Source organism: Schistocerca gregaria, chromosome 3 (genome assembly GCF_023897955.1).
Source record: "Schistocerca gregaria isolate iqSchGreg1 chromosome 3, iqSchGreg1.2, whole genome shotgun sequence".
Lineage (NCBI taxonomy): Eukaryota > Metazoa > Arthropoda > Insecta > Orthoptera > Acrididae > Schistocerca > Schistocerca gregaria.
Window position 1 is genome coordinate 360,130,508 of NC_064922.1, and position 144,179 is coordinate 360,274,686.

Consider the following 144,179-nt stretch of genomic DNA (forward strand, 5'->3'; position numbering starts at 1 on the left):
ACACATTTTCTGCTTTTCAAAATGCGAATATTGCCGGTTCAAATGAACTGCCGAATAGCACTGAGGAACATATTTCAGACACCAGTGCATTGTTATTACAGTCAATGCAACAAATGGGACAAAGGCTTCAAAAGTTAGACACAACGCTTGAACAAAATCAGAAACAAATTGGACAAAAGCTTCAAAAGTTAGACACAATGAAACAAAATCCTCAAAGTTAGACACCATGCTTGAACAAACACGTGATGGTTTAAGTGTTGAGTTACTTAAAATCGAATATAAATGTAAAAAAGTCTGTAATGACGTAAAAACACTAATTTGTGAGCATTTCCAACATATTTTTTCGCGTCATGAAAATGCATATGACAACCGTTGGCAGAATAATAATTACAGAGAAAGATTGCATTTCTGTAGAAATGAATATGACAGAGATAACCATAGAAAGAGTCACTATGGGAACCAAAAAAATTATTATCAAGGGAGACGGAATAACTTCAGACGCAACAGTTCAGTGCGCAGTTACGATTCAGGGAGAAATTCTCCACCACGTGACTGACAAGAAAGAAACTGTGGAATCTACCGACATGACGACAGACAATAGAATCGTAACAGACCTGAATTTCATCAGAATTGGCGTGATTCGAACAGGACAGGGCTCTCGCGACAAGGTGAATTTGTAGAAGTTAGGTCTCCTAATCCTAACAACGACGCGCCCCAACAAAGAGACAGACAATGACTCGCACCGCAGGCAGCCACGTGCGCCGGATGGCTCACGGAAAAATAACATAGATGCTAAATTTGAGAAAAATTTAAGCATTCGTTACCGACGTATACAACATGACAGTTGTGTTGAAGATGAAACTAAGGGTAAAGGATTGCAGCACATTTCTCATGTAAAATCGTTTACTGAGAGATAATCTGCTTTTTAACTTAGTCTTTGCTATAAAAATTTTCCCTTCACGTTACTAGTACACTTTGTCACCCTTAGAAACAACAATGTTTTGAAGTTAACTATCCAGTCTAGAACTTAGGGAACATATTTAGACAGTAATTACGAATGCATTGTTGAAGTGAACAGACTACAGAGTGTTATTGTGTGTGTACATTCTTGCTTGTTAGTTGTACGATTACATAACGACTATAAGACTCACGTACTTAGAACATATACTGGTACCTCTAATGACATTTTAATGCAACATTTTGGTTTACTTGAAAATAAATTCTGAATTTAAAGTACTTTCTGAGCGATACCAGATGAGACAGTGGTTGGTTTATTTGGCAGCTACTTGATTATATCACGACGCTACTGATGAGTGACACAATTTTTATTATTGCTTTTGCGCTGTATCTGTTTTATATCTGCACAGTTTTTCTGTATTATTCTGAAAAGTAAAATATGTTTAATTATTAACTTTATGGTGTAGCTACAGTGAGACAGCCTTTTCCCTAGCACAGCAATACATTGGAGTATAGTACTTTCTTGATCAGGGTACTGTACGTAATAACTACAATATCTATACACATAGCATTTCGCTTTTGTTTATTACGAGGTAAGTACATTGACCTCTACAGAACTTTGCTTACGGACGACAGTAATTACGACACTTGGACATTTTTTTACCCTTAAGTAATGACAGAGATTATCTTACAGCAAGACGCACAGTTTAACGATACAGTACACGTATCTGAGTGATTAATTATGTACTTAAAACATTTATTTTTAAAGATTTTTGAATTAAAATGATACAAAGTTTTCCTGTGATACATTTCATTCCATTGCTGTAATCTGTAACACCTGAGGGTATAATTACATTTATCCTCAGGGGAGTACACACTTACTTTGTTTACCATATGTGTGGCAAGCACAAGGAGCCCTAGCTAACATGGTATTTGCCTATACAACTTTACATACCGGTACCATATTTCTCTAACACATAATTACACAGCTATCTGATCATTTAACTGAGAGAGACAACTTTTTTTTACTATGTCAGTGACACATGTTTACGCAATTACACAGTTGGACAACGTCACACTTATGAAAATGTATTTTGTCTGAACTTTGTAAAATCTTCATATTTTTTTGGAAGCATTGTGATTCTATGAGAGCTTTGAATGATGTATTTGGTATGGGACCATGATTTTTGAAGTATGTTTGAGGTAGATGACACTATTGAAATGAGCAGAGAATTTTTTAGCTGTTGAAATTATTGCAGAAAGCTATGACGTTTTTGAGATTTGGCTGAGGTTTTAAGATATTATTACGACGATGATGTGTTTTATGCTGTTGAGGTATGTTTATGATCAATAAGCTGATGCTACCATATATGGGGAATGTTTATATGTATGTGAATAATGAATAGAAGTTAGGGACCCTGGTTTGTGAAAAAGGATGTTGGAAACCAAGAATCATACTTTAACAGGTATGACTTGTGTGTCCATGCGTGAATGTATCACAACACTGCTATTCATGAGATTTCGTTTCTACACATTTCTACTGGAATTTTACGACATGTGAAATTTTATTGGTATCAAACTGTCACTGTAGCGGAAACTGATGTCGTAAATTTTTGGGTAAGAAACCTAAGTGACCTTGATGTAATGTGTTGTGGGTATCCAGCTGCGCCAGTCACCCGTAGAAAAAGCCTTTAGGTGGAGAAAAAAAGAGGTCATTAACCTTTCTATTGACATTCCTTTGCAGAAAGCATCGCAAATATGTCACACTATTACTTGGAAACATATAATTATACTGTGGAGCTCGTACTTTGTGCTACTTACTGAAATGCTTATGAATTGAGGGAAATAGTCTTACATCTGTACACCTGATTATGACAAGTGACTTTCTATGAGAGTTGAGAGAATTTCTACTGACTTATGAAATGCCACATGGGTATTGAATGAGGTCTCTATGCTTTGTTGTGTACATAGTTGCGGATTTCATTTGATATCTGGTTTCCAGCTGTGCTGAGCATTGGTTTTATAAAATAAAATTAAATGCATTTCCTAATGTGAACATGTTCTGTCAACAGATCTAATAAATAATAATTTTATGATCCACATTCTTCGAAAAAGGAGCACTTGAAAAGGAAAGAACAATAAGAAGGGATTAATAACAGTAACTGCATACGTAATTTTCTTTTCAAGTACTTGGTAATTTTTTTTGTAGACTAAGCTTTTGTGATGCACCACTTTAATGACATAGTCATTAAGATGTGAACAGACATTCCCCTTATCTGCGTTGTTGTCTTTAGTGGACTATTTTTTCCGCCTGTGGGTTTGTCATGTTTAGATATGTTATTGCATTTGGTGCTGCTGTTTTCCAGGCATAGTGCTACTGAATTTCACTTTGTATTACTCTGTTAAGCCAGTTTTACTACTGTCTTTCTTGGAAGGACAACACTACTTCTTCAAGACTGCATGGAAATCCACTACTTCCATGTGCATTTTCTTTTACTGCTCAGACTTTGAGAAAAAAAGAAAACTGTAATTACTTTCGTGAAGAATGATCAGGACTGTCTTTATGAGAAGAATTTTTGCTTTTCACCAACATTCCATCAATAAGTGTGTGCATATCTTTGTTTTTGTAATTATGAAAAACTCCCCATCTTTCTGCAAGTCATATTCTGAGTCACATTTAACACGTAATGGAGTTTTACTTAAATTAGGCGCAAGTTCCAGCAATTGTACTTTGATAATTAGCATACAAATATTCTGATGGTCGAAATGACATGTTAGTGTATGAAAGTTGCATGGGGACTTAATTATTATGCAGTAATTTTGGTAGCTATGTGTCCGGTTACGACGTCTCATAACCTGTTGGCCCAGAGTAGTTTTAGTACGCAATCTGACTCCATAAAATAACAATAAAGAATGGAAGGAAGTTTCCGTTAACACAATTGATTAATTAAGTCCCTGCAACTATAAAAGCTACCAAACAACAAAGCACAAGTGTAACTGTTCTGTGTGTGGAAGTGTGATTCAATGTACATGTATCTGGCACGGTTCTTCCTCAATACGACAAGATATTTTAAATGCCATTTACAATGAACTATATGAAAAACCAGAAATACTATAATTGCACATAGAAACCTAAATTACAAGTCTAATACATGAACATGAGACAGATGCTTTGTTGACTGAAAAGAGGCATTGTCATTAAGGAAACGTGAACTTTAAAAAAAAATTACCTCCATAAATATTGACGAAAAATACACTGTGATCATTGCAACATCTTCCATCTATACATTACACCAACCGAACAGCATCTGCTGTCTCGCCCAACAGAACAACAACTGCACACGACATCCTCTGAACTAGTACAGCTCTCGACATCCTCTCAACAAGTACTACCCAAGGAAATCTCTGAACTACTACTGCCTGTGGAGGTGGTGGAATAATAATCTTTGGCGCAATCTCTGTGCTGTGACTCAGTGTACCCTCCTTTCATATGCCCCTCCTCCACAGGCTAGAATTTGATGGTATTTTTGCCAGCATTGGTGGTGAAAATACCACCAAATTCGTCCAAAAAATACAGACAAAAATAAAAGATGATATTAATAAGTAAATATCAAATAACTAAATAAATTTTGTCTTTGCACTGACCCTTCAATAACCTAATATATAAAATACAGTAAGGAATACAAATGCTTACGTACATGTGATTTTACATAATAGTTTACACAAGTTGTAAGTAGGCTGTTTAGGTTTTCTTATTGGTAATGCCACATAGCGCTCGGTATGAAAAAATCACTGGCTGTGCTGTGTGCAGTCTGTGTTTAGTCTGCATTGTTGTCTGCCATTGTAGTGTTGGGCAGCGGCAGCTGGATGCTAACAGCGGGTAGCGTTGCGCAGTTGGAGGTGAGCCGCCAGCAGTGGTGGACGTGGGGAGAGAGATGGCGGAGTTTTGTAATTTGTAAGACTGGATGTCATGAACTATCATATATATTTTGACTATTAAGGTAAATACACTGTTTGTTCTCTATTAAAATCTTTCATTTTCTAACTATACCTATCAGTAGTTAGTGCCTTCCGTAGTTAGAATCTTTTATTTAGCTGGCAGTAGTAGTGCTCGCTGTATTGCAGTAGTTCGAGTAACGAAGATTTTTGTGAGGTAAGTGATTTGTGAAAGGTATAGGTTAATGTTAGTCAGGGCCATTCTTTTGTAGGGATTATTGAAAGTCAGATTGCGTTGCGCTAAAAATATTGTGTGTCAGTTTAAGCACAGTCGTGTATAATTGTTCAAAGAGGACGTTTCACATAGACCAGTCTTGTATAAATTGTTCTAAGGGGACGTTTCATATGTCGACCCTTAGCCACGGATACCTCACTGGAATCTTCTGATTTTTTTCTTGTAGTTTGTGTAGTTAGTGTAGCCTTTGTTTATTGCTAGCGCGTAATCATAGAGAGAATTTCCTTTGTAGTTGCAGTCTTTCATTGTTGTACAGTAAAACAGTTGTGGCATGCATGTAGAGTTGCACCAAGTATTTCGCAGCTGCGCTTGCAATTAACTAGATATTATTTTCCATGTTAATGTATTCTCTTATTTTTGCTCTTCAAATTGTGTTTTTTTTCTGTTTTGTCGTGTGAAATATTGTGACAATAATGGCGTGTGAAAAACGTAATACTAGGCTCCAAAGTAAACTGAGAAATGACAGTGAAGACGAAAGCAGTGTGTTAGCACCACTGAGTAATGAATTAACTAATGTTCAAAGTAGTAATTTGGTAATTGTACATAGGGAAATGGAGCGGGCTGCAAATAATGGCGTAGGCAGTGAAACAATTAGTGAACAGGGAAGCATTATCGATCGATCGGTCGGCAACAGCTCGCCTCAGGATTCCGAAATGACAGGACACAATCTTGCAAATACTGTAGATTCAGATTTAGCGTCCTCACCGTTTTCTCAAATAAGTCAAAACACACTTTCTGTTTTTCAAACTGCGAATATTGCCGGTTCAAATGCATTGCCGAATAGCACTAAGGAACATGTTTCAGACACCAGTGCATTGTTATTACAATTAATGCAACAAATGGGACAAAAGCTTCAAAAGTTAGGCACAATGGAACAAAATCAGAGACAAACACAGCAAAAGCTTCAAAAGTTAGACACAATGGAACAAAATCTTCAAAAGTTAGACACAATGGAACAAAATGTTCAAAAGTTAGACACAACGCTTGAACAAAATCAGAAACAAATGGGACAGAATCTTCAAAAGTTAGACACAATGGAACAAAATCTTCGGAAGTTAGACACCACACTTGAACAAACACGTGAAGATTTAACTACTGAGTTACATAACATTGAATCGAAATGTCAAAAAATCTGTAATGACGTAAAAACACAAATTTGTGAGCATTTCCAACCCATTTTTTCGCTGCATGGAAGTGCATTACAGAATCACGAAACAGCCATAAAAGAATTGCAAACTATTGTTCGTGAAAATCACGACACCTTGCAAGCTAAAATGGACTCAGTTGCATCCACCGATTCGGTTACGCAACTTGCAAGAACTCAGGAAAACTTAAAGGACACAGTAGATTCGATTTCAACACAAATGGACACTCTGAAACTTTGTTCAGAAAAACACACTGAGGAAATGTGTTCACTATCGGAGAAAGTAGCCGAACTTTCGGATCAGTTCACTAATTTGTCTACGAAGGTAGATGATAATCTGAGTGACACAAAACCGGTAGTCTTTAATGACACAGAAGAGTACGAACAAATTAGGAAATTCAAACAAAGTCTGAATCAAATTAGTACGCAACACCAAAGAGAAATCCGGGAAGTACAAGATCAGCTGTCACAGGTAATACAATTACGTATTTCAGAGGACACTCGCGCTCCAATACGGGAAGAGGGACATAGAAATACGGAACAGCCACAAAATAATAACACAGGGCACTTCGAAAATTATGAAAGAAATTGGCAAGGTACACCGAATTTTGAGATGGAACCGCCGAAACGACGTAACAATGACCGATATGCGACCCGCCGACACGATGATTTTGACTATAAGCTGTTCATTACTACACGTAAATTCAAAACATATAAGAATTCTGGCAACGACATTCATCCACAAGCGTGGCTCCATCAATTCTCTCATTGTTTTCCTCCCAGCTGGTCATTAGAACACAGATTAGAAATTATGTGTGGCTACTTAGAGAATGAACCAGCTGTAAGAATGCGATCGGTCATTCACGATTGCCACAGTGAAGGAGAATTTTACCATGCCTTCCTCTCAGCATATTGGTCCCAAGCCACACAAGACCGAGTAAAACATAGCATCATAATGATGAAACATTTCGAACAATCTGAATTTTCGAGTCTTGTCAAATATTTTGAAGACATGTTACATAAGAATCAGTATCTTTCAAACCCATACAGCCCCTCAGAACTCATCCGCATTTGCTTAATCAAATTACCTGAACATTTACGACAGATTATTTTAGCAGGACGATGCAAAGACGACATTGAAGCTTTTCAGGGACTGTTACAAGAACTGGAAATTGACACTGACAATCGCGGAACGCGAAAACAGGAGCACAACAATTACAGGTCACACCTGTCACAATTCCGCGATGACAGAAATAATACACGACAAGGCTATTCGTACAACGTAAATCGTGACCAAAACAGACACCACCCGTATGACAACCGTTGGCAGAGTAGTAATTATTACAGGGAAAGATCACCTCTCTGCGGTAATGACTATCACAGAGACAATCAGAGAAACAGACAATATGGAAACCAAAATAATTATTATCAAGTTAGACGGAATAACTTAAGACGCAACGGTCCAGTGCGCAGTTACGATTCAGGGAGAAATTCTCCACCACGTGACCGACAAGAAAGAAACTATGGAATCTACCGACATGACGACACACGATATGATCGTAACGACAGACCTGAATTGCAGCAGAACTGGCGGGATTCAAACAGGGCAGGGCCTTCTCGTCAAGGTGAATTTGTAGAAGTTTGGTCTCCTAATCCCAATAACGGCGCGCGCCAACAAAGAGACAGACAATGACTTACACCGCATGCAGCCGCGTGCGCCGGCTGGCTCAGAGAAAAATAACATAAGTTAACCTTGAGCAGAATTCCAGTGTTCCTTACCGACGTAATCACATGATAATTGCTTTTCAGCTGACAGTCTGCGTACTAGGAAGTGTAAAGTTTTACACCACATTTTACATGTAAAACCGTTTATTGAAAGATAATCTGCTTTATAACTTAGTCTCTGACATAAAATTTTTCACTTCACGTTACTAGTATGCTTTGTCAGACTTAAAAAACTGTTATTATGCAACAATATTTGAAGTTAACTATACAGTCTAGAACCTAGGGAACATTTTTAAACAGAAATTACGAATGCATTGTTATAGTGAACAGACGACACAGTGTTGTTATTTGTACATTCTTGCTTGTTAGTTGCACAATTACGTAACGACTATAAGGCTTACATCCTTAGAACATATACTGTTAATGAGGTTTTAATGCAACATTTTGGTTTACTTGCAAATACATTCTGGATTTAAAGTACTTTCTGTGCGATACAAGATGACACAGTGGTAAGTATATGTGACAGCTACACGATTATATCACGACGCTACTAATGAGTGACAATTTACAATGTTGCTTTTGCGGTGTATCTGTTTTATATCTGCAGTTTTTCTGAATAATTCTGGAAAGTAAAACATGTTTTACTAGTAACTTTTGTGGTATAGCTACAATGAGACAGCCTTTTCTGTAGCACAACAATACGTTACAGTACAGTACTTACTTCATCACGGCAATAAGCGTAATAACTAAGATATCTATACGCAAAGCATTTCAATTTCGTTTATCATGAGGTAAGTACATTGACTTCTGCAGAACTTAGCTTTCGGAGGACAATAACTACGACACTTCCACAGAGATTGTCTTACAGCAAGACGCACATTTAGCGCTACAGGACACGCATTAAACTATTTATTTTTCAACATATTTGAATTACAAAGAAAGTTTTCCGTGATACATTTCATTCCATTGCTGTAATCTGTAACACCCGAGGATATAATTACATTAATCCTCAGGGGGGTACACGCTTACTTTGTGTACCATGTGTATGGCAAGCACAAGCAGCCCTAGCTAATATGGTATTTGCTTATACAATTTTACACACCGGTACCATATTTCTCTAACACATTAATTACACAGTTATCTGATCATTTAACTGGGAGAGACAAACATTCATTTTACTACATCAGTGACACATGTTTACGTAATTACACTGTTCGATAACTTCACACTTACGAAATTGTATTTTGTCTGTACTTTGTGAACTGTTCACATTTTTTCGGAACCATTGTGATACTATGAGAGCTTTGAATGACATATTTGGTGTGGGATCATGATTTTTAAAGTACGTTTGAGGTAGATGACACTTTTGACATGAGCAGAGAATTTTTTTAGGTTTTGATATTATTGGAGGAAGCTACGACGATTTTGAGAGTTTACTGAGGTGTTATGATGTTATTATTACGATGACGATGTGTATTACGCTGTTGCGGTATGTTTATGATCAATAGGCTGATGCTATGTGTGGAATCTGATTATGCTATGAATTTCTTATGATTAAATATTGAAGAAGTGTCGACGAATATGTATATCTCTAATAAGGTAAGGAATAATGAGTAGTGGTTAGGGACTCTGGTTTGTGAAAAAGGTGGTAGGAAACCAAGAGTCGTACTTTAAGAGTTATGAAATGTATGTAAATGCATGAATGTATTACAATGCTGGTGAAAATTTTTTGGACACTATTATATTTAAAGAATTTTGTTTCTACAGATTTGTAACGCAAATTCTCAATCTGTGAAAATATTTTTACATGAGACTGTCACTGTAGCGGAAACTGCTGTCGTAAATATTTCGGTAAGAAAGGTAGGTGACCGTGACGTAATGTGTTGCGAGCGGCCAGGTGTGCCAGCCGCTTTGAGAAAAAGTCATTAGTGTGTCCCTTTCTGGGGCACAAGAAAAATAAAGAGGCCATTACCCTCGCTATTGAAATTCCTTTGTAGAAAGCATCGCAAAAACGACACTCTCATTACTTGGAAAGATATTTTCTTACATATGCATACCTGACAATGACAAGCGTCTTTCTACGAGAGTTGAGAGAATTTGTACTAACTTATGAAGTGTCACATGACTATTGAATGATATTTTTATGCTTTGCCTTTCATAGTTGCTTGTTTCATTTGATATCTGTTTTCCAGCTGTGTTACAGCATTGGTTTTATAAAATAAAAGTAAATGCATTTGCTAATGTGAAAACTTTCTGTCAACAGATCTGTTAAATAATAATTTTATGATCCACATTCTTAAAAAAAAGGAGCATTTGGAAAGGAAAGAACAATAAGAAGGGACTAGTAACAGGAACTGCATACATAATTTTCTTTTCGAGTACTTGGTAATTTATTTAATAGAATAAGTTGTGGTGCACCACTTTAATTATATAGAAATTAAGATGTGAATATACATTTCCCTTATCTGCATTGTTGTCTTTAGTGTAATATTTTTTCTGCTTGAGCTATGTCATGTTTAGATATAAGTTATTGCATTTTCTGCTGCTGTTTGCCAGGCATAGTGCTACTAAATTTCACTTTGTATTACTCTGTTAAGTTAGTTTTACTACTGATTTATTTCTCTTGTTGCTGCACATTGGTTCATATCAGTTGTAATGTTGCATTGCTTGGTAATTTAGATTTACTGTAGCTTGCTTTGCCCATTGACATTTTTTTTTGTCATTGCTGTTTGTGTTAATGGTTTTGTGCTGCTGCATTGCGTCTTCCCTTAGTTTAGCATCTGAGCTCAGTGGATTTAAGTTAGCTTAAGAGGGGGTAGCCTATATAAGAGAATGAGTTGCGATGGATTTGAAGAAATGCACTGAGAGGTTATATGAGAAAAGTACAGAAAGCAGGTATAGATAGGACTTTTTGGAAATAATGAAGAACGAAGGGAGATCTCCGAGAAGTAAAGAAAGTTTTGTTTGCAAAATACTGCAGTGAAACAAACCCTGTCCTTTCCTTTTGTGTTATCCCACTATGTGTTTGTGTTCCCTTGTGTATTTGTTTTCTTCCTGTCTCTGTGTGCTGTTTCATAGAATTTTTTCTCTTCTAATACTAAGCTACATTCACTATGATGAGGAATACTGTTATCCTCAAATATAATTTGCGTTAATAGCATGTTATTTACTTCGTAAAGATGTTTACACATTATTTATTCTGTTTTGTTCTAATGCTCATGTGTGAAGTTGATGTTTCAAAAGTTATTCTGATCTTTTATGTATGTACTTATGTCGTAATTTTTGTAACACTGATGTATTTGCTATTTCGATTCTTTTGTAAAGCCTGTACTACTACAAATGTTATCTGTATTGTTATGTTCTTTAATGATATATTTTGTACCTTTGTTATTGTATTCTTATGTTCTAAAATTGTAATTGACACCAGTTCATCAAATTAAGTAACTTGTAAATTACATTTCACTGCACACGTTTCTGTTGGTCATAGTATATGGACAATATGTGAGAAGGAGGGACTGTTAGTGTTTGCACATGTGTTAATAATTCAGCAAGGGACTGGACAACAGCATTGCTGGTTCTAAGGACATTTCAAACAAATTCTTTGTGATCGGACAAGTGGTGGTTTATGGACTTGCTATATTCTCCGCAAGACTCTTCGAGGGTGATTGTGCACCTGCACATCCGAAACAGATGGCTGTTGGCCATCTCTACAAGGACTGAAGTGGGTCTGCACCTTCGATGGCCCACCAATACCATTATTTCTACATGGACTGCAGTGGGTATTTACCTCTGGTGGTCCACAAATACCCTAATCTCTACCAGGACTACAGTGGGTCTGCTCTGTGATGACCTACCTACCAATAGTCTTCAACTTCGACTGAGTCTGCTGTAGGTTTGCTCTGTTGTGGCCCATTACCTGTCTGCATGTCAAGAGTCAGCACAGTCTTTCTGTTGGAAGGAGAACACTACTTTTTCAAGACTGCATGGAAATCCACTACTTCAGTGTGCATTTTCTTTTACTGCATAGACATTGATCAAAAACACTGCTATTTTACTATGATGAACGATCAGGACTGTCTTTATGGACTGTGAGAGAATTTTAGCTTCTGACCAACATTGTATCGATAAATGTGTGCATTTCATTTCTTTGTCATAGTAATTATGAAAAATTTTATCAAATCATTATTGGCCACTGCCCAAAACAATTTGTAAAAATTTTTTGTGGGGAGCATGGGGGCTATGTAAGTAGGCTGTTTAGGTTTTCTTATTGGTAACGCCACATAGCGCTCGGTATGAAAAAATCACTGGCTGTGCCGTGTGCAGTCTGTGTTTAGTCTGCATTGTTGTCTGCCATTGTAGTGTTGGGCAGCGGCAGCTGGATGCTAACAGCGCGTAGCGTTGCGCAGTTGGAGGTGGGCCGACAGCAGTGGTGGACGTGGGGAGAGAGATGGCGGAGTTTTGTAATTTGTAAGACTGGATGTCATGAACTATCATATCTATATATATATATTGACTATTAAGGTAAATACACTGTTTGTTCTCTATTAAAATCTTTCATTTACTAACTATACCTATCAGTAGTTAGTGCCCTCCGTAGTTAGAATCTTTTATTTAGCTGGCAGTAGTAGTGCTCACTGTATTGCAGTAGTTCGAGTAACGAAGATTTTTGTGAGGTAAGTGATTTGTGAAAGGTATAGGTTAATGTTAGTCAGGGCCATTCTTTTGTAGGGATTATTGAAAGTCAGATTGCGTTGCGCTAAAAATATTGTGTGTCAGTTTAAGCACAGTCGTGTATAATTGTTCAAAGAGGACGTTTCACATAGACCAGTCTTGTATAAATTGTTCTAAGGGGACGTTTCAAAGTATCATTTGTCGGACTGGTTAAACAATTCAATCAATGGCACCAGCAATGACGAATAGGTACAGGTAAGAGTCTTATAACATTTCATAAGCAGTAAATACACAAAAAATCAGTTCATACAAATATTCACATCAAATCTTTTCAATAGTTCAATAAACAAGTGGTACTCCTCAGAGTAGTTGACAGTTCCAACAGTAGCACCCAGCAATGGTCAACAGGTGCAAATGGCAGTCTCATAAGATTTCATCAACAGTATTTAAACAGCTCCAACAGTGGCACCCAGCAACGGCGAGCAGGCACAGACACCAACAAGTGACATTATCTCAGTAGAAGCAGTTCAATCAGTGGCACCCAGCAATGTTGAACAGGTGCAGACAGCAACAAGTGACAGCTCACCACTGGTTGAGCAGTTCCAACAGTGGCACCCAGCAATGGTGAACAAGTACAAGTAACAGTCCATAATATTCACTATCAATAATTAAACAGTTCATTCAGAGTTCATCAGCAGAAATTAAACATTTCCAGGTGGCACCCATCAATGTTGAACAAGTGCAGGTAGCAGTCCATAATATTCACTTTCAATAATTAAACAGTTCATCAGAGTTCATCAGCAGAAATTAAACATTTCCAAGTGGCACCCATCAGTGTTGAACAGATGCAAGTATGAACAACAGTCTGAATGCACACACAATTGCTTTTTCAAAATTATTTTCAATGCTCTTACACTAAACATACAAATTATAATAAACACACAAATGATATCAGATAATTGTCATATTAACTATTACAAATACACAAATATCTGTAAACCTATAATATTTATGTGTGTCAGTGCAAGCCACAACAAACAAGTAAAATAATATTTAGGAGGTAGGTCGGTAACAAGTATTTGGGATTAGGAAAGGAAAACACAAAACTCACTCACTCATCTTTGTAACTGAATAGTGTTGACTGTGTGAATGCAATTCTGTCAAAATTTGATGTTCAAAATGTGTATCAAATAGTAGTGGCAACAGTGTATAACAGTCAATAATAGTTAGTCATTTAACAAAGTGTGTGTGTAGACAATCTTCCTTCCACTTGAGTGTTCTAGTCTGCCATCTTCATCCTCCTTGTTCCATATAAACCAACAAACAAAACAAAAAAAATATGCTCCTCACTTACTTAACCTCTTATCCACCAAAACTCCAATAATCATCAGTATCACATAATCTTAATACTTCAATAATACCTCTTATGTCCATACATATAAACCTTATCACCAATATTATTTACCTTACCTCTTGTCCACCAAAACTCCAATAATCATCAACATTACACTATCTCAATACCACAATAATACCTCTTCAATACATCGATACATATGAACATTATCACCCTTATCATTTCACTTCCATAATAACTCTTTCCTCTAGTCAGTCTCCTCGAACAAGTACAGATAAAATCATAGTGCAAACTTCAACTCATCATCCCATACAGTCCAGAGACACAATGTCCACACACAACCTCTGTGTAATCCATCTGACCCAAATCTTCTACTCATTATGAATTATAAAATACATTTTGGTTACCTTGTCCATCATTAAATAAAAGAAATGCAAACATGACATCTAACAGCCTTTAGTTTGAATGAGTTTCAGTAAGTAAGTACGAGTACGGAGTATGAATGATTACATAAGACTTTCAATGAATAAATCGTAATATTTCACAGTGTGTACACCAAGAATCATGGCAAAACAGAAGCAAACGTGTGGAGTATTTTTTTTGTGTCAAGTGTCACTTGCTGTTACAATTGCTCATGAAGAATGCGGTGTAATAACTGTCAATGGTCTAAGCCTAGTGTTGGTGTTTCATGTCGTTAGCTTCCTTTCTATTAGCATATATGTATGCAGCTTCCATAAAACCTCCAGCTCACATGACTTCAATGAAGTTTCTTGTACCAATGTCATTTGTAGAATTATAGCAGTTCATTTTCTTATCTTAAAATATAAAGCACTGCGCGTAAGCAAAACATGCAATAGCGAGTAAATATACCAGTAGAGAACAGAATGTCAACACGTGGATGTAGCACAATCCCTACAACGAGGCTCTGCCAAGCGAACAATGTCTAATTAATACCATAGTGTGACCCAAACTCCATGTTCGTACACAGTATATCATCATTCCTATATACCAAATTAAAGAGTAGTTATGACAAAAAAACAGAAATGTGTAAATATGCAATCCATACGCAAAGCAGCAAATATATATCTTACATAATAAACAGGTCATTAGAATCATATCAGCATAAGCAAATAAATATTCATATGTAATCTTAATAAGTAAACATGAAGGCGGAAGCTGATAAATCACAAAGTATAACTTACATACATAACCATATCAGCACAACTAATCAGGTGACAACCCTGTTCATTAATCAATCATTGTCAAAATCATTTAACACAAAGTATAAATCACGTAATCGTGAGCAGCAAATTACGTATAAAGTACAGACCTAAGTAGAAATATGTTACCTCAAAAATAAACTCAATTAAGAGTTACCTGCCGGCCGTGGTGGCCGAGCGGTTCTAGGCGCTACAGTCTGGAACCGCGCGACCGCTACGGTCGCAGGTTCGAATCCTGCCTCGGGCACGGATGTGTGTGATGTACTTAGGTTACTTAGGTTTAAGGAGTTCTAACTTCTAGGGGACTGATGACCTTAGATGTTAAGTCCCATAGCGCTCAGAGCCATTTGAACCATTTAAATAGTTACCTTTTTAGTGTATTACTTTCTTCTGCGAAATTACATTCTTCCTCTTAACGTTGGAGACATACAGAATTTACCCGAAGTTCTGAAATATTTTATACAACTGTATCCTGAAAAAAACTGAACGTTAATAACATAATTTATCAAATCACTATAGCTTCATACTGAATTTAATTCGAGAAATTAGACTGTGTATTTGTTTACGGCTGTCAGTGCATTCGCACTGAGCGCTCGATCACTGTAGGTATGTGTGACGTAGGAAGTAATTGTTCGCGGTCAACGACCTCCTTGCGCGGCGCGCAGACTTGACTGTTGCTTTGAGTATGTGCCACCGCCAGAACACGGCACGGTTCCTTGTATTCTCTGCGTGTTTACGTGTAACTGTTAATTTCTCAAAGGGATGTCTTTCCACAAAAATTTTAACGTTCGATATATGATGTATTCGCCGTGATTTAAAAGTTTCTACTTCGACAGTGTTATCGTGAATAATTTTGCGAGCTCTGTATGAATCGTTATAAAGCAGCAAAAATTTGCGACACAAGCCTTTTCCTTTGTGAGACAAACGATGAGACTTAATTAACACCTTTTGACCAACTGATATGGTTTTTAAACGACCAGGACGTTTAGCTGATTTCTCTCTCCTAGCAGCCGCAGATGCTATATTTTGTAGAGCCAGGTTGACAACTTAAGAATGCCGCAGTTCCCGTGTAGGCGGAAAAGGAAGGATTTCAGAAATGCGATTTGTCGGTGCCTTATTTTTTAATATCAATATAGGCGGTAAAGAAGTTGAGTAATTAGGGAGTTCATTCAGAATGTTTTGAAACATATGAAGATACTGATCCCACGTTCTGTGATTCTGATGATAATAAAGACGACACAGTTAATGATTTCCTTCGTCCGTCTCTCTGAAGCGTTAGATTGAGGGTGAAAAAGTGAAATTAAAATTGGTTTAATCTTACGACGCCGTAGAGTACGACGCCAAATTTTAGAGTGAAACTGTGATCCATTATCTGATATAACTTTATCAAGATGACCCACTTCCTAAGAAAATGTTTGATGAAAGTATTAGATATTGAACAAGCTGTTGCTTTGCGTAAAGGTATAAAACACACATATTTTGATGTCAGTTCCACTGCTACCAAAATTTACGGAAAACCATTACTAGAACGAACCACTGGACCGTACAAATCGACTGCAGCCATCTCCTTTAATTTCGCTGGAATGATAGGAAACAACGGTGTTCTGTGAGAAATAGTTGGCGGCTTAGCCTTTTGACATAATTTGCATTTGGCAAGAACAAATAGCATACGTTTTTCAATATTACTGAAGTAGCAATTTTCTCGTAATTTATGAAGGCATTTTCTGGGACCAAAGTGTGCATAACTGAAATGTGTACACCAAATCAATTTATTAACCCCTCATCAGGAATGTAAACTAACCAAACAGAGTTGTCAACCGACTTTCGTTTAAAAATAATATCATTGCGAACTATATAATACTGTCTAATCGCTACTCTTTCCTTTGTCATAAGGCTGGTATCTATTGTCTTGTCTGTTTCGTCTCTCATTTCCAAAATTACTGTTATAACGTCCGTTCCGATCATTATCCCTTTTCTCTGAAAATCTATTGTTATTACCGTTACAGAAAAAATTACAAGAAGTTCCGTCGTCGTTGTCATACTCAAGTTCTTGTAGCAAAGTCTTAAAAGTTTCAGTGTCGTCTTTACATCTTCCGGCTAAAGCAATGTGTCTTATCGATTGTGGCAGCTTAGTTAAACAAATTCGAATTAATTCAGTTGGGCTATAAGGGTTGGACAGGAATCGATTCTTTCGAATCATATCTTCAAAGTATTCTGCCGGCGTGCGGAACTTAGGCTGTTTAATATTACTTTGCATAATAAGACTGTTTGACTGTGTTTGCCGATAGAAATGCATGATAAAAATCATTTAAATCATTTCAATCTCTAATAAGTGCGCGAATGCGCGTCGCCGGTTCGTGTTTCATCAATATCCTGAAAACTGTCACTTTTGGGTAAAATAGTCATATCCGGTTATTCTTTACTGACTCCTTTTCTAGATAGGCTGATAGTTGAAGAGTTATTTTGCTAGATACAAAAAATAGTAAAAGAGTAGGCAGCAGTGCAGAAAACAAAAGTGAAATAGCACTACTACAGCTCGGGGCCCTGTCCAAGCTACGGCACATATCCCCTGAGGACTTAAATAGCCACACATAAATTCCAGTTTGTGACTTAGTGGCCAATTTAGTGGAAGTGGGTACATAAATTGATCTAACCATGAGCATGGATGTATGTCATTATTAGAATTGCGAAAGATCTTAAATTTCCGAACCGTTAAAAAGTGTTTATAGTCCAAGTTTTCGCCTCGTGGCGACGAAGACCTACCGCGTCTGTCCCCGTCCCAATGTCGATTATTGTCAAGTTCGCGCGCCTGGCGCTCTCTTGTTGCTTCTCGTAAATGAAGTAAATTATTTTCTTCAAAGCCCTCTGCTATCGGTGATTCCAAATTTCTTCTACTGTCTTTTTCTACGATTTCGCTTTAAATTTGCTTAACTTCCTTCCGTAACGCCTCAAATTCCCTTTTAACGCGTTCATTAAATTTTCCCTAATTTTCAACATGTTTATTTATATTCTGGTACTCTTCTGTTTCTGCAAATGGCTATGGATCTGTAACATCTGAATCTCTGTCCCCATTTAAACAAGATTTGTCCATTTTTCTGAAATCTCCTCAACTTTTTCCGATAAGTGACCAATTTGTTCTTTCTGATTATTTACGTCTTCCGTAAGTGTCGCGACTCGGGTTTCAGTGTTGACATATTTAGTAGTTAACTGTTCATACTGTTATGTTAGGTTATTTATTGTCATTTGGTACGGATTCCAGATTCTTTCAAATATTTCTTCCTTATCGTGTGCACGTTGAAGATTTAGCTCTGAAAACTTTTGTACTATCACGCAATCTCTTTCTTCCTGTTCTCTATCCTGTTCCTTTTTCCTAATTTCTATTGAAATTAATCTATTATTGTGAGCATTCAAAATCGGTTGTACTTCTTCTTTAATTTCTTTTTTTAATTCATCTTTCATGGTTTTGAAACATGTCCCTATTCGTGAGTCTAACCGTATTTCCATTGTTCACATATCGGTTTTAATTGTTCGTATTTGTGAGTCTAACCGTGTTGCCAATTTCCCATCTCTGTTTTAAATTCAGATCTTAACTGTGTTTCCATTGTTCCCATACCAGTTTTAATTGTTCCTATTTGTGATCCCAAATTTAATATTGCACTCATCAACTGTTCCATATTAACTGGTTCGAAATTCTTTTCGCCCCTAACATTTCCCGTAAAACTAACTTCTTTCGGCATAGCCGTAAAGCTATCTGTGTTCGATACTATTTCAGAATCTTCTATAGTTAATCTCATATTCTGAAAATTTTCCGATTGTGAAAAATTTTGAAATGGTTCGGACTATTTCCTCGGCTTATTAAATTGTTTTCTACTCCATTATTCATCCTACTGTTCTCCTATGTTGGCGAGTTCGCCATGTTAACAATTTCGTCATTCTGACTGTCCATCATTTTTGCCTTTTCCATCGATCGCGTAATCATTTATAAAACATACAAAACTCGTCACTATACGAAAATTTTTCACACAATATAACACTTTATCAGCAACAATACCATTCACACGAATGCTTCCCGACAAACACGATTAACGAACAATTAAAATCTTCATAATTGCACAAAATTGTCAACCCCGTATACGAGACATCAAAAATTAAGTTCTGCAAAAATACCATTAGAAGAATGACAAGACAACTACAAATGTTCAATTACCAAATCTGCACCTGCAATATAGACTACAATTACTAAACTAGAAATTACTACAATAATACTACTGTCTGCTGTCAAAAGAATTCCAAGGGACGATCCGAAGCAGCGGTCGCCACGTGCGTGGGAGCTTAATTAAAATGCAATAATTTTAGTAGCTGTGGGTCCGGTTACGACGTTTCGTAACCGGTTGGCCCGGAGTAGTATTAGTACGCAATCTGACTGCATAAAATAACAATAAAGAATTGAAGGAAATTTCCGTTAACACAATAGATTAATTAAGTCCCCTGCAACTATAAAAGCTACCAAACAACAAATCACAAGTGTAACTGTTCTGTGGGTGGATGTGTGATTCAACGTACATTTATCTGGCATGGTTCTTCCTCAATACATTTTAAACACCATTAACAATGAACTAATTGAAAAACCAGAAATACTATAATTACACATAGAAACCAGAATTACAAGTTTAATACATGAACACGAGACAGACGCTTTGTTGACTGAACCTGTGACCAAGTGGCATTGTCATTAAGGAAATGTGAAATAAAAAAAAAAATTTACCTCCATAAATACTGACGAAAAATACACTGTGATCATTGCAACATCTTCCATCTATACATTACACCAACCGAACAGCATCTGCTGTCTCGCCCAACAGAACAACAACTGCACACGACATCCTCTGAACTAGTACAGCTCTCCACATCCTCTCAACAAGTACTGCCCACAGCAACCTCTGAACTACTGTTGGCCGTGGAGGCGACGGAATAATAACCTTTGGCGCAATCTCTGGCGCTGTGACTCAGTGTAGCCACCTTTCAAAGTATCACGCATTAATTAAGATAAAAGTGCAAGAATTCGAGACGTGTGGATAATGGGAATTTTCATTGAATAGGTCTTTCCGCTTTTCTTGGCAAAGCATCAGCAGCGATTATATTGTAATCGTCACGAGTAGATGATAGTTACAACTGAAGGATCAGAATGGTATGAATGGTCAGAGTATATGGTGGCAGTACGTGGCCCACCTGTTCTGAATGACTTTAAAAGTTATGCACTTAATCTAACTCTGCCTGCCTAGGTAAAAATGGCGAGACGGGGTTGTCGCTTCTTATGACCAACAGCTCTCCACAAGCTAGCATATGCTGTGGATTGATTTGTGACTATGAACATCTGCCTTGATATGCCGACTCATATTACCCTCAAGAACAATCAATTAATGGTACCAATAACTCCTAACCTTAGAAGGGAAACACCCGTCAATTTTCGCATTCTAATGGTTGTAACAGCTATCTCATTACCATCAAGCAGGCACAGAGTCTATTCTTGTGGCAACTACATAAATTCTGCACATATTTGTTTAGCAAATGACCGTCTGCTACGCAACTGAAATGACAGCCATTACACAGATTGTGTATATTACAGATAGTTGAGTAATTAACTTGCTGCAATGTTGCTTCCACTGTTCTGAAATGTTCTGACCATTACTTATTTGAATAAATATTCGCTAGACTCTGGGTGACATGACATGTTTTAGCGCTGACACGAAATACTGAGTAAGCAAAGGATGCCATTAAAGCCTCAATACACAGACAGAAATACAAATGTTCGCAACTCACTTGTATTACTCAGAAAACAGATCCATATAAAATGACATCGGAAAAATGTTAGTCACTCAGTGACAGCCGACGGACTTTCGGGACTGGACGCTCAGTTCCCTAGATATTAGTTGTAAATTTGATAAAATTTTTTGAAAAATTCGTGCGTAATACGTAACATGGTCCGAAAAGTTCAATTTTTGAACAGCAAGTAGGTTACTTAACGGGAAAATTACAGTTACGTCTTGGGAAACCTGATTCTTTTCTCATTAATTGTTGCCACACTTCTAAGTTTCGAAACGAGAATTCTGTAGGGAAATTACGTCCAATTCAGTGTCAGATTAAACAGTGCAACAGTCTAATGCTACATGACATCTCCTCCCGGGTACCAAAAAAGCAAATGAAATCAGGGAAGCCTAATTCATAAATGAACAATGGACTCATAAAAAGTGTATCACTCAATACCTCACGACAATACCTGCTGCAAAACTGTCTGTATCCCCACAGAATATTGTGTCAATCACAACGAGACACAGCTCCACACCAGCAGAAGGCACCATTGGACATTGATTTCCGGCCACCCACTGACACCGCCACCCATTGACACACCCACCCCCAAATACTTCAATAGCCGCTCCAGCAGCAAACAACGAGCAGAACAGTTCTACGTTAAGTTAGATTAAGAACTTTTATCTTTTTGTAACAGCTTTTTCTATGCATAAGGGCCTGACGATGAGCAAAACATGCTTGAAATGCCATGACATGTGTTAAATTAAACATAATGTAAATAATTAATCTGCTTCTCTCTCACTTATTCTGTACTAAACTAATGAGTGAATTTTCTTCGCGTTCTTGATCCCTCAGTAGCTGAGTGTTACTTAAGTTGTGCCCAAAGGCTATAACGAAAAGATGATACGTATCTTCCTTTTAGTGATTATTGACTGAACGACAATTATACTAAAGGATGACTTGTTCTAGAATTACTGTAAGCATTTTGAGTTTCTTGTTCCACTTTTAGATAACAACTGCTTCTCCTTATGCGTTAGCAGAGGCTGGAAATGTTATTGCTCTGCATACATTCACTAGTTTGCCTTTCATGATTTGGAACTTCATGCTATTTGTACGTTACGAAGTTTTACTGAGGGCAATCGATGCTCTTACTTCGTGTGCCTCTTTTTCGCGGAAAGTGCCGTTGACATCTAAGTCAAGAAAAATATTTTCCAAGTTTATTATTATAAAAAAGATGTGTTGCCTACTCATAACAACTATAGATGTTCGAAAACTGAGAAACATGTCTGGCGATGAGCTTTTTAGTTTCAGTACGCTTAACACATAAAAAAAACAGATAATTATGATAGTGATTTGCGTTGTTTACTCTGCAATTGGCGCATCTGAGTATTATTAGTAACGACCCTGTAGTCTCTAAACCCAGTTACAGAAACCCAAATAAGACTCATTGACATATGCTTTGGGTATTTCGACGCTCGGTCGCAACGTTTTTGAGACGAGATCTGTAGTCTCTTACGAGACCGCTCCTCAAGGCAGGTACTTCGTGCTAGAAGTATAACTGAACCTTGGCAAAACTGCACGATATGTTTGGCAATCCTGTGACCAACGAGTTACTTTTCGGATGACACAGAATTAGCCTACAAAATGTACTTGGTATCTTTGTATGATTCCCATCTGCTTCTCACATATGGTGTGAATAAAAGTTACCAATTTATGGTTTTGAGTCCTGGAAAGTCATTCAGCATATAAATTGCAATTAATTTTGTCTGTTTTGTTGCGAGCTTATCTGTCCTGGCCAGCAATGGAGCAATAACGGAGTACACAACGCTGCACTATTCTGCCAGCTGTGAAGTAATGCCGTTGCCTGTAAAATGGGAGCTGCTTTGGTTTCCGCCCCAAGTCTCGCTCAAGGATGATCTTTCAGCCTTTTTGTGACAGGGGTACGAGTAGTCAGATCGAATCTCAATAATGACGTTTTATCTATTTTGTACATGAAGTATCACACGTCTACACCGCTTCATTGTGACATAGGGCAGCAAGCAAACACAGACCCCTTTGAAGTTCAGGGCGAGCAACATCTAATTCGTGCTCAAATAATCACACTCTCTTTACAGGTACTTTATGTTCAGTTAAAATAGACTTCCGTCGTAAGGATATCGTAGTACTATGAATTTCATTAGAATTAGTGCAGTGCATATTTTAATAGACTTATCCTTGTTTTATTAAGCACAACTGTAGGCTAAACATAAGAGAGAAATTAATCGTCAACAGTATATTATCTCGCACTATCTAAAACAGTCTGACAATGCTCAAGTAGTTTCCCAATTTCAAACCTTTAGAAACATTCATGATCTGAGTTAAAGATGTCGTCGAAATAGGCCTGAAATGCACTTCCGTCTAGAAAGGAATTTTCTGGATTATTTTTCAATACGAAGCTTGAAAGGTAAGCATTTGAGGGCATAAGATCAGAAGAATAAGTGTGTAATCGTTGGCTTTTCAAAATCCTGGATAGTTTTGTTATTGAAATCAGCAGAGTTGGTTATCATGTATTATCAACACTTGTGAAGTATGGAAGGTCGTTTTTTCTACACTGCGACTGATACATGTCTGATCTGTGGTTAAAAATACCAAATACGATGTACGCTCCCTCTTGGAGGTTTTTGTAATGCACAACATCCTTTCTGAGCCACAACAGGCAAAATATTGTATTCACATTTCCCTTGGTTTGATTATATGACTTTTGTTGCGGGCCAGCCATTAATTCTTCTTAAGAAGTTAATATAAAGGTATTGTAACTAGCCACCAGTAGGAATTTTACACTGGCTTTGACAATGATTTAACTGATGACTATCAAGCAAAACATGCGTTAATAGTCACCCATTTGATTTTTGTTGTTTTAAATTAGAGCATGCAGTACTATTGTGCTTCTAGCTAAAGAACCTTGCCTACTGGATGCAAATGTCGTATGACGCTTGAATGGTCGCACTGCATCGCGTTTTCCGTTATCTAGGCTTCCTGAATGTGCATAATCATTCACGCCACAATAATGTCTCTCTATTCAAATTGTATTTTTCTGACGTGTTTCGCTCCAAACCACTCGCCCCACACACAACAGAGAGGTTCGGAGCTACCACTGTTGCCAACACAACTGTATTAAACTCAGAGCGTATAATATGTTGCAAATGTTAAACGTCTTCTTATTTGCGACTATATTTTATCACACTTGAACAACGTTCGTAAGTTTCAGGCATGGAAAATCTAAATCGTAACTTGGAGATAAGTTACCATTGATAAATAGAGTCATAGCTAGACAGATTCATCTGACGTTGGCGGTTAGTGGCGTATGGATGGTAGTTGCTCAAGTGTGAGGACGCAATCATGTATAAACTGTACTGATCTTGACGCAGCCACTAGGTGTTTGACGGACATGTTTATGGAAATTTTGCTACTGCAGGAAAGGAATTATACACTACTGGCCATTAAAATTGCTGTATCACGAAGATGACGTGCTACAGACGCGAAATTTGTAAGTAGGCTGTTTAGGTTTTGTTATTGGTAACGTCACGTAGCGCTCTGTATGAAAAATCACTGGCTGTGCTGTGCGCAGTCTGTGGCTAGTTTGCATTGTTGTCTGCCATTGTAGTGTTGGGCAGATGGATGTGAACAATGCGTAGCGTTGCGCAGTTGGAGGTGAGCCGCCAGCAGTGGTGGATGTGGGGAGAGAAATGGCGGAGTTTTGAAATTTGTGAGACTGGATGTCATGAACTGCTATATATATTATGACTTTTGATGACTATTAAAGTAAATACATTGTTTGTTCTCTATTAAAATCTTTCATTTGCTAACTATGCCTATCAGTAGTTAGTGCCATCCGTAGTTTGAATCTTTTAATTAGCTGGCAGTAGTGGCGCTCGCTCTATTGCAGTAGTTCGAGTAACCAACATTTTTGTTAGGTAAGTGATTTGTGAAACGTATAGGTTAATGTTAGTTAGCGCCATTCTTTTGTAGGAACTTTTGAAAGTCAGATTGCGTTGCGCTAAAAATATTGTGTGTTAGTTTAAGCACAGTCATGTATAATTGTCCTAAGGGGACGTTTCATATTAAAATTGCTATATCACGAATATGACGTGCTACAGACGCGAAATTTAACCGATAGGAAGAAGATGCTGTGATATGTAAATGATTAGCTTTTCAGAGCATTCACACAAGATTGGCGCTGGTGGCGACACCTGCAACGTGCTGATGTTAGGAAAGTTTCCAACCGATTTCTCGTACACAAACAGCAGTTGACCGGCGTTGCCTGGTGAAACGTTGTTGTGATGCCTCGTGTTAAGGAGGATACATACGTACCATCACGTTTCCGAATTTGATAAAGGTCGGATTGTAGCTTATCGCGATTGCGGTTTATCGTATCGCGACATTGCTGCTCGCGTTGGTCGAGATCCAATGACTGTTAGCAGAATATGGAATCGGTGGGTTCAGGAGAATAATACGGAACGCCGTGCTGGATCCCAACGGCATCGTATCACTAGCAGTCCAGATGACAGGCATCTTATCCGCATGGCTGTCAAGGATCGTGGAGCCACGTCTCGATCCCTGAGTCAACAGATGGGGACGTTTGCAAGACAACCACCATCTGCACGAACAGTTCGACGACGTATGCAGCAGCATGGACTGTTAGCTTGGAGACCATGGCTGCGTTTACCCTTGACGCTGCATCACAGACAGGAGCGTATGTGATGGCGTACTCAAGGACGAACTTGGGTGCACGATTATCGAAACGTCTTTTTTTCGAATGAATCCAGGTTCTGTTTACAGCATCATGATGGTCGCATCCGTGTTTGGCGATATCGCGGTGAACGCACATTGGAAGCGTGTATTCGTCATCGCTATACTGGCGTATCACCCGACGTGTGGTATGGGGTGCCATTGGTTACATGTCACGGTCACCTCTTATTCGAATTGACGGCACTTTGAACAATGGACGTTACATTTCAGATGTGTTATGACCCGTGGCTCTACCCTTCATTCGATTCCTGCGAAGCCCTACATTTCAACAGGATAATGCACGTCCGTATGTTGCAGGTCCTGTACGGGCTTTTATGGATTCAGAATATGTTCGACTGCTGCCCTTGCCAGCATATTCTCCAGAGCTCACACCAATTGAAAACGTCTCGCCAATGGTGGCTGAGCAACTGGCTCGTCACAATACGCCAGTCACTACACTTGATGAGCTGTGGTATCGTGTAGGAGCTGCATGGGCAGCTGTACCTGTACACGTGCGACAGACGCGAATGTTAACCGACAGGAAATGATTAGCTTTTCAGAGCATTCACACAAGGTTGACGCCGGTGGCAACACCTACAACCTGTTGACATGAGGGAAGTTTCCAACCGATTTCTCATACACAAACAGCAGTTGACCAGTGTTGCCTGGCGAAACGTTGTTGTGATGCCTCATGTAAGGAGGAGAAATGCGTAGTAATCACGTTCCCGACTTTGATAAAGGTCGGATTGTAGCCTATTGCGATTGCGATTTATCGTATCGCGACATTGCTGCTCGCGTTGCTCGAGATCCAGTGACTGTTAGCAGAATATGGAATCGGTGGGTTCAGGAGAATAATACGGAACGCCGTGCTGGATCCCAACGGCATCGTATCACTAGCAGTCCAGATGACAGGCATCTTATCCGCATGGATGTAACGTATCGTGAAGCCACGTCTCGATCCCTGAGTCAACAGATGGGGACGTTTGCGAGACAACAACCATCTGCACGAACAGTTCGACGACGTATGCAGAAGCATGGACTATTAGCTCGGAGACCATGGCTGCGGTTACCCTTGACGCTGCATCACAGGAGGGCGGGCGATGGTGAACTCAACGACGAACCTGGGTACACGAATGGCAAAACGTCATTTTTTCGGACGAATCGAGGTGCTGTTAACAGCATCATGATGGTCGCATCCGTGTTTAGCGACATCGCGGTGAAAGCACATTGGAAGCGTGTATTCGTCATCGCCATACTGGCGTATCATGGTATGGGGTGCCATTGGTTACACTTCTCGGTCACCTCTTGTTCGCATTGACGGCACTTAGAACAGTGGACGTTACATTTCAGATGTGTTACGACCTGTCGCTCTACCCTCCATTCGATCCCTGCGAAACCCTAAATTTCAGCAGGATAATGCACGACCGCATGTGGGAGGTTCTGTACGGGCCTTTCTGGACACGGAAAATGTTCGACTGCTGCCCTGGCCAGCATATTCTCCAGATCTCTCACCAATTGGAAACGTCTGGTCAATGGTGGCCGTGCGACTCGCTCGTCACAATACGGCAGTCACTACTCTTGATGAACTGTGGTATCGTATTTAAGCTGCATGGGCATCTGTACTGTACACGCTATCCAAGCTCTGTTTGACTCAAAGCCCAGGCGTATCAAGGCCGTTATTACGGCAAGAGGTGGTTCTTCTGGCTACTGATTTCTCAGGATCTATGCACTCAAATTTTGTGAAAATGTAATCACATGTCAGTTCTCGTATAATATATTTATCCAATGAATACCCATTTAGGATCTGCATTTCTTCTTGGTGTAGCAATTTTAATGGCCAATGATGCATTTCAGGTTCCATCAATCTGATTACTTTAGCCGATATCCGGTATCTGACATTTTCTGAATGTTTTCCATTTAAGATGTGACGTTGAGTTAGTAAAGTTCATTGACTGAACCCAGATTTAATGTTTAAATATAGATATAATGGAAAGGGATATATTCAGTATTGTCATGTTGGTTTAGTGGTCACATGCTTGATTTTCACTGCGCTGGTTGATATACATTTCGGTTTGGATATCGCTGGAGAAATGCTTCGATTTTTAAGTGTGACTGAATAATAAGACAAGCTCTGTATTATACGCCATCTCATGACCCCAATCAGTAAATTGTAGGATTGAGCAGAAGTACCTGCGTCGAAAGTGCTGAGTTACTTCACAAAAAAGGCTCAGAAAAGACTCAACGGGGCCATTAGAGGCAGTAATTTGTGTGCTGTTTGTCACTTAGGGACTCATCACTCGTAACAAACAATATGGAAGCAATGAACATAGTGAGGTAAACGTCGAGGCGAAAAACGTATTGAATAGTAAAATTGCACACTTGTTCATACCTTTCTTTTGTAACTGTATCAGAGGAGATATGTTTTCCCTGTAAATATACATCTTGATTACTGTAAGCTATACTTGAATCAATTTACATCTGTGACTGAAACAACAAGTTTTAATTCATTACATAAAACTTTCGTCGTAAGGCAGGTATTCTATCACCCATGATTGACATGTGTCAGAAAATGCAATATAATTGTGTACTTATCTTACCTGCCTTACGAAGTTGTAATGCAGACTTCACTGAAATAAAACTATTCTCACTCTTAACTTAGCGACATAAATTTGCGCTTTTTTTCATGAAAACAAAATAAGCATGATATTAAGAAAGATGAACTTCCCATGTAACTGTAGTTAGCTCAAAAATGAAAAGGTTGTACATTTGTATCATACGTAAAAAACTGAAAGTCACATAAAATGAACAAATGCACTTAAATGGTTAATAGCCAGTATCAAATTACTGCAGGCATAATATAAAGAAAAGGAGAAGTTGCTATGTACATAAAAAGTGGAACAAGGCTCTGGGCCATATAGTAATAAATGTGTACTGCAGTTGAATTATTTTAGTTCTGACAGTCTAAAGACCTACAACAAAATTTTTCATCAATTTCATGGGGCAATTAGAGTGCTAATAATACTGTACTAATGATATTTTCTATGGTGGTCACAAGGCAGCTATAAACCATCTTTACCAGTAACTTTTTACTAAAGAGGGAAGAAAGTAAAGTTACGTAGAATCATAAATGCTGACTCAGCTACACCATTCAGAGAGAATTTACTACGTGAAAAATGGGTGGACGTTTACTAAGGACGCACGAGAGATAAGAATTACCTCTATTTCCAGAAAAATATTATTTCAGTGCTTTGAATCCACTTCACCTTTAAAACATTCCAGAGATTACTGAAGTGTGGAAACAGAAAAGTTGCTAGGATAGTTTCACTAACAAGTCTAACAAGTTAAGCAGAAAATCATAAATCCCAAGATATTCAAAACGAGCAGTACTGCTCATATCAACCAATCTTTAGCTGTTCCAGTGTAGACGGATGATGTTCTCTAAAATTAGTAACGTTATATAAATACTTAGCATAAAGTAGTAGTTAAAAACAGAAACTGGATAATACGGTGCGAATGCAGTGAGTTTTTCCAGAGAAACTTTTTCTCCTGTCTTGATTTTTTATTTGTATACTTTACATGAATAGGGTACAGTGGAGCCTTCTGGCTTTTAATGATCATTTGGGCTTGTCCAGCAGAATAGGAGTTATGGAACGTAACGTACCAGCGAAAGAATAAATACGGTGACAAAAAGCACTTAGAAAATTGCTTAAAACACAGCAATACAAGAAAATGAATCAGGAATGCTAGGCTTCCCTCCCCCAATCTTTTCTCATTACAGAAAAGTTTGTCGCAACTGCAGTTGACTCAATGAACTCTGACTAGCTATGGAACTTCATACATAAAGAGTTAATAACCATATCACTGTTTCCTGGCATTTTAATTATGTATTCACCAATAGGATAATAAATAATGGAACATTAGTTTATGTGCTTTTTAAATAGCACTATCTACAGAGAAAGGCTGTTTGGATTTCAGGATATGGGAGCAATTGATGCATTTGAAGCAGTACTGCCAGACTGTCAAAGCGAAATTCTACTATATATATATATCCACAGAAGAGCAAAAACTGTCCTGCAAGTATGCCACAACACTATGGATAAAACTAGTGAAAGAAAAGAAAACGTGGTGTAACAGTGAACTGAAAAAAATTGAAATGCATAAAATAACTATCAAGTTATCACTTCAAAGCAGCCACAGATCCCAACTCAAAGGAAATGTTTTACAACAAATATTTACAGCCCAAAAGAATTTTTGGAATGGCTGTAGTAGAAGTCAGGAAGGAAACTATACAAGACAGTCAGTTCTGTAGCAAAATTACTAGAAGAGGTAGATGAAAGGGAATTGTGCTCGGATGGGGCATTAAAAAGCTTATAGATACCTTCAGGTAGCTATAGGCAGCGGGAGATATATTTGCACAGAGAGAATAATAGTATTTTCTCTGGTTTGTATTTTAGTCTATGTCTACTACTCACAAGATGTATTTGAGACTTTAGAAACTGAAGAAAAGCCTTTATCATCAGAGACTTCAATAAGTATTCCTACCTAAAATACTTTGCATTATCTCTAATAAGTGCTTCAAAGTCCAGGGAAGCAGGGCTTTCAAAAGACTTCAGTATAATTTTGTATAATTTCAATGTCGTGAAAACGATTTACTTTGATAGTAAATTCGTTTATGTTATTTACTAAAATTCCTTAATAAAAACTGTAACTTACAACATTTCACCAATAACTACAGAATAACGCAACTGAGATATACTTGGAATTTTATTTTCGCTTTCATGTTGCTCAGCTGATTCCAAATCATCATTCATGGCTTTCTGAAGTTCTGCTGCTTCCAGATGCAGTCGTTGTTCATCAGGCGATTCCCTGATATCCAGTTGCGATGACTAATGGGTTGTACAACCATCAAATAATGGAATAATTTCTTCTTTTATCCTCAGCTGTTCCAGATTTACGGTCAAAATACGTCCTGTTATCCTGTCAGAGTAGCGTTCTGTCCCAACAATACTTCCAGTAGGAAATGTTTGTGACAAATCTATAACGCCACCACAGTAGTCAGTATTACTATCCTTTTTCAAAACAGGTTAGTAAGAAACATTCTACAGCCATTTTCGTACCTGTCAGCTATGGTGTTGAATTAAGAAACAACTGATCTCGGTACTTTATACATAACTGCTTTCAAACACAATTGATAAACGTGGCGCAGTGCAAACAAATAACATGTTACAAATTTCTCATCATGTACTTACCGTTGAATGATATGTAGGCACAAAATTCTTTCTGGGTACTGCAGCGAGCCAGCGATTCCCAACTTCTCTTTGAATCATAAGAACATGTGCACTTACATTTCTCTTTTGGATGAATAATTTCCCAAACAAACAGAGCATTTGTATCTCATACCTCATACAAAAATTACATGCGTATACCGTACCAAATATGACACTTTCAACTGGCACTCTCTTTCAACACAACAGGCCTACGAACTTAACTGTGGTGTCGCAAGCAATCAACAGCTAGCGACGTCATATTCCAAATGTCCGCTTAGCGTAGGCCTGTTTATCCAGAAAGCTTTGATGAAATTGAGCTTCTATGAGCGATACTGGTACGGAACTCTAATCACCTTCAGCTCTGAGCGAGAATTCCTTTATTGCATTGGCTGAGGAGTGGCTGCATATCAGTGTCTCAAAAACACCAAACATTTCTTATGAATGAGAGATATGGAGATCATGCTGTGCAGGCAACTGACGGTAAGTTTAGATGTCATGGGCAACACTGTCTTGTAGAAGACACGCACTTCTCCTTACTCAGTGTGGGGCACAACGTTGTGCGATCGTTCATGGGTGAGCAAACAGTATGAAAGTCCTCTCGGGCGATATTCATGTGGGGCCGCTGAGATCCTGCATAACATCTAGTACACTGACCCCATCGATTCTATAGTCGCGTGACACTCAAGGGATTCCTATCAATAATAACAATAATATGGAAGAACGACAAACTGCAGTCTACACAGGCCACCATAGTGCAGCTGTCGAATTCCGACAAGTGCTGATAGACCTTTCTCTTTCGTACACGATTTTATAACGATCAATCAACATTCAAATGCGATTTCCGGATGAGAAGCCGGCTGTGTAATCTTTTATTATTTACCTGATCAAAAGCTTCCGGACGCTATAAATGGATATTAATATGAGGCTTGTCCGTTCTTCGGCATTACGACGGCTAGACCTCTCACGTGGACACTTTCAATGAGGAGTCTATGGAGAAACGGCAGCCCTTTCTTCCTTATGAATCGAAACGAGAGAAGGTAGTCTGCAGCGAAGACGATCTTCTGACCCATCCCAAAAGTGTTCCATTAGTTTATGGTCGGACCTCTGGACAGGTCACTTCGTTTCAGGAACGTTATTGTCCACAAACCTTAGTCTCACAAAATGTGCTTTATGGCAGCGTTCACTGTCTTGTTGACACAATCACGTTCTCTGAACAGTTACTATACTGTACGGAGGTCACAATGCTGCAGTACATGTTCATATTCTTTTGCATGTAGCGTTTCCTTAAGAGCAATAAGGGGACCACGCCATAACCCCAAAAGCACTCCCATACCATAAAATCACTTCCTTCATACTTCACTGTTGGGAGAGCACGACAGTAAATGATGTCCTCCAACCATTCGCCAAACCCAAATCCTTCCATCGGACTGCCATAGGATACAGCGTTATTCATCATTTCAAATGGATCGCTTAGCACTGACTACAGAAACGAAATGAGCGTACGGCATCGTTGGCCGGGACGTACCATGCGGGGAAGTTCCGCTGCTGAGTGCAATTCTTATTTCAGTTGACGTCACATTGAGCGACTTGCATGCCAATGATGAGGATGAAATGATGACAACACAACACCCAGTCCACGAGCGGAGAAAATCTCCAATCCGGCCGGGAATCGAACCCGGGTCCACTTGCATGGGAAGCAAGCACGATACCACTCAGCTAAGTAGGCAGACACTGCCTACAGAATTTTTTGGCTTATGAGGAGCTGCTTGAAAATTGTATCGCATTCTCTTTGACTCGCTGCACACAATCACTACTGGTAGCACTTTCTTTCTGCTGATGCGTCCAACGGTGTTCGACGTTCCCTGTCCGTCAGTGTAAGCTGTCTGCCTGGTCCTGCTTTAGCTGAAGTTGTTCCTACACGGAGGCACTTTACAGTCACAACAGTCGGGCAGCTTTAGAAGGGTTGACATATCCTTGATGTATTTATTACCAGGTGACATCCACTGACTAGCCCACGTTCGAAGTTATTGAGTTATCGTGACTAGTGACTGACACTTTCTGATGTTGCTTTTTGTGTTTTTAGTGTGGCATGTTGTATCGATTTTTTCTTCTGGAGTGACAAGGTGTGGGAATAATTTCACTTTTGATGGTCCTGCGGGAGTGCAATAATGGCTCGAGGCACCTTGTAATTGTGCCACTGATGTGACCTCGAAGGTGTTTGTTAGGTAGTTGTATGAGTGAGTGGCAGTAACTATTTACGTGTAAAATACCGAATAAGTGAAGGTTACACCATCTTTGATGGTCCTGCGGGAGTGCAATAATGGCTCGAGGCATTGTAATTGTGCCAGTGACGTGGTAGGTCCTGGCCTACATTCGCAAGTCTGGTCTAATTTGTGAAAATGGCGAGTTGCCTGGTCTTTCATCTTCTCAGCGACGTATTTTTCTCCGGTCAGATCATGTATTTCTCTCGTCCTAGCCCACCTTGGGGCTCCTAGGCTCCACTTCAAACACCTGTTTTGTAATTGTTGCAAACTGCATATATTAGAGTCACATTTTGTTCCCAAAGACGTCGAGCAGTACAGCAGGGATGGTTGTACCGTTGCTCTATAAAGTTTTAATTTCGTTGACGGGTTTAGTGTCCTGCTCGTGACAAATGGAGTAAGTGCCCAGATCATCTTTATAGTATTCAATTTTCTATCTCTCTCTCTCTCTCTTTTTTTTATTTTTTTTTTAATTTTTTTTTTTTTTTTTTTTTTTTGTCATACGACCCGCCACGAATTCCTTTCCTGTGCTAACCTCTTCATCTCAGAGTAGCACTTGCAACCTACGTCCTCAATTATTTGCTTGACGTATTCCAATCTCTGTCTTCCTCTACAGTTTTTGCCCTCTACAGCTTTCTCTAGTACCATGGAAGTCATTCCCTCATGTCTTAGCAGATATCCTATGATCCTGTCCCTTCTACTTATCAGTGTTTTCCACATATTCCTTTCCTCTCCGATTCTGCGTAGAACCTCCTCATTCCTTACCTTATCAGTCCACCTAATTTTCAACATTCGTCTATAGCACCACCTCTCAAATGCTTCGATTCTCTTCTGTTCCGGTTTTCCCACAGTCCATGTTTCACTACCATACAATGCTGTACTCCAGACGTACATCCTCAGAAATTTCTTCCTCAAATTAAGGCCGGTATTTGATATTAGTAGACTTCTCTTGGCCAGAAATGCCTTTTTCGCCATAGCGAGTCTGCTTTTGATGTCCTCCTTGCTCCGTCCGTCATTGGTTATTTTACTGCCTAGGTAGCAGAATTCCTTAACTTCATTGACTTCGTGACCATCAATCCTGATGTTAAGTTTTTCGCTGTTCTCATTTCTACTACTTCTAATTACCTTCTTCTTTCTCCGATTTACTCTCAAACCATACTGTGTACTCATTAGACTGTTCATTCCGTTCAGCAGATCATTTAATTCCTCTTCATTTTCACTCAGGATAGCAATGTCATCAGCGAATCCTATCATTGATATCCTTTCACCTTGTATTTTAATTCCACTCCTGAACCTTTCTTTTATTTCCATCATTGCTTCCTCGATGCACAGATTGAAGAGTAGGGGCGAAAGGCTACAGCCTTGTCTTACTCCCTTCTTAATACGAGCACTTCGTTCTTGATCGTCCACTCTTATTATTCCCTCTTGGTTGTTGTACATATTGTATATGACCCGTCTCTCCCTATAGCTTACCCCTACTTTTTTCAGAATCTTGAACAGCTTGCACCATTTTATATTGTCGAACGCTTTTTCCAGGTCGACAAATCCTGTGAACGTGTCTTGATTTTTCTTTAGCCTTGCTTCCATTAGTAGCCGTAACGTCAGAATTGCCTCTCTCGTGCCTTTACTTTTCCTAAAGCCAAACTGATCGTCACCTAGCGCATTCTCAATTTCCTTTTCCATTCTTCTGTGTATTATTCTTGTAAGCAGCTTCGATGCATGAGCTGTTAAGCTGATTGTGCGATAATTCTGGCACTTGTCAGCTCTTGCCGTCTTCGGAATTGTGAGGATGATGCTTTTCCGAAAGTCAGATGGTATGTCGCCAGACTCATATATTCTACAAACCAACGTGAATTGTCGTTTTGTTGCCACTTCCCCTAATGATTTTAGAAATTCTGATGGAATGTTATCTATCCCTTCTCCCTTATTTGACCGTAAGTCCTCCAAAGCTTTTTTAAATTCCGATTCTAATACTGGATCCCCTATCTCTTCTAAATCGACTCCTGTTTCTTCTTCTATCACATCAGACAAATCTTCACCCTCATAGAGGCTTTCAATGTATTCTTTCCACCTATCTGCTCTCTCGTCTGCATTTAACAGTGGAATTCCCGTTGCACAATGTTGTCACCGTTGCTTTTAATGTCATCAAAGGTTGTTTTGACTTTCCTGTATGCTGAGTCTGTCCTTCCGACAATCATATCTTTTTCGATGTCTACACATTTTTCCTGCAGCCATTTCGTCTTAGCTTCCCTGCACTTCCTATTTATTTCATTCCTCAGCGATTTGTATTTCTGTATTCCTGATTTTCCCGAACATGTTTGTACTTCCTCCTTTCATCAATCAACTGAAGTATTTCTTCTGTTACCCATGGTTTCTTCGCAGCTACCTTCTTTGTACCTATGTTTTCCTTCCCAACTTCGGTTATGGCCCTTTTTAGAGACGTCCATTCCTCTTCAACTGTGTTGCCTACTGCACTATTCCTTATTGCAGTATCTATAGCGCTAGAGAACTTCAAACGTATCTCGTCATTCCTTAGAACTTCCGTATCCCACTTCTTTGCGTATTGATTCTTCCTGTGTAATGTCTTGAACTTCAGCCTACTCTTCATCACTACTATATTGTGATCTATCTCGTATGTGTGGGCTAAAAGTCATCACTTTATCCAGTATCGCCCCCAGGTATTTTGACGTCGTCCGCCCCCGGTAGCTGAATGGTCAGCGTGACGGATTGTCAATCCTCTGGGCGCAGGTTCGATTACCGGCTGGGTTGGGGAATTTTCTCCGCCCAGGTACTGGGTGTTGTGCTGTCCTCATTATCATCTTGTTATCCTCATCGACTGCAAGTCGCCGAAGTGGCGCGAAATTGAAAGATCGGAATCCGGCGAACGGTGTGCCCGATGGGGGGGGGGGGGGGGTTGCCATACGATTAAATAAAATAAATTTCGTCATCGTGGTCCAGGGTATTTGCTGTCCGTTGATGGCAAGTCACTTCCTCTGTTTGTAAACAGTATTGCTGCAGTTTTCGTAGGGTTTAGGGTGATTTTATTGCTCTTTGCACATTGTCGGCTCTGTGCACTATGAGACTTACCACCTGAGGTCATCAATCCCATAGAACTTAGAACTACTTAAACCTAACTAACCTGAGGACATCACACACACCCATGCCCAAGGCAGGATTAGAACATGCGACCGCAGCGGCAGCGCGGTTCCAGACTGAAGCGCCTAGAACCGACCATTGTTCGATGACGACAAGTTGTCACTGCACCCTGTTGACAAGTCGTTCGATGTTCCCAGAGTCTAGGAAGGCCGTGTCATCGGCGTACAGACTGACGGTGACTTGTTGGATGGTGGGATTGCCGTTAATATACAAATTAAACAGGCATGGAGATATCACCGCTTCGTGTGGGATGCCAGGCGAGACAGTTTTCGGTGAGGATTTCATACCATCTATTTGTAAAAACAGGCGCCTGTCCTGCAGGTGACTGATGTTGTTGCTTTTCTACTCCTTTTATACTGGCCGGTCCGCCTCTCGTGTCATCTGGTGGTTAATTCCGCATTACATAGATGCGTCAGGATACTTTTGATCAAATGAAGTGGCAGTGCTGAGACACTAATCATATGCACATCGAAACGTCGTCCTCTGCTCGTGGTCTAGTGGCTAGCGTTGCAGCCTCTGGATCATGGGGTCACGGGTTCGATTCTCGGCTGGGTTGAGGATTTTCTCTGCCCGGGGACTGGATGTTTGTGTAATCTTCATCATTTAATCATTATCATCCGTGGGAGTGGCTAGATTCGATTCTGTCAAAATTGGACAGTGTGAAAGTTGCGACTTTGTACGGGTGCTGATGACCGCGCAGTTGAGCGAATCACAAACCACACATAATCATCGTAACACCGAAACGTGTAGTGTCCTTGACGTTTGTTGCATGCCGTCTTCGTGATTTTTTTCATTTTGATGATGAGCCTACAATTGTGTAATTTATTACTTCAACACTGAAAGTAGATAAAACATTGTGACAATTGATATTTAGGACATAATTTCGTATGTCGCTAAAACAGTCACCTGTGCACCTACCAATCAAGTGAAAAATAAAGATTGTATTATCTATTACCATACTGCAGTTCTACTATTGATTTTTTCTTTCAGCCACAAATTCACAGTGGGCATGCATAGTTTGTCCAAATAATAATTGTGCTTTTAAGCTATATCTCCAAAGGTAATTGTGATAGTTATTAAACCAATATATTTATAGAACGCCTGAATTAATTAGTAAAGAACAAAGCCTCTTGCGGATTTTTTATTAAAACTAAAGTAAAGCGGATTCGTAAGGGATTAGTTTTCGTTTCAAAACGGATAAATATTGGCGAAATTACTCCTCGTCAAAAGCGTGAAGTCAGAATTCCGGTCCACGAGTTATTTATTTTTGCTAACGCATCAGTATTTTACTGTTGTTTCACGGGACTAGATAAGTTTATTAAGAAAAATACACAGCACAGAATACAGAGTAGACAGAAGAAAGCCGACCGCGATTTCGCACAATGAAATAAAATTTCTATCTGCGTAATTCTGCGCTGCAGTATCTGACAGTCATTGGAAGAGTTTACATCACGGAGTCATAGATTACGAAACAGAGAATGGTCTGCACGTGACGGCATGACAATGTTTGTATGCCGGTCTTCCATGAGAGTCGACAAGCCCAAAAAAGTGACAGCAGGGCACTCCAAGTGATCAATGAATGAATGTGCCTATGAGAATAGATACCTTTTTTTCTCATCGTTATTCTGACTGATTTGATACAGCCATAAATTCCACTCCCGTACAAACCTCTTCATCTCAGAGAAGCACTTGCACTCAATTTCCTTAGTTTTTTTTGGATGATTTCGTCTCTGTCTTCCACTACATCATTTTCCCTCTACACCACTCTCAAGACCTTTGTGTTTCCTTTATGTCTTGACACACGCCATATCATCTTGTCAATGTTTCCCTTGTGTTCCTTGCCTCGCCATTTCTGCGCAGAGCTTAAATCTAATCCGTTCACTTGATTTTCAACAACCTTCTGTAGCCTACAGCTACAACTCTTCCATTATAATCTTTTCCGTTTTCCTACAGTTGATGATTCAGTTCGATACAATAGTGTACTCCAAATGAACATTACAAGAAATTTCTTCCTCAAATTGAGGCCTATATTTGATACTAGTAGACGTCTCTTGACCAGGAACGTCCTCTTTGACTTACCTAATCTGCTTTTTATGTCCTGTTTGCTTAGTCCGTCATAAGTTATTTTGCTTCCAAGCTAGCAAAATTCCTTAACTTTGTCTACTTTATGGTCCCCAATTTTGATGTTAAATTTCTCGCTAATCTCAATTCTCCTACTGATTACTTTTGTTTTTCTTCGGTTTATCCGTAATCGTTTACCCTCAGTCCATAATGTATCCCCGTTGGACTGTTCACACCAATCATCAGGTCCTCAGTTCTTCCTTATTTTCACAGCGAAACTAATGAATACTTTCACCATGAATGTTAACGCCACTCCCGAACCTTTCTTCTATTGCATAACTGCTTTTCCGACGTGTAGATTGAACAGTAGGGGCGACATAATACATTCCTGTCTAACACCATTATTAATGCGAGCACTTCGTTCTTAGTCTTCTATATATATTGTATATTTTCAGTGTTTCCTTGTACCATGTGCCTATTTTCCTGAGAACGTAGAACATCTTGCACCAGTTTACATTGTCGAACGCTTTTTTTCAGTTCCGCGAATCCTATGAACGTGTCCTGATTCTTCTTAAGTCTTGCTTCCATTACCAAGTACAGCATCAATGTCAGAACTATGATCAATGAATAGACATCAACTGTTTGCACCGTGGGCGTACACATCCTTATTGTCCTTTGGTACTAACGGGGTCTAAGCACATGAATCGTCCTGCCGGACGTGTCGGCATTCACCGCCGCTACCACTGAATGCAGACCGTACCGACATTTACGCTGGATTACAACGAGGCTAATGCAATTCTACTAAGATTCTTGAAGAGTTCCGCAGTGTAACAATTGTACACTTGAACAGTAAGTCCTCCTCGTTTCTGGTCGGTAATCGATATTATCATTTTCTGGTGCACAGCACTGCAGTTGTTAGCACCCCACCTAAACAAAAAACAAAACAAAACAAAAAAATAGTTGAATGTGGCTCAAATACGTAAACTGCAAATATTCTCACATAGGTTGTTAATCTGCTAGTTAAAGGATTGCGTTGCTCTCCTTCACTATCCCTTACCACACACACACACACACACACATACACACACACACACACACACACACACACACACACACACATGAACGAATATCAAATCTTGACATGCGAAATATGAATGACAAATGTAGTGTTTACTTTAAAATGCACTATTAAAATACGGATACAATGAAAGAACCCAGCACAAAAGCTGAAATAATATAACAGATTGACCACAAACTAAAACAATAAATAAGCCAGTCAGAATGAGATTGTGTTTGTCCTTAGGGTAATTTAGGTCAAGTAGTGTGTAAGCTTAGGGACTGATTACCTTAACAGTTTAGTCCCATAAGATTTCACACACAATTGAACATTTGACTGCTATCACGACATATAAACTCTGACGAACCAGAAATCTAAACAATCAACACACGTTCGAGAACGCTCTCACTGATTAAATATCGATGTAGACGTGTGTCTCAAAGTGATCAGAAGGAGCAGGGCCTCAGATGCATCGTTGGATCCATCACCACTCGTATATTTATTTACCCTGATGGAATACCAGTTCGATTTTACACAGAGTACGCGAAGGAACTTGCCCCCCTTCTTGCAGCGGTGTACCGTAGGTCTCTAGAAGAGCGAAGCGTTCCAAAGGATTGGAAAAGGGCACAGGTCATCCCCGTTTTCAAGAAGGGACGTCAAACAGATGTGCAGAACTATAGACCTATATCTCTAACGTCGATCAGTTGTAGAATTTTGGAACACGTATTATGTTCGAGTATAATGTCTTTTCTGGAGACTAGAAATCTACTCTGTAGGAATCAGCATGGGTTTCGAAAAAGACGGTCGTGTGAAACCCAGCTCTCGCTATTCGTCCACGATACTCAGAGGGCCTTAGACACGGGTTCACAGGTAGATGCCGTGTTTCTTGACTTCCGCAAGGCGTTTGACACAGTTCCCCACAGTCGTTTAATGAACAAAGTAAGAGCATGCGGACTATCAGATCAATTGTGTGATTGGATTGAGGAGTTCCTAGATAACAGAACGCAGCATGTCATTCTCAATGGAGAGAAGTCTTCCGAAGTAAGAGTGATTTCAGGTGTGCCGCAGGGGAGTGTCATAGGACCGTTGCTATTCACAATATACATAAATGACCTGGTGGATGACATCGGAAGTTCACTGAGGCTTTTTGCAGATGATGCTGTGGTATATCGAGAGGTTGCAACAATGGAAAATTGTACTGAAATGCAGGAGGATCTGCAGCGAATTGACGCATGGTGCACGGAATGGCAATTGAATCTCAATGTAGACAAGTGTAATGTGATGCGAATACATAGAAAGATAGGTCCCTTATCATTTAGCTACAAAATAGCAGGTCAGCAACTGGAAGTAGTTAATTCCATAAATTATCTGGGAGTACTCATTAGGAGTGATTTAAAATGGAATGATCATATAAAGTTGATCGTCGGTAAAGCAGATGCCAGACTGAGATGCATTGGAAGAATCTTAAGGAAATGCAATCCGACAACAAAGGAAGTAGGTTACAGTACGCTTGTTCGCCCAATGCTTGAATACTGCTCAGCAGTGTGGGATCCGCACCAGGTAGGGTTGATAGAAGAGATAGAGAAGATCCAACGGAGAGCAGCGCGCTTCGTTACAGGATCATTTAGTAATTGCGAAAGCGTTACGGAGATGATAGATAAACTCCAGTGGAAGACTCTGCAGGAGAGACGCTCAGTAGCTCGGTACGGGCTTTTGTTAAAGTTTCGAGAACATACCTTCACCGAAGAGTCAAGCAGTATATTGCTCCCTCCTACGTATATCTCGCGAAGAGACCATGAGGATAAAATCAGAGAGATTAGAGCCCACACAGAAGCATACCGACAATCCTTCTTTCCACGTACAATACGAGACTGGAATAGAAGGGAGAACCGACAGAGGTACTCAGGGTACCCTCCCCCACACACCGTCAGGTGGCTTGCGGAGTATGGATGTAGATGTAGATGTAGATGTAGAAGGATTGGCGATATAGGGAAGTCTCTCAGAGATTTCAGAAATAATGAAAACAGTTTAGCTACAAAAAGAGGAAGGATGAGTTGAACCTTTTCTGTGTCTTTGTTACCGTAGTCTGACGCTGTTCATCAACGCAGAGGTTATTGCAAGAGAAGGACCAGCATGTGCCCTGCTTAGATACACTACATCGATTTATAGGCGGCCTCTTTCATCTAACAACAATATCTACGTGCCCTTCCACTCCTAGGTGAGAAAGGGAATCTTGTATCAAACATATACATTTACTGGAAAGCGTCAGCATCAAAGCATTAAAAGTAGATGAGAAGCTTCGTATCACTACTGCAAGCTTCGTTATCACCACTGCAACTGATCAGCTTTAGTGGCCTCAATATCGCATTCAGCCACGTACTACATTGTCCTAGATTATGTGACGCATGTCACTGGGGAGATGAATGCTTCTGCGATGGAAGAAAGGAGGACATAAAAAAGCAGACTAGCACAGGCAAATAGGGCATTCCTGGGCAAAAGAGGTCTACTTGTAGCAAACATGGGTCCTAATTTGAGGAAAAAATTCCTGAGATTTACGTCTGGATTATAACACTGTATGCAAGTGAATCATAGTCCGTGGGGGAAGTGTAGAAGAAGATACGGTGTTATGGAAAGATGATAAACTTAGGTTGACTGATAAGATAAGAAACTGATACTATAAGAGCTCAGGAGTTTCTTCGAAGAATCGGCGAGGGTCGAAACATGTGGAAATGATCCACCACATGAAGGGACATGATGGTAGGGTATGTGTTACGACATCAGGAAATAACTATCATGATCCTTGAGGAGGCTGTAGAAGGGAAAAACTATAGGGGAAGACAGAGCACGGAATATATGTAACAAATAATTGAGGACGTTGTGAGTGTAACTGCTACTCTTGAGCTGAATAGTTTGGCAGAGGAGAGGAAGTTGTGGTAGGCCGCATCAAACGACTCAGATGGCTGATGCCTCCTTTCTCCCGCAATCACCCTCGTACCCAAAGAAATACAATTAAAAAAAATGCTTAGATGTTCTCACAGAAAGTAAGGAAGACGGAAACTCGCGAATGGACAGCATTCTTGGAACAAAATAAGGCTTATCGATAAAATAAAACAAAGGCGAAGGTGATAAAGAGTATCAGAAAGGAGAATAAAGATATCGTTGAGGACAACGCACTATTGGAAGCAGTAAACGCATTCTACACGGTAAGAAGCAGTCTCGCACACAATGGCCGAAGCACCGAGGACTCAGAAGAATTTTCTGAACGACAATGACCTGCCACATTTGGTGCAGTAATGTCTTTTTATTTTTATTTTTCACTACTGTACTGTTTCAGCAGTGTATCCATTTTCTAGTGTGTGCTATAAACTCATAGAAAGAACGTAACATATTTGGGTTATAATAAAAAATTTTGTCTGCCACACCGTTAAACCGCAGTTGCGTGGCCCAGAGCCCGCGAAGGCAGCACTTCGATTATTTTGGTTTGAGCGGGGATCACAGCTGAAACAGCCTTTTTGCAGCAGTGAAAAAGGCAAAAACAGAATATTCTAATATAAGTTCCGATAGCCTTTTCAGGAGATTATCATTCAAAAATTTTTTTCGGCTGTGAACCCAACCTAAGCTATAATACTGTAGAAGTAGATTGGTACAGGTATTGACTTTGACGAGGAACTGAGGAAGTCTAGAGCACAGCATTGTTTGGAGGTAAAGCATAGACAATGAGACATCCTGAGAAAAAGGAACTGGAAGCTGTTATAAATAAATTAGCCTCTGGCTGCAAGGAAGATGTTTAACTTATTTTTCAAAAAAAAAAAAAAATGGCTCTGAGCACTATGGGACTCAACTGCTGTGGTCATCAGTCCCCTAGAACTTAGAACTACTTAAACCTAACTAACCTAAGGACATCACACACGCCCAATCCCGAGGCATGGTTTGGAACCTGCGACCGTATCGGTCGTGCGGTTCCAGACTGTAGCGCCTAGAACCACTCGGCCACCCTGGCCAGCAGTTATGGAGGATACTGCGTGTAGCAGATGAATATATTAGCACACACTAGGACACCAAACCATTTTAAATGGTTTGATATTTGTCATTATGCGTAACATTCGACAGTAAAATTAACGATCTGCTTCATTGCCCTTACTGTGTTGCAACTGCCTCTGGTTTAACACTTGGCTTGGCTGTCTAGCAGAATTCTCACTACAGTTGGTAGCATATCTATTGGATTGGGACGAGCCGTTCACCGGTACTCTTCGGATGAAACTGTTAATTTGTTTGGAATATGATTATTCGCACCGCATTCGTTCACATTAGAGTTTCAGTGTGACAAGATCGATGTGATATAGTGGCTTATCTGAAGATGGCCTAATAAACCGAAAACTAGTTCATACAAATAAAAATCAGTAGAAGAAAAAATCGCCTAAGTGTTATTCAACCCTCAATATGGAATTTTTCTATCAAGAAGCGACGGAAGAATCCGTAAATAAGATAAACAACGAAGTTTGTGATCCACTAAAAATAACTGTTCTTAATCGAACCCGTCATTATCCGCTTCTTTAAATTATCATCCACTGGAATATACGAGGGCTATTCGGAAAGTTAGGAACGACAGGTCGTGAAATACAAACCACAGTGAAAATCAAAACTGTTTTATTTGCAACAGTTAGCTACAACCTCCAACTACTTCTCCATATTCGCCGATCCGAGTTAAACGTTTGTCGTAGCGTAGTACCAACTTTCCAATACCCTCGTTATAGAAGGCAGCCACCAGTGCTTTGCGCCAATTCTCTACGCTGCCTACAGTTCGTTGTCTGTGCCAAAATGTTGTGCAGTGAATACATAATGAATTGTGGGGCGACCACTCTGTTGTATGAATAATTCAAAAGCCAAGATCGCTTAAACAGTGTTCACTAGATGAACGGTTTCAACACACTAAAAGTGCCATCATCGGATCTGAATGTAGCTTAACTTGCATAAATCATTTGGATATAGTGATTTATTCGAGTTAAGCTACATTCAGATCCGATGATGGCACCTTTAGTGTGTTGAAACTGGTCATCTACGAAACAGTGTTTAAGCGATCTTGGCTTTTGAATTATTTATCCAAAATGTTGTCTTAATAGCCGGTTATTGTGAGGAGAGATGAAACTCAGAGGGAGACAATTACTAGCTGTATTGTGGGTAATCAAACATTTCCAATTGAAAACGATGCAGGACCATCTTCATTGCCCCTGAAGAAGAAAACGCACGACAGTTATGTAATGTTGGCTGCATAGATTCAGGTGAAATTTCTCACCAGGCCCTCGTACTTGGCTGGAGACACTATTGTTCTAGGTATCTTTATGTGCTCCCTGGGTGCTCAAAACTAGAAAGAACGACGTCACGCGATCGACGGGTATACTAGAGACACTGCCCAACAAATCTGTACGAAACTTCATTTGATTTCCACTGTGGTTTCCATTTCGCGACCGACCGTTCCTTACTTTCCGAATAACTATAGTATGCCCTTGAAATAATGGAGTTGAGAGAAGGGGCAGAATTGTCGTAAAAGAACACGCATCCGACGTACAGTAAAACCTATTGACTGACTATTTTCGGATTGAATAGCTTTGCTAACTAGTAGAAAGTTTAATCACAAATGTGTATGATTGACGCGTCTGGAATAGCACGCACGCTTCGGGTTTAGGAAGGACAGAGAATAAGAGTGTATTTAAATAAGGATTAGGACGTTACACTGCTGGTGCGTGCTTCGGCAATCCATTTCACTCCCAATCAGCGAACGCAACGGCCCACGCGATCGTAATAGACATCCTAACCGTTAACGCCTAAGTAGTCGGACCCTTTACTGCGTTCCGAATTCGCGCGTCGATACAGCGCAGCACCAGAGCCCCAAGCGGCCGCCGGGCGAACTAACATTGTGTCGTCACTGCTCGATAGGTGCTGCTCTCTTCTTCCCTGCCTAACAACTTCCTACGTATGAAGTGTGTAATTTGTCGCCCAGATGTCGGGAATGTGCCCGTTCATCGCCTTTTTAAGTGTAGCGATTTCCTTTTCCAAAATTGTAAAGGTTTTACATTTTTCTACAGCAGTTAGAAAAAGAACATATGAAGCATTGATAAAATGAAAGTGTGATGCCGGTACACGCAAACCACTTTCAAGGTACAAAAATGTAACACAAAAAAAAAAAAAAAAATTCCCGATCTCTGAAACATTTCATGTGTCTGCATCTAAATAAGTATAAAACATAATGGATACACTCAAAGCAAATTCATGGCTTTCGACTTGACCGACCGAGAGGTGAGCTTAATCTGGATGATATAGACTAATTAAATATTGCTCTGAATATGACTGTATGTCTTTAAAGCTTCACACTTTTTAATGGAATCTTTTGGGCCTGTGATGAGACCTTCATTAGCGTAATGGAAAGAAATTCTACGATAAAGGTACCATACGAATTTATGTTGCAAACAATTTCCAAAGCATTATTGCAAATGAAACTATAACGCTTTGAAACAGATTTTCAAGGAAGACACAAGCTACATAATTATGTTTACTTCCTTTATAGACAATCAGAGTAATGCGTTCTTAATCAGGACATGTTTCGTTCATATATTGGCCATCTTCACTGCAATAACTCATGTTGTGAACACGCTGTCCAACGTACGCTGCTTATGATTTCCGCTGTCTGAAGAAGGCCAATGTATAGTTGAAACCATTCATAAATAAAAGTGTCTTACTGTTATTATGTTGATAACAAATTAAAAACAATTGTACGCTAATTATTAAACACCTACATTCCAAGGCATCTCTCAAGGGACTGGAGGTTGTGAATTTGAAAAAAAAATGTTAGTACAACCAAATTTCAACTACAACGGCAAGGAAACAAAACCTCCAGGTCTTGACCTAAAATCAAAACGTCGCACTGCTGCGAATATAAGAAGTGTAGCCTCGATCGGACCCTTAAGGCGCCATTTGATGGTCGTATGTCAAGTATGGATGTGGAGCTAGTAGCCTATGAGATGCAGAGCTGAACAGAGGCACACAAAGACCCATTTACCCGCTTCACTTACCCGATGTGGTAGCTGGGAACCAGAATTGGAGTCTTACGTGTGATCACAACTACTTTGAAAAAAAAAAAAAAAGCATCTGTTTGACGTTTCCACCAGAAGAATTTCAGAAGTGTTTGACGCTGGCTACATATTTTTCCGTGGTCCGGCTTATTGTAGTTTCATTTTCACGAGTGACACCTCATTGCACCCAAACCTCTAGGTGAGACACTGCAGACTGACAGCAACGCTCAGATTGAGCGGACTAAATATGCGCTTTAACTGAGTCCCGTAGAGCATGCGCATGCAGCTCTCAGAATACACATGTTCGAAGAGCAGAGAATGACAGCACACTGACTTTTTGCAAGCTTCGTGTGGTATTGTGGGGGCGGAGCAAAGCGGCAACATATACTCAACAGACACACAGAATGGTATCTATCCCTTCAAAACTTTGCTTTGGAGCCCTGTAAGAAGGATGCTACTTTGCAGTTCGCCGCTGACGTAAGGCAGGGAAGTGGTGTGTGCGGGCCAGTGATTGTATGAAGTTGACGCTGTAAGCTGGTTCAACGTGGACACGTATAATGGGCCAACTCTCTCCAAAACCTGGGCGGAACAGAGGTGGGAAAAGGTGCGCCAACTCTATTTCCACGAAATATTGTCTGGATCAGGGTCTCTCACCCAAGGAAAATTGCTCGTACACAAAGCGAGGCGCAGAGAATGTTTGCACGGTGCAATAGTCCAACCCGGCTTACCTCGCCTCATCACGGCTTGTATGATGAAGCCACAGGGGCGCGCTGCCGACTGCGTTTATAGACGGCTTATTCAACACGGAAACAGGTAAGCCTAAGACAGTTACATGAATAGTAGGGCAGTCTGTTCCCAAAAAGCAAAGTTTTACGAAAGTTCAAAATGACTCTGAGCGCTGTGGGACTTAACATCTGAGGTCATCAGCCCCTAGAACTTCGAACTATTTAAACCTAACTAACCTAAGGACATCACACACATCCATGCCTGAGGCAGGATTCGAACCTGCGACCGTAGCGGTAGCGCGGTTCCAGACTGAGGCGCCTAGAACCGCTCGGCCACTACCGGCCGGCTTTCAGAATGTCAATTTAAACCTGAGTGCGAAATGCCTTATTTGTTCGGCAGTTGTGCTGTTAAAGACAAATGTCTGATCTGCGGTACAGTAATTTCATGTGTAAGAAAATCGTCTAACGAAAGATATTACAGCAACTAGCATTCTGAAAAGTATAGTGAAATAATAAGCAGATACCAGAGAAGAAGAACTGAGGAAGTTACAAACTGTTTCAAAGTAGAATTCGGTATGCACAAATGAGGCTTGTACCAGTACTTAAGCATGTTTGTTTTTGTTAAAGGTCGTGTGAAACAAACTGAGGTCTGTTTACATTCTTCTTAAATACGTGTTCGCCTTCGTTCCCGCTTGCGTTATTCCTAACACAATCCTTCTTTCTGTAACTTAGTCAGAAGAAGACGAAGGGTGCTGCGAAAGGACTCTTAGAGCTAGTTATAAAGTTGCTCTACGTTTAGCAAGAGCCGGGAAGCCGTTTATGGAAGGTCCATTAATAAAGAATATATGGTTGGACGTAGTTACGGAAATGAATCCCACATTATTTCCCATACAGCAGAATACCACTTTCCAGAATGACAATACCACGACCAATCAACGACATTGTCGGAAATTTGCATAAACAGCTTGGAGCCAAAATTGAAAACATCCTAGCGCTTTCTATCGCATTTGATGAGTTCATGGATATTAGCGAAATAGCTCAGTTAGATATTTGTTTTGCGTGGCGTGGACGAAGACCTACATGTAACGGAAGTTCTCCTGGATACGATTTGGATAAAGGACATTGATACAGGGGCCATATATTTTATAAGTGGTGGAAATTGCAGTTGAAGCTATAGGACACTGTTAGGGAAAGTGCCAGCAGCTCACGATAAAGTAAAAGGATTTATTGACCTAATGCGGAAACACCTAACACGCCGAATTTCTAACGTCGACTGTTTTCAAACCAAGACGCTCTTTCTGCAAAAGTTATCGGTCTTCCAGGTGTAATGAATGAAGTGGTGCGTATCGTGAACTGCTATGTTCTTTCTCACGGGGTAATTCATCTCCACGTAATGAATTTTTGATTTCATTTGAAGAAGAGTATCCAGGTATCCCCTACCATGATGAAGTACGCTGGATGAGCAAAAGAAAAGTGATTTCCCGCATTTTTTGACTACGTCACTTCATGGTTAGGTTTCTAGAGGGCAAAGTACGTCCGGAGCCTCTATTGCATTATGGGTAGCTGATTTAGGATTTTTAGCGGACATTTTGGCTCTCCTACGTGATTTAAGACGGAAACTTCAAAAAGTAAATAATCTCATCCCCGGTATGGTCAGCAAAAGTAAACCTCTCCAGCGATCGGACTCGTAAAGGTTTGTGAGCGGACACTCAAGTGTAGTAAATAATCATAATTCACTTTATTGATCTCTCTCTAGAATTCAGAGCTTGTGTCTTACCACACCAATAGAATTTTGTTTAAGGGAACCGACAAAGTAACTTTGTTAAAAACAGGGAAGAGGAGGCTACAAATGTTAATGGGCAGCACTTTGAGACGACAATGTTACACGCAAATGACGAATACCGACCCTATACATGTAATGAGTTAATTATCGATAAAGAAGGATACTTTATGTGCACAAAACATCTCTGTTTTAAACATGATACACTTATAAAGGCATATGCAGTGAAATTTTCAGTGAAAAAACTTACTATTTATAGTGGATGCTTATATATTGTGGTGGTGCTTCTTTGGTAGTGTACCTACTCAACATTACCTTTGTATTGCTTTACTCTGTAAAAAAAATCACACTTTATGTCAAAACAATCACTGGTTATAGCCTCTTACAAGAATCACTACAGAACAGTGAATTTGCAGCTTTTAATTAAGGCTTGGATGCTGAAGTACTTTCCAACATCATACTTGGCTACCAGAATAAGACTTGATGCAATGTGAGGCATGCCCTAAGGCAGTATGCAACAACTTCAAAATAGCCCGCAAACTGTTTATCCACCTCTTCTCCTTGGATAAGAGCTGCTTAATAACACTGCAGAATTAGTAGCAGCTACCTTACCTCTTCCATCAGAGGCTTTTATAACAATTATGCTCAATTTTGCCACCAAAACATAATATAATGTTGACCATTCCACACAAAACTCAAGACTATCTTCCACTCCTGCTTAGTGAATGTTCTAGTGAGTAAAACGGCGGTAATTTTGCCGCCAAAACCTACTGCGGGGAAGTCCTTACTGATTATGTCTTAAAACTAAAATACTGACCCTGTACGTATTTATTTACATAAGTCTATAACAATTAAAATGATAAAAGAACTTTTACGAAATACGTATAACAATACACAAATTATTTAAGCAGTAAAGTTCAAAAATGTATCTACAAGTTATGATTGCTCATTTGGGTGTCTGGTGGCAGCACGGTACAGTAATAGGCAAGTTCAGTCTATCACTGTTGCCGCTAGATGACAGAAGCGTACCGTACTTGCTGTGACACTTCACTGTCTTTCGCATATTGTTATCCCTCTACACACGGTAACATTCACAATAACAAGTTACGAAAAAAAATCTATATTATTGAAATGAAACAGTTTATAAAAGGTGGTAATAATACTTGTATTGTTACAAGCGATATATAAATTTTACCTTTACTAAGGCATCCGGATTTTAAAAAGTGCTTTATATAAAACCGTACTACGGTTTTGTTTGACAGCATCTATGCAGGAAAGGGAGCACTTTGAAAAATACGTCGGGGTGAAAGGCTTCTTTTATGTTTTGTTTTGTACGGAAACTAGATTATGTGCAACTATTTCTGATTATAATTTTGAAAAATACGTCGTGGTGAAAGGCTTCTTTTCTGTTTTGTTTTATACGGAAACTAGATAATCTGCAACTGTTTCTGGTTGTAATTTAAAGAATGCTCTGAGAATTGCTGTCAGCCGATCCCTTGTTACATAGCTTAGTAACATTCTAAACATTCATGGTGGTGTCTGTTTGTTCAATATCGTGTCTCCCTACCACTTTCGCGCAACGACGCTCTGAGCGTGTTTTTTAGGGAATTGACTAGTTTGAACCTGGGACCTGTTGCTGGTAAGGAGACGCCAGGCCACACATGACATGTAGAGCTCAGAAGAGTTCAGTGAGACTAGCGATGATATAACCAAATACAAAATGATCTCAGCGTCAGCTCCACTGCACTCCCTGTAAAAGAATCTTAATACCAACTAAATATAGTGGGAAGGGTTCAAGGCTTTCCTATTTTTAGTTAGCTGGTAAAATAACGTCGAAAAAGCAGTTAAGTTTACCATTGGAAATTTTATTCTACTCACAAAACATTGTTTATAAATTGCACTATTGATAAAAGGAAATGTTTTAATACAGGGTGATAAAAACCAACTGCGTTCAACAAAAATGTGAACGAATATTCCCTGAATGGGTTTCCAAGTTCTACAATCGATCGAAGGGTGACCTATGCCATATCACATCTACAATCTAGGTTTAATTGAAGTTTCACAAAAGAGAAAACTATCAAAATGGTCTACAGTGACCCTCAATTATCTTTAATTACTTATTTAACTTGTCGTAAATTACAGTGGCTGATGTGGCTTCTCAATAACTATGTAAAAGAAAAATCATCGCGTTTCAGATCTTTTCTTCAAGTGGCAAATGTGAACACCACGAGCATTAATTAACGATCGACACTAGTATTACGCAAAAAGAGGGTGTAACAGATGAGACTTCTGCAGTTCTGAGTGAAGCCTTATGCGATCAAAAATGCGGCATCGCGTGCGTTCATTACCTTGTCGGTGTTTAGGCAGCGTCAGGGCAGCGGCGGGCAGCACAGTCCCGCTCACATCGCCATCTTGGAAGCAACTCTCTTCTAACTTCTCCTTACTACAATTTACCGAAGTTGGTTTGAAAAAGCTATCTGGCTGTGTTCTCATCTAACCAATCAGGGTCTCAATGTTAACCTTAAGCTCCGCCTACAAAAATTCTGTCTATCCAATGAGAAACGTTATACTTTTCGTGGTGGGGCAATGTTTTTTAAGTTTGCAACGTAACAGAGACGCTAAAAAGTCTCACTCTAAAACCTGCAGCTGGTGTGGTCCTTTTAACGTTATCGTAAGATCTATTCTGTTCTTCTGGAGAGCTCTATCTTTTAACATGGGCTGGGGGGTGGTCCTTGACATACCTGTTATTGTAAGATCTATACTGATTTTCTGGAGGGCTCTAGCTTTTAACATGGGCTGGGGGGTGGTCCTTGACGTAACAGAGACGCGAAAAAGCCTCACGCTAAAACGTGCGGGTGGTAGACTTAGCGGTAGGCTGCCGACGTGAGTGTCCAGTCCATCCGTTATCGTAGGGCCTTCTAGCTTAACACGGTTCTGCTCTCGGCTTCTGTCCTCGTTTCTCCCCTTGGAACTGCGTCTGCCTCACGGTGGGAAGGTACGACATGCATTTAGGCATTCTTGTGTTAGTCTGTGGCATTCCATTTGCTCACTCGTTACTTGTATTACTTTGGTTAATTTAATGTCACGATTTATTCGGAACTATGTGACATACTAGTAGATTTGCGTATTATGTCAGGGTTTTCATGGAAGCTGTTGGATTTACCTGACACCTTACAACATAAGTGAAAATAAAGAAGGAGAAAATAGAAGAGATGATTTTTTTATAACTAAATTTAAATGATGATAATAATAATAATAATAGTAGTAATAATAACAGTTATTATTATTATTTAATTTTATTTTGCACTTGTTATCTTGTCTCATCAAACTAAGATCTCCGCCCACTGCGAATAAACATCTGACAATGACGAAGTAGACAGAGGTGAAGTTTCGGGAAAGATCGAGGCAGGTGGAGACAGCGAGACAAGCATAAGGAAAGAGAGAGACAGAGAGAGAGAGAGAGAGAGAGAGAGAGAGAGAGAGAGAGACAGTGCTATTGCACAGAATGGAGGAGTTGTGGTTTGTACCGCTGTCAACATAGCGAAGTTGTCTTCTGTACTCTGCGATTCGCTGGCGCAAACACACTAAGAGGTTCTGGTCTAGATGGTACTGATGCATACTTGTCCAGTGTTGCCGTGGAATTCTAGTCGTAAGTCGGTTTGATACGAGTAATGACAGTTGCTGGTGAACAGCGCATCGGACAATAAAAATTTTTTCAGATAATCTTCGTGCGGCCTGTTATCATACGACAACGATCCCACCTAGTTGTCATGGAAAAGATGAGACGAGTAGCAGTGCAAAAAGAATGTATGGTTATGAGGTTTTTATCTGGTGTAATGACGTATTTACACTTAAAACCAAACTACTACCGATGTTGTATGAAATCGGTGGCTAGAAGATTTCCACCGGGTGGCTTCACGTTTGTAAATGGCTCTCCAATAGTATAGGTAAAGAGTTGAAATGTATTTGCGTGCGCATATGACCCGTTTATAGTGCACGGTCACTTTCCTGCCGTGCGGCAGCACCACACGGTAAACAATTCCCTCTACAACAATGCAAAATATTCTGAATCTATTCGACATCTTGTTGCAATTATTGTGGAATAATCCAGAATTAGTAAATTAAAAGGTTTTCACAAATTACTGCAACCAGTTACCTTTTATATAGATGTATTTTATTTAACCATGACCGGTTTCGAGCTGCCTAGCAACTCATCATCAGATGGTATATACATTCAGTGCTTTTTTGTACCCATTGTGTGGGTGGTTAAGTATCTGTGGCTAGACAGAAACGAGAAAAAATAATCGGTACATGTGGTACAGTAACACGAAATATTTACAGCATAATGTATGTTTAACGTATAAGAGCAAATAATCACTACATGTGGTACAGTTACACGAAAAATTTACAGTTTAATTTACGTTTTGAGGTGTTACTTACAGATAAATCTTTCTGCAGGTATATATATCTCTTTTAGGAGGTATTCTTGAAACCATTGTTGTTCTTGTTTTTCACAATTTCACAAGTTAAAACTTTCTCTAGATGTATATTACTTTTATGAGGCACTGTAGGAAACATATATCTTGTTTTTCGTAATCATAGCGGAACACACTTAGCCACAGATACGAATACAGGATTTACACATTGTAAAGAAGCCAAAGAGTGCAATATAACTACAGTATCAAAGATTTCAAGTTGACCAGAGACATTATTAGTCATCACTCACACTGACAAGAGATTTGTCTTTATTACATAGAAAATAAATTTAAATTAGCTTAAACTAGCAGATAATAAACATTCCATAACAGACATTAAAACTAACCTTCAAATCCTACACACTGTAGACAAGGGAATCAAGATGGATCTTCTCGAACAATTAGAGATTTTTACCCACAAACATAATTCCCCACATACCATTTTAAATGAGCAGACAGAATTGGCGAATAACTCCTTCTTTCAGAAATTTAAAGATTCTTTGAACTTAAAAAAAAAAAAGAAACAGTCATTCAGAAACAAAATGGCTCACACACACACGCACACACACACACACACACACACACACACACACACACACATAAAAGCTTCTACCACTTCTGCCCCCCCCCCCCCTTCAGCTCTCTTCTCTCTCCACATCACCCCCTCAACACCCCCTCTCTATTTTCCTATACCCCTCCCCCCCACCGCCAACTCCTTTTCCACACCCTATCAAATACCAGCATTACTTATTATTTTAAGTTAACCATCAACCTTCTCATCCCAGACATCATATGCCAAGATCAGCCAATGGAAGGAGCAAGAAATTAGCTGTCATAATACTCTCAATACCAATAATCTTGAATGTAACTGAAATATAACGTAAAAAATCTAGTTTTATATACCTGTTAAAATTGCACAGTTAATTTATAAATAAACATTTCACTAGTTTAAGCTAATTTACATTTATTTTCTATGTAATAAAGACAAATCTCTTGTCAGTGTGAGTGATGACTAATAATGTCTCTGGTCAACTTGAAATCTTTGATACTGTAGTTATATTGCAATCTTTGGCTTGTTTATAATGTGTAAATCCTGTATTCGTATCTGTGGCTAAGTGTGTTCAGCGATGATTACGAAAAATAAGACATATGTTTCCTACAGTGCCTCATAAAAGTAATATACATCTAGAGAAAGTTTTAACTTGTGAAATTGTGAAAAACAAGAACAACAATGGTTTCAAGAATACCTCCTAAAAGAGATATATATACCTGCAGAAAGATTTATCTGTAAGTAACACCTCAAAACGTAAATTAAACTGTAAATTTTTCGTGTAACTGTACCACATGTAGTGATTATTTGCTCTTATGCGTTAAACATACATTATGCTGTAAATATTTCGTGTTACTGTACCACATGTAGCGATTATTTGTTCTCGTTTCTGTCTAGCCACAGATACTCAACCACCCACACAATGGGTACAAAAAAGCACTGAATGTATATACCATCTGATGATGAGTTGCTAGGCAGCTCGAAACCGGTCATGGTTAAATAAAATACATCTACATAAAAGGTGACTGGTTGTAGTAATTTCTGAAAACCTTTTCACACCACAGTCGCAGTGTTCCACATCCACAATGGATAAAAGTCTTATTTTGCTACCTAGCCAGGTAAAAGGAACAATGAACAAATACAGGAAGTGCAAAGTGAAACTAATGAAAACTATTCTTGCCATCAAATTTAATAAGCAATGTATCTTGGAGAATGTAACACCTAATTACATAAGAGTTGTAGTTAAAGACCAGAGTGAATCTGCACAAGCAGCCAAGAGAAAATGTGAAATTGTATGGATCAAAAATGAAATTAGATCACATTACAAACGAAAAGACTTGTTAAACAGGGACATCTACATGCTGCACTTAGAGTTAAGCAACTATCTCACTCTAAGCCAAATCACGAATTTCTTAGATCTAACCCAACTAAATGTGGATAAAGAGAAGTTGAAAATTGCACATAAACAAAAAGAAAAGCTCTCACTCCTGATTGCCAAAAAATCCCCCATTCCACCAAATGAATGCCCTCCCGTGCAACATAAATTCTTTGAGAGAGTAGTTAACACAACAAGCATTAATTTCAATAGCACAGAATTAAATTTGTTAAATAAGGGACTTAAACATAATATTGCCACAAAACTTGATTACAACAGTGTTAAAGATCGAATAACTAACACCAAAATAGCCTGTATAGCATCAAAACTAGATCAGAATGATCAAAATGCTCTAGCCCATGATGCAAACAAAATAATAAAGAAAAACATAGATGCACAAAGGCTCCATAGTAATAAACATTATGAATCTGCAACACTGAAACAAATTAACAAAAAGCTAACAAACAGTAGTGCCCTTGTTGTTAAATCTGACAAAGGCAGAACAGCCGTGATAATGTACGAGTCTGATTACATCAAGAAAACCCTAGAATTTTTCAAGAATAACAACATAACTGAGTTGAAATCTGACCCCACTCCCAAATACCAAGCTAAAATAAAAGACATGTTAGAAAATTGTAACTTTCTGCTGACATCCATTGAAGCCAAACAATGTGTTATAATGAACCCTACAGCACCAAAGCTTAGATCACAACCTAAAATTCATAAAGATGGACACCCGATACGCCCGATTGTGAATTCCATAAATAGCCCAGGGTACAAAGTGACTAAAAAACTGCATGAAATACTCAAGAAATATTATACATTCCCAACCAATTATTCCATAAAAAACACCTATGATTTGATTGACAGTATCAGAGAAATTTCCATTCCCAATGCAGCTAACTTTGCATCCCTTGATATTGTCAACCTGTACACAAACATACCTATAATAGACACACTTCGAATAATAAAAAATAACTTATTACAACATAAAAAGCTAAGTGACATGGAAATCTATGAGCTGATGGATTTACTTGAATTAGTGCTGTCCCACAATTACTTCACCTTCAACAACAAAAAATATATATTCAACATGATGGTCTAGCAATGGGCACTAGTCTTGCTGGCCTTCTTGCTGACATCTACATTAATGATCTCGAAATTAAATTCTTTAAAGCAAATCCAATAGAAACAGACAAAATCATTTACTATAAACGATATGTTGATGACACCCTGTTGTTATATGATGGGACAGCCACTGAAATTGAGGCCTTAGCTGGTAAACTTAATGATGTTCACCCCAAAATACAGTTCACAGTAGAACACCAAACCCAAAAAGGAATCTATTTTCTTGACCTAAACATAACACATCACAACAACAAACATAAATTTCAGATATATAGGAAACCCACCACTTCAGATGTCATAATAAACAATACATCATGCCACCCAAATCAGCATAAACTAGCTTTTTTCAAATCAGCACTTAACCGTATCAACAAGATTCAAGCTGATCCTACTGCAAAAATTAATGAAATCAATATATTAAAAACAATAGCATCAAACAATGCTTATGACCCAAGCATAATTGAAAAATTAGATAAAAACATTATATCTAACAAAGCAAAACCAGCAACCCAGACCTCAGTAACAGAAGAAACCAAATTCGTTTGTATGCCTTTTCTCGGCAATATCTCATACAAACTTGCTAAGCTATTCAAACCACATAATGTCAAAATAAGTTTTCACACTAACAACAAAATACAGAACAAAATAGTCCACAACACCAAAAGAGCCAGCACACCCTACCAAAAATCTGGTATATATAAATTAAGATGTGACAGCTGCTCCTGCTACTACATAGGGCAAACAGGTAGAAATTTTGAGATCCAATACAAAGAGCACACTGATGCACTTCGCCAAAACAACTTAAATAGATCCACTTTTGCTACCCATCTAGCAGATAATAAACATTCCATAACAGACATTAAAACTAACCTTCAAATCCTACACACTGTAGACAAGGGAATCAAGATGGATCTTCTCAAACAATTAGAGATTTTTACCCACAAACATAATTCCCCACATAGCATTTTAAATGAGCAGACAGAATTGGCGAATAACTCCTTCTTTCAGAAATTTAAAGATTCTTTGAACTTAAAAAAAACTAAACAGTCATTCAGAAACAAAATGGCCACACACACACACACACACACACACACACACACACACACACACACACACACACACATAAAAGCTTCTACCACTTCTGCCCCCCCCCCCTTCAGATCTCTTCTCTCTCCGCATCACCCTCTCTACCCCCCCTCTCTATTTTCCTATACCCCCTCCCCCCCCACCGCCAACTCCTTTTCCACACCCTATCAAATACCAGCATTACTTATTATTTTAAGTTAACCATCAACCTTCTCATCCCAGACATCATATGCCAAGATCAGCCAATGGAAGGAGCAAGAAATTAGCTGTCATAATACTCTCAATACCAATAATCTTGAATGTAACTGAAATATAATGTAAAAAATCTAGTTTTATATACCTGTTAAAATTGCACAGTTAATTTATAAATAAACATTTCACTAGTTTAAGCTAATTTACATTTATTTTCTATGTAATAAAGACAAATCTCTTGTCAGTGTGAGTGATGACTAATAATGTCTCTGGTCAACTTGAAATCTTTGATACTGTAGTTATATTGCAATCTTTGGCTTGTTTATAATGTGTAAATCCTGTATTCGTATCTGTTGCTAAGTGTGTTCAGCGATGATTACGAAAAATAAGATATATGTTTCCTACAGTGCCTCATAAAAGTAATATACATCTAGAGAATGTTTTAACTTGTGAAATTGTGAAAAACAAGAACAACAATGGTTTCAAGAATACCTCCTAAAAGAGATATATATACCTGCAGAAAGATTTATCTGTAAGTAACACCTCAAAACGTAAATTAAACTGTAAATTTTTCGTGTAACTGTACCACATGTAGTGATTATTTGCTCTTATGCGTTAAACATACATTATGCTGTAAATATTTCGTGTTACTGTACCACATGTAGCGATTATTTGTTCTCGTTTCTGTCTAGCCACAGATACTCAACCACCCACACAATGGGTACAAAAAAGCACTGAATGTATATACCATCTGATGATGAGTTGCTAGGCAGCTCGAAACCGGTCATGGTTAAATAAAATACATCTACATAAAAGGTGACTGGTTGCAGTAATTTCTGAAAACCTTTTCACACCACAGTCGCAGTGTTCCACATCCACAATGGATAAAAGTCTTAGTAAATTAAGTCTTCGTGCGGGTGATGACCCTACAGCCTCCAGTTGATTGAATGTGGTTGCATTAAATTCACCGGAGCGAGTGACCAAACACAAGAAAACAGAGCTAAATGACATTCCGTGAGAAACTATTCCATTGGCTTCTAACATCTTCGGATCGACACATTTCGAGTTTCCAGAAAATTGCAGCTGGTGAAGGTAAACACAAGCCACCTCAGGTTAAACGTTTGCTTTTCGAACCGTCTGCCAGTGGGTAACCCGAGAGCAGCCCTTCTGACAGGATGAGGACATAAGCAACGAACGTGGCTGAAATTGTAAAATATCAACTAACTAATTACAACATGACAACGTCGACTTCAGTTTCGTTATCATCAATCTCAAAACAAATTATACGAAAAGTTTTACTCGGATCTGCTGAATTTATAATTTTTGGTTCGCCATACTGGAATCACCAATTTGCAATTCCGATATCAGATTAATAATCAGCGTCCCCGAAATTGTAACACGATAACCGTTTGGCACGATTTCATATCCACGTTTTTATTATGTCCGTGATCTGAAGCGACCTGATTCAGTGTGAGATGATACTCGTGGCAGAAAGGAGCTCTCCTGTTTGGGCGAGCCCTTGACTTTACCGTGAATGAAGTGGTCAGATTCAATGGACCCCAAAAATGTAACACGATAATCGTTTGGCACGATTTCATATCCACTTTTTTATTATGTTCGTGATCTGAAGCGACCTGATTCAGTGTGAGACGTGGCTCGTGGTAGAAAGGAGCTCTCCTGTTTGGGCGTGCCCTTTACATTACCGTGAATGAAGTGGTCATATTCAATGGACCCCAAAAATGTAACACGATAATCGTTTTCACCATTTCATATCCACGTTTTTATTATGTCCGTGATCTGAAGCGACGTGATTCAGTGTGAGATGATACTCGTGGCAGAAAGGAGCTCTCCTGTTTGGGCGAGCCCTTGACACTACCGTGAATGAAGTGGTCAGATTCAATGGACCCCAAAAATGTAACACGATAATCGTTTGGCACGATTTCATATCCACTTTTTTATTATGTTCGTGATCTGAAGCGGCCTGATTCAGTGTGAGACGTGGCTCGTGGTAGAAAGGAGCTCTCCTGTTTGGGCGTGCCCTTTACATTACCGTGAATGAAGTGGTCAGATTCAAGGGACCCCAAAAATGTAACACGATAATCGTTTGGTACGATTTCATTCCACTTTTTTATTATGTCCGTGATCTGAAGCGACCTGATTCAGTGTGAGACGTGACTCGTGGTAGAAAGGAGCTCTCCTGCATGGGCGTGCCCTTGACATTACCGTGAATGAAATGGTCAGATTCAATGGACCCCAAAAATGTAACACGATAATCGTTTGGCACGATTTCATATCCACTTTTTTATTATGTTCGTGATCTGAAGCGGCCTGATTCAGTGTGAGACGTGGCTCGTGGTAGAAAGGAGCTCTCCTGTTTGGGCGTGCCCTTTACATTACCGTGAATGAAGTGGTCAGATTCAATGGACCCCAAAAATGTAACACGATAATCGTTTGGCACGATTTCATATCCACTTTTTTATTATGTCCGTGATCTGAAGCGACCTGATTCAGTGTGAGATGATACTCGTGGCAGAAAGGAGCTCTCCTGTTTGGGCGTGCCCTTGACATTACCGTGAATGAAGTGGTCAGATTCAATGGTGTATCAATGCGGACTGCGAAGAATGTGCATGAGCAATTTCACTCTTTGTCTGTGTCGATTTTAAACACTAAAGTGATGGCTGTTGATATACTTTCCGGGATGTGAGGTCGTGGTCCAAGAACTTTTTCTGCTCCTTACGTTTCGTCCAGGTCTGCGCTGGACTTCCTCAGAGGCGCTGCTCCGCTGAGTCTTGCCGATTGACTGGTCGGGTGTCTGAGAGCGACTTATATATTGTGAGAAAGGGGGGGGGGGCGTTGTTCAGGTGACACCTGATGAGCAGTGATCGTCCATAGCAAAGATAAGGTTGACTATCGATTACCACCTTGTCAAGATAAAAATTGTTAGCAATTTTGTAGAGCCACTGTCCATATATCGCTGAGTTTCATAGCCTCCTCTTTCCTATTAAAATTATCGTGATGTTTATAAATTTCAATAGCTTCTCTGTATAGGCGTGGATAGTAATTTAACGTTGTAGATAAAACTTCGGTATCCGAAAACTTCACTTGGTGGTTTCCTGGTTGAAGAGCATGTTCCGATACAGCTGATTTTTCTATTTTTCCAAGTCGACAAAGACTTTTATGCTTCTTTTGGTAGTACCAATATAAACTTTCCCACAGGTACGTGGAATTTTATACACACCACATGTCGACAGAGGAGGGCGTTTATCCTTCACAGATCGTAGTACTTGACTTATTTTCTTTGTTGGTTTAAAGACCGGTGTTATGTCATGTTTTCGTAAAATCTTACCGATCCGATCTGTTACTTTTGTAATAAAAGGGAGAACTACTGTATTTTTCTGTCGTTGTGGTTCATTCTTATCTTTTGGTCTTCTGTTCCTTGGACGCAAAATTCTATTTATCTCTTTTTTTGAGTAGCCGTTTTTTCAAAAGCCTGCTTCAGATGTTTCACTTCAGCATCCAAATGTTCAGGTGAAGCTAAGATAGAAATGACTACTAGTAGACATAAGAATAAGTTCGGAAAGTTACAAGCTAATTTACCAACTACAAGTAATACGATGATGATTGATACTGTTATAAACAAGTCAAAAAAAAAGTGTTATCTCAAGACGAGATTTCCGTCCTTGCAAAAGGAGGAAATTACGCTATAACACCTGTGAAAGTACCACTTGAAGATATTATCGCGAATATAGAAGCAGGTATACGGAATATCCCTAAGGCAACCGCGAATGCAATTCGAATTGAAACCACTAGAGTTTTAAGCCACAGCAGACCTCTAGAAAGTAATTTAACAAAAGGTGAAAGGAAGGCTCTTATGGATTTGAATGCAGATGAAGAAATAGTGGTTCTTCCTGCAGATAAAGGGAACGCTACTGTTGTTATGAATACAGAAGATTACCGAAGAAAAATTTTGAACCCTTTAACGTCACGACAGTATAAAAAACTCGCGAGAGATCCTACAGCCAGTGTACTCAGGAAAACTAATAATTTGATTAAGTCATCTACCTCTATCCAAAAAGAAGATAAAAGAACTTTGTTGAAAAGTGAAGCTATGTGTCCCCGATTGTATGGTGTACCTAAAATTCACAAAATAGATTTTCCTTTAAGACCCATAGTCAGTGCTATCAATTCTCCCACTTATGAAATAGCAAGATATTTAACAACTTGTTTACAACCATTTATTGGAAAAACGGACTCATATATAAAAGACTCGCGTCATTTTATTGAAAAACTAGAGGGACTAACTCTGGCCCCTGAAGATATTCTTGTAAGTTTTGAGATTGTGTCCTTATTCATAATGATTCCTGTTAACGAAGTTATGATTTTCATAGCGGATATTTTTCCAGAAGACTTGACTGTTCTTTTTAGACATTGTCTCACATCAAGTCAGTTCCAGTAGGATAATGAATTTTATGAACAACTTGATGGAGTAGCAATGGGTAATCCATTAGGGCCTGCGATAGCCAATCTTTACATGGAGAGTTTTGAACAATCAGCTCTAGACAAAGCTAATAACAAACCATCTCGTTGGTATCGATATGTAGATGACACATTTGTGGTTTGGTCCCATGGCAGAAAGGCCTTGGACGATTTCATTGATTATTTAAATAAAATTCACCCAAAAATACAGTTTACCATGGAAATAGAAAAGGATAAGAGAATATCTTTCTTGTATGTCTTAGTTATGAGACGGTCTGATAGAAGCTTGGAATATAAAGTTTTTCGAAAGGCAACACATACGGACAAATATTTACATAAAAATTCTAATCATCATCCACAACAAAAAAGGGGTGTCAAAAAGTCTTGTCTATCGAGCGCAACGGATATGTACACCTGAACATTTGGATGCTGAAGTGAAACATCTGAAGCAGGCTTTTGAAAAAAACGGCTACTCAAAAAAAGAGATAAATAGAATTTTGCGTCCAAGAAACAGAAGACCAAAAGATAAGAATGAACCACAACGACAGAAAAATACAGTAGTTCTCCCTTTTATTAAAAAAGTAACAGATCGGATCGGTAAGATTTTACGAAAACATGACATAACAAACCAACCAAGAAAATAAGTCAAGTACTACGATCTGTGAAGGATAAACGCCCTCCTCTGTCGACATGTGGTGTGTATAAAATTCCATGTACCTGTGGGAAAGTTTATATTGGTACTACCAAAAGAAGCGTAAATACGCGACTGAAAGAGCATAAAAGTCTTTGTCGACTTGGAAAAATAGAAAAATTAGCTGTAGCGGAACATGCTCTTCAACCAGGAAACCACCAAGTGAAGTTTTCGGATACCGAAGTTTTATCTACAACGTTAAATTACTATCCACGCCTATACAGAGAAGCTATTGAAATTTATAAACATCACGATAATTTTAATAGGAAAGAGGAGGCTATGAAACTCAGCGATATATGGACAGTGGCTCTACAAAATTGCTAACAATTTTTATCTTGACAAGGTGGTAATCGATAGTCAACCTTATCTTTGCTATGGACTATCACTGCTCATCACGTGTCACCTGAACCACGCCCCCCCTTTCTCACAATATATAAGTCGCTCTCAGACACCCGACCAGTCAGTCGGCAAGACTCGGCGGAGCAGCGCCTCTGAGGAAGTCCAGCGCAGTCCTGGACGAAACGTAAGGAGCAGAAAAAGTTCTTGGACCACGACCTCACATCCCGGAAAGTATATCAACAGCCATGTCACCCGGTCGTGAAAGCCTTCATTCTACAACTAAAGTAATGACTGCGTCACTGTCTGCGTCTGCTAGTTCCCTCGCAAACGTTACGAAGCGAAGTGAATGCAGTGGACATTTGGCGTCTGGTTGCTTCAGAAGGCCATTCCTCACAGGAGCACATACAGCTGCACTGATGTCTTGTGCACGGTAGCACACATTCAATACCCGGTTGTCCCATGTCGGAGTCAAAAATTATTTATTTTCGCTCCACACAAAAATAAAAGAACGCTAACATACTGGTTCGACATGGACTTAGTTTGTAGACGAGACTTAACAAAAAATTAATGATTGATAAACAATGAAGAATAGTTAGCCCCTGTCCATGACAGAGCTTGAAAGATTATCAGTTTCACAGAAGAAATCACGATGACAGGAGTGACTGAAACGCTCTCTAAATCAGGTAATCAGGATTGTGGAAAGGGCCAAGGGAGTTGCGGTCGAATTCATTTCACAATTGTAATTAATTATCATTTAATTCAAAGATACACTTTTGAAAGAATTAATTTTGCTTCGCGGCTGAAGGCCTCCAAACACATGCTTTAGAATAAGTTCAATTTTGCAAAGACATGACACACACATAAATTTAGGAATAAGATTAATCGTATGCATGTATGAGATCAGCATGCGGAGCAGCTGAAGGCCGCCGGTTTAAATCTTCAAAATTCCAAATATGCTATGATGATTACCGAAGGCAGAAGGCCACAATGTTTCAAGATGCTAACAGGGCTGATGGCCCACGAGGTGCACAGAAAGAGATAAACAAACGCACAAAGATGCCTGAAGGCCGCAAAGTTAAATTCTGCAAATTAAGGAAATATATATTAGAACAATCGTAAAACAATACGTTGAGTTTAAAAATTTCCATTTTGCAACACCAACGGCGAAAGGCACACAATAACTTGTAAAATGTTTCAGAGGAAATTAAAATAACCTTTCTAGAGCAGAAGGTGAAAATGTTTGGACTTGAGGGAAACTCTGAGAACATGTTTCCAGGGCTGAAGGCTCACAACTAACCTTTGCCAAATTAAAAATATAAAATACAGTTAAATTACAACAAAATTAACACTGCCAAAAGGATAATTAAGAGAACGGCACTCAGGGGTGTCCAATGGATCGGTCTGCCCTCGTTCACTTAGGCGAGAGACAAGTGGTGAGTCCAACTACACTTAATTAATGCGAACACAACCAAGTGACAGTCACGGACCGACCGACCAACCGCTTGCTTGCCAGACGGAGTACACGAGAATTCAAGCGCTCCCCCCCCCCCTCCCCTCCCCCTCCCCCAAAATTACAAGTATCACTATCTCCAAACAAGCGCGTATGTGAACTGAGATGCCAAAACTACACACCATGTTGGGCAGCAACAACAGGTGAGGAAAAAGACACTGCCTAGAAACTACGTTAGCGGCCAGGGCATGCAACCAGAACACTAACGGCCACAAGGCAGAAAATTCCACTGGTTCACTTAACTACGAAACAGGATAATACTGTTAACTTCACCCAAAATCAACACTGCCTGAATTTACGTTAGCGGCCAGGGCAGGTAACCAAACACCAACGGCCACAGGGCAGAAAATTCCGCTGTGCACTTGACTATGGGTAAATTAATTTGATCAATTCCACTTGACGGCGGCTATCTCGAACACTGCACTCGTTGTTGCTCGCTGGAAAACTTCCACAACAGCAACGCCGGAACCAATAACGTCATGCTCGAAACCACTCAACCGTCACGTCCTGGGTCGGCGAGCGACGATGCTCGTACCGATCGGTCAGCTCCAGACAGAGTCCGACACTGCGCAGAGACCGCCAGCGCCCAGTCGACTACGCCGCACGGCGATGTCCTCGGACCAACCGACGGACCAACAATCCACCAAAAGTCAGGCCCGGCTTCAGTGATGCGTGTCGTCAACGGTCGGGCGGGCGAGGTCCACGCAGGACTCACTGCTGCTGCTGCTGCAAGCCGGCGACTGGCTGGCCCGGGCTGCGTTCCAAACACGTTACCAGGGCCCCTCTCACGACCCGAACTGCCGCCGTGAACTCTCCTCCTCACATGTTCCGACTCACCCCACGACAGATGACAACCGGGAGGTAACAGCAGCCGAGCAAAGACCCCATCAGAGGGGATATATCGAAACGCTTTACTAGCGCCGATGACGGTCAGGCATAACAGCAACTCAGTAACGCCAGTAATTTAAATCAATGCGGTGAGGTGGAAATACGTTAAAACAGGATGTAAAATACCAAATGGTTGGACGGGGACCCATACACGGCTCAGTGACTGAACCATTTTGTGGTTGGAATAATAAGACTTAGATCAATTACCATTGGCTCCTGTTCTGGAAGTACGATGAAGTCTGTCCGGTAGTATAGTTATTGCAATTAGTGAGCAGTTTGACAGGCTAAGTTCCACACACGAATTCTGGTCTTGGAGCAGCAAGTCCGCGTTGGTCCAAGTCAAAGGAGGTGAGGTTTTCTGGGCTACTGCTGGCTGTCCGTAGAGGCTGCCTGAATCGCTTGGTGTAGATCCAGACGGTCGCTCGGCCTTAGAACTACATACAGTGGCTCAGCGAATTGAAATGGCAGATAGTGGCCTTGCATCGTTCTAAGTACGTAACTGGTGGAGCGATATCCGCTTGATGCTTGGATTGTACGTGATTCGTAGAGCCAAAGTAATGCGGAAGTGTGGGACTCTCGTCCGGGATGCAAGGGCCGTTGTCTCGAGACTGTCAACTCTTGTGGCGAAGATAGCGCTGTATATTTCTGTGGTACCGGTTGGAGTTCCACTTTGAAACACAGCAGCATGTTTTGGTTTCAATCCAGCTTGTTTGTTACGGTTGACACACCGCGCCTGACACACGTTGCCATCTGGGTCTGCCGGAATATAGGCAACCTGTAGGCTATTCCTATAATTCAGGTAGCTGAGTTCGCAGGCGCAGGCCTTAGATACATCACGAAGGGCTTCAGTAGGCAAAACAACGCAGAAAGTAGGAAATATCTGACTGGAGGCGTATAGAATGTTCCGGCGACTCACGATGTCGACTCTTTTCAATTAATGTACTATGCAGAGTACACTGACGGTCCAATAAAGCATTGAAGCCCCCTGTGTGTGTGGTGCATGCAGTTCAGGCTGGCGGTGCTTCTCTGATGGTTATGGAGGTATTTTCGCACGTTGACTTAGCCCTGCACATTCGGAATATCGTGCAAATAAAGCACCATGTCTATTTCAACATTTTCGATCCAAAGTGTTGCTCTTCCTACTGCATCTTCGAGATGTTTCGTTAGCTCCCATCTTTCAGGATGACAACAGCCGTGTTCACAGGGCTGCATACATACAATCTGACAAGCTCAGGCATGATATCGCACCTCGACGTATCTCTTAAATCATCTGATTTTAGACAATGGGAGTATTTGGAACGGTGGATGATATGTAGCAATCAACATCTCCTCAATGAGGTAGTTCTGATGTATTTATTCGTCAATGACTGGCATTAACTAGATATTGCATACTAAAGGATCTTTTGGAGTTTCTTCCTGACTGAACTGTAGCCGTCATCATGTCTAGCGGTGTTACACGATATTAGCGCGATGTCTCCTGTGATCACAAATTTTTTGCCACATGTGCTTATCTATAAAAAAATCTCAAGAGTCTTGAGGAAAGTGTCTCAGGCAAATGTACATCATTCTCCTCCCTGATCGTCATCACAACATTTATGTTCTCTCAAAGTACACTTGATCTCTAATGTGGCTTGCGGTGTATAGATGTAGATCTCACTCATCAAGCTTCCGAGGGTGTTTCATCACTAATGCCCATAATAAACTGCATCGATATGTCTTTGGATAGGTTTTACATTGGACAACATGGCTGTCAGCGGTTTTTTTTATTTGCTTCCTATTTAAGAACTGGAAAAATTGATTTTTTTATTGTGTATGAAAACAGAATTTCATTTTTAAGTGAAGTGCTAAGATATTTCAAAACAAAAAAGTTACATACCTTCTTTACACATGTTGAGGTTTCTATGGATTACTGTACTTAACGTTACAGCTCTTTACGTATCACAGGTAGTCATTGGTACCATAGAGAAATAAAGCAGAAAATTTACGACTGGGTATGTTACACTGTTGTTAAACTTGTTTTAGTTTTTATAAGCGAGCGTGTGTGTGTGTGTGTGTGTGTGTGTGTGTGTGTGTGTGTGTGTGTGTGTGTGTGTGTGTGTGTGTGTGTTCCATTATGTTTACACTTTTACAGTTTCCCACATTGTGAAACTGCACTTTAAACATGCACATGTCATTATTATGTATAAAGCAGGAAAGAAAATGCGAGTTTGTTGAAGGTAGCATCTATCAAAGTAAGCAAACACAGACCCAAGAGTGAGCTTCAAACTTGTGATGTAGAAATGATGTAAGTTGATCGACGTACCCAAATACTAATTCTGAAGCTGTTGTACCTGGTGAATGAGACACATAGTCAACATTTTACTGCAATTTCTGGTACATGACCTCGTACACACCAGACTTATGACAGTCTACCTCAGTTGGAAATAGGCAGACAGATAATCAAGCTACTGGGTCTGCTCTGTTATCACCTGCAGCCTACATGTTTATGGCCGCATTAGCATAAATGCGTTCCAGTCCACATCCTTGGGCTCCAAATGTGGCCAGACACAGATAGTCATCTGGCTGTAATGTGAAGAGGAACTATATAATTTTCACCAGGAAAGCATGTTAATCCAGAATTTATGGAGGAATTCAAGAAGGCTTATATCCTGAAGCGTACAGAAAACTTGTCACCAAGCCCGTTAACAGAAGAACTCCACCCTCCACACATGAGCCAGGAAGACACTATTAATCACCGACGTAGAACATTTGAGAAAACTGCAAACGAGAGCGTTATTACAAAAAAAAGTACAGCTAAATGGAGGATGAGATGGAACAACACAGCAAAGCCCTGTTACCATCGAGCAGGACGTCAGTGGGTGTGCGGGAGAAGTCTCTGGCAACCCATCAAGTAGGACTGCACTCGGACTCGTAGTACTTGAATAATGATGGCGAAACCTGCGGCTTTGTTTGAATCCTTTTTAAAACATGCTACCAGTTTCGACACCACCAGGTGTCTTTTTCAGGCCCCAAACGAAGCCAGCCATCCAAAATCGTTATCATGTGCAATGAAAAGAGTCGTACCTGTTCATTTCACATGACAACGCGAATTACATGATCTTTGCGTAGACATCTAATGTCATATATCTCCACAAACCTACCAACAGACAGATCTTTTATACGCAGAATAAGTGATGTATTTCGTTGAAAAAACGGATAAAAAAGCTGTTGAGAAGGTGGTTATAACGTTTTAGCTCATCATTGTATAATTTTGTGATTATTGTTAGCATAGGTTTGCTGTAGTTGCTGATGAGACCCTCTGCCGTACCTTCCTATTCGTAACGAATCCTACACCTTTATACCACTCTCTTCTCTTGTTGGTATTATATTCGTCAGACCAGCATTGCTTATGTTCTTTCCTTTTCACTTCACTGACCAGCCACTACATCCAGACGCAGCTTTTGTATTTCTTTTTTCAGGTTTTCTAGCTATCACGCTCAAACTTCTGACTTTCCACGTTTCAATTAATAAAATCTTACTCTTTTTCTCACGGTAACTTCCCCCTCGGCTTGCACCAGGCGTAGGTCCGAAAGGGGGAGAAATTGGCAATCTTTTGCGTGTAGAAAGATTATCATGATACATTTTCAATTACAGGCCCGATGCCTTGTGGATAAATTTTATAAATGTTTACTGCAGTGATTTGTATTGTTTTTTGTGTCCTCATACCGTTGACAATTTTTGATTCATCCTCCTTATAGGGTGTGTTTCTCATGCCAAGGACAAGAGCTTTCTCTGAAACTGTGTCCGTTTCTCCGCCTTGTTTAACCATGCCACTGGCTCAATGCCATTGTTTATGATTTCTATTTAATATTTAAAAATCGCACCCGGGAATACGAGTCAAAGATCCCTAGGCTATGTGTCTGCATTAACAAATACAATGGAAGAAAGTCTTTTCATTTCTTCCCTATCTCCCTTGTAACTTGATATATTTGACGCTCGAACAGTCTACAGAAGACAACAGTCTCCTGAATAGCGTACCTTTGTAGCTGTCTCTTGCAGTCCACCCTGTTTCTTTCTCAGAATATCTATGAGGTATAAATTATAAAGGAACCGAAGCACTGGCTGTTTCCCGCACGTTGTGATTGAGATTAATTATGTATGCTCTTCGATTTTCTCACAGGAGGCAGCGCCTCCATCCCATTCCTCTTTTGTTTCTTTTTTATGGAGCCCTCCGACCTGATTCACGTTCTCCTCTGAAATGTCTTTACCAATAATCCATAAATAAAAAATGAGGGCAGCGCCTTCTACGCAGTTTCTTTGCCAGCTTCTTACGGGATGTGTAGCTGAGGCTGTAGCCGATTCATTCTCCTTGACTTTTCTAAGTACAGTCTTTAATAGTGGCAGTCTAGGCTGGGTTAATTGCTCCTGTAAAATAATCCAGTCATCGTACTAACAAGCAGAGCGATGATCTTGCCACGTAGAACCATGCAGTTAAATTTTGTTTGCGAAAGGATTTCATCACACCTGCATCGGAACCGTGCACTCTGGCCGCTTGTCTACTATGTACCCCAGACAATCTTGGTTAGGGTATTAGTCCTGTAGCTTCTATATCTCCGGCGATTCGGAACGTCAGCTGTGAAATACTTTGCTACGGAGGACAGATGATGTTCTGTTACAATTTTTTGGTTCACTCAGCTCTGTTTATCTACAGCAGATTTCGAAGAAATTATGGCCGCTTCTTCAGACATCGGTAACTGTGTTAATGTAACCGAAGATGAAGCTGCGGTTGGTTCGGAAACGATTGCAAAGTAATAGAAAGTGGAATTAAAGTAGTAAGAGCTATTTCTCCAGAAAACGAAGTTTGGGTTTTGGTTTTTCCCGTACTCCCTCAGACAAATGCAAGGTTTGGTCCTGACTATCTTTCGGAATACTTTGTGTAAGCAGAGAAAATGCTAGATTTTATTGTATTTATATTTCGACGAGGAATATTGCGTCGAAGTGTGTAATATACTGATTTCTTTATGAGAATTAAGTAAGCCCAACGTACTCCGCTGCTAATATTTTAGAGTTACAGCTTTATTCACGTCAGATAGTGACATGATTTGCAGAGAGTTTAAATGATACAAAAATATAATTAACAAACTGGTACAGCGAAAAGTTAGAAAACAGCAGAGATTTCACCATTAATAGAAACTTAATGCTCATTAGTTCTCCAAAAAAGGCCGGCCGGTGTGGCCGTGCGGTTCTAACCGCTACAGTTTGGAACCAGGTGACCGCTACGGTCGAGGGTTCGAATCCTGCCTCGGGCATGGATGTGTGTGATGTCCTTAGGTTAGTTAGGTTTAAGTAGTTCTACGTTCTAGGGGACTGATGACCTCAGACGTTAAGTCCCATAGTGCTCAGAGCCATTTGAACCATTTTTCTCCAAAAGAAGGCTTTGGCTAACGTTACAATGTGTGTGCCTACAAAACTTAATGTCACAACGTCGTTTGCGTATACAGCGTGTCATATTCACTGAGGAGCCAAAGAATCTGGTACCCCTACCTAATATCGTGTAGGGCCCCGAGGGCAAGCAGAAGTGCCGCAACACGACGTGGCATGTACTAGACTAATGCCTGAAGTGGTACTGGAGGGAACGTACACCATGAATCCCTCAGGGCTGTCCCAAAATCCGTAAGCGTACGACTGGGTATAGATCTCTTCTGAGCACCACGTTGCAAGGCAGCCTAGATTTGCTCAATAATGTTCATGGCTGGGGAGTATGGTGCCTGCGGAAGTGTTTAAATTCAGAAGAGTGTTCCTGGATCCCCTCTGCTGTAATTCTGGACGTGTGAGGTGTCGCATTGTCCTGCTGGAATTGCCCAAATCCTTCGGTATGCACAGTGGACATGAATGGATGCAGCTGATCAGACAGGATGCTTACGTACGTGTCACATGTCAGAGTCGTATCTAGGCGTATGAAGGGTCCCACATCACTCCAACTGCACACGCCCGACACCATTACAGAGCCTCCATCCGCCTGAACAGTCCCCTGCTGACATTCAGGGTGCGTGGATTCTTGAGGTTGTCTCCATACCCGGAGTCTCCTTTGAAAGGAGGTTCGTCCGACCAGGCAATATGTTTCCACTCACCTACAGTCCAATGTCGGTGTCGACGGGCCCAGGCGAGGTGTAAAGCTTTGTGTCGTGGAGTCATCAAGGGTGTACGAGTTGGTCTTCGGAACCGAAAGTCCATATCGACGCTATTTCGTTGAATGGTTTGCACGCTAACACTTGTTGATGGTCCAACACTGAAATCTGCAGAAAGTTGCGGAAGGGTTGCACTTCTGTCTCGTTGAACTACTCTCTTCAGTCGTCGTTGGTCCCGTTCTTGCAGTATCTTTTACCGGTCGCAGCGGTGTCGGAGATTTGATGTTTTACCAGATTCCTGATATTGACAGTGTACTCGTGAAGTGGTCGTACGGGAAAATCCCCTCTTCATCGCTACCTCAGAGATGCCGTGTCTCATCATTCTTGCTCCGATTATGACACCACGTTCAGACTGACTTAAATCTTGATAAAGTGCCAGTGTAGCAGCAATAACCGATGTAACAACTGCGCCAGACACTTGTTGTCATATGTAGGTGTTGCCGACCGCAGCGCCGTATTCTGCCTCTATACATATCTCTGTATCTGAATATACATTCCTAAACCAGTTTGTTTAGTGCTTCAGTGTAAAAAAAAGGGGGTAAAATCTTCTTTCCTCCTGTTATGCGGTTTAAACTTTGGTGAGAGGTCTCACCTAGAATAACCTCTGTTTTCAGTCTGCTTGATGATTGTTGAATATTTTTCCGGTGTTTCTAAACGAAATGATTTATCCACGTAACACTCCAGTTATTGCTGAAAATATGTGAGAGATGATGGATACGGGCAAACCCATTAATGTAAAGGAGAGAACAGCAGAGTCGAAATGTGTCTTGGGGCATTGTGCCAGTGGAATACGCAACGCACAAATTCCGTAACATTCCTGTACACAGGAATAAAACTGTGTGCAGTCCCTGGTCTCGAACCAGAAAAAAGTAGAGATAATCTGACAGACCTGAAAGTGTGATTGGTTGGCCCTGTGTCATGTCTACACAACTCGGTGGGTAAAAAACCGAACTCGGAAGCCCCCCCCCCCCCCCCACCTGGCACACAGTTTAATTCGGCCAGGCTGGAACATACAATCTGGCTACAAATCGTTGTTTGTATCATGTAATCTACTGAGCCGTTTGTCCCAGGGGCGTTCAATAAATGACACTTTTTTCTGAAAGCAGGTTGGTTTTATTCAGGACTCGAATACACCATATATTCCCCACTCTTTTGGGTACAACCCATTTTTCAACATAGTCTGTTCAAAGCGATGGCCTTTCGCCACTTTACTGCGACGACCCGTATGTCCGCATCGTACCACTATAATGGTCGACGTAGGCGTCAACGTTTTGCTGCATCAATAACCTCCACATCATCCACGCCCTGTTTCCCGCGGACTACGTCCTTCAACTGGGCCAGACAGATGGAAGTCAGAAGGTGCGATATGAGGGAAATAGTGTAAATGAGTAACAACAGTCCAGTGAAGATTTATGAGCTCATCTCGGGTGCGCCGACTTGTTGGGACCTTGCGTTGTAAAGAAGTAGTTCGTTTGCATTTTTGCGCCGACGCACACGCTGAAGTGGTTTTTACTATTTCCTGAGGGGCAGCACAACACACTTCAGAGTTCATTGTTGCACCAAGAAGGACGCCATAAATCAGAATAACCCTTTCAAAGTCCTAGAAGACCGTCGCCATGCCTTCAAAGGCTGAGGGTGCGGCTTACAACTTTTTCTTTGGAGGAGAGGTGGTGTGGTGCCGTTTGGTTTCCATTTGGAAGTGATAAACCTATGTTTCATCGTCTACGACGATGTGCGAGCAAATCAGCGTCGTAACACGCAAGCAAATATGCACAGATGGTCCTTCGTTTCTCATTAATATCTTGTATTAGCTGGCGAGGAACCGCAAGTGCGTCCATCTTTGGTACCCCAACTGGTGGACGAGTATGTCAGCACTACCAACAGCGACGTCCAGTTGGGCAGCGGGGTGTCTGTGACCAATCTATCACCTAGACTAAGAGTGCCCTCATGTTTCAACATTGCTGAAGTCACAGTTGTGTGTGGCCGGCCAGCACGTGGGAGATCGGACAAGTTTGCGCGATCGTGCTGCGATAATAGGCGCCCTCATCCAACGACGCACTGGACGATTTTTCACTACCAGGTCTCTGTAGACGGTCTGCAAGCGCCTATGATTATCTGCGATTCTCTGGTTTTCCTCCAAAAGTAACTAAATGACAGCTCTCTGCTTGAAACACATCTTTGTTACAGACGCCATTTAAAAAGCCACATATAGGGCCGCTGCATTTTGGAACTTCACAAAACTGTAACAGATTGAAGCGGAAATATTGCACTATACGCTCTCTCAAAGGCAGGAATAGATCGCATTTCTTGGTAAACACGTGGACCTAGGCAGGTCACATGAAAAGCCTTATGTACGATATTCCTATCGGAACTAAAGAGGAGGATCTACTGCATGGGACACTGTTCAGACTATAGACTGCCGTGGTAGCTGCACCTTTGTAATATTCTTATTTACGCTGCCTAACAAAAAATTAAGCACCCGAAAGATATGGTCACATGCCAGTGTAGCTTCCTGTTCGTAGTTCTATCGGCGGGTATGTAAATGATAAGCGTTGCTATTATCTTTGGTAAGTAGGATGTTCACCAATTATTGTTGTTCATGTTAAGTGCTGTTACCAGAGATGGTAGGGTATATAAGGGGCGTAAATGATTTTGGGTGATTACTGTGAAGGAGAGAGAGCGAGAGAGAGGGAGAGAGACAGAGAGAGACAAAGAGAGAGAGAGAGTTTGAAAGGGACCTCATTGCTGGTTTCCACTTACCCTGGTGGTCAAATCGTGCTATATCCAGATTTGTGGAGCATTCGGATGTCATGATGTCCCGGAGTTGGACTGCATGGTAACTTGAGTGCACGCTTACTCGTCGTCTGGGTTCCAGACGCTTACGTCAACACTGCAAGTGAGGATCACTATACTGTGCACAAAGCATGTCGTGATCCCTGCCGTCCGAAAACAAGTACCAGACTCTCTGCAGCATTCTGTGTCGTCTCGAATCACTGATCGGAGACTAGCAGTAGCCGCGCGGAATGGCCGCACGGTTTGAGGCGTCATGTCACGGACTTCGCGGCCCCTCCCGCCGGAAGTTCGAGTCCTCGGTCGGTCATGGGTGTTTGTGTTGTTCTTAGCATAAGTTAGTTTAAAGTAGTGTGTAAGTCTAGGGACCGACGACCTCAACAGTTTGGTCGCTTAGGAATTCACACACACACACACACACACACACACACACACACACTAGCCGCAGCCGGACTAGAAAACTACCGTCCCAGGCGTAGGATGCCGTTATCGCCTCGTCACAGACGGCTACGTTTGGCCGGGGGGCACGGAGAGCTGACGAATGGCGTCACGTTGTGTTTAGCGGGGAATCGCGGGTCTCCACTATCTCGGATAACTATCGCCGGCCCGCGTGGCGTCTACGCAGGGAGGGGTCCAATTCTTCCAGGCTTTTGTAGAGGTACAGCGTCATGGTGTGGGCAGCCATCGGCTGTGACTCCAGGTCACATCTTGTAATCATTGAGGGAACTGTGACGATACAACAATATGTCGCGGACACCTTTGGTCCTCAAATTTTACCACTCATACGACAGTGCAATTTTTCAATAGGACAATTCTCGGTCACACATGGCACGTATATCTATGAACTGTTTGCTATATGGTAAAATACTGCCGTGCCCAGCAATATCCCAAATCTGTTCCCGACAGAATATGCGTGCGACCAGCCGGACGTCAATTCTGTCCGATTCCAAGTATCTAGAATATCAAGGACACTTTCCATCAGTGTTCCCGCACATCCATAAATGCTTAAGGGGCAGAACCTGATAAACATATGTAAACCAATGAATAACACCATCAGCTCTGTGTCGGTATTTATTATTTACTTGCGACCGGTTTCGATGATGCACTGCACCATCGTCAGGCCCCTCTATCGCAAGTGGTAGTCAGACAAGCAACGGTAATCAACACCATAAAAGGACCTCAGACATCTTCCTCCATAAATCTGCTCATGTTTGATGTATCTAATGCCTCCCATCATCCGCTTGCAGAAAGTTTTAATTTTTCGGCTCGAATAAATTTAATTTTTTCGATATTTCCAATATTACCTTCAGAGTTTACCTCTTACCATTTGGCCTGACGTTAAATGTACCCATGCAAGCCCCTACTCGTCCCACCTGGTGGTCTAGTGGTAAAACACGTCCCTGGAAAGCGAAATGATCGATACCGGTCAGATTATGGAATATTATTGACTTTAACCTAGCCTCACTAATAAGTGAGTTGCAAATTCGCAAAGAACGGAACGGGCTTCGGATTCCATGTTAAGATGTAGGTCCGTCTTCGTCGTTAGGACTACTGTGCTTGGTTAGGGTGATGCAGCTTGCGGAAATGGCGTCCAGTTGAATGACATGTACCAGGCCGAACAGACAAATCAATTTACAATTTTCATCATCGTATTAGATCCAGAGGTACTGTGAAGTTAGAGAAAAGATTTATTGTCTGTGCACTATTCCATATCATTTACTAGTATGGCCCCTGAACAATGTATGAGATTTCACTAGTGTTGCAGTTCAGAAACAAACTGCTTCCGACACTCACCATCTTTCCTATCCCGCGGTCTTAGCCAACCAGACCGCCAGCATGTGCACAACGCGCTTTCTCTGCCTCGACTCTAGATTTTGTTTATTTTATCCAATGGTGGCAGCCTTTACTGTTTCTTTACAGGTCAAAACAACATACATTTGTATCAGCTTAATGGCTGTGGGCCCCATGTTCTTATAGATACTTCAGAAACATGGATCTTGGAATTGCTTTGGGTCTAGCATTTCGCTGAATACTGACTTCCTGCTGAGGGCAGGACGCTGCAAAACGACAGACTGTTATTCTCTGCTTCACCTGAGACACATGCCTGTTGTTAGTACTGCAAAGTGCACAGCCGGCCGCGGTGGTCTAGCGGTTCTAGGCGCGCAGTCCGGAACCGCGCGACTGCTATGCTCGCAGGTTCGAATCCTGCCTCTGGTATGGATGTGTGTGATGTCCTTAGGTTAGTTAGGTTTGAGTAGTTCTAAGTTCTAGGGGACTGTTGACCACAGTAGTTAAGTCCCATAGTGCTCAGAGCCATTTCGTTTTGCAAAGTGCACACACAATGCGCTTCCTCCATTGTTCAAAAGGTTAGAAAATTTCCCAGAAGAATTCATTTTCCTGCGTAAACTGTTCTTTTATTCCATAATGAAGACTATTTAGTTATTAGTAACTACCTAAGTTCCGCAAATTGGACATTATGAAGCAGAATCGCTTCAAAGATTATTACGTTCATTGTATGGGATGATTCACAAAAACGTGTGAGACAGACAGATGTGATGCGGGCATAACTGTTCCGCACATCAATAATAGACAAGGGAACAACTATCGGGCATATTATATACACTGATAATGGAAAAGTATGCCCGATTGGCATTTTGTGGTTTAGCCTAACAAGAAGTTCCATTTAGAAGGAAATTAATTTTTTTGAATGAACGGTGGCTTCATAAAGTTAACTTGTGCACGGAACCAACGTAGCCAAAAATGCACTGACGGAGAAAGTTCGCAATGCCAAGGAGGATTTGTGCGACATAAATGAAAGATGGTAGGCGTGTGGAAGATGACGTCTCTTTATACAGGGTGTTACAAAAAGGTACGGCCAAACTTTCAGGAAACATTCCTCACACACAAATAAAGAAAATATGTTATGTGGACATGTGTCCGGAAACGCTTACTTTCCATGTTAGGGCTCATTTTATTACTTCTCTTCAAATCACATTAATCATGGAATTGAAACACACAGAAACAGAACGTACCAGCGTGACTTCAAACGCTTTGTTACAGGAAATGTTCAAAACGTCCTCCGTTAGCGAGAATACATGCATCGACCCTCCGTTGCATGGAATCCCTGATGCGCTCATGTAGCCCTGGAGAATGGCGTATTGTATCACAGCCGTCCACAATACGAACAAGAAGTGTCTACATTTGGTACCGGGGTTGCGTAGACAAGAGCTTTCAAATGCCCCATAAATGAAAGTCAAGAGGGTTGAGGTCAGGAGAGCGTGGTGGCCATGGAATTGGTCCGCCTCTACCAATCCATCGTCACCGAATCTGTTGTTGAGAAGCGTGCGAACACTTCGACCGAAATGTGCAGGAGCTCCATCGTGCATCAACCACATGTTGTGTCGTACTCATGTTCTAGCAGCACAGGTAGAGTATCCCGTAAGAAATCATGATAACGTGTTCCATTTAGCGTAGGTGGAAGAAACTAAAATGAGCTCTAACATGGAAATTAAGCGTTTCCGGACACAAGTCCACATAACATCTTTTCTTTATTTGTGTGTGAGGAATGTTTCCTGAAAGGTTGGCCGTACCTTCTTGTAACACCCTGTATATCGCGCCAATCGCATTAGAGTGGAGCTAGTAGCGCGCGTCAATATGACGATAAAAATCAGGTTTGCTTTAAATACACGCTGTAAAGGTCGTGAGCGTTAGTTACCTTTGAGATTAGACATGGTGAGTTGATGTTAGTCAAGAAAGCCTTTAAGCTGGAACAGCAATCATTTTCAACACCTCAGTGAGTTTGAACGAGATCGCGTAATAGGGCCATGAGAAACTGGATGTTCCTTGTGGAATACTGCAGAAAGTCACTGTACACGATTGCTGCCAACGGTGGTCACGAGTATGTACTTTCGGAAGGAGACCTGGCTCCGAATGGCCCCATGGCACTACTGAGAGGGAAGACTGTGTACGGCGTACGGCTCTTGCGCATAGTACTACATCTGCGGCAGCAGTACGAGCAACAGTTGGCACCACACTGACACAACGACCTTTTACCAATCGGTTACTCCAACGACAACTCGGAGCCAGACGCTCTGTAACGTGCACTCCACTGACCCCAAACTACAGCCATTTGCGTCTTCAGTGGTGTCAAGTGGAAGATCGTTGGAGGGCAGTTTTGAGGTTCGTTGTGTTTTCTGATGAAAGTTGGTTCTGTCTCGGTGCCAGTTATGGCGTGTGTTGATTAGGAGGAGGAGATCTGTTGAGGGTCTGCAACCAACCCGTCTGTTTGCTAGACACACTGGACCTACAAGTGGAGTTATGGTCTGGTGCGCGATTTTGTATGACAGCAGCAGTACTCTCGTAGTTATCCCATGCACCCTGACTGAAAATGTATTCATCAATCTGATGACTCGACCTGTTGTGCTGCATTTCAGGGGGTGTTTTTCAACAGGATAACTCTCGCCCACATACCGCTGTTGTAACCCCGCATGCTCTACAAAGAGTCGATATGTTGCCTTGGTGTGATCGATCACCACATCTTCATCCAGTGTAGCACAAATGCAACATCATAGGACGATAACTCCAGCGTCGTCCACGACCAGCCTTAGCCGTCTCTGTACTGGCCGACCAAGTCCAACAGGCATGGTACTGCATCCCTCAAACTGACGTCCGGCACCTGTGCAACACACTGCATGCACGTTTACGTGCTTGCATTCAACATTGTGGCTCTTACAGAGCTTATTAATGTACCAGCATTTCACATTTACAATGGATTATCTAGCGCTTACGTTAATCTGTGATCTTGCAAAACTGTATTCCCGAAATTTCATTACCCTACCTCAATTATTTTTTGACGTTGATTTTGTTTTCCGTCAATGTAATCCAAGCACTTATCTCGCAACGTACGCTTTTATCATTCCTACTGAGATGGTATAAAATTATTTACCTTGCTGGAAGGACTGCCAGATCACATTTACTGCTCACAATGAACTGATTATCTGCCAGTCGAGCCTCAGGCACTATGTGCACCGAGAAAAGTTCCAAAGCAGCTAAACCAGTGAAAACTCTGATTCGTAATACAAAATACACATACACTCCTGGAAATGGAAAAAAGAACACATTGACACCGGTGTGTCAGACCCACCATACTTGCTCCGGACACTGCGAGAGGGCTGTACAAGCAATGATCACACGCACGGCACAGCGGACACACCAGGAACCGCGGTGTTGGCCGTCGAATGGCGCTAGCTGCGCAGCATTTGTGCACCGCCGCCGTCAGTGTCAGCCAGTTTGCCGTGGCATGCGGAGCTCCATCGCAGTCTTTAACACTGGTAGCATGCCGCGACAGCGTGGACGTGAACCGTATGTGCAGTTGACGGACTTTGAGCGAGGGCGTATAGTGGGCATGCGGGAGGCCGTGTGGACGTACCGCCGAATTGCTCAACACGTGGGGCGTGAGGTCTCCACAGTACATCGATGTTGTCGCCAGTGGTCGGCGGAAGGTGCACGTGCCCGTCGACCTGGGACCGGACCGCAGCGACGCACGGATGCATGCCAAGACCGTAGGATCCTACGCAGTGCCGTAGGGGACCGCACCGCCACTTCCCAGCAAATTAGGGACACTGTTGCTCCTGGGGTATCGGCGAGGACCATTCGCAACCGTCTCCATGAAGCTGGGCTACGGTCCCGCACACCGTTAGGCCGTCTTCCGCTCACGCCCCAACATCGTGCAGCCCGCCTCCAGTGGTGTCGCGACAGGCGTGAATGGAGGGAGGAATGGAGACGTGTCGTCTTCAGCGATGAGAGTCGCTTCTGCCTTAGTGCCAATGATGGTCGTATGCGTGTTTGGCGCCGTGCGGGTGGCGCCACAATCAGGACAGCATACGACCGAGGCACACAGGGCCAACACCCGGCATCATGGTGTGGGGAGCGATCTTCTGCACTGGTCGTACACCTCTGGTGATCGTCGAGGGGACACTGAATAGTGCACGGTACATCCAAACCGTCATCGAACCCATCGTTCTATCATTCCTAGACCGGCAAGGGAACTTGCTGTTCCAACAGGACAATGCACGTCCGCATGTATCCCGTGCCACCCAACGTGCTCTAGAAGGTGTAAGTCAACTACCCTGGCCAGCAAGATCTCCGGATCTGTCCCCCATTGAGCATGTTTGGGACTGTATGAAGCGTCGTCTCACGCGGTCTGCACGTCCAGCACGAACGCTGGTCCAACTGAGGCGCCAGGTGGAAATGGCATGGCAAGCCGTTCGACAGGACTACATCCAGCAACTCTGCGATCGTCTCCATGGGAGAATAGCAGCCTGCATTGCTGCGAAAGGTGGATATACACTGTACTAATGCCGACATTGTGCATGCTCTGTTGCCTGTGTCAATGTGCCTGTGGTTCTGTCAGTGTGATCATGTGATGTATCTGACCCCAGGAATGAGTCAATAAAGTTTCCCCTTCCTGGGACAATGAATTCACGGTGTTCTTATTTCAATTTCCAGGAGTGTATTTGTAGTTTTATTTGCTGTCGATATTAAAGTAATCATTCAATCATTAGCGATCAGCAACGACTCTCCCTGATAAAAAATATCCAGTGACCTTTTAAGTGGACATTAATATGGCACACGTCCAAGCTTCATCTTTGTGGTAGCTTGAATTCTACAGGCAATCTTCCAGGGAGATTTTTGAATGACTGTGGAGGAATGGCTGCCCATTTCTTCTCAAGAGCCTAAATCAGAGATGGTAACGATGTTGGACGCAGGGGTGTGGAGCGAACTCCACGTTCTACCACATCTCAAAGGCCGGCCGTGGTGGCCGAGTGGTTCTAGGCGCTTTACTCTGGAACCGCGTGACCGCTACAGTCGCAGGTTCGAATCCTGCCTCGGGCATGGATGTATGTGATGTTCTTAGGTTAGATAGGTTTAAGTAGTACTAAGTTCTAGGGGACTGATGACCTTAGAAGTTAAGTCCCATAATGCTCAGAGCCATTTGAACCATTTGAACATCTCAAAGTTGTTCAATTGCCTACAATTTGCCCAAAGGCACTGTAAGACAGAACGGCCATTGGATGCACTTAAACACTTTGAGATGTCTCGACCACGATTTTTTTTTTTCCAATTCGCCGTACAGGTCTCAACATTATGTCATTATGAAAGACAAATACTTAATATCATTACTATGAATCTGTAGATACTTACCCAAATGGATACATAGTATTTTGTCAACAATCATTCACAACAAGCAGATCCAATATTATCACTATGAGTCAGTGGAAACTTGTCCAAATGTATGTGTAGTATCTAGCCAAGAGTGGTCTGCTAGTACCAAACGTAGGTCTTAATTTGAGGAAGAAATTTCTGAGAATTTACATTTGGAGCACAGCTTTATATGGCAGTGGAACATGGACTGAGGGGAAACCGGGACAGAAGAGAATCGAAGTATTTGAGATGTGGTGTTACAGACGAATGTTGAAAATTAAGTGGAGTGATAAGGTAAGGAATGAGGAGGTTCTGCGCAGATTCAGAGAGGAAAGGAATATGGGTAAAACACTGACAAGGAGAAGGGATAGGATGATAGGACTTCTGTTAAGACAGCACAGAATGACTTCCACGGTACTAGAGGGAGCTGTAGAGAGCAAAAACTGCAGAGGACGACAGAGATGGAAATACATCAAGCAAAAAATTGAGAACAGATTGCAAGTGATACTCTGAGATGAAGAGGTTGGCACAGGAGAGGAATTCGTGGTGGGCACCATCAAACCAGTCAGCATTCCTTCACGATGACCAAGTTTGCACTTTCTTGTTGTAATGGAATATTGACTAGTTACTACACATCCATTTGGAAAAGTTTCTATTGACTCATAGTAAAGACATTAAGCATTTGCCTTTCATAATGACATAATGTTGAAATGCTCAAGGTGTATCGGAATAATAAAATTGTGGCCAAGACATCTCAAAGTGTTCGCGTATTCCGTTGGGTGTAGGTCGGAACCCTGTTCACGTGTGTCAATTTCAGCAATGTTACTATCCGCGGAGCGTTGCCTCACAGTTGTTGCCTTATGACAGGGGACATTTCATGTTGGTTCGATCATCGTCTCCGAGTTGTTTCTCTACTATACACAGTACACAATGTTTTAAAATATTGTCACATTCTTCTGCATTTTGCGTTTCTTATGCACAATAAGGGGACCACGCTCTTACACCTATCTGGCGGTGTGTGGCGGTGGGTACCTTGAGTACCTCTATCGGTTCTCCCTCCTATTCCAGTCTCGTATTATTCGTGGAAAGAAGAATTGTCGGTACGCCTCTGTGTGGGCTCTAATCTCTCTGATTTTATCATGGTCTCTTCACGAGATATACGTAGGAGGGAGCAATATACTGCTTGACTCCTCGGTGAAGGTATGTTCTCGAAACTTCAACAAAGCCCGTACCGAGCTACTGAGCGTCTCTCCTGCGGAGTCTTCCACTGAAGTTTATCTATCAACTCCTTAACGCTTTCGCGATTACTAAACGATCCTGTAACGAAGCGCGCTGCTCTCCGTTGGATCTTGTGTATCTATTCTATCAACCCTATCTGGTACGGATCCCACACTGTTAAGCAGTATGCAAGCAGTGGGCGAACAAGTGTACTGTAACCTACTTCCTTTGTTTTCGGATTGCATTTCCTTAGGATTCTTCCAATGAATCTCAGTCTGGCTTCTGCTATACCGACGATCATCTTTATATGATCAATCCATTTTCAATCACTCCTAATGCGTTCTCCCAGATAATTTATGGAATTAACTGCTTCCAGTTGCTGACCTTCTATATTGTAGCTAAATGATAAGGGGTCTTTGTTTCTATGTATTCGCAACACATTACACTTGTCTATATTGAGGTTGAATTGCAATTCCCTGCACCATGTGTCAATTCGCTGCAGATCCTCCTGCATTTCAGTACAATTTTCCATTGTTACATCCTTTCGATATACCACAGCATCATCCGCAAAAAGCCCCAGTGAACTTCCGATGTTATCCACAAGGTCATTTATGTATATTGTGAATAGCAACTATCCTATGACACTCCCTGCGTCACACCTGAAATCACTCTTACTTCGGAAGACTTCTTTTCATTGAGAAAGACATGCTGCGTTCTGTTATGTAGGAACTCTTCAATCCAATCACACAATTGGTCTGACAGTCCAAATGCTCTTACTTTGTTCATACCGTAAAACACGTCCTTTGTATTAAAATTCCTGGCAGATTAAAACTGTGTGCACGACCGAGACTCGAACTCGGGACCTTTGCCTTTCGCGGGGAAGTTCTCTACCAACTGAGCTACCGAAGCACGACTCACACCCGGTGCTCCCAGCTTTACTTCTGCCAGTATCCGTCTCCTACCTTCCAAACTTTACAGAAGCTCTCCTGCGAACCTTGCAGAACTGGCACTCCTGAAAGAAGGGATACTGCGGAGACATGGCTTAGCCACAGTCTTGGGGATGTTTCCAGAATGAGATTTGTTGCTACTGCTTCCCTGAGACGGCATCTGGCTGTGGAGGCATTGCAGTTCAAATAAGACTGCCCTGGAAGGTGGCCGCCTATAAAGCAGCTTTCTGCAGTGCCCTTCCAGGGAGGAAGACTCGGTCCTCTGCGTTTTTTTTCTCACGTAATTTTGTTTATTTTGTTTATAAAACTGCTTGTGCCTACAGCAAGAAGTTGTCTCAGAAGACGCTGGTCTCCCTCACTCACTCTCATTCTAGACGGCTAACGACTTACAAAATTCGTTTCGTTTCGCACTCCAAAAGTGTGCTCTACTATCTCCCGCATTCTGTCTACGTTCAGGTGCCAGCCAATCAGGGTAGACATTTGTAAGCACTGCTGTGTTTCTTACTCCGACTTCTAAATTATTTATGTTAACCACTCGTAGCACTTTTTACATACCGTTAAAAATTCGTGTTTTTGTGGGGTCCTGAACTCGGTAACGGTTTCTCACAATCTTCAAAGACACAATAAAGCACTCAGTGTCCTTCCACTATCACACATTCTCCTTTAATTTGCACCCGTGGTATCGAGATAGCGTTTCTGATTCATAATCGGAACTTCCTCGGGCCCGGGTTCGAGACCCTTCACTGCTTGAATTTTGATAAATAATCAAGATTGGCGGCCGTAGAGTTCCGGCATGAGAGTCACTCTCGTTCTGCCAACGGCCTTATCAAAGATGACGGAGGGGTGGACAGAGGTTCAGGACACTCTCTTGCCCTAGGGGTGGGAAACTGCTCCTAAAGGCCGAAGAATGAGCAATAAACAACGGTTCGAGGACGCAGAAGGCAATGGACACCACTGAATTAAAGACACGTGACGTGTATCCACAGGACATGTGGCCTGTAGTAGAAGAAGTGTCATGATCTCTCCATTGGAAAAAGATTCCGGAAAAGTCCCCTGTCCGGATCTCGAAGAGGGGACTGCCAAGGAGGTGGTGACCATGAGAAAAAGATTGAATAACCAACGAAAGGATAACCTTCTACAAGTCGGGGCGTGCAATGTCAGAAGCTTGAATGTGGTGGGGAAGCTAAAAAATCTGAAAAGGGAATTGCAAATGCATATATATAATAGGGGTCAGTGAAGTGAAATGGAAAGATGACAAGGATTACTGGTCAGATGAGTAAAGGGTAATATCTAATGCAGTAGAAAATGGTATAACAGGAGTTGGATTCGTCATGAACAATAAGGTAGGGCAGAGTGAGTTACTCCGAACACTTTACTGATAGGTTTGTTATCACCAAAATCGACAGCAAATCAACTCCGACAATGATATTTCAGGTATATATGCCGACAGCGCAAGGTGAAGATTAAGAGAGAGAGAAAGCGTATGAAGACATTGAAAGGGTAATACAGTACAAAAAGGGAGATGAAAATCTAATAGTCATGGGGGACTGGAATGCTGCTTTAGGAGAAGTAGTAGATGAAAATGTTACAGGAGAATATGGGCTTGGGACACGAAATGAGAGAAGAGAATGACTAATTGAGTTCTGTAATAAATTTCAGCTGGTAATAGCGAATACTCTGTTTAAGAATCACAATAGGAGGAAGTATACGTGGGGAAGGCCGCGTGATACGAGAATATTTCAGTTAGATTACATCATGGTCAGACAGATTCCGAAATCAAATGCTTGGTTGTAAGGCAATACGCAAAGACGTGGGCTACAGAACTACTAAGGGATGAAGAGATTCGCTTGAAGTTCTCTAGCGCCATAGGTACATCGATAAGGAGTAGCTCAGTATGCAGTACCGATGAAGAGGGATGGACATCTCTGAAAAGGGCAATCATAGAAGTTGGAAAAAAAAAAAACATGGATACAAAGAAGGTGACTGAAGAAACCATTGGTAACAAGAGAAAACTTCAACTGATCTATGAAAGAAGTAATGGAATACAGGAATTCAAGTCGTTGAGGAATTAAATAATTAGGAAGTGCAGGGAAGCTAAGACGAAATGACTGCATGGAAAATGTAAAGAAATCTAAAAAGGAATTGTTACCGAAAGTACTAATCAGCATACAGGAAAGTAAAAACAATATTCGGAGAAATTAAAAGCAAGAGTGGTGACATTAAGAGTGCAGTTGGAATTCCAATGTTAAATGCAGAGAACATTGAAGATATCAATGAGAGGGAAGATCTGTCTGACGTGATACAAAAAGAAACAGGAGTCGATATAGAAGAGGCTAAGGATCCAGTATTAGAAACAGAATTTAAGAGAGCTTTGGAGGACTTATGGTCCAATAAGGCAAAAGGGATCCATAACTTCCCATTATAATTTCTAAAGTCATTAGGGCAACAAAACGAATATTCACATTGGTATGTAGAATATATGAGTCTGGCAATATACCGTCTGACTTTCGAAAAAGATACGATCCACACAATTCTGAAGCCGCAAGAGTCAACAAGTGCACGAATTATCGCACAATCAGCTTAAGAGCTCATGCAGTAAATTTTCTGACTCGAATAATATACAGAAGAATGGAAAATAAAATTGAGGATGGGTTGGATTACGATCAGTTTGTCTTTAAGAAAGGTAATGCAGCAGAGAAGCAATTCTGACATTGCGATTGATAATAGAAGCGAGGCTAACGAAAAATCAAGACACGTAATAGAATTTGTCGACCTGGAAAAAGCAGTCGACAATGTCAAATGGTGCAAGATGTTCGGAATTCTGAGAAAAATGCGGTTAAGCTCCAGGGAAAGATGGGTAATACCCGGTATGTACAAAAACCGAGAGGGAACCACAAAAGTGGAGGACCAAGAACGAAGTGCTCGGTTTAAAAATGGGTGTTAGACTGGGATGTGGTCTTCCTCCGCTACTGTTCAATCTGTACACCGAAGAACCAATGACGGAAATAGACGAGAGGTTCGATAGTGGAATTAAAATTGAAGGTGACATGATATCAATGATAAGATTTGATCGTGACATGTATATTCAGTGAAGGATTACAGGACCTGCTCAATGGAATGAACAATCTAATGAATACTGAATATGGATTTCGGGTAAATCGAGGGAAGGCGGAAGTAATGAGAAGTAGCAGAAATGAGGACAACGAGAAACTTAACGTCAGGATTGGTGACAATGAAGTATGTGAATTTCACGAATTCTGCTACCTAGGCAGCACAGTAACCCATGACGAACGGAATACGTCTGACGTAAAAGCTGACTAAGATTGGCGAAAGACGTTCCTGGCTGAGCGAGGTCTACTAATACCAAACATAGGCCTTAATTTGAGGATGAAATTTTTGAGACTACGTTTGGAGCACAAAATTGTATGGTAGTGAAACATGGACTGTGGGAAAACCTGAAAAGAGGAAGTATTTCAGATGTGGTGCTACACGCGAATGTTGAAAATTAGGTGGACTGGTAAGGTAAAGTACAACAAGGTTATCTGCAGAATCGGTGAGAAAGGAGAGTATGGAACACGCTTATAAGAAGAAGGGATAGGATGTTAGGAAATGTGTTAAGAGATCACGGAGTAACTGCCATGGTACTTGAGGGAGTTGAACAGGGTAAAAATTGTAGAGGAAGACAGAGATTGGAATACACGTTGTATATAATTGAGGACGTAGGTTGCAAATACTACTCTGAGGTACAGAGTTTGGCACATGAGAAGAATTTGTGACGGGCCTTACCAAACCACTATGAAAAATTGTGACTGGAAAAACAACATTTCTACAAATCTTACAAATAAAAGTAAATTTTACTTCTTCGTATGAGGATTTACTATGATTTTTATCCAACAAGTGTCATTTAATTGTAATAGAGAGATTCAGCGGACTACAAATGAATGGAAGAAATACTGACTTCGATATAATCAAGGTGTTTAAAATTTAATAATTCTGCCCGTGTGGGAAGTGTCAAACAATAACAACAGGTGGCAGAGGCTTAGTGAACACTCGAATTGGGGTGCAATGCAAGACACTCGCTGCACGCAAGGCGCTGTAATTGAATTCTATGTTGCGGAAAAATGAAACCGTGGTGAACACCCATAGACATTTGTGTGCAGTGCATGGTAACGGTGCAGTTAAGAGAAGCACTGTTAGGTGAAGGGTAACGAGAGAGTTAAAGCGTCAGGAAGTTCAGAAGCTGAGCTCCTTGATCAGACACATTCGGGACGTACCGTCACAGCCCCTGCTCCAGACCTGATGCATCGCGTGAATGCAGGCAGACCGGTGCGTGACAAATAACTGTAAATCTTCGACCATTCCCATCAACAAATGGCCACTAAAATAAAGCTACTATCGACCATCTACGAGACTACCTAGGCAAGTGTCTCAATACAGTTTTCTATACAAACATCACAGTTCAGGCTCACAGGGTAAATTAACAACGTAATATTTGATACAATGCAATTTCAGGCAAACTCGCGGTATAATAATAACAAAAATAATCTTCTGTATAACATCAGATATGAAGTCAATCACGTTCATAGTGTATATATAACTGAATCAGTATGGCTGTCGCTACGAGATAAATCATCTGTACGCCCATTATGCCACCATGCAACAACTATTACACACAGCACTGACACGAGGTGCTGAATGGTGGAAAAATCGACACAGGGTACAGAATGATGGCAAATCGAATTTTTTATTGCTTCCTTAGATTCTATAGTTTACATGTTTACACTGATGTACACTTTTTTGGGTTTAGAACGAAAAATTACCGCTATCTACTAACTTTTAAAGTCACGGACCTGTAGGTGGCCAGCCCCCCCCTCCCCTCCTCCACCCATTATCTAGATTACGGAATACATTTCGCAAAACAACTTGAAAATTTTTGCTTCCGGCGACTCTCGATGTATTACGCTAGTAACCTGTAAAGGACCATGTTTGCTCCTGTTTATTTTCTGTGTGGCGAAGTGCTTTGTTTGAATTCTACTGAAATTTTTTAGCTTGCATACTACAGATTTTTAGTGTGCAATAAATACTAACAATGCAACGTATCGAAAAAGTCTATAAAAAAAGTAAAGTAACTAGTTTACAAACAGATAAAGCATTGATAAGAAACTATGTATCTCCTTCTAGGATAATCAAATTCTTTTTGCTAAGGCTGACCTGTTTGTAATGGATCCTAAATCCTTTCTACTAGTCTGTTGTTCAGTTACTTTCAGTCTACATTATCATATTGTTTACATTTTGCCACTTTCTGTTTCAAAGAATATGCTTCGATAATCAATAACTGATTATGAAAATTATATCGCAGTACCCGCTAGAATTTTACACTTAATGATTTAAATAAGTGTAGAATTCTGTTGCTAGGCAGATAAAATTTCTGTTATCCAGTAATAGATTATTTTATGTAAAATGCATTTATCTTCCTAGTAACCTCATGCAACAAAAGAATTAAATAGTTATTTTATGGAAGTCTGTGGACATAAATATAATTAATATACACACACCAATCAAAAAATAAGTACTAAAAATAATGGCAGTAGGAAACTTGAAGAAATGCAGCAGGATGAAAACTACGCTTCACTAATGATCTTAGGCACATCTTAATCAGACTTAAATCTTATAATTTTCAGAATTACGTTTGAAGGGTGGGAAGTTTCATGGTTTTACGCTTCCCAAGAATTAAGAGCTTCTCTGGAAAGAAGAAAGTCTCAGAAGAGGCAAGGTTAGTAAACACTTAATGCTCGCAGGTTCGAATCCTGCTTCGAGCATGGATGTGCGTGATGTCCTTAGGTTAGTTTGGTTTAAGTAGTTCTTAAGTTCTAGGGTACTAATGACCTCACATGTTAAGTCCCATAGTGCTCAGAGCCATTTGAACCAAACACGTAATGGGCCTATTGTAAAGGCTGTGCTAAATCTCGCTACCCGTGTAATAAGTACGTTGCTTGTGAGAAATGCATTCTTTTGTACTTATTTTAAGAGTAATTAAGTAGTATGAGGGAAGCTTGATTTAAGAGCTAGGTTGTGATCTTAGGATTTCAATCCCACAGTAAGAAGGTCGACGGGAAATCTCGTGAAGATACACATATCGACTTACGCTTATAAGGAACTGCACTATTTTTTCTGTAACTTGCGTTTGGCTACACCTACTCAGCAGACCTAAATTATTCGAAGTACTTGCAAATTCGTTATAAAGTACTCTACATTAACTGTAATAAACTACTAAACTGTAAAACAAAACTGTAAAACAAAAGAGATAGTGCATGAAAGAAGTAAGTGCTGATTTTCATGAAATACGGAGTCGAAAAAGTACGCTGTGTACTTGATGCGAAGCGCAATACAGTTCTTGAAGTCAGGGCTTAACAAGAGAATAACATAAAATACCTTCAACATAAATGAAAATAAAATTCTTATCGACGCAGCTCCAGCAGATAGAATCAGGCCAGTGATAGATTACAAGAATAATATCTGGGATAGGCAGTAACCAGATAAATGACAATAAAATTAACTTCTGATAATAAGTGCAATTCAATTTAACTAAAGATACTTATATCAGCACCCAAATAAATCTAGATCTACGATCTCTCCAATCACCGTCATTATAAAAAAAACTACGATCGAAAATCGGCTAGTTACAGGAATGTCTTTGCAAATTTCCTATATAATACGATACACAACACAGATCTCTCTCATAATGTAAAACAACAACATAATTTTCAACACATTGGAGTCAATAAAATCAAATGCACTCGCAGCATGATAACGACAATAATAATAATAATAGTAACAATAATTATAACAAAATAATCTTCTGTATAATAGCACATAAAAATTCAATTATGCTCAAAGCGCATAAAAAACAAAATCAATACGACTTTGCTTTGAGAGAAATCATCCGTAGCCCAGTGTGGCAACGCACAACAACCATTGCGTGCAGCATTCTAGCCATTGACCTTCAATGTGTAAAATTTTTGATCATCCATAAGAGTCAATGCACACTCTATACCCTCCACTGCCGCATCACTCGACCAGCCAAACTAGGGCTGCCAGTTAGTAAAACACTTCTTTAGAGCACCTTCTGTCCCTGGAGGCCTCGTTTGTGCCTCTGCTGGAACGACCTTCCTCTTTCCAAAGAAGACCAACCACCCCATTGGGTTGTTGTTTCCAAAGAGTGGCCAAGCCTCTTGCTGGCAGTTACTGAGGTCCCCTAGACGCTCACTAGCATAGCAGCATGGAGAAGGCTTCCTACTTCCTGCTCGTGGGTCTGCACCAACTGGCTGCACTCTTAACTGAAGGGCTTATTTAAATAGTGGTACAAGTCAATTTTTGTTCATTTTAAGATACAGAGTCCTAAAGTTAAATCAGCGCTACAGTTGAGATAGCAGAAATATTCCATTATCTGGCTTCTTGCTAGAGATGAACCTTTCTATGTTTCTTTGTATCATTAATTTCAGAAGCATTATATGCAGAAATGTGGAGGTAATGGACTTGTACCACTATTGAAATAAGCCCTTCAACTGGTCCTCGAGCAGTCATCAGACTGCAGGGACGATCCTGCGTACAGTACACGTGGCAGTAGGAACAGACCCTGCTGTCTGCAAGACACTGGGATGAAGACCACCGTATTCCGCCGCTCGCAAACCAAGACCCCACTGCTCTGTCGGCTTGCCTTCTGGTCGATCCAAGCACCAACTTCAGTGCTGGTCAGCCCAAGACTTCAAGCTCCTGTCTATCACGTGCCCCTATGAAAGTTCTATCGCGAGAGCAGCGATAATACAGCCGAGTGGGCGAGGCAGGACCTAATACGTGCAACGAATTGCTAGATGATCGTTGGTGCATGTGGACGTCATGAAATACGTCTCTTTAACCCATCCCACATGCTAAAACGGGAGTAACAGACAGGGCAGTCCATTCGCCTAAGAGAACTTCTATCTGCTCTTTCAGCGCAGTCGCACATTATCATCCGTGAAAATCGAGTCATGGCTGGAAGCACCCCTGAAAAGAGGCACATAGGGAAGGAGTACAGTGTCACAGTATCATTGACTGCTGAGAATGCCGTGTTCAATCATTATGAGGTCAGTATGCCCATATAGCATTACGTCTGCCCACACCAAACACCTTAGGCCGGCGGCTGTGGCCGAGCGGTTCTAGGCGCTTCAGTCTGGAACCGCGTGACCGCTACGGTCGCAGGTTCGAATCCTGCCTCGGGCATGGATATGTGTGATGTCCTTAGGTTAGTTAGGTTTAAGTAGTTCTAAGTTGACCTCAGGTGTTAAGTCTCATAGCTCTCAGAGCCATTTGAACCAAACATCTTAACAAGCAAAATAATGTCCGACTGTGTTCCTAGGTGGATTGTGTGTTCCCGCATCTCGCCATATAAGAACACATCCTGAATCACTATTCGTACTGAATCTGCTCTCATTCCTTGTCGGTCCAGTTGCTATGCTTTGGGCACCATCACAAACGGAGCTGCTGATGTGCGGATGCCAACGGAACACAAGGTACTCGTCATCGGGCAGAGAGGCCACTCCCAGGCAGGCGCCATGCAACTGAGGAACATGAGATTCCGTGATTTCCAACCCTATTCACTGTCGTTGGAACTGCACCCGAAGTTTGATGTGAGTCCCTGCTTGCCTCTGGCACAGCGTAGCGCTCACCTCCTGCTGCAGTTATTCGTGTTCTACAGCTTCCTCTCGTTCGGGCAGCAGCACTTGGGGTTTGAAACATTCCCCATGCACATTAAACGATGCTGTGAGCAACACTAAACTCCTGTCAGCAATACTACCATTGCTACACTTAGTCCTCCTTTCAGTTTCCCGTTGATTCTTCCCCGCACGAAGTCATACAAATGTTAACTTCGGGCCATATTGTAGTGAAGAACACCGTCTCAGTGCACCATAACTGTTCACTGATCTCACACACACCACACACACACACACACACACACACACACACACACACACACACACACACACACAGTCATTCCCCGCCCGTTGCTTCAACTGCCACATGTCGTAAGGCCAGCCCCACTGGACGCTACATTCAAACTTGAACTAGGAGACCTCTGACAACATGCTTCCGCACTTTCGTTTCGTATCCACCAAGTTGTTAAAGTATGTTATTATATCTGTCTCGTCCTTAAGTTTGCAGAGCAATATGCACTGAGGTGACGAAAGTTATGGGATAGCGATATGCACGTGTACAAATGGCGACAGTATAGCGTATACAAGGAATAAAACGGCAGTGTGTTGGCGGAGCTGTCATTTGTACTCAGGTGATCCACGTGAAAAAACTGTTCGACGTGGTTATGGCCGCAAGAGTGGAATCAGCAGACTTCGAACGCGGAATGGTAGTTGGAGCTAGATGCATTGATCATTCCATTTCGTAAATCGTTAAGTAATTCAATATTCCGGGGTCTAAAATGTTAAGAGCGTGGCAAGAATACCAAATTTCAGACATTATCTCTCACCACGGCCAGCGCAATTGCTAACATCCTTCACTTAACGACCGAGAGCAGCGGCGCCTGTGTAGTTTTGTCAGTGCTAACAAACAAGCAACACTGCAGAAAATAGCCGCGTAAATCAATGTTTGTCGTACGAAGAAACTATCAATTAGGAGAGTGCAGCGAAATATGGCGTTAATGGGCAATGATAACAGAGGACCGACGCGAGTGCCTTGGTTAACAGCACGTCGTCGCCTGCAACGCTCCTCCTAGGCTCATGACCAAATTGGTTACCCCTAGACGAGTGGAAAACTGTGGCCTGCTCAAATGAGTTTCTATTTCAGTTGGTAAGAGGTGATGGTCGAGTTCGAGTGTGCCGCAGACCCCATGAAGCCATGGATCCAAGTTGTCAACAAGGCACTGTGCAAGGTGATACTGGCTTCATAATGGCGTGGTCTGTGTTTACATGAAATGGACTGGATCCTCTGGTCAAACCTAACTGATCAATGACTCGAAATGGTTATGTTCTGCTACTTCGCAACCATTTGCAGCCGTTCAAGGATTTCATGTTCCCAAATAACGATGCAATTATGGCTCACAATGCGCCATGTCACCGGACCTCAGTTGTTCGCGATTGGTTTGAAGAACACTGTGCACAATTCGAGTGAATGATTTGGCCACCGAGATCGCTCGACACGAATCCCATCGAACATTTAATGGACATAATCGAGAGGCCAGTTCGTGCACAAACTCCTGCACCGGCAACCCTTTGGTAATTGCTTATGGGACCGAGCGGGGTGGATTCGCATCCGGGAGGACGACGGGTCAATACCCCGTCCGGCCATCCTGATTTAGGTTATCCGTGATTTCCCTAAATAGCTCCAGTCAAATGCCGGGATGGTTCCTTTGAAAGGGCACGGCCGATTTCCTTCCCCATCCTTCCCTAATCCGATGAGACCGATGACCTCGCGGTTTGGTCTCTTCCCCCAAACAACCCAATTACTGATGGCTATAGAGGCAGCTCAATATTTCTGCAACAGACTTCCGAACTTGTAACAACTTGTTGAGATCGTGCCACACTGATTCACAGCACTACGCTGGGCAAAAGAAAGTTAACAGAATATTTGGATTTATCCCATGACTGGTGTTTAGGGTGTATTGGGGTAAGTACAGATATTTCTGCTGCTTACTAGGTATGGTGTACTGAACAACATTACATCAGTATTTATGTCAATTGCACACTAATAATTATAGCTACTAAACGTTTTAGGTTGGACAGCATCTCCAAGTACATGTGACAAATAGTGAGTCATTAATGCTTATTATTCCCTGCGAAGGAGATGAGCTGTTGAAGAGTGGACATGCGGCCACAAAACGGTTAGGTATACTGACAGCCGTAGTCCACTCTGTGTTGGAGCTACGACCGAGCAGAAAATATCAGATCGTGAAGTTTATGATGTGTTTGTGATAAGAATGCTTGATGAAGAGAAAAAGCAACCAACACACTGATGAGTGTAGAAATTGAAGTGCCACAAATAAAAATATCTGCACTTATACGAGTTATGTATATTACAGCAGTCAATTGTCTCTTATTTCTTTGTAATACACTAAAGATGCTTAATAAAATTAGATAAAGAAAGTTTAGGTAAAAATAATAAAAGTTCATTTGCCAAATATAGGTAAAGGGTTTTTGTATTTACAAGACCTAGAGCATAGAAGAACTGTTATCGAGAATTAACATGATATTCCTGAAAGCACGTTTCTGGAAGTTCAGAGGAGTATTGAACTTCGTCCATGTGATGCAATTTTTTTTAGCTCGAAGGGCTCTCCATTTACATGGAAGATATAATTAGCAGTGATTTGATTAGTGAAAGTAAAACGCATGCGGGGCTCTAGTTTTAACGTGTAATTTTTTTGTTTCGGAGACTACAAACAGCAATTTTAAAAGTGGCCTTTGTGTTTGCGCGCAATGAAAGATGAAAGCAAATAGCAATACTAATGTGGGAAGCACGCGGTGTCGATGGACACTCGGCTAGGAAGCCTCTTGCTGGTAGCACAAAGCTGGAATGAATTCACGGTCACGAGCTCGCAAGAATTTCCCTTTAACACACAGTAACAAAATTACACGTACTGTATCATTCGCACGGCCAATTATTTTCAAAACACGATGATATCCGTCAAACTGCTCCCAGTAATACAATTACATTTCTGTACAGGTGATTCGTTTCACGCGATTTTTATTTACTGATTAAGAGATTATTACTCGATTTCATGTTACTTTCTTTCAAAAAATTATGATTAAGGTGGTTAGGGGTGGAACAGTAGGTCATTTTGGATGCTGAAGGCCATTGACCGTGCCCTTTTCAAAGCAAAAGTCGATATAGTAAATCATTGAACTTAACGGGGACGGGAAATCTGCTACTCTTCAGTAGGAGTCCAATGTCTGAACGACTTTGCTATCTCGCTTCATGAAGTATTAATAGTTGTGAAAGAGATATGAGCATTATTCCCAATTTAAATGCTCGTAATAATTAAGTTTAACCAATAACTAAATTTTAAGCAAGGCTTGGATCCCTACATTCTGCTCGTTCAGATGTCATCATTATGATTTGCACAGTCAAAAATGAAACGAGAATTAAAGGTGCCGGAAAGAAAGTCATTTACGACAAGACGTGGCGGCTCCCGGAAGGCGAACTAGAGTACTAGGTCTAAGCGATGTATGTGCCTTGGTCTTAGTAATTAGAAGGAAGGTAGCACCTTCTTATGAGCCTATTGTCTGGCACGCCTCTATTTCCACGCGAGTTTACGGAATCAGCTACGTTTACAATATACACACATCTGAAAAATTTCACATCACCTCGGTTACGAGAGTTCCAAAACCTGTACAGAAAATTCGAATACAGATCAACATAAACATCATTTCCGCCACTTTTGTTGCTTATGAAAACCACACGTTGCATGTTATATCACCATACAGCGAGATCTTCAGAGGTGGTAGACCAGATTGCTGTGCCCTCCGGTACCTCTAATACTCACGTCCTCTTACACTGATGCATGCTTGTATTCGTCGTGGCATACTATCCACAAGTTCACCAAGACACTGTTGGTCAAGATTGTCCCACTCCACAACGTCGATTCGGCGTAGATCCGAGTGCTTGGTGGGTCATGTCCTCCGTAAACAGCCCTTTTCAATCTACCCCAGGCATGCTCGGTAGGGATCATGTCTGGAGAACATGCTGGCCACTTTAGACGAGCGATGTCGTTATCCTGAAGGAAGTCATTCACAAGATGTGCACGATGGGAGCGCGATTTGTCGTCCATGAAGACGAATGCCTCGACAATATGCTGCCGATATGGTTGCATTAACGGTCGTATTGTACAGCCATTACAGCGCCTTCCATGACCACCAGTGGCGTACGTCGGCCCCACATAATGCCACCCCAAAACAGCAGGGAACCTCCACTTTGATGCACTCGCCGGACAGTGTGTCTAGGTGTTCTGGCTGACCGGGTTGCCTCCAAACATGTCTCTGACGGTTGTTTGGTTGAAAGCATATGCGACACTCATCGGCGAGGAGAACGTGATGCCAATCCATTCGGCATGTTGTTGGGCCCATCTGCACCGCACTACATGGTGTCGTGGCTGCAAAGATGGACTTCGCCATGGATGTCGGTAGTGAAGTTGCGCATCATGCAGCCTATTGCACATGACATCCTTTGGCTGCATGAAAAGCGTTATCCAACACGGTGGGGTTGCCGTTATGGTTCCTCCGAGACACAATCCGAAGGTTCAAAAAATGGTTCAGATGGCTCTGAGCACTATGGGACTTAACATCTGAGGTCATCAGTCCCCTGTAACTTAGAACTACCTAAACCTAACTAACTTCAGGACATGACACACATCCATGCCCGAGGCAGGATTCGAACCTCTGATCGTAGTGACACAATCCGTAGGTAGAGGTCATCTACTGCAGTAGTAGCCTTTGAGAGGCCTGTTTGAGGCATGTCATCGACAGTTCCTAATTCTCTCTCTCTCTGTATCTCCTCCATGTCCGAACAATATCGCTTGGTTCTCTCCAAGACGCGAGGCATGTCATCGACAGTTCCTATCTCTCTCTCTCTCTCTCTCTCTCTCTCTCTCTCTGTATCTCCTCTTTGTCCGAACAACATCGCTTCGTTCACTCCAAGACGTCTGGACACTTCCCTTGTTGAGAGCCCTTCCTGGCACAAGGTAACAATGCGGACGCGATCGAACCGCGGTACTGACCGTCTAGGCATGGTTGAACTACAGACAACACGAGCAATGTACGTCCTTCCTGTTGGAATGACTGGAACTGATCGATTATCGGATCCCCTCCGTTTAATAGGCGCTGCTCATGCTTGGTTGTTTACCTCTTTGGGCGGGTTTATTGACGTCCCTGAACAGTCAAAGGGACTGTCTGTGATGCAATATCCAAAGTCAACGTCTATCTTCAGGAGTTCCGGGAACCGGGCTGATGCAAAACTTTTTTTGATGTGTGTAGGCCTATATGACTTTTTTCCAGCATCCATGTTACCCTTCCGCAAAACATTCGTTTTCTGCTAGTGTTTCACTAGTGTTTCGCATGAAATCTTAACGAATAGAAGAGCTTCCGTGGAAGTGGCGTAGCAGGTACCTGTGAATCTCGATAGTATGGTATTCTTCACTCCGCTTACTGTGAAGAGAGGTGTCACTTTGCGATACAGTCATACAGCCTGATGACGTCCAGTGACAGATGTAACCTATTTTTACCAGTCATTGATATTTTGACCATGAGACGAGCTCCTTGGCAGACTAATAAGTGTATTGACGATAATTTTGCTTCTCGTCAACATACACTCTGGTGGAATAGCGATATACACATATACAAATGGTGGTAGTATCGTTACACAAGGTATAAAAGGCCAATGCGTTGGCGGAGCTGTCATTTGTACTCAGGTGCTACAGGTGAAAAGGTGTCCGACATGGTTTTGGCCACACGACGGAATGATAGTTGGTGCTAGAAGCATGGGACTTTCCATTTCAGATAGCGTTAGGGACTTCAGTAATCCGAGATCCACAGTGTCAAGAGCGTGCCGACAATACCAAATTTCAGGCATTACCTCCCTCCACCGACAATGCAGTGGCCGACGGGCCTTCACTTAACAACCGAGACTAGTGGCGTTTGCGTAGACTTGTCAGTGCTAACAGACAAGCAAAACTGCGTGATATAACCGCAGAAATCAATGTGGGCAGTACAAGGAGTATCAGTTAGGGCAATGCGGTGAAATTTGGCGTTAATGAGCTATGGCAGCATACGACCGACGCCAGTGCCTTTGCTCCCAGTATGACATCGCTTGCAGCGCCTCTCCTGCGCTCGTGACCATGTCGGTTGGACCATAGAGGACTGTAAAACATTAACCTGGTGAGATGATTCCAGATTTCAGTTAGTAAGAGCCTATGGTAGGGTTCGAGTGTGGTGCAGAGCCCACAATGTCACGGACTGTATTGGGCCCTCCGGTCCAACTGAACCGAACATTGATGGAAATTATTATCTCCAGCTACTTCATCGACTTTATGTTCCCAAACAACGATGTAATTTTTGTGGATGAGAATGCGCCATGTCAACGGGCCACAATTGTTCGCGACTGGTTTGAAGAACATTATGGACAATTCGAGCGAATGATTTGGGCATCCGGATTGCCCGACATGAGTGCCATCGAACATTCATGGGACATAATCGAGAGGTCAGTTCGTGCACAAACTCCTACATCGGCAGCACTTTCGTAATTATGGACGGTTAGAGAGGAAGTAAGGCCCACATTTCTTTGGGACTTGATTACCGCCTGAAAGCCACTTTAATTTAAAAATGGCTGAAGGCCAATAGCTTAAAGCGCAGGCATAATCAGAAATTCAAATGCAACCCTTATCTTAAAACACTTCTTTAGTTACGCTGAAGTAAACAAGTTAAATTCAACTCGGGTGAAAGCCGAAGACTTGAAACTCCAAAACATTAATTTTTTTAAAATACCAGAGTCCTTACGTGAAACATTTCTTTAATTTAGGCTGAAGGGTTTAAGAACAAACAACTGAAACTGAAACCAGCTGAAGGCCGAAGACTTAAAAATTTAATAGGTTGAAGTAAACAAGTTAAATTCAAATCGGCTGGAGGCCGAACACTTAAAAGTAAAAAAAAATTTTTTAATGCCAATGGATTTACGAGAAACAGTACTTTAAACTAGGTTGAACGTCTTAAGAGAAAAAGAACTCTAGTTTAATACACAAAACCAGCTAGAAGCTATACAAGTACCAACAAATTAAATAAAAAAGGTAGTACACAGAAGGGCGTCCAGATGTTCGAGGGTCGGCCTGTAATTCAAACACTAACGCTCACTTAGGTGAGACAGGCAGTCGGGCTAACCATTCACTATCCGACGACAATCCAACCGACCAACAGTCAGCGGACCCAACCACAAGATAACGTCCATTTCACGCGACGAGGGTACAACAGGGAATTTAATGGAACAACGTAGAAGTTATTGCGCCCAAAACCAATCATACACGGAAACTACACACCATGCTGGGCAGCAACAACGCGATGAGGAAACTACACTGCCTGAAATTTACGTTAACGGTCAGGGCAATTAATCGGAGTGTTAGCGGCCACATGGCAGAAGATTCCGCTGGTGCACTTCAATTCATAAACCAAATACAGTGAAACTTCACAGCAGGGTGACTAGAATTTTCCAACTTGAAAACCACGTTGTTGCTCACCGAGAATACCCCAACAGCCGACAATGAACGACATAATGTGAACAGTCCTGACTTGCTGGTAGTTAAATCAAAACTAAACTCTCGTGTCCTGGGTCGGTGAGCTACGGACCTCGTAGCAATGGGAACAGCGCCACACTGTCCGACACCGCGTACAGACCACGAGCGGGCGACTGCTACGGTCGCAGGTTCGAATCCTGCCTCGGGCATGGATGTTTGTGCTGTCCTTAGGTTAGGTAGGTTTCAGTAGTTCTAAGTTCTAGGAGACTAATGACCTCAGGTGTTAAGTCCCATAGTGCTCAGAGCCTTTTGAACCATTTGAATACTAATGGCAGTGACTGTGCAATAACAAGGACGAATCACGAGTAGGCACTCGCAGGCAACCCATAAGCGATCGCCGGCCAACATGCACACCGTCCTACAAGGCGACCGACCGACGACCAACCAAGATGAACCGCACTCAGGTGATACGCGTCGGCAACGGTCGAGCGAATCATGGCCGGAGTGCAACCGCTCGGCGACTAAACTTCTGCCGCGTCCTAAGTCAAACACTGCCAGGTCCGAACTGCACTGCTAGCGCCTCCCAACTCACTGGAAGGTCCGAACTACCTTCCAACACATGACAACCTGGAAGTATTAGCAGTCAGCAAAGATAATACGCCGGGGCATATACCGATAAGCGCCGGTGCTGCTGCTGCTCACGGCAGGCAAGGCGGCAACTCAGTGACACCACTAACTGAAATTAACATAACGAGGTGGTCGTACAGTGAAAACAGGATGAGATATAGCACGAACACGAGCCACGCACTGCTCAATGTCTGCTTTTGTGGTTCGTTGGGACCCATCCGAAAATGAACACTTGAGCTGTTTTATACATTCGATGTATTTTGCCTTGGAGCAAGCATTTACTATTTAAGATAATTCTCATATACTGTTCCATCTCAGTTTCACATTTTTAATTAGATTACATGTTTCGATGACTCTGGATAATCTTCAGATCCGTGACAAAGTAAAAGAAAGTATGTATCGTCTAAACTCCAGAAAGAGCTAGAATAATAACCAAAAATACTAGTCGAGCTCATTGCAAAGATCTGTTCAGAACACTGGGGATTTTATCTGCTCCATGTGAATACATTTATCAGTAAGTTGCACGCATCGAAAATAACACTGTTAATTACTGCACAAACAGCTCTGTCCTTGGCCATGCAAGAAGAGATAGACTCAACTTACATTTACCAAGAAAAAATAAACATAAAACTCAAAACAGCATTTTCTACCGAAGAATAAAACTGTACAACAAATTATCAAAAGAGATTAAAGAAAACACCAAAAACACTTATTTAAAAAGTCAGCTAAAAGCACCTGTTATGCAATACATTTTATACATTGAAGGATTACTTAGCTAAAACAGAGTAGGGGTTTGATACAAAAATGTTATACAAATAAATAGTAATAATAATGATTATAAAATATCAAACATTCCACATAAGAACTACACTTTATGGTTTTTCATTGTTTTTTTTTCCTTTCTAGAAATACTTACCCCCAAGCTATGCATAGCACAATACTAATACCTCTTCCTCTTTCTGAGCTCAACAACTCACTCATAATTGAGGGATGCTGACACAGTTTTTCAGGATAGCAAATGGGAAGTTCCGGTACAGATAACGGCCCAGAGATCACTAGTGTGTGTGTGTGTGTGTGTGTGTGTGTGTGTGTGTGTAGTGAGTGAACTGTTATGAAACAATGTGTGTATAGTGTGTGCATTGATTGATAGTGAGATATGAGTGAAAAATGTGGCATTACATTATTTAATAAGTTATATGTAAAAAAAAGTGTTGTATACCATGAGTAAATCTAATGATTGTCTCTAATTAGAAGTCTGTAAATATATGTGTATAAGAATTAGCTTATTTTAAATTGATCTAAATTTGTAAATACTTTGACATATTTTATATCCTTGTAAAAAGAGATCTACGGATGAATAAAGTTACTGCAACTATTACTAATATTTTACAGTAAGTTGAAAAGAAAAGAATTGCACAGAAATATAGAATTACGTATGTAGTTGTTTCAGCAACCCGTGTATTTACTCAGAACAACATACCAGAGTACTGCGTTTTGAAACTTCTGTTATTGTTTTAAATAGGAATATGTTAGAGATAGGCGAGAGGGGCTGGGGAAGAGGGAAATGGAGTGAGGCTGATTGAGGGAGGAGGTGCCGCGCTCGCTAAAATAATAGAATTTGTAGTCACATAAAATTCTGGTTGAATCATTAACAGCATATAATAATGGCAACGTAAAATGAAATCGCACAAAATAGTGAAATTATAAAATGGAGCGATGCGGCTTGAGATCAGGCAAAGAAGGCAACGTCTGTGCGGAGTGAGAGCGATAGTGGCAGGGATGCTAAAGCCTTAACAATAGAGGATCTTATACTAAAATTAACAATGATGTTAAAAATTGTCAATTATGTTAAAAACCTTTTGTTAAAAATGTAGAACAATGGAAGTAAAAATAGGGAAATACATAAAGAGGGGAAAATTACAGAACAGGAATTATGTGAAGGACTTAGGATTGCGTGAATTGTCATTAATATGGAGCTTCTAGAACTGATATATCCTATAACAGTTTCGCGTTTAACGCTAAGATATACCACCAACCTAAAGGGCAAGCTATGAGAAATTCCCTAGTCCGAACTATGGCAGAGATTTTCCGTATCATTTAGAAAACCGATTTTTCGCCAGCAAGCCTGTAGCAGCCAGCATAGTTATCTAATATTACCACTATGTGGATAATGCCATTTTGTTATTTAAAGGAGATCAAAGCGACGTTAATGACACAGGGCAGAGAATGGGTGCTATCCACCAAAAAATTAAGTTTACTGTTGAGCACGAAAATAAGGGTTTAATCAACCATACCGACATTGCGGTTACAAGAGAGGCGGGTAAACACCCTTTTAGTGTATACAGAAAGCATTATTATACAGATGTTATTGTGGCCTGTAACTCTTAGTACTCTGAAAGAATAAAAGATAACCTACTTACGATCCATGATTAATAAGTCTTTAAAAGTACCACTATGCGAGCATGAGAGGAATAAAGAAATCATTATTATAAAGCAAATTTCAGCAGTAAACTGTTATTCAGTGTAAGTTACTACAGAAAATTAAAAGATAACTACAGCGTAAAATCAATGGCAACATTCTAATAGGTGAACACAAAGATAAAAGGTCGTGTACACGCCATGAGTTATGAAGGACGAGTTTCACAATGAGTAGCTAGATAATTCCACTATACCAATTTTCGAATAGGATTTAAAACTAATGACGTTATTCGCTTCAGACTGAGCCATCGCGTGAACAGAAACGCTCGAAATTCACAGCAGCAGAGGTGTGTAAACTGCAGTGTGGAAACTATTCAAAAGTTAAGTAATTCAAACTGGCAAGATGTTTGAAATGTGCGTCAAAGAGTAGCTTCAATTCATAGTAATAAAACATCGTTCGATGAGAATTTTCTAGCGTCGAAGCATGTTGTTGGAACTATTGATATAAATCTGGAAGAGCTGCACAATGAACGTAAGCCTCAACCCTGACAACGATGGAAGAAATAGAAATTTTTGCACACCGTCTGCAAGACCTTGGCAGCTCATTTAGTCAGCAGAACTATTTATTAACTGTGCGTCTTTTAGAAATTGTGAAAGCCTCTTCCATCCAATCACCCCAGCCCTGGTGTGTTCAACAGGTCCCCTCACCGAGAAGAGACAGGCAGCTCATAAACTCTGACATCGTGCTAGCAGCAGGTCGGCGAGTAGCTGGCTTCCGTGCATACTGAAAAATACGCGCCGTACAACGCCGCCAAACAGAAAGAAATCCAATTAACCATAACTGCCACATTCTGCCGACTTTAACTTCAGTTGCTGCACATAATTGCACTTTTATAAGTTAAAGTTGTATACTCTTTACTGTTTTGTACTTTCAGTACTTTTAAAATTTATAATATTTAATTATGATTAATGCAGTCCTTTTCCCTCTAAATAATTCCACTTCTGTAATTTTATGATCTTTATGTCTTTCACAATTTTGACATCCATTGTTGTAAGCCTACACTTTCAGTATTTCAATGAAAAAAAATAGAATTTATTTTGTATGCTTTCAGTAACACCTCATGACTTTATCTTCAAAATTTACTCGTTATGGATGTATTAAGCTACAATTTCTGTTCTCGCTACTTTATTCCCACTTTTATCATTTACTAATATATCCCTCTTTCACAGTCTTACGCTTCCACTTCGGTATTTTAAAGGAAGTTATTTCTCACAATTGACTTTTTGCAATTTTAGTATAAGAAGGGAAGGCAGAAAGGTGGAAGGAGTATATAGAAGGTTTATACAAGGGCGATGTACTTGAGGACAATATTATGGAAATAGAAGAGGATGTAGATGAAGACGAAATGGGAGATACGATACTGCGTGAAGAGTTTGACAGAGCACTGAAAGACCTGAGTCGAAACAAGGCCCCCGGAGTAGACAACATTCCATTAGAACTACTGACGGCCTTGGGAGAGCCAGTCATGACAAAACTCTACCAGCTGGTGAGCAAGATGTATGAGACAGGTGAAATACCCTCAGACTTCAAGAAGAATATAATAATTCCAATCCCAAAGAAAGCAGGTGTTGACAGATGTGAAAATTACCGAACTATCAGTTTAATAAGCCACGGCTGCAAAATACTAACGCGAATTCTTTACAGACGAATGGAAAAACTGGTAGATGCAGACCTCGGGGAAGATCAGTTTGGATTCCGTCGAAATGTTGGAACACGTGAGGCAATACTGACCTTACGACTTATCTTAGAAGAAAGATTAAGAAAAGGCAAACCTACGTTTCTAGCATTTGTAGACTTAGAGAAAGCTTTTGACAATGTTGACTGGAATACTCTTTTTCAAATTCTAAAGGTGGCAGGGGTAAAATACAGGGAGCGAAAGGCTATTTATAATTTGTACAGAAACCAGATGGCAGTAATAAGAGTCGAGGGGCATGAAAGGGAAGCAGTGGTTGGGAAAGGAGTGAGACAGGGTTGTAGCCTCTCCCCGATGTTATTCAATCTGTATATTGAGCAAGCAGTAAAGGAAACAAAAGAAAAATTTGGAGTAGGTATTAAAATTCATGGAGACGAAGTAAAAACTTTGAGGTTCGCCGATGACATTGTAATTCTGTCAGAGACGGCAAAGGACTTGGAAGAGCAGTTGAACGGAATGGACAGTGTCTTGAAAGGAGGATATAAGATGAACATTAACAAAAGCAAAACGAGGATAATGGAATGTAGTCAAATTAAATCGGGTGATGCTGAGGGAATTAGATTAGGAAATGAGACACTTAAAGTAGTAAAGGAGTTTTGCTATTTAGGAAGTAAAATAACTGATGATGGTCGAAGTAGAGAGGATATAAAATGTAGACTGGCAATGGCAAGGAAGGCGTTTCTGAAGAAGAGAAATTTGTTAACATCGAATATAGATTTATGTATCAGGAAGTCGTTTCTGAAAGTATTTGTTTGGAGTGTAGCCATGTATGGAAGTGAAACATGGACGATAACTAGTTTGGACAAGAAGAGAATAGAAGCTTTCGAAATGTGGTGCTACAGAAGAATACTGAAGATAAGGTGGATAGATCACGTAACTAATGAGGAGGTATTGAATAGGATTGGGGAGAAGAGAAGTTTGTGGCACAACTTGACTAGAAGAAGGGATCGGTTGGTAGGACATGTTTTGAGGCATCAAGGGATCACAAATTTAGCATTGGAGGGCAGCGTGGAGGGTAAAAATCGTAGAGGGAGACCGAGAGATGAGTACACTAAGCAGATTCAGAAGGATGTAGGTTGCAGTAGGTACTGGGAGATGAAGCAGCTTGCACAGGATAGAGTAGCATGGAGAGCTGCATCAAACCAGTCTCAGGACTGAAGACAACAACAACAACAGTATAAGACCATAGCATCTCGGCCATTATCCCTCCCTTCCCCTCCCCTCCCACTACTCTTGCCTTCTTTTCCCACTTTCAATCCCCATCCCTGTATTTTATAATTTACTTGTTTTATGCCGTTTTCATTTTACATAGCCATTTTACTACGCTATCAGCGTTTCATAAAGAGTTTTACGTAAGTACACGTTCTGACATCCTCACTATCCTATCCCCGTGTTTTATCCCTTATCAGCCTCACTCCATTTTCTCTTCCTCCATCGCCGCTACCTGTAACATTATCTGTTTAAAACTTCGACCGCATTTGCTAAACATAGTACTGTGATATGTGGTTCTGAGTAGGCAAGACGCAACTACTTAGGTACATTCCACATTTATGTACAGTCCTTTTATTTTCAACTTAGTGTAAAATATTAGAAGATCCGTATTTAGTTTTACTTTGTTTTACATCTGAAGATAATGCTGAGTGGTCGAAACATGTAAGCTAACTAAAAATGTGCAGCTGAGACGGAACGATAAATGAGAATTATCTTAAATGTCGATTCAGTTGCTGAATCTGTCAAGACGAATACGTCGGCTATAGTGATTTATTCATTTACTCTAGTCTCGCAAGTGTTATGGCGCCCTTATAAGATTCATAAGGTGATGGAGCAAAATCTTCTGCAAATTGTTTCCTATCACACTCTACATCACGTAGCCTTTCTTTCACAGCCTTCTACGACTTCATTTCTTTGTTGATTTTATCAAAATGTCTTTTGTTCGTAGATAGTGAAGTTCCTGGTATGTTTCCACAACAGTTACGGCATTTGTGGACAACACTTCTTGCTTCATTTGCTGTTCTTTTTTTTTTTTGGTTTGTTTGTGTCGTTAAGCCCTAATTTCTTTTTCGTTCTACAGTAAATTTTCCTTTTGCATGGCCACCTGCTTGGAGCTAGTTTTTTTTTTTTTTTTGGTTTCGCCCATAAGCTTATGGTTCTGGCTGCATGCATTCATTTCCTAGACGAAGGCTTGTGCGTTACAAACATGAGCAGGATAGTCTGAATTCTTTCCAGTCACTTGAAACTGTCATAATTACTATTCTCTTACTAGCTGATAGACCACTTAGCCTGTCCGACACTTTCCCTTCTTTAATACCAATGAAAGTTTTGGATTATTTTCTGCGGATCTTTACCAGATTTATTTATTTTTTTACTTGTTTATCTTGTTTCCTTGACATCTGACCGTATACTTTAAAGACGTACTTGTCCTACGAAACATGCGTGAAGGATAACTGGGAGATTCCATATTCCTGGATTTCCACAAAGCGTTTTACACAGTGCTCTACAGCGGACGGTTAACAAAGGTCCGACCATACGGGAAAGGTTTTCAGATACGTGAGTAGCTCGAAGACTTAGTAACAGAACCCACTGCGTCGTCCTGGTTCTGAGGGTTTAGTAACAAAGGGCTTATTTATGAGTACCCCAGGGAAGTGTGATAGGACCGCTCTTGTTTTCTATATACGTAAACAATCTGACGTATTGGTTGAGTAGCAGTCTGCAACTGTTTACTGAAGGCGCTGTAGTGTACGGGAAAGTGTCGTTGTTAAGTGAGCGTAGGAGAATGTAACTTAGAATTTCTATTTGGTTTGATGAGTGCCAGCTTGATCTAAACGTAAAAAAATCTAAGCTAATGTAGACGAACAGCAAAATTAAATTTGTTATGTTCGAATACAATATTAGTGACTTACTACTTGAACCAGTTACGTAAGTTAAGTATCTAGGCGTAACATTGCAAGGGGATATGTATTGAAACGAGCAGATAAGATCAGTTTTAGGTAAGGCGAAAGGTTGACTTCGATTTCTTGGAATTATAGCGAGGTGCAAATCATTTATAAAGAAGGTCGTGCATAGGACAATACTGCGTCACTTTCTTGAGACCTGATCGAGTTTTTGGAATCCTCGTCAGATCGGATTACAGGAAGAGATCGAAGAAGTTCAGAGGCGTGCTGCTACATTTGTTACCGGTAGGTTCGATCAACGTGCGAGTATTACGGTTCGCGAACTCATATGGCAATTCCTCGCGGGAATACCATGTTCCTTTCAAGAAACACTGTTAGTAAATTTTACAGAACCAGCATTTGCGACTGACTACAGAACTATTCTACTGCCACCTATTTACATATCGTATTAGCACCTCGAAGAATTCGAAAGAGAACGTAGGATTCGTACGACGGTACAGAGACAGTCGTTTTTCCCTCGCTCCATTTGTGAATGGAACAGGAAATAGATACTGGGAGTAGTACAACAAGCCCTCCGCCATTCACCATATGTTAACTTGTGGAGTACACAAAGATAATACACAATGTGACTGTTCCACTCCGTCACGGACGCGACCAAATTTGAACGCCCGCACCGACCACGCCGTTGCGGCCAGCGCAATGTCAAGGTCGGCAATACGTGTCAACAGAGCGCTCCGCGGTCGCTTTGACGCATCTAAGTTCTCGTGGCCTCTTAATTTCCTGTGTGGTGGCTAGCAAGTGAACACAGAGAGACAATTTTATCTACATGCGCACGTCTTGCTGGAAGTGCCGGCCTGGCGCAAATTTGGAATCGTTAACGGATCATCCATCCACGATATGATTTCGGGACATGTGCCTGCTCTGTTCCACTTGTCTATGTCCAATGTTTAACTTGCTGGAAAGTTGTACAGTGGCAGAATGCATTGCGTTCCTGACGCTGGCGTTTAATCATACAGACTGTGACCATTTATTATCTTGTTTTCCCTGTTTGGAGGCCGTCATAACGCTTTAATTCAAAAACATTCAACAGTGTCAATTGCTTCCAAGATACATCTTGATCGCTGTATGTTTTGTTGAGTCCTTTTATTTAAGCTGAGGTTGTAAGGGTACAGATATCGATACTGTATTTGACGGATAGCATCTACTCTTAGGCTTTTTCGCTATAGCGTGGCGGAATCTCTCACAGGGATGTCCCATAGCTCTAGAAGGGATAGGTTGGAGCTTGGAGATGGTTTGGTACGAAGGAGTGAGTCAGTCGCTCCAGAGCTATCACGCGTGTAGGATGCGCATGTGTGTGAGAAAAGCACTCGTAGTAAATAAGCTAATTTTGAAGTGCAGAATTATGACAAGTTGTTATGTAATCAAAAAGGACGACCGAAGGTAACCGTACTATAAGGTTTTGGCAATGGTAAACTCATATAAGCTCATGGCAAGTGACTGTAAATATTGAAGTGTGAGTGTGATCAGAACCAGGGGCTTGGTACTTGAATTTAGCAGGCCGCTGTGGACGAGCGGTTCCAGTTGCTTCAGTCCGGAGCTGCACTGCTGCTGCGGTCGCAGGTTCGAATCCAGCCTCGGGCATGGACGTGTATGATGTCCTTAGGTTAGTTAAGTTTAAGTAGTTCTAAGTCTAGGGGACTGATGAATGGTTCAAATGGCTCTGAGCACTATGGGACTCAATTGCTGTGGTCATTAGTCCCCTAGAACTTAGAACTACTTAAAACTAACTAAACTAAGGACATCACACACATTCATGCCAGAGGCAGGATTCGAACCTGCGACCGTAGCAATCGCACGGTTCCGGACTGCGCGCCTAGAACCGCGAGACCACCGCGGCCGGCGGGACTGATGACCTCAGATGTTAAGTCACGTAGTGCTTAGAGCCATTTGAACCATTTTTGAACTTGAATTTAAAGTGAAATAACAAGTTCGTTGTACTGGCCATTTTCGCAGAAGCTGTATATAAATCAAAGTAATTCGAAACAAAAATACCTACTGCATCCTGCGCATTAAGTTTTTTTATGTCTTGTGCACCCAGACGCGTTTCTCCTTCGTTACAAGGGATCTTCAGTGGTTGACCTGAATTATTACACGATTTTTTCGTTTTCACACACAGTTTATCTTTTGCTCTTACAGGTTAAAGGCTTAAAACAGTTCGTTGAGGTTTTGCTTCCAAAACATTTTCCTGTGGCTATATGGATGGTGATGTAAGGTCTCTTTCTCCCTCTCTCCCTCCCCTTCTCCCTCTCTCTCCCTCCCCCTTCTCTCCCTCCCCCTCTTCCTTCTCTTCCCACTCCCCCTCTCCTCCACTCGAATTCCAGTCCCCCATGACTATTACCTTTTCGTCTGCCTTAACTATTTGAATAATTTCTTTTATCGCATCATACATTTATTTCTTCAATCTCTTCATCATTTGCGGAGGTAGTTGGCATGTAAACTTGTACTACTATGGTAGGCGTGGGCTTCGTGTCTATCTTGGCTACAATAATGCGTTCACTACGCTGTTCGTATCTGCTTGTCCGCGATCCTACTTTTCAGTTCATTATGAAACCAACTGCTTCATACCCCTATTTCATTTTGTATTTATAACTCTGTATTCACCTGACTAGTAATCTTTTTTCGTCCTGCCAACGAACTTCACTAATTCCCACCATATCTAACTTTAATCTAACCTTTTCCTCTTATAAATTTTCTAACCTACCTGACCGATTAGGGGATCTGACATTCCACGCTCCGATCCGTAGCGCCAGTTTTGTTTCTCCTGGTAACGACGTCCTCTTGAGTAGTCCCCGTCCGGAGTTCCGAATGGGGACTATTTTACCTCTGGAATATGTTACCCAAGAGGCCGCCATCACAATTTAACCATACAGTAAAGCTACATGCCCTCGGGAAAGATTACGGCTGCAGTGTCCCCTTGCTTTCAGCCGTTCGCAGTACGAGCACAGCAAGGCCGTTTTGGTTGATGCTACAAGGCCAGATCAGTCAATCATGCAGACTGTTGCCCCTGAAAATACTGAAAAGGCTGCTGCCCCTCTTCAGAAACCACGTATTTTTCTGATACTTCTCCGTTGTGGTTGCACCTACGGTACGGCTATCTGTATTGCTGAGGCACGGAAGCCTCCCTCACCAAAGGCAAGGTCCACGGTTCAAGGAGGGGGGGGGGGGGGAGGGGCACTGATCATACACAGGCAGTAATCCTGTAATCCCAATAATCACAACACAGGATCGCAAATCCATTTCTCTCACAAGAATAGAAATATACGTACACACACACACACGTACAGAACTTTCATAGCACACATATAGTCACAAAAAAGAGTTGGAATCAAAACCTGATAACGTCGGCAACATTTACAGAAATAAATGACATTACACACAGGTAATGGTAGTTAAATTGCTAAACGTTGTGACAGTGACCAGAAGGCAAAGTGCAATCTTTCCAGCAATTTGCAGTGTGAGAGAAACTGTTTAGCTAAAAATAATGAATTACACGCTGATCTGTAAGTACTGTTTTAAATCTGTAGCCTAGTTATGCAAACGGCTACCTGAATGTGCGAACGGCAAAATCGTGTAATATTTCACGACACTCACTGAAGGTGTCTTGCAACTAAGTCCAAACGCGTCTGGGTGTACAAGATATATAAAAAATCTTAATGTGCAGCATGCAAATGGTACTTTGCTTTCGAACTACTGTAAAACATAATAAAGTAATTGTGTTTTGCAAAAATATTCACATATTGAAACCTTTTAATTATTATTAGAATATTTCAGAGGAATGAATAATAAGAGTTGATAGGGCATGAATCGTAGGCTCAGGATCAGAGCTTTAGTTTATCGGCCCATGTTTCTTGGGAGTGAGTTCGCCCACGAAAACTGGCTACTTATGAAAGTCCGATGTCTAATTTTCCACCCCTAGACTGTAGCAAGTAACAATCAATCATAAATCAATAAACAGTACGCAGTGGCATGTGACAAGATTCTGTGCCATTTTAAGTGGGAGCTGATTTTACGTGATTGGTGTAATTGTTAACTTGATATTGAAATTCTATGAGAATGTTACGTACTATCATTTTTTAAGTGAGCGTAAGCTTCAGATTATTCCTTTAATTTGGTTTTGATATTATTTAATAAATCTTGAAAGGGTTGAGCAGTTTCCTAAGTAATGATATTTTGTACATTCAATTTCTTGATTGGATTTTTGTGTTTAATAGAAAGTGGTTATTTGTGGATTGTTGTTATGCCTACCTCTCGAAGCCAGCAGCCCCCACTTACTCTGCCACACACAACATAAGCAAATGTATGATCGCGTTACAACGATTTTAGTTACATAAGAGTACAGGCTAAACTCACGAAGAGAGCTACAAAGAATTGACAAGGAGTGAAAGATTTTGACAGCCTGGGTGACAGTGTCAATATTAGGGTGCATATGAACTCCGTAAGAAGTAAAGGGAAAGCTACTATTACTTCAGTCCGCCTCCGTAAATGAATGGTCAGTGCAGCTGAATGCTGCGCTGGTAGCCTGGATTCGATTCCCGGTGCTACCAGGGGATTTTTTTTGTGGGAGGACTGATACAGGGTGCATTCAAACTATTGAGGTCAATGGTTGAACTAACCGACCCGTTAGTAGGGGTTCCGAGTCCAAGAAACCGGACAACAACTGGGCGAGCGGTGTGCTGACCACACGCTTGTCCATACCGCATCTAATGACGCCCTTGGCAGAGGATGACATGGCGGTCGGTGGATCCCTATTGGTTCGTGTGGGACCTGAACACGGAACTTGAACTTTTACAATTATTTCGAGTGATGAGCCAATAGTTTACTTTTGACACTGGGGAAAGCTTTAACTTCTTTTGTGTTACAGGTCATTCCATGCCATAATCAAGTTCTGGAACTCTGAAGGATATTTAGTATAGAAATTGTGGTATGAGGAGACGATGGAGAGGGTGGCACATATTATAATTTAGAATGCAACGAACTAGTGACTCATGAATGTTGTTGGTCTAAGAATACCGTATTTGAAGATACATACATTGGTTTCCGATTAGTGAGTAATGGATGAAGTAAACGCGTCCTCAGATTGTGCATAACCGACACAGTTCACTGATAGAATGGTTGTGATAATACAGCAAACTTTCGGTACTGTATCCTCTACAGGTAAAGATGTCTTGGTCGAGGCTTCCTGTGTTGTCAGTGTAATCGAAGATGTGCAGAACTATCCACTGAAGTATTTACATTCTCGTTTCTCTGGTAAAAAGTATTACAGATTTTTCAAAAATGCACTATGTGGTCAAAAGTAGCCGGACACCTGGCTGAAAATACAAGGGTTGGAACTTAAATAGTGGCAACTATTTATTCACAACCGATACGAAAGAGTTACATGTTTGCACCTGTTACTGTCCTTCAGAGTAGTCACGGCGTTGTGCTGACCACATGCTTCTCCATACCGCATCCATGACGCCCTTGGCCCGCTTCCTGCTATGTGGAAGGCGTAGTATACAGTTAGCAGAGCCTGTTCTGTTGATGGTGCGAAAGAAGCGATCTAAAAAAAGCTTCTTCCGAAAAGCTGGTCGCAGGTGGTGCTCCAAAAACAAACAGCAATACTGTGCATTGACGGTCTGCCGTGGAAGAACGTAATGCGTTAGGATAACACCATCACAGTCGTACATGAGAATCACCTTAAGTTTACACTGTAATTAAATAATCGTTCAGTATTACACAAATTCAACAGCTCAAGGGGTTTCTGCATTAAAGACATGTGTTGAAAGTATCCGCGCAGATATGAGCAGCTGACTGTTGACTTCAACACTATTTTTATACTGGATTCATATATACAGGGTGGTCCAAAAGTCCGGAAACACCCTGATAAAATCCAAATGGAGTAGCAAACAAGGCAACAGAGTCCCTACATATGAGGAACGGGAAGGGCGAAACTTTACAGGCTATGCCACCAACATGGCGGCCATCTTGAAAGCTTCCATCTTGGATTCAACTCCAAAATTTCAAATGGGAATGTGGTCATATGACATGTCAGACATATAGAGAATTTCACCAGCAAAACAATGCTGTTGTTATTTTAAACATAGCTTTATTCATTCTCGGGTAATATCCAATTTCTTGCGCCAGCGTGACTATTACGCACTGAGAAGTCATAAAATGGAGTCTGAAACGGTGCAAAGTGACTACCCCAAGCCTGATACGTTACATGTGTTTAACTGTTAGGTATCATTTACTCATGCTAACGTTTTAATCATTGCATCCTTATTTACAGGTTACAAAATGTCCTTAACACTTGTAGAACGCATTGAAATCATCTTGATATTAGGAGAAAGAAGCAGACGGGTCACTACTGAGAATTTCAACAGTTGTCACCCAACCAGACAGCCCATCACTCACAGCGCAGAGTTGCCAAGCTTTTGGCCAAATTCCGAACAACAGGTTGCGTCACAAATAAACCTAAGGCTCGAAGTCCAAAGTCCGCCACCGATGAAGCAACAACAGTGAGCATGTTGGCTTCATTAGGCAAGAGTCCGCAACGGTGTACTCGTCGCCTGTCACAAGAATGTGGGGTTAGCCGTACCTCCATACTGCGAATTTTATCGCAGCAAAATGGCACCCGTACAAAACTCAACTGCTCCAACACCTGAACGAGGATGACCCAGACCGTCCGGTACAGTTCGCAGAATGGGTGAGACAGCAGCTGCAGATAAACCCACGTTTCCCCTATCAGGTGCTGTTCAATGAAGTGAACAAGGAGAATTACAGATACTGGTCCGCCACAAATCCGCACCGAGTTGATGCTTCCAAAATGGTAGACTCACAAAAAGTGATGGTCTGGTGTGGTGTGTGGGGTTCCAAAGTCGTTGGACCTTTTTTTATTGATGGTACGTTAACAGCCAACGGTTATCTGAAGTTATTGGATGAAATGTTTCCCTCGTTGTTAACGGAGGACAGAGCCCCACCACATTATGGGCACAATGTGCGAGCATACCTGGACGTGCAGTTCCCTCAAAAGTGGATTGGTCGTAGGGGTGCTGTGGAGTGGCCACCACGTTCACCAGATTTGACTTCTTTGGATGTTTATCTTTGGGGTCATATCTAAACACTGGTTTATTCTGTGAAAATACGGGATTTGCATCATCTAAATCAGCGCATTGTTGATGGGTGTGGTCAAATTCAGCCAGATGTATTGGTCAAAGTTCGTCAGGACTAGGTTCAGAGGATAGCATTAACAATCCAACATAATGGACAACATATCGAGCCATTTCTATGACTGTTGGTGGTCTCTTGGGACTGTGTAACGTCGACGTAATGTCTCTTCAGCACATAACACACATGCTGCCGAGTGTTCCACTGCTGCCACATGTAACTGGCTATAACCAGAGAATGAATAGGGCTATGTTTAAAATTACAACAGCGTTGTTTTCCTGGTGAAATTCTCTATCTGTTTGATATGTCACAGGACCACATTCCCATTAGCTTTCCGTTCCTCGTGTGTAGGGACTCTCTTTACTTGTTTGCTGCTAGTCCATTTGAATTTTATGAGGATGTTTCCGGGCTTTTTGACCACCCTGTAGATGGCACATCCACGTCAACTGATTTACCGTCTCTTACATTTTCTTGTCTGAGACTCATGTTATTGTTGTGGTCTTCAGTCCTGTGACTGGTTTGATGGAGCTCTCCATTCTATTCTATCCTGTACAAGCTGCTTCATCTCCCAGTACGTACTGCAGCCTACATCCTTCTGAAGCTGCTTAGTGTATTCATCTCTTGGTCTCCCTCTACGATTTTTACCCTCCACGCTGCCCTCCAATATTAAATTGGTGACCCCTTGATACCTAAGAATATGTCCTACCAACCGATCCCTCCTTCTAGTCAAGGGGGTCTGTGACTCATATAAATTGAAAATGGCCGCATAAAACTGGTAGTTACAGAGCGTGAAATCAGAATAAATCACCAATATAGGAAAACTACGAACATTCTGACACGAAACCTTGGAGGATACGTTTTTTATGCTGTCTTAGTTATTCTACGATGGTGCCTTTTATTACAGGTTGCAAACCAATCCTGAGCCATGGCAGAGCGTCCTGTGATTTCATTCTTGCAATCGATAGTTTTATATGATTTTCTAAAATCGAGAAGAATCAATGTTGTAGCCGTTTGTATCTTACATATTCCCTGCTGCCTCGCTCACGTAAACTGTATGGTTTGCACACATTTTTTAAATCATTAATCGAATTTTTGTGTTGTTTCCATGCCCGCATCTCGCGGTCGTGCGGTAGCGTTCTCGCTTCCCACGCCCGGGTTCCCGGGTTCGATTTCCGGCGGGGTCAGGGATTTTCTCTGCCTCGTGATGGCTGGCTGTTGTGTGCTGTCCTTAGTTAGGTTTAAGTAGTTCTAAGTTCTAAGGGACTGATGACCTCAGAAGTTGAATCCCATAGTGCTCAGAGCCCTTTTTTTGTAAACATGTTTTCAGAAATACCATAGCATCACAACCGTCCTTGTCAAAGTTATCGACAACATGAAACTGGCTGTCTCTATATATGAAAGGATATGTCTTCACTGACTGATTGACTCATCATCGCCACATCCATGCCCGAGGCAGGATTCGAACCAGCGACCGTAGCGGTCTCGCGGCTCCAGACTGTAGCACCTAACACCGCACTCCGGCCAGCAAACATGTTTACATGTTTTGTATTAGAAAAATAAATTCACCCTTAGGTTAGCAGTTAAATGATTACTCAGTAAGCATCTGAGCGGCTTCTGCACCGGAAGAACAGATATTTTTGTCTCTGGAAGCACATGAATTAAGGTAATGTCATGACTTTAAAGAATAGAGGGCGACAGAGTATCAGTAGTATCTGCAATACCGTGAATAACAATACCATCATGCTCTGCCACGTCAGAGTTAATTGAAAACAATGGTATTTCGACTGTGTGATGAACGTCACGTCTAAGAGGAAACTTCAGTGCAGTGTTTCCTTGTGTACTGATAGGGGAAATCGTTTAATTCTTTACTTGTATGTCTATTAAACTACTGTAGAAGCCTTAAATGCCGAAGTTACCTTCGCACGATATGTCGCTGTCAAGAAATACACTGGAAAAAAATACGTCATGAGATGAACAGAAATTATATTTTTATTACGCCCTCTTAAGAAACATGTTCCACATTCCTTAATGTCTGTGGGACTATCACAATTCGCAGTAACTTCAGTAAAATTTATGTCTTTGAATAAAAGTGCGATTTCTGTTCGTCTCATTGCGTATTCCTTACGATTACCTCCTGTAGTATACTGCAACAGTTCTTTCTCTGAGTGGTCCAAGTCCCATTGAGTTATGTTACTTGGCAATTACACACTACTCGAAAGTTACTTTTGTCCTTCAGTTTTGCACGCCAGTGTACAAGGACGTGCTGGAGAGCAGTGCCTCCGAATTTTTCATGTGAGAATTCTTAAAGCTTTTTAAATGAAACAAAAATGATTAACAATTTACATCTTCATTCTTTATGTCTATATATTTATTTTTCAACGATAGTCACGCTGGCGACGAATGCGTTTCTCACGAGAGACCAGTTTACTGATACAGTCACTGCAGAATGTTTGACTTTTTTTTGAGGGACCCACTATCTCACCTCTGATTGCACCGCTTCATCACTGGCGAAGTTAAATCCTCGACGGTATTGTTTAAGTTCTGGAAACAGGTGGAAATCGTATGGGGCCAAGTAGAGACAAAATGGAGAACAATCGATGACAGTGAACCCAAGGCGTAATTTTTAAAGATACATCTGAGGAAATTGGTATTTGATATCTCGGTTAAAAATAAAAAGACGTATTTCAGTGCTTTGTGACCAAACCGTTAATGGAAATGAATCAAGGAATAATATTTTAATGAAAATATATTGTTGCCGGTATATTACATTTTCAAAGCTAAATCTGTAAAAATTGGTATTGGACATCTAAAGATAGTGTTATGGGATGAAAATTTCTGTAGGAACTCCACCACAAGAACTCGAAAGGCGGCACTCGTGTGTGGACTGGAACTGTCACTCTGAAGGAGAGGTTGCTCCGTGTTTGGACGAACTTTTTGAATACGACTCTCGATTACAGCAGCTGTTTCTAAAGGACGGACATAATTACACTACTGGCCATTAAAATTGCTACACCACGAAGATGACGTGCTACTGACGCGAAATTTAACCGAGAGGAAGGAGATTCTGTGATATGCAAATGATTAGCTTTTCAAAGCATTCACACAAGGTTGGCGCCGGTGGCGACACCTACAACGTGCTGACATGAGGAAAGTTTCCAACCGATTTCTCGTACACAAAAAGCAGTTGACCGCCGTTGCCTGGTGAAACGTTGTTGTGCTGCCTCGTGTAAGAAGCATAAATGCGCACCATCACATTTCCGACTTTGATAAAGGTCGGATTGTAGCCTATCGCGATTGCGGTTTGTCGTATCCCGATATTAATACCCGCGTTGGTCGAGCTCCAATGACTGTTAGCAGCATATGGAATCGGTGGGTTCAGGAGGGTAATACGGAACGTCGTGCTGGATCCCAGCGGCCTCGTATCACTAGCAGTCGAGATGACAGGCATCTTATCCTCATGGCTCTAACGGATCGTGCAGCCACGTCTCGATCCCTGAGTCAGCAGATAGGGACGTTTGCAAGACAACAACCATCTGTACGAACAGATCGACGACGCATTGCAGTAGCATGGACTATCAGCTCGGAGACCATGTCTGCGGTTACCCTTGACGCTGCATCACAGACAGGAGCGGCACGAATGCCAAAATGAAATTTTTTCGGATGAATCCAGGTTCTGTTTACAGCATCATGATGATCGCATCAGTGTTTGGCGACATCGTGGATAACGCATATTGGAAGCGTGTATTCGTCATCGCCCTACTGGCATATCACTCGGCTTGATGGTAGGGGGTGCCATTGGTTACACGTCTCGGTCACATCTTGTTCGCATTGACGGCACTTTGAAAAGTGCACGTTACATTTCAGATATGTTACGACCCGTGGCTCTACCTCTCATTCGATCCCTGCGAAACCCAACATTTCAGCATGATAATACACGACCGCATGTTGCAGGTCCTGTACGGGCCTTTCTGGATACAGAAAATGTTCGACTGCTGCCCTGGTCAGCACATTCTCCAGATCTGTCACCAATTGAAAACGTCTGGTCAATGGTGGCCGAGCAACTGGCTCGTCATTATACGCCAGTCTCTACTCTTGATGAACTGTGGTATCGTGTTGAAGCTGCATGGGCAACTGTACCTGTACACGCCAACCAAGCTCTGTTTGACTCAATGCCCAGGCGTATCAACGTCGTTATTACGGCCAGAGGTGGTTGTACTGGGTACTGATTTGTCAGGATCTATGCACCCAAATTGAGTGAAAATGTAATCACATGTCAGTTCTAGTATAATATATATGTTCAATGAATATCCGTTTATCATCTGCATTTCTTCTTGGTGTAGCAATTTTAATGGCCAGCAGTGTATGTTACCCACCGTCATGTTACACGGTGCAATCGGGAGCCCTCTAGCTGCATGTATGTAGACATGTAGAATGTTAATAACATTTATTTTATTTGAAAAGCTTTAAGAGTTGTCACATACAAATTTCGGAAGCGTTACTTTTCAGTGTGCCCTCGTACATTTTATGACGTGGTGGAACAGTTGTTGAGTTTCTTAACTTCCCTGTTCTTAGGAAACGTAATTCTTTTCCAGAAAAGTTCCAGTATAAGGTTATGACTTCCGTATTTCTTACTGTTTGACCACTGCATGAAAAATATTCACAGTTCCGAATACGAACAACAATCAGCTGTACATGGGAATGGTGACACTGAAAATTTGTGTCGGTCTGGGGGTCGAACCGGAATTTCCCGTCTTACGCGCGAGTTCACCTTAACGCTTCACCTATCAGTGCGAGACTCACGGCTCGACCCAAACTTCCGCATGTCGTCGTTCCTTCATGATGTCCTATACTGGTAAAAAATTATGTAATTCCCGAACAGGGAAGGAGGATATAATTGAAAGTTGCTGTCCGTTATCGGGGGATAAATACGATATTGCAGCTCCTTTGCTGTTAAGAAGAACGTCGAATGTTCCTTCATGTCCGAAAGAACATTGCATCATTCTTCTTAACAACACAGGTACTGCAACATAGTAACACATAAATGTTTACACCATTTCGGGACCAGTCAGTCACCTGTAAGCTTTATGGGCAGTACTCCTCCCTCTCACATTCATTAGGAGAGTCATGTCGACTGTCTGCCATCGTTTTAGGTTTTACTTAGATACATCGTTATCTTAGCGCTAAATAAGTCTCTCCATGAATTCTTATTTCTCTGTTTGTACCAGAAAGACAGCGGATGCAGTAAGGATATAGAAAGCAGACCAGCACAGAAAAAGATGGTACTCCTGGTCACGAGTATTCCATTAGTATGAAACATTAGCCTTAATTTGAGGAAGAAATTAATGAAAATTTATGTTTGGAGCACAGCATTGTACAGTAGTGCTACGCGACATAAAAAACATACGACTTCTAATAGCTGTAATTTTTAGTCTCCAAATGACGTAAACACCTATGTAAAGCTGTTCAGTACACCGATCTCGATGACCAATAGGAATATCTGTACTTATACTGCTTACATGCTATTTATGCATCACAATTTTGGCCCACAATTGTTTCAGATCATTCTGCATATCATTTCAGAATTGCTCGTTAACCACACAAAATCCACCGAGATAGAGGATTATGACATTTTAAAAGCAGTTTACTTCCTGATTCGGAGTACGTGCTTGATGGAATCCATAGTGAAATTTTCGCGCAGTTATTCTTACGAGCGATGTTGTTACATATTCTTCCCCCACACAGGTATACGCTGAATACATGATGCTATCTTTTTGCACAAAAATTTTGACTGTGATGTAACGCCAAAGAGGTTGGAATTAGCTAATTACTAAATTGTGAAGTAAGTGTTTGTTTGAAAATAAAACGAGAACCTACAAAGGAATATGACTTCTTTAGAGAAATTCACAGAGACTGTGGACCTGTACTTACGAAGAACGATTGATAACAAATAGGCAATTGAAGAATCAGTAACTTAGCAACACTTGGAGCAGACTGCTAGATCAGCATGAAGTTCGTCAAAACGTGAGCTGGTGGTGGCCTTGGAATGCATTCGGTGAAGCGTGAGGGCAGAGCTGATTGTCAAAGGGACCTGATGATTCCGCTTTCGATCGGCAGGTTGGGCGAGGGAGGGAGAACGGGCCAGGGTGAACACTGAGAAAGAGGGGCGGGGGCCGGGGGCAGGGGGCACAGGGGGGGGGGGGAGGAGGGGGGAGACAGGAACGAATATTTGCTGACTGAAGCGTCGTCCTTTTGTAGCACAGACACAACGTTAGATATGGAATATTCAGGGTCTCTGATTGAGAGTGAGTTTCTGCTTTCAGAAATGTGAAGGCCGAGAGCTTACAATTCAATCAATTCAATGTGGTACACCGTGATAAACATGTTCCGTGGTGACGGCGTACTGCTTCAGATTAACGTCATAAGGAAATTATTTCTCAACCATGTCATATTAGAGACTTAAAGCTCTCTTTTTCACGTAGGATGTTTTCTATGACGCATTTTACTTACACGTCTTCTGACTGGTTTGGTGCGGCCCACCAAGAATTCCTTTCCTGTACCAATCTCCTCCACTTAGAGTAGCACTTGTATCTTACAACCTCAGTTATTTGTTCCAAATATTCCAATCTATGTCCTCTGCTTCAATTGTTACCCTCTACGATTCCCTTTGGTACCACTGAAGTTATTCTCTGATGTCTTAAGGCATGTCCTTTCACCCTGCTCCTTCTTCTTGTTAGAGTTTTCCACGTGCAACTGCATTCAGGAAATCTGTTAATATAAAAATACGAGTCGTCTTACCTTCTGAGACCAAAACTATACATATCGGAAATGTATGGTTTGTAACACAATGTGCCGTGACTGTAAAAATGCTATGTTGGCCATGCAGGCGGGTCCTTTTACGTGAGATTTAAGGAGAACACTTGTGGCAGCAATTAAACGGCATGCTGTCTGCACCCCCACGATGTTCGAATTAGGGTCTGGAAACATTATGGTGAGAGACTGCTACATTGTTGCCTTATGCATCGCCATTGTGGTCCCCCAACCGGTATTTCGGTTTGGGAGTGGTGCTGCTTGTTGTTGTTGTTGTTGTTGTTGTGGTATTCAGTCCTGAGACTGGTTTGATGCAGCTCTCCATGCTACTGTATCCTGCGCAAGCTTCTTCATCTCCCAGTACTTACTGCAACCCACATCCTTCTCAATCTGCTTAGTGTATTCATCTCTTGGTCTCCCTCTACGAGTTTAACACCCCCGCTGCCCTCCAATCCTAAATTTGTGATCCCTTGATGCCTGAGAACATGTCCTACTAACTGGTCCCTTCTTTTTGTCAAGTTGAGCCACAGACTCCTCTTCTCCCCAGTTCTATTCAATACTTCATCATTAGTTATGTGATCTACCCACTTAATCTTCAGCATTCTTCTGTAGCACCACATTTCGAAAGCTTCTATTCTCTTCTTGTCCAAACTATTTATCGTCCATGTTTCACTTCCATACATGGCTACACTCCATACAAATACTTTCAGAAACGACTTCCTGACTGCTGCATACCACTCCCGAATCTCCCTAGTATGCATTGCTGGTACACAAACCAGCCACTGTTACATCACTGTTAGAGCTCGTTGTCGTCCCATACCTTCTGACGATGGCCGCATTGTACCAGGATAATGCGCCACCAAACGTGACACGCAATGTTCAAGACTTCTTCGTTGTCCATCCGATTGGAATGGTGCCTTTGTCCCCCTGTTGTCACGATCTCTCGCTTATCGAAAACGTCTGGTCGATGACTGCGGAACGACAGGTCCAGGATGCACAGCCTGCTGTTACACCAGATCAACTTTTGCAATATGTGCAAGCAGCGCGGAGTGCTACACCCCAGCAACACATTTAGGGCCTCCTTGATTCAATGCCGAGGAGTGTAGCTGGGTTATCGTCAGCAACGGTGGCAATACTCAATACTGATTTCATCATCTTTCTCACTTAACATGGGGCGATGTTTGTACAAAGTGTTATCTCCCAAATCAGTTTGCCTTCAATGTCTCTGTTCCTTCTTGGTGTTGTATTTTGTATGACCAGCAGAGTATTTCAGGGTCTTATCCATTTGCAAGGCCGATCTGTCTGAATACTCCGATTTCTTTGTTCACCTATAGTTGGGACAATGGAAGCCATAGAGTAAAAGTATGCTGTAAAAGTAGATGGTGACTACAACGAGCATTGATGATTACAGCCACGCAGGTGAGTTTCCTCTTTATCTGAAACGCGTGTTTGCCGTTTTTGTGAAAAATGGTCAAATCTAAAAAATAAAAAAAATATCTTTCTGTCCCTTTCATGCTGTGTCGTGAATTTGATGTCAGAATGTTTTTAACGTTATAAGATTCATCGTAAATAACATCAGCTTTCAATATTTTGTCGAACTCTCTACTAAGTTTTACCTCTGGAACGTTCTATACTGTCAACCACTGGCCTGACTAATTTCTTTCCTTCACGCAGTTTAATGTAAAGCCTCAGAACAGATATCCATGCCTTCATCACCTTCACGTACCGAAGGGTGTGAATGCACAAGATCATCAACGACCATGGAAAACATCCTCTACTTCAGAAACAAGCATATTTTGATTCTATTGTACATAGGATAATATGACTTCCATTATGCCGAATGGAAGTGAAGAAAGAAATCGTATATTAAGACAGCTGACCTTAAAAATGTTCAAATGTGTGTGAAATCTTATGGGACTTAACTGCTAAGGTCATCAGTCCCTAAACTTGCACACTAATTAGCCTAAATTATCCTAAGGACAAACACACACACCCGTGCCCGACAGAGGACTCGAACCTCCGCCGGGGATCAGCCGCACAGGCCATGACTGCAGCGCCTTGCAAGTGAATACGAGACAGAAGCAGTTCACACAGTATACCACAAAATTAAAATGGGTATAAGGAAAAGAACCTACACGTACAGTCGACTACTGATAAGACCAAAGTACACTGCTACGAAATATACATTACATAGAATTAGCACACCTATCGGCAGAATGAGCTTAAAATTGCGTTCAGGGCATCAGATAATATAAAAACACGAGTTTGTCTTAACTTGTGACACAAAAACAATAAATGTAAGAAATCTGTGATCTATAAAACAGCGTGCCATGACTGCAAAAAAGCTACGCCGACCAGACACGTAGGTCCTTTGATGTGAGATCAAATGAGCACACTTTTGCGAAGACTGCAAAAAGAGAGTGACATTATCTGATGGACAGTTAAAAATTTTTCATAAAGTAGAAAAAAGTACATGATTAGACGTTTTATAAGAATTAGAGCTTTGTATTACGAAACGAGAGGAACCGCGCAAATTCCTCCGTGAAGAGAATGTGTTTGAGAAAGATGCATATTTTAATATTTACGATGTTCTACACACATCAAAAAAAGTTTTGCATCACCTCGATTCTCAGAGCTCGTGATGTTGACTGTGGATATTGTATCACAGACATAGTCCCTTTGACTGTTCAGAGATGTCACTGAACCCGCCCAAAGTTTAAACAACCACGCATGAGCAGCGCCTAGTAGACGGTGGGGATCCGACAGCAGATCCGTTTCAGTCGTTCCAACAGGAAGGAGGTATACGGCTCGTGTTTATAATTCAACCATGCCTGGACAGTCGATACCGCGGTTCAGTCGCGTCCGCATTGTTACTTTGTGCCAGGGAGGTCTCTCAACAAGGGAAGTGTCCAAGCGTCTCGGAGTGAACCAAAGCGATGTTGTTCAGACTTGGAGGAGATACACAGAGACAGGAACGGTCGATGACATGCCTCGTTCAGGTCGCCCAAGGGCTACTACTGTAGTGGATAACTGCTACCTACGTATTATGGCTCGGAGGAACCCTGACAGTAACTCCACCATGTTGAATAACTCTTTTCGTGCATCCACAGGACGTCGTGTTACGACGCAAACTGTGCGGAATAGGCTGCATGATACACCACTTCACTCCCGACGTCCATAGCGAGGTCCATCTTTGCAGCCACGACACCATGCAGTGCGGTAGACATGTGCCCTACAACACGCCGAATGGACCGCTCAGGGCAGGCATCACTTTCTCTTCACCGATGAGTGTCGCATATGTCTTCTACCAGACAATCGTCGGAGACGTGTTTGGAGGCAGCCCGGTCAGGCTGAATGCCTTAGACAAATTGTCCAGCGAGTGCAGCAAGGTAGAGGTTCCCTAGTCTTTTGGGGTGGCATTATGTGGGGCCGATGTACGCCGCTGGTGGTCACGAAAGGCGCAATAACGGCTGTACGATACGTGAATGTCATCCTCCGACCGTTAGTGCAACCATATCGGCAGCATGTTGGCGAGGCTTTCGTCTTCAAATTTGCACGCCCATTGAGCAAATCTTGTAAATGACTTCCTTCAGTATAACGACATCGACTAGAGTGGCCAGTATGTTCTCCAGATATAAACCCTATAGTCTATGCCTGGGATACATTGGAAAGAGCCTTTATGGGCGACGTGACTCACCAACCACTTTGAGAAATCCCCTTCGAATCGCCGTTGAGGGACAATATGGACCAACCCTGCATTGATGAACTTTTGGATAGTATGCCACGACGAATATAGGCATGCATCAATACAAGAGGACGTGCTACTGGGTATTAGAGGTACCTGTGTGTACAGCAGTCTGGGCAATCACCTCTGAAGTCCTCGCTGTATGGTGGTACAATATGCAATGTATGGCCTTCATGAGCAATAAAAAGGGCGGAACTGACGTTTCTGTTGAACTCTGTTCCAATTTTCTGTATAGGTTCCGGATGTCTCGGAACCGAGGTGATGCAAATCTTTCTTTGATGTGTGTATTTGGTTGAGGTAGTCGCTGTGCTCAACATAATAGTTCCATTGTTGAAATGTCATTTAATAATTCTCATGTTTTATACACTCCTGGAAATTGAAATAAGAACACCGTGAATTCATTGTCCCAGGAAGGGGAAACTTTATTGACACATTCCTGGGGTCAGATACATCACATGATCACACTGAAATAACCACAGGCACATAGACACAGGCAACAGAGCATGCACAATGTCGGCACTAGTACAGTGTATATCCACCTTTCGCAGCAATGCAGGCTGCTATTCTCCCATGGAGACGATCGTAGAGATGCTGGATGTAGTCCTGTGGAACGGCTTGCCATGCCATTTCCACCTGGCGCCTCAGCTGGACCAGCGTTCCTGCTGGACGTGCAGACCGCGTGAGACGACGCTTCATCCAGTCCCAAACATGCTCAATGGGGGACAGATCCGGAGATCTTGCTGGCCAGGGTAGTTGACTTACACATTATAGAGCACGTTGGGTGGCACGGGATACATGCGGACGTGCATTGCCCTGTTGGAACAGCAAGTTCCCTTGCCGGTCTAGCAATGGTAGAACGATGGGTTCGATGACGGTTTGGATGTACCGTGCACTATTCAGTGTCCCCTCGACGATCACCAGAGGTGTATGGCCAGTGTAGGAGATCGCTCCCCACACCATGATGCCGGGTGTTGGCCCTGTGTGCCTCGATCATATGCACTCCTGATTGTGGCGCTCACCTGCACGGCGCCAAACACGCATACGACCATCATTGGCACCAAGGCAGAAGCGACTCTCATCGCTGAAGACGACACGTCTCCATTCGTCCCTCCATTCACGCCTGTCGCGACACCACTGGAGGCGGGCTGTACGATGTTGGGGCGTGAGCGGAAGACGGCCTAATGGTGTGCGGAACCGTAGCCCAGCTTCATGGAGACGGTTCCGAATGGTCCTCGCCGATACCCCAGGAGCAACAGTGTCCCTAATTTGCTGGGAAGTGGCGGTGCGGTCCCCTATGGTACTGCGTAGGATCCTACGGTCTTGGCGTGCATCCGTGCGTCGCTGCGGTCCGGTCCCAGGTCGACGGGCACGTGCACCTTCCGCCGACCACTGGCGACAACATCGATGTACTGTGGAGACCTCACGCCCCACGTGTTGAGCAATTCGGCGGTACGTCCACCCGGCCTCCCGCATGCTCACTATACGCTCTCAATCAAAGTCCGTCAACTGCACATACGGTTCACTTCCGCGCTGTCGCGTCATGCTACCAGTGTTAAAAACTGCCATGGAGCTCCGTATGCCACGGCAAACTGGCTGACACTGACGGCGGCGGTGCACAAATGCTGCGCAGCTAGCGCCATTCGACGGCCAACACCGCGGTTCCTGGTGTGTCCGCTGTGCCGTGCGTGTGATCTTGCTTGTACAGCCCTCTCGCAGTGTCCGGAGCAAGTATGGTGGGTCTGACACACCGGTGTCAATGTGTTCTTTTTTCCATTTCCAGGAGTGTAGTTTTCAAAAGTTAAGATTGTTTTACGAATGACAAACGCATCTGGTGCAAAGAGTAAGGAGAGAAAAGCACACTTTCAGTATCTATATAATTCTCTGATTCTTTCTAGTACGTTTAACTGAACAATGCATTAATATTTGTTCACTAAATGCCGCTGCTAGGTATGATCCACATGTATTTTCATAACACTTCACTTATCTCACAAGTAGACCTATTTTATCAGCAATTTATGTAGTTCACAACCAGACCTAGTTTAAATCTTCCTACTTGCTTCAAGGTCTTAATATAAGCTTTGTATTATTTTCTTGTGGCATCTGATGATGTCGCCGAAACCTCTTATGATTGTTTCATAAAAAAGTGAAAAAAGTGATCAACAACTGATCGAAAGTAAAGTGTTCCCAAAATAGCGAAAAACTTTTTCTAATTTATTTTATGAAAGTTGCATGCAGGCATAGGAGTACAATATACCACTAAAGACTATAATAATCATAGCAACGATATTACTTGACTAATAGCAACAATGTATAGCAACCGTTGCGGATATCTTATGGTGCAGATGAGAAGCATGTAGACCAAAATACAATCAATAATAATTACAGTGACAGTAGAGGAGACAGATGTACTAACGGATGTACAAAAGTGACATACCAAGTTATAAGAGAGAGATTTTCACAGTAGTCCAGCTGTGGAATTAGAAAAAACGAGGAAGGTCAAATGAGAAACACGGGTCAGACAGGCTTCTTTTAGCCAACCATTGAAGCTAGGGATGTGGCATTTCATTCAAATGCTTCCTGCTACAGGATAGGAATTCTGATAGGAATGTGGCTGTGTAACGGAGTGGAACAGAAAGGATATTCCTCTGTTGGGTATGAATGTTTCTGTTGTGTTGTACACATAATATTGACGAAAGATGTGAATATATCTGAGTTTCTCACCTCGTAGCTAGGTGAACAGTGCATAAAATACTCAAAAGTGACCAAAGTGTTATCAGCATCTGTAAATTACAATCATTCATGTGTGTTTCATTCTCAGGCCAAAGAAAAAAGCACTTCGTCTTCAGGCCACGAGTGGCCTACCGGGACCATTCGACCGCCGTGTCATCCTCAGTGGAGGATGCAGATAGGAGGAGCGTGTGGTTAGCACACCGCTCTGCCGGTTGTAAGATGGTACTCTTGACTGAAGCCGCTAGTAGTCGGTCGAGTAGCTTCTCCACTGGCATCACCAGGCTGAGCGCACCCCGAAAAATGGCAACAGCGCATGGTGGCTGAATGGTCACCCATCCAAATGCCGGCCACGTCGAGCAGCGCTTAACTTCGGTGATCTCAGGGCAAGGCCGTTGCCCAAGCCGAAGAAAACAATATTCTGTAATTTTGTACGTCATGGAAGAGCACAAACAGTTTCTTGAAAATTGCAGATGCGTGTTTTCGTGTCTTATTGATGTTAGTCTCAGGATAAAGTTGATAGCCCAAAGAAGCAATATATGTTACTATGTACCAGGCAGTAAAAACTGCTATTCTCACGAGCAACACCTGCTTGACTTGAATAATTCATGGTCAGATAAACGTTTATGAGAAGAACGCGCCGTTTAGAAAGTCAGTGAAAACATTTAAAGGCCTTATTGTGTCCTTAGTGTTTTATTAGAGTAGCGGTTGTTTTATTCACTCTTGTTGTTTATCCTCTTACGTTACACAGTCTACAGTTTAGATATCTTTTGTGTCATTTAAAGGTATCAGTATATGGAGGGCTCCCGTATCATTCCTGGTGACAGTATGCGCCTGTTACGGCGTAGTACTGCATTTAACTTATTAGTATACTTACACACACACTTACGAAAGTTGGTTTAATGACTGTGCGCCAGAGATAACCCATTTTCCCATTTTCCAAGGTGTCACTTTGTATCCGTTTTCAGCGTGTCATAAAGAAAAACATGTTATAAATCTTTCCTAAAGTGAATTTTAAGTATTCACTGCTACATATTTTGATCTCGAGATGGCCTGATGATGGTGCTTCATGCTGAAGCTGGAAGTTATTTGACAAAATAAATGCCGGTTCTAGGTGCTACGGTCTGGAGCCGGGCGACCGCTACGGTCGCAGGTTCGAATCCTGCCTCGGGCATGGATGTGTGTGATGTCCTTAGGTTAGTTAGGTTTAATTAGTTCTAAGTTCTAGGCTGCTGAAGACCTCAGAAGTTAAGTTGCATAGTGCTCAGAGCCATTTGAACCATTTGAAGAAAATAAAAGTACAGCTATAGACGACAGAATTATTTTTATTGCATTGATAGGTGCTCAGTGCGACAGTATGGCGTCAGTAGGTTGTAGATATTACGTTCCGGAACAAATTGCCCCGAGCAGCAGAATTGGCGCTCCTCTCGAGAACCTGTTGTTGGTCTTCAGGGAGAGCAGAGTATCTGCCGGACCTTGGAGCAAGCACAAACAGAGCCGTAACGTGGCAGTCAGCCGGAAGATGAGGCCGCCGGGAGTTGCGACCGGACCATTTCGGGTTGGCCAAGTTGCCGACTCCATTCAAGGAGGGGTGTGAGTAGGACGGGGAGGCGGGTTAGGAGGCGGAAAGACATTCTCTTGGCCGCTCTGGGCGCAACAACTGCCAGCGGTAGCGTTCCATTTGTACTGTTTCCAACGACCGTTTCCAAATCCTAACGATGCAATCACCCAAAATTCCTTTAACATTTGAAAAGTCAATACTTCACGGAATAGGGAGGTAAAAAATGACACACGTGCTTGAAAAGACAGGAGGTTTTATGGAAAACAAAACAAAAAAAAATTGCACAAAATGACCGACGGATGGTTCTTCAGATGATGTAAAAGTACACTACTGGCCATTAAAATTGCTACATCACGAAGATGAAATGCTACAGACACGAAATTTAACCGACAGGAAGGAGATGCTATGATATGCAAATGATTAGCTTTTCAGAGCATTCACACAAGGTTTGCGCCGGTGGCGATACCTACAACGTGCTGACATGAGGACAGTTTCCAACCGATTTCTCATACACAAACAGCAGTTGGCAGGAGTTGCCTGGTGAAACATTGTTGTGATGTCTCGTGTAAGGAGGAGAAATGCGTACCATCACGTTTCCGACTTTGATAGAGGTCGGATTGTAGCCTGTCGTGATTGCACTTTATCGTATCGCGTCATTGCTGCTCGTGTTGGTCGAGATCCAATGACTGTTAGCAGAATATGGAATCGGTGGGTTCAGGAAGGTAATATGGAACGCCGTGCTGGATCCCAATGGCCCCATATCACTAGATCACTAGCAGTTAAGATGACAGGCAGCTTATCCGCATGGCTGTAACAGATCATGCAGCCACGTCTCGATCCCTGAGTCAACAGATGGGGACGTTTGCAAGACAACAACCATCTGCACGAACAGTTCGACGACGTTTACAGCAGCATGGACTATCAGCTCGGAGACCATCGCTGCGGTTACCCTTGACGCTGCATCACAGACAAGATCGCCTGCGATGGTGTCCTTAGCAACGAACCTGGGTGCACGAATGGCAAAATTTCATTTTTTCGGATGAATCCAGGTTTTGTTTATAGCATCATGATGGTCGCATCCGCGTTTGGCGACATCGTGGTGAATGCACATTGGAAGCGTGTATTCGTCATCGCCATACTGGCGTATCACCCGGCGCGACGGTATTGGGTGCCATTGGTTACACGTCTCGGTCACTTCTTGTTCTCATTGACAGCATTTGGACAGTGGACGTTACATTTCAGATGTGTTACTACCCGTGGCTCTACCCTTCATTCGATCCCGGCGAAACCCTACATTTCAGCAGGATAATGCACGACCGCATGTTGCTGGTCCTGTACAGGCCTTTCTGGATACAGAAAATTTTCGACTGCTGCTCTGGACAGCACATTCGCCAGATCTGTCACCAATTGAAAAACGTCTGGACAATGGTGGCCGAGCAACTGGCTCTTCACAATACGCCAGTCACTACTCTTGATGAACTGTGGTATCGTGTTGAAGCCTCATGAGCAGCTGTACCTGTACACGCCATCCTAGCACTGTTTGACTCAATGCCCAAGCGTATCAAGGCAGTTATTACGGCCAGAGGTGATTGTTGTGGGTACTGATTTCTCAGGATCTATGCACCCAAACTGCGTGAAAATGTAATCACATGTCAGTTCTATTATAATATATTTTCCCAATGAATATCCGTTTATCATCTGCATTTCTTCTTGGCGTAGCAATTTTAATGGCCAGTAGTATAATAATTTTTATAACAAATGTTATTTCTGATTAGTCGGTGCTCTTTATGAGAAGTGCCCTATATGTCGACTGTCATTCATCAACGATTTCTGAAGTGGAGGGACAATTTTTTGAACAGTACTGTGCATCATATCATTAGGAACAGTGAGAAAATGTCGTAGTGTGTCGTCTTTTAGGATCCCTAATGATGTCAGACGTTCGTGGCAGACTTGTGACTTCAGGTAACCTCACAATCAATATTTAATGAATTGGAGCCTGGGGACATGGGTGGCCAAGCATGTCGGATTTGGCGGCTCATGAAGCGATCCTTAACAAACGATGCGCGCAAGGGGGTTGGGTTGTTTGGGGGAAGAGACCAAACAGCGGGATCATCGATCTCATCGGATTAGGGAAGGATGTGGAAGGAAGTCGGCCGTGCCCTTTCAAAGGAAACATCCCGGCATTTGCCGCGCAAGAGGTCTTTCACACGTGTAAGAATATGGGGTCAAGCCATTGGCAACTGTGGTGTAAGACGACAAGAGCACGTGAACACCCTGGCTTTCGACACCTTTCCGAGTTACTAGTTATCTTTCTTTGCATGCTGCTAAAATTGTATAGATTATGAAATACACAGCGCTAAATCTACTGCACTTTGCTGTACTGCTACTCCTCTAGACTCCACGAAACTTGGCATCAAGGTCACGAGCATACTTTCAGTTGTGAACGTTTTAAGGAGCTTCTGCACATGAGCAACTGGCGTGATGTACGAATTTGATTAGCAATGTGCATGGTTCACGGTGTGCAAAACTAGTCCTTCTCTTAACTATAAGTTTACGTTTATGCTACCAGGTGGCAGCACGCTGCAACAGACTTTTATCCCCGACAGAAAACACTTCCCAAAAAATTGTGTCACTGGTTTCCTTAATATTCAGTTTAATGTGGAATCGATGGTGATGTGCTTTTCGCACTTATGGTTCTATTCTAGTCATGTGATTCTGTTTGTAGACAGTAGTACATGTATTTGAGGGCCGGCCGGGGTGGCAGTGCGGTTCTAGTCGCTACAGTCTGGAAACGAGCGACCGCTACGGTCGCAGGTTCAAATCCTGCCTCGGGCATGGATGTGTGTGATGCCCTTAGGTTAGTTAGGTTTAATTAGTTCCAAGTTCTAGACCTCAGAAGTTAAGTCGTATAGTGCTCTGAGCCATTTTTTTGTATTTGAGCATTTCTACAAATGATAGTTTGTGTTTGGAATCGGTTGCTTTCTGTGCTGGAGTCTGCTTTCATGTTTAGTGTCAACAGCGCATTTTCAAATGTTAACGAGCCTTAGAGTGAGTGTTTTAAGTGCTAACAGAAAAGAAAATTACCAGGAAAAGTTAGCCGCAAAGGAACTAGGGCCTTCCCATTGACTGAGAATGTGACAAAATCAAATAAACGTGACTACAAGCAAACAAAGAAGTGTATAATCAGAGTAAGTTGCACTTGACCGCGAAAAGCAAAGGTCCCGTGTTCGAGTCTCGGTCCGGCATTCAGTTTGAATCTGCCAGGAAACTTCAATTCTTTATTTTTTTGGGCAAGTTATGCATTGCTACCGTATTATTATTATTATTATTATTATTATTGGCAGTGGTTGAGGTTGCGTAAATTTGTAGATAAACATAACTCTTGTACAGGAGTCGCTATTAATTTCACACTCTCATATTTATCTGAACTTAAAAATTTGTGAACACCCAGAATGTATACTCACGACCCGCCGCTGGATGGAGCGCTATCCCGCATTAATGTCGCACCTTCCAGCAGGTGTTTGTCAGACAGGTTGGGGCTTATGCGATTCTATAACATACCGGCGTACCTTGCTCACGGTTTCAATAGCGGCACCCCGCATTTCCTCGAAGAAACGTGGTGTGGTCACAACTGATTTGGTAAATCCATACCACACAGTGACTTCCTTCCACGGCAGTTCCACAATTTTCGGTAGCCCAAATTCTGCTCATTTTATACACGATTATAATTCGGTGTCACTGACCTGTTGCCGTCCAGCGCCTCTCTTGGCCGGTTTTTGCACTTGTTTATGGTTTCAATAAAACCGCATGTAATTGCAGACATGTTTGTCAAGTATTACCAGTCTACTTAGATTAATCCGTGGATCAGTGCATTTTCAAATGTTAACGAGTCTTAGGGTGACTGTGTAGAATGAACATCCCTTTTTTTATTCTGCCCCATTTTTAATGAGTCGTTGGAGATCTCTGTGGTAATTTGCTATTTTGGTCGTAAGAAATCATGTTAGACTGTTCACTTATTACACAAACTTTTTGTAACGTTACTTACTGTCTTTCTTACCAAACTACTAGACTCTTTCCCATTACTGTAGCTGCTAATTACGAGTATCGGTATGGTTGTATATCACTGTGCAAGCTACTTCAGTAATCCTCCATTACTTATACTCGGACGATATGTAAGTTGTTTGATGCCTAGTTGCAAGTGGCTGCATATCACAGAAATTCGCCTTGCGGAAAGATATCTTCCAAACAAATCCATTGAATCAGCGCTTAATTCTTCTGAACCAATTTGCTGACTATATTTCCTCGTTTGTCCTAACAAACTATAAGAACGTTCTTCATGAATTTGACTCCATTGTGATTTGAATCGTGGAAGTTAAAGTACTTCGCAGAAAGGCGGGATTCCTTCGATAATTTTGTTAACAGCTGTGAAGTTCATTTTAATGTACGTTGTTACTTCCCATTCATATTTGAAATAAGAAATAAAATTAGCTGGGTCGCCATCCATTATAAACACAAATCACAGTTCCGTCTGCAATAGAATGACTATGGAATAGTCGCTGAAGTTCGATCCTGAACGCAGACTGACTTACGTGAGAGCATGGAATGTTACAGTTAGTTCATTGTGTCCCTCTGATTACTGTTTTCTAAAGTATTCTGATAATACTTTTGTTTAACGAAGTTAACATTATGATCTGTTGAGAATATTGGAATGTATTGTTAAACTGCACAGAGTGTTTCGTATTGAAAGCAAACTTTTGAAGGCACTGGGGAATATGGAACGCATCCGTGCTGAAAAGATTCTGTTTTGCTCCTACTCCCTAAAAGCGGCGGCAAAAGCAGTGACTGGAAGGGATGAACAATATGCTGTGGTTGGTCAACCACTTGCTTGTCTAAGTCGTATCTCATTCCCTTCAGTGTGGCACATAACCCACAGTTCCACAACGCATCCTTTTCAGTTTCGGCGGTATAGCCCCACCCGCAATGCTTGTGACATATTTCATTAGGCCACAGTCTAAATAAATGTGTTTTGTATTAGGAGGGGTAGCGGTTAACTAATTAGCTGATATGTATTTTAACGGCTCATCCCAGTGTTTTGTAAATGATCTGTTAGCCACAACTTTCTGCGTCTTCTTTTTAGCCTGTATCACAATTAAATTAGCAGTTTTTAACATTCTTTTTGTCTAGGTAGGTGAATGTGAATAAAAGTGTATGAAGTTGATTGTAAGTGAAATTTGTATATTAGACGTTTTTTTTAGTGAGATTCACTTTTAATCTTGCTGTTCATCGCTTTTAACTCTCTCTCTCTCTCTCTCTCTCTCTCTCTCTCTCTCTCTCTCTCTCTCACACACACACACACACACACACACACACACACGCACACACACACACATGATATGTAATGTGTTGTACAGGAAGGTAAACCGCTCATATTTCAAAAGGAAGTCCCTGTGCGGATATTCATAGCTTCGGCGCTGTGTCGTCGAATTATGAAGAATAGTCTGTGAACAAGAGTTACATTCATAGCGAATAGACTGTTGGCTTTTATCTCCGGTTTTGCGGCCGACGTTTAACGATTATCCTGCCGTTCTGCCAGTACAAGTGGCTAGCATTATCAAAGGTTCACTCTCCGCCACCAGCAGTTGAAGATGAATCTTTGACAAAGCACAAACTTCAGACAAAATTCCACGAGAAACGTTAAACAAACGTCGCTCGAATAACCGGAAACAAAATACAACAGGCAATTCGCCAACAAGTGGTCACGAAAGCCTCAACAACTTTGTACATCCATTGAACTTATGAAGTGATAAGAATGCACTAAAACATATTCGTTGTGAACGTATGAAGGGGGATGATTTTTGATCACGCCATTGGGTCGCATCTAATGTTAACCTGAGTAATAGACCTTATTCCTACAAATTTTCTTAGATATATTCTTTTCGATCTACTAGAATTCGATAGACTACCGTTTCATCATGGACTACCGTTTCATGATGGAGCTCATTCTGATGCTAATGAGCCCCAGCGTTTGACTTCCATACTTCAATTAATGAGCTGATCATCAAATCATGCATCTCCTTACTGTTGCTATGGGATACAATGCAGACTATAGTGGATGCTACTCCTGTTCTATTTCTGGAGTCAGCCTGTACGCACTCAAATTGAAGGACAAAATTAGTGAAATTTTATGAGGTACGGAACAGTGTGACGCTTTTGTAACGTGCTTTAATAAGATCTTAGATACCTATTCATTACCAAATTCGCCCCGGTCTCTAAGTTCTGAGAATCTTCAGTCCCAAGAAGTTCATTTCTGTACAGAAGACTTTGTAGTCAGGACAGCTACAGCCTTGAGATACCATTTTGAGGATAAAACCGCATCAGCTGTCAGTACTATATTTACAAGTACGGCCGGTTTCGCAGTATATTAGCTGTATCGGTAGGTACAATTAGGTCAAAGTAATAGAAAAAACCTCAAATAAAGCAAGGAAATGTAACTAAAATGAAAAGATATATGGGATGAGCATACAAAATCAAGTGACGTTCTGATTAGAAAAAAGGTCACCCAAAACAAAACCGGGACAAACCGGTTGCTATACACACTGATCGAGTTAAGGCCGTAGAGAGGGTTGGATGAAAGTAGATAAATTCTATCCCCTGTGCTACCGAATCGCCAAACGGGATGACAGGCGGTAATAAAAAGTATAATAGAACAAAGAGAAATACTACCCGACCAACGATTAGGATATCAATCCTTAACCACTGACGCTGTCGAAAATGGCTAATAAACCACGTTATCTAAGCTCAACTTGACCATTGAGGGTACATTCAAGGAAATTTTTCAGGGAGCGTATAATCACCATTGCCTCAAGAATACTTAATGTGTTGCCCTTATTTCTCCTATGTAAGACCTGAAGGTTGCTGGACAGGCTGGAGATACTATGATTGTGTTCTGTTAGGTGCGAACTTAAGGCCGATTTCGAATTTTCCAGGTTAAGGTGCTCTGTGAAGATTACTACAAAACTTCTACTCTTCTGGCTGATGTAACTCATTGGCCAGTAGTTTTAAATTCATCGGAAGCATTGTGTTGTGTATGCCCATAAAGCTGACCCATGCTTTTGAAAATAAATTAATCAGTTTGAATGTTCGTTCAGCACAGTCGTCTACGATTTCTTCTGAAATTTTCCAAGGTATTCTGTAATATGCATACTTACGAAACCTACCCTGATTTGTATTGTCAAGTGTTATGGTGCGTTACACACCATATTGTTAGGAATTTTTGGAGATAATGTCTTTTTTTATTTTCTGAGATTGTCTTTATAAATGGAATTGACAAATTTGTCATCGGAGCCATTCAAGTGGGCAATGTACTGTATGGTTTGGTATTCACGGTCGGCAGCTGTTTTACAAAGAGGGCGTTCAACTTCTGTTCAAAAGTGATCTGAAGGCTGCCTTTTTCTACGTTAACAGGTATAAAGAGGAACGATGGATGACAACATCTGTGGTCTTAGGTTCACGATGAATGTCATAGTCAATCTTCGAATCAGTCAAGGTAATTAGCAGATCTAAATAAGGTGTGGAGGCTTCTTCGTTGTGTTGCACAGAGAACTGAATGTCAGTCTGGGTATAGTAACCGGTATGTTCTGATTTCGTTTCAGTGCTACATCTTTTTTTTAAAAAAAATTACATGACCTTATCTTGTGAGTTTTTCATCCTTATTCTCCATTTCAAATCAAGCACGATTCCTGTAAAGTGCATGACTCTTGTGTGGAACCGTATTTTTTTATTTTATTACAAATCATCATTGTATGTCATAGCTTAGAAGTGTTAATATTCACCATCTTGAACCATTCATACAACCATTAACGTGCTGTTTCTCTATGGACAACATTGCCACTGATTATAGATTTTAAGAATTTACACCGGTTTTAACACATTGTAAGGGGTCTCAGAGGACTCCCAACAGTCCAGTCATCGTTCTATACGTAGTTATCGGCGGATGCCCTCGCACGCTCCACGTGTACCTTGCCGCCATGTCGCTATATGGCGCTTCCGCAGTTCCGTCTTGACACAACGCCTATTATTACACATCCAATGCGCGTGATCGTGGTGGCAAGGGCAGCCTCTTGCCATCCGGCTTTGCAGTGAGTTGCTTTCTGCCGATTGAGCTGTGCAGGTACGACACGATATTCAGTCTTGTTTCACTTCATGTCAGTTTCGTGGTAATTCTTAAAATAGTTCTATACCGGATTGTTAGGAGAATGAACCAATACGTTTTCCAATCCTCTTTAGGTAAACAAGGGACCAGTGCTGCTTAATGTTACCTAATCCTCCAGATGATCATATACGGTCGGTTTCTGACCGATTAGCTCATCAGCTACTGGTACTCATGGCGAGTGGACTTTAGTACTCATAACGACTGGAATGGTTCAAATGGCTTTGAAAACTATGGGACTTAACAACTGAGGTCATCAGTCCCATAGAACTACTTAAACCTAACTAACCTAAGGACATCACATATATCTATGCCCGAGGCAGGATTCGAACCTGCGACTGTAGCGGTCGCGCGTTTCTGGACTGAAACGCCTAGAACCGCTCGGTCACATCGGCCGGCCTAACGAGTGGTGCTTTACGTAGCAGATATTAGGAAGAATTTTTTTTGTTTTTGTCCTTTCTAGGTATTCGTATCAGGGAGCTTTATATGTTGTTTTATGCAATTTTGTAATTAATTTATAATTATAATTACTTTATAATTAATGTCCGCTACTTAGCGAAAATTGCTAAATATGTAACGCTGCTACGTCACCCCATTCTCTTTTCTGATCAGAAAATGGTTCAAATGGCTCTGAGCACTATGGGACTTAACTTCTGAGGTCATCAGTCCCCTAGAACTTATAACTACTTAAACCGAACTAACCTAAGGACATCACACACAACCATGCCCGAGGCAGGATTCGAACCTGCGACCGTAGCGGACGCGCGATTCCAGACTGTAGCGCCCAGAACCGCTCGGCCACACTGGCCGGCTTTCTGATCAGAACCGGAGTTGATTTTGTGAGTATGTTCATCCCATATATCTTTCCCTTTCAGTTACGTTTCCTAGCCTTATCAGAGAATTTTTCTGGTACGTTGTACAGATGCACTTGATATGTAGCTAAAATGCTGCGTAGCCGGTCGTGCTTATAAGTAAATTACTTACATGGGAAGCCGTTTTATCTTTTAAAAAAAGGAAAGAAGCTAATTTCTCGGTGTGGGTTCTGCCTCAGTTTACCGGTCTGCTCAATATGGCATTTATCCTGCAGGGGCTGTACATTCGTCCACTTGACACTGGTGCCTTATTCGTTGCCTAACGACTTAGGGCGACGAACACAGCTTCAAGAAGCTTTGACACCTCACAGCGCCAAAACTGTGTCTTTCTGGAGAGGGGTTCCCACTTGAAAATGAAATGGTTGTAGTGCCGCACGAGATGGAAATGGTTACCGTCTTTTTTTAAATTATTTTGATAATCCATGTTGCGGCTTTCTCTCGATTTCCCATTAGCACCATTTCTCATCGACCATGAAATTTTATTGTAAAGCGGTTGTTGATATTTTAGTGGTATACTGCTCTACAGGTAGAATTTTTCGTTGGGCCTATCTCCGTTCCCCCGGGCTGAACTCAAAAATTCCGTAAAGTCAGTTGCAGGGAAGGGACGGCTCTGTAACTGTCAAAACTATCACAGTCTCTAGAAAAATTCATCGATACATTAGTGATCATTTAGTGCACTCATTTAACTCTCATAGATTACTGGAAGGAGTGGAAACATGGAAAGGTTTAGTGCTTCGTGTCGTGCTGGTACTCGGTAGTTGTATGTGCTGTCTGCCTACCTCACTTACGAACTCAACGTTGAGGTGCTATACGAGCGAGTGAAATGCTCGTTAGAAATCAACCAAACAAATTAATTTTAATGTATGGCAGTGAATCTGAATGTTCCGAAATGAGGACACCTGTTTTGCAACGAAACGTTGTCACAGTGAGACAGTAAATTAAATGAGGAAATGACTGACTAAATTTATTTTTAAGGCTCGATTAATCAGGGTGAGCTGTAGAACAGTTGTATTTGTAAATACAAAGCAGATCTCCGTATAACAATGTTTGAGTCAGAGGTCGACACTAACTACAATGAAAATGACTGCATATCAGTTATTAGAGAAACTAACATTATATCTCTTATAATGTAGTGCAAAGGGTGGCACACTAGAAGCTCAAATACTTAGTGACTGTACTGCCAACACTTTGGAGGAATCCTTAAAACTCTCTGCAAGACCGCACGGGAAAGACGATAAGCTCTTCTGTGTAACATGACTGCAAAGTAAATGGATTCCAGATTCGTGAAACAATACAATTCACGAGGCACTCAAGTTGCTTACCAGATTGCGCAAATTGTGAGCTGCTGAGAAAATGGATAGCACAGGTGCAAAGTGAGGGGCTTAAACTCACTCAAAAATTCAAAGCTGGACCAGGCGCCTCTGTCACGCTGAATTTACCCTCCAGAAATTCAATCTACTTAAAAAAATAAAAAGAGCGGACTTAAGATGCGAGAGTTTGGGACTGCCTGAGTGCAAGGTCCCGCTCATCGGTCCTGCTTCGCGCGCCTCGGCACAGAGGGGAACCAAACCGACCTACTGGACTGAATGACGACGTCTGGAATGAAAGACACCTGATTCTCTCGTCGTGGACGGCATAGCAGATACCTTACGTCACTCTCGGTAATTATCTTAGGGACGCGCGATGGCTTAGCAGAGGCTATAAAGGCGAACGCTGTCTGTGCCGACAAAAGCACACGGCTGGCTGGCTTCGCCTTCTTCCGCTAACTGCAGTCCCTATTTACCATACAGAGAGCCCCGCCGTGGCCACCAAGAGCATAAACGCACACCTGGATTTGCTCGTCTCCCTCAAGACAATATGAAATTTTATTTCTGAGCTAAATCTGTGCATTCTCGTTCAGCACAGTTAAGAAAAATAAAGACCTAGAAAATAATCAAACATCGCATAGCGATACGTGACTGTAACTTCAAAACGTTTCAGTCCAATTGTGCTCACAGCACTTGACAATTTCCACTACCTGTTTCACGCAAGGTATTGCAAGTTGGTCTTTACAAATAGCTCCTCAACTCTGCCAAACTAGCCGCCTCTGAATGTTGTTGCTGTAGTCTTCGAACTGCAACTCAACACATCAGTCTCGTGCGGAAACCTCTGCATCTCTGCATAACCTTCTCACCATTAGACTTCCGCCACCATGCTCACAATTTATTGAGGCCTCCTGATGTATACTATCTAAAGCTCTTTTCCTTTACTGAGTTAGTGCATGGTTTTTACTGTTAAGACTACGAGAATTTTGCTGCCTTGCAGTAGAAATCCTCTCATAAACACATTCATTCCCATTATCTTCCACGATTTATGATACAGCATAGTTAAAACAGAAATATGTGGATTCTAATCTTAAACCATGTAGTCAATTGTACGATGGTTGGAACTTAAATAGAGGCAACTGTTTATTCACAACTGATACAAAAGAGTTACATGTTTGCACCTGTTACTGTCCTTCAAAGTTAGGCATCAGCGTTGTGTAGAACTCGTTGCCAGTGATGTGGAAGGCGTAGTATACCGTTAGCAGAGCCTGTTCTGTTGATGGTGTTGTCTTCTGCCTGTCGAATCTCTGGAACAGCTCTCAAGCGAATACCACGAAGTGGTTCCTTCACCTTCGGAATCAAATCAAAGTCACAAGGACTTAAGTCCGGGGAGTATGGTGGATGGTACAGTATGTCTCACTCCCGTCGACCGAACAGAGCAGCCACAGCTTGCGCTGTATGCGGCCGCGCATTGTCGTGCAAATTGATGGGTGTGTTGCGTAGAAAATATCGCCGCTTCTTTCGCAAAGCTGGTCGCAGGTGATGCTCCAAAAACGAACAGTAATACTGTGCATTGAAGTCTGCCATGTATGAACGGAATGCGTTAGGATAATACCATCACAGTCGTACACGAGAATCACCATAACTTTAGACCGCTCCATTCACACCATCGACAGAACAGGCTCTGCTAACGGTATACTACGCCTTCGACATCGCTTGTAACTGGTTCTACACAACGCTAGTGACTGCTTTCAAGGACAGTAACAGGTGCAACCGCGTAACTCTTTTGTTTCGGTTCTGCATAAATAGTTCTACCCTTCGTATATTTCCAACTTAAACCATCTATTCGACATCCCCCGCCATTCTAATCTGTTGACGATTCGAGTAATGGTCAAAGTTCTTGAACTCCTGGAACCATTGCGCAATAACAAATACGTCCGTATGTAAAAGTTTAAGTTCCTCATACGCAGTCGCGTTAAATGTTTTTCGAACCTGTGAGACCAACACATCGATCTTCCATCAAATACACATTTCCTGCCTAAGCCGGGTCATAGAACGCTCCACGCACCCTGAGTGTAAGTAAGTACCTGTGCAACCCACTCTCCTCTCCACGGTAGTGGCACCGTTTATGTATATAAGAGGCGTGTTCAAAAGGTGCTGGGAATTTCCATTTTTTGAAAATAATCCTATTTATTCGTCTACATTAATGTTATCTCCTTCAATATAGTCCCATCTAGAAATTATACACTTACGCCAGCGCTTCTTCAAATCCTCGAAACCCTTCTGGAACCTTATCTCATATACTTCTTTCAACTATGCGCTTTTAATCTAATTTAAACTTGTGAAGAGAGTCATGTAAGTTTTTTTTGGAAAAAAGTCACATGGGACCATAACTACCGAAAATGGACGCAGAGGCATCACTACTGCGTTGTTTATAGCAAAAAGTTCACGAATAAGCAATGAATTGTGAGCAAGTGCAGTTTCGTGTTGCAAAAATCGTGGAATTTTTGTCGGATTATTTTTCGAAAACGCCATTGAACTTGTAGGTCGCACTCGTTGCTCATCGTTTGATTTTTGGAAAACACTCATGATCCAGTACGTCGTAAAAACTGAACAAAACAGTCAAACGAAACTTCACATTCGATCACAGTTACTGAGGTTTTTTCGGTTTTAACGACCCGTAATGCGTCCACTGGTAGAACCTTAGTATCAACGTCATACCCGCATAAAGATGTTTCGTCACCTCTTATAACACGTTTCTGTAGTTCTGCATCGTTGTTGACTTTATTTAGCGACTCATGAGCAATTTCTATTCGTCATTGTTTGCACGAAGCTCAGTACCTTTGGCACAAATTTCGCTGCCAACCATCTTAGACCCAAAACAAGAGCCAACTGAGCCAACATTGTCAGCAAAGTCTCTTATTATTATTCGGTGATCGATCACAATCACATATTTCAGTTTTTCATCGGTTTCATCTTGAACTTCTCCAGGCCATCTTAGAAACTCTTATAATAGTTGTAAATATTTGCTTTACTCATAACAGACTCACGAAAAGCAGCATTCGACATTTCTAAGACTTTGTTACATGCAATTCCATTTTTATAGTAAAATTAAATGCAAATTCTCTGCTCCGTTTTTAAAACAAATCAATAATCGCCACTCTGAAGCTCATACATGTAACCTTCTTGATAACTGACGACCGACTAAACGTCAAATATGGGTACCAATGTACAAAAAAGTACGGACAAACTTTCAGGAAACATTCCTCATACACAAATAAAGAAAAGATGTTATGTGGACATGTGTCCGGAAACGCTTAATTTCCATGTTAGATCTCATTTTAGTTTCGTCAGTATGTACTGCACTTCCTCGATTCACCGCCAGTTGCCCCAATTGAAGGAAGGTAATGTTGACTTCGGTGCCTGTGTTGACATGCGACTCATTGCTCTACAGTACTAGCATCAAGCACAACAGTATGTAGCATCAACAGGTTAGTGTTCATCACGAACGCGG